At 36.3% G+C, this 136,130-nt stretch overlaps 22 protein-coding genes, 3 long non-coding RNA genes and 1 pseudogene across 31 annotated transcripts; 13 read left to right on the forward strand and 13 right to left on the reverse strand.

Annotated features, from left to right (window-relative positions):
* Positions 1-2,559: 2,559 nt before the first annotated feature.
* On the forward strand, positions 2,560-4,613 carry LOC111800435 (uncharacterized). Its single transcript, XM_023684123.2, has 4 exons — positions 2,560-3,045; positions 3,716-3,826; positions 3,966-4,046; positions 4,271-4,613. The coding sequence occupies exons 1-4, from the start codon at positions 2,809-2,811 to the stop codon at positions 4,343-4,345; spliced, it is 504 nt and encodes a 167-aa protein (XP_023539891.1). The 5' UTR covers positions 2,560-2,808; the 3' UTR covers positions 4,346-4,613.
* Positions 4,614-12,195: 7,582 nt separating this feature from the next.
* Positions 12,196-15,704, forward strand: LOC111799817 (uncharacterized). The gene is made up of 3 exons (XM_023683295.2): positions 12,196-13,056; positions 13,466-13,643; positions 15,080-15,704. The coding sequence occupies exons 1-3, from the start codon at positions 12,406-12,408 to the stop codon at positions 15,502-15,504; spliced, it is 1,254 nt and encodes a 417-aa protein (XP_023539063.2). The 5' UTR covers positions 12,196-12,405; the 3' UTR covers positions 15,505-15,704.
* Positions 15,705-16,858: 1,154 nt separating this feature from the next.
* On the reverse strand, positions 16,859-17,371 carry LOC111800173 (ethylene-responsive transcription factor ERF024 pseudogene; annotated as a pseudogene).
* Positions 17,372-23,762: 6,391 nt separating this feature from the next.
* Positions 23,763-27,053, forward strand: LOC111800595 (trihelix transcription factor PTL-like). Its single transcript, XM_087126342.1, has 3 exons — positions 23,763-24,363; positions 24,937-25,465; positions 26,292-27,053. The coding sequence occupies exons 1-3, from the start codon at positions 24,047-24,049 to the stop codon at positions 26,775-26,777; spliced, it is 1,332 nt and encodes a 443-aa protein (XP_086982468.1). The 5' UTR covers positions 23,763-24,046; the 3' UTR covers positions 26,778-27,053.
* Positions 27,054-28,339: 1,286 nt separating this feature from the next.
* On the reverse strand, positions 28,340-30,994 carry LOC111800274 (fructose-bisphosphate aldolase 6, cytosolic). The gene is made up of 3 exons (XM_023683889.2): positions 30,797-30,994; positions 29,500-29,727; positions 28,340-29,375 (listed from the first exon to the last, which is right to left on the reverse strand). The coding sequence occupies exons 1-3, from the start codon at positions 30,822-30,824 to the stop codon at positions 28,555-28,557; spliced, it is 1,077 nt and encodes a 358-aa protein (XP_023539657.1). The 5' UTR covers positions 30,825-30,994; the 3' UTR covers positions 28,340-28,554.
* Positions 30,995-32,633: 1,639 nt separating this feature from the next.
* On the reverse strand, positions 32,634-33,854 carry LOC111800174 (uncharacterized). The gene has a single exon (XM_087126049.1). It carries the CDS (start codon positions 33,705-33,707, stop codon positions 32,793-32,795), a length of 915 nt encoding a protein of 304 aa, XP_086982175.1. The 5' UTR covers positions 33,708-33,854; the 3' UTR covers positions 32,634-32,792.
* A 3,384-nt stretch (positions 33,855-37,238) lies between these two features.
* On the reverse strand, positions 37,239-39,000 carry LOC111799579 (putative ribosome biogenesis protein RLP24). Its single transcript, XM_023682964.1, has 5 exons — positions 38,831-39,000; positions 38,326-38,439; positions 37,939-38,052; positions 37,709-37,845; positions 37,239-37,617 (listed from the first exon to the last, which is right to left on the reverse strand). Exons 2-5 carry the CDS (start codon positions 38,404-38,406, stop codon positions 37,443-37,445), a joined length of 507 nt encoding a protein of 168 aa, XP_023538732.1. The 5' UTR covers positions 38,407-38,439; positions 38,831-39,000; the 3' UTR covers positions 37,239-37,442.
* Positions 39,001-42,682: 3,682 nt separating this feature from the next.
* LOC147791544 (uncharacterized) lies at positions 42,683-43,332 on the forward strand. The gene is made up of 3 exons (XR_015422286.1): positions 42,683-42,869; positions 42,956-43,026; positions 43,102-43,332. It is a non-coding gene; the product is annotated as an uncharacterized LOC147791544 (long non-coding RNA).
* A 1,228-nt stretch (positions 43,333-44,560) lies between these two features.
* On the reverse strand, positions 44,561-52,492 carry LOC111799917 (polyadenylation and cleavage factor homolog 4). 3 transcript variants are annotated; one of them, XR_002815934.2, is made up of 8 exons: positions 51,683-52,491; positions 49,684-49,785; positions 49,122-49,376; positions 48,620-48,733; positions 48,083-48,535; positions 45,938-47,875; positions 45,138-45,312; positions 44,561-45,035 (listed from the first exon to the last, which is right to left on the reverse strand). XR_002815934.2 is itself a non-coding variant. In XM_023683437.2 (7 exons), the coding sequence occupies exons 1-7, from the start codon at positions 52,061-52,063 to the stop codon at positions 45,298-45,300; spliced, it is 3,252 nt and encodes a 1,083-aa protein (XP_023539205.2). In that variant the 5' UTR covers positions 52,064-52,492; the 3' UTR covers positions 45,037-45,297. The 3 variants fall into 3 exon arrangements, 2 of the variants coding, with proteins under 2 accessions (XP_023539205.2, XP_023539204.2); XM_023683437.2 differs by lacking the exon at positions 44,561-45,035 and having other exon boundaries at positions 45,037-45,312; positions 48,626-48,733; positions 51,683-52,492; XM_023683436.2 differs by lacking the exon at positions 44,561-45,035 and having other exon boundaries at positions 45,037-45,312.
* A 966-nt stretch (positions 52,493-53,458) lies between these two features.
* Positions 53,459-55,926, forward strand: LOC111800633 (ribosome production factor 2 homolog). Its single transcript, XM_023684420.2, has 6 exons — positions 53,459-53,696; positions 53,860-54,063; positions 54,750-54,995; positions 55,067-55,309; positions 55,395-55,460; positions 55,644-55,926. The coding sequence occupies exons 1-6, from the start codon at positions 53,628-53,630 to the stop codon at positions 55,782-55,784; spliced, it is 969 nt and encodes a 322-aa protein (XP_023540188.1). The 5' UTR covers positions 53,459-53,627; the 3' UTR covers positions 55,785-55,926.
* A 483-nt stretch (positions 55,927-56,409) lies between these two features.
* On the reverse strand, positions 56,410-59,372 carry LOC111800632 (heat stress transcription factor A-3). Its single transcript, XM_023684419.2, has 3 exons — positions 59,062-59,372; positions 58,463-58,945; positions 56,410-57,625 (listed from the first exon to the last, which is right to left on the reverse strand). The coding sequence occupies exons 2-3, from the start codon at positions 58,943-58,945 to the stop codon at positions 56,528-56,530; spliced, it is 1,581 nt and encodes a 526-aa protein (XP_023540187.1). The 5' UTR covers positions 59,062-59,372; the 3' UTR covers positions 56,410-56,527.
* A 714-nt stretch (positions 59,373-60,086) lies between these two features.
* On the reverse strand, positions 60,087-68,053 carry LOC111800315 (serine/threonine-protein kinase CTR1). 2 transcript variants are annotated; one of them, XM_023683949.2, is made up of 15 exons: positions 67,287-68,053; positions 65,958-66,259; positions 65,736-65,877; positions 65,431-65,534; positions 64,561-64,769; positions 63,848-64,255; positions 63,667-63,707; positions 63,452-63,520; positions 63,257-63,357; positions 63,040-63,121; positions 62,802-62,900; positions 62,385-62,453; positions 62,156-62,287; positions 61,005-61,099; positions 60,087-60,907 (listed from the first exon to the last, which is right to left on the reverse strand). In XM_023683949.2, exons 1-15 carry the CDS (start codon positions 67,854-67,856, stop codon positions 60,799-60,801), a joined length of 2,532 nt encoding a protein of 843 aa, XP_023539717.1. In that variant the 5' UTR covers positions 67,857-68,053; the 3' UTR covers positions 60,087-60,798. The 2 variants fall into 2 exon arrangements, with proteins under 2 accessions (XP_023539717.1, XP_023539716.1); XM_023683948.2 differs by having other exon boundaries at positions 63,848-64,258; positions 67,287-68,052.
* Positions 68,054-69,127: 1,074 nt separating this feature from the next.
* LOC147791545 (uncharacterized) lies at positions 69,128-72,179 on the forward strand. Its single transcript, XR_015422236.1, has 4 exons — positions 69,128-69,281; positions 69,609-69,674; positions 71,825-71,929; positions 72,039-72,179. It is a non-coding gene; the product is annotated as an uncharacterized LOC147791545 (long non-coding RNA).
* Positions 69,976-80,075, reverse strand: LOC111800637 (DNA glycosylase/AP lyase ROS1). Of its 2 annotated transcripts, none has more exons than XM_087126271.1 (20): positions 79,936-80,075; positions 78,861-79,473; positions 76,662-78,398; positions 76,185-76,577; positions 75,590-75,680; positions 74,121-75,495; positions 73,950-74,029; positions 73,714-73,798; positions 73,549-73,640; positions 72,935-73,003; positions 72,779-72,815; positions 72,625-72,707; positions 71,861-72,337; positions 71,604-71,640; positions 71,448-71,511; positions 71,172-71,308; positions 70,999-71,064; positions 70,797-70,911; positions 70,689-70,727; positions 69,976-70,313 (listed from the first exon to the last, which is right to left on the reverse strand). In XM_087126271.1, exons 2-20 carry the CDS (start codon positions 79,360-79,362, stop codon positions 70,195-70,197), a joined length of 5,598 nt encoding a protein of 1,865 aa, XP_086982397.1. In that variant the 5' UTR covers positions 79,363-79,473; positions 79,936-80,075; the 3' UTR covers positions 69,976-70,194. The 2 variants fall into 2 exon arrangements, with proteins under 2 accessions (XP_086982397.1, XP_023540192.2); XM_023684424.2 differs by having other exon boundaries at positions 79,889-80,030.
* LOC147791546 (uncharacterized) lies at positions 79,298-80,960 on the forward strand. Its single transcript, XR_015422235.1, has 3 exons — positions 79,298-79,438; positions 79,877-80,063; positions 80,398-80,960. It is a non-coding gene; the product is annotated as an uncharacterized LOC147791546 (long non-coding RNA).
* Positions 80,961-82,706: 1,746 nt separating this feature from the next.
* Positions 82,707-89,023, reverse strand: LOC111800900 (delta(14)-sterol reductase). The gene is made up of 13 exons (XM_023684805.2): positions 88,718-89,023; positions 88,516-88,633; positions 88,326-88,396; positions 88,121-88,177; positions 86,734-86,825; positions 86,513-86,560; positions 86,201-86,321; positions 86,064-86,110; positions 85,328-85,409; positions 84,103-84,179; positions 83,883-84,002; positions 83,210-83,284; positions 82,707-83,130 (listed from the first exon to the last, which is right to left on the reverse strand). Exons 1-13 carry the CDS (start codon positions 88,784-88,786, stop codon positions 82,977-82,979), a joined length of 1,131 nt encoding a protein of 376 aa, XP_023540573.1. The 5' UTR covers positions 88,787-89,023; the 3' UTR covers positions 82,707-82,976.
* Positions 89,024-90,679: 1,656 nt separating this feature from the next.
* On the forward strand, positions 90,680-94,423 carry HD2C (histone deacetylase 2C). 2 transcript variants are annotated; one of them, XM_087126525.1, is made up of 10 exons: positions 90,680-90,826; positions 91,778-91,848; positions 91,927-92,138; positions 92,298-92,314; positions 92,410-92,454; positions 92,533-92,711; positions 93,331-93,459; positions 93,575-93,665; positions 93,848-93,986; positions 94,075-94,423. In XM_087126525.1, the coding sequence occupies exons 1-10, from the start codon at positions 90,814-90,816 to the stop codon at positions 94,136-94,138; spliced, it is 960 nt and encodes a 319-aa protein (XP_086982651.1). In that variant the 5' UTR covers positions 90,680-90,813; the 3' UTR covers positions 94,139-94,423. The 2 variants fall into 2 exon arrangements, with proteins under 2 accessions (XP_086982651.1, XP_023540314.1); XM_023684546.2 differs by having other exon boundaries at positions 92,304-92,314.
* A 1,052-nt stretch (positions 94,424-95,475) lies between these two features.
* Positions 95,476-96,358, forward strand: LOC111801070 (Thioredoxin superfamily protein). Its single transcript, XM_023685039.2, has one exon. It carries the CDS (start codon positions 95,536-95,538, stop codon positions 96,220-96,222), a length of 687 nt encoding a protein of 228 aa, XP_023540807.1. The 5' UTR covers positions 95,476-95,535; the 3' UTR covers positions 96,223-96,358.
* Positions 96,359-96,702: 344 nt separating this feature from the next.
* Positions 96,703-99,369, reverse strand: LOC111801069 (glucomannan 4-beta-mannosyltransferase 9). The gene is made up of 9 exons (XM_023685038.2): positions 98,900-99,369; positions 98,715-98,813; positions 98,377-98,629; positions 98,166-98,276; positions 97,943-98,079; positions 97,746-97,859; positions 97,452-97,651; positions 97,166-97,360; positions 96,703-97,071 (listed from the first exon to the last, which is right to left on the reverse strand). Exons 1-9 carry the CDS (start codon positions 99,227-99,229, stop codon positions 96,909-96,911), a joined length of 1,602 nt encoding a protein of 533 aa, XP_023540806.2. The 5' UTR covers positions 99,230-99,369; the 3' UTR covers positions 96,703-96,908.
* Positions 99,370-100,455: 1,086 nt separating this feature from the next.
* On the forward strand, positions 100,456-102,163 carry LOC111800175 (protein PSK SIMULATOR 1-like). Its single transcript, XM_023683767.2, has one exon. The coding sequence runs from the start codon at positions 100,649-100,651 to the stop codon at positions 102,161-102,163; it is 1,515 nt and encodes a 504-aa protein (XP_023539535.2). The 5' UTR covers positions 100,456-100,648.
* Positions 102,164-104,469: 2,306 nt separating this feature from the next.
* LOC111801192 (leucine-rich repeat receptor-like protein kinase PXC1) lies at positions 104,470-107,167 on the forward strand. The gene is made up of 2 exons (XM_023685196.2): positions 104,470-106,249; positions 106,362-107,167. Exons 1-2 carry the CDS (start codon positions 104,878-104,880, stop codon positions 107,033-107,035), a joined length of 2,046 nt encoding a protein of 681 aa, XP_023540964.2. The 5' UTR covers positions 104,470-104,877; the 3' UTR covers positions 107,036-107,167.
* Positions 107,168-108,481: 1,314 nt separating this feature from the next.
* LOC111799983 (uncharacterized) lies at positions 108,482-114,459 on the reverse strand. The gene is made up of 7 exons (XM_023683539.2): positions 113,433-114,459; positions 111,654-111,798; positions 111,504-111,557; positions 111,327-111,418; positions 109,617-109,852; positions 109,337-109,507; positions 108,482-109,025 (listed from the first exon to the last, which is right to left on the reverse strand). The coding sequence occupies exons 1-7, from the start codon at positions 114,266-114,268 to the stop codon at positions 108,928-108,930; spliced, it is 1,632 nt and encodes a 543-aa protein (XP_023539307.2). The 5' UTR covers positions 114,269-114,459; the 3' UTR covers positions 108,482-108,927.
* A 1,346-nt stretch (positions 114,460-115,805) lies between these two features.
* LOC111799984 (uncharacterized) lies at positions 115,806-117,702 on the reverse strand. Its single transcript, XM_023683541.2, has one exon. It carries the CDS (start codon positions 117,399-117,401, stop codon positions 115,980-115,982), a length of 1,422 nt encoding a protein of 473 aa, XP_023539309.2. The 5' UTR covers positions 117,402-117,702; the 3' UTR covers positions 115,806-115,979.
* Positions 117,703-121,282: 3,580 nt separating this feature from the next.
* LOC111800966 (F-box protein PP2-A15) lies at positions 121,283-124,094 on the forward strand. 2 transcript variants are annotated; one of them, XM_023684904.2, is made up of 3 exons: positions 121,283-122,262; positions 122,428-122,546; positions 123,407-124,094. In XM_023684904.2, exons 1-3 carry the CDS (start codon positions 121,948-121,950, stop codon positions 123,852-123,854), a joined length of 882 nt encoding a protein of 293 aa, XP_023540672.1. In that variant the 5' UTR covers positions 121,283-121,947; the 3' UTR covers positions 123,855-124,094. The 2 variants fall into 2 exon arrangements, with proteins under 2 accessions (XP_023540672.1, XP_023540673.1); XM_023684905.2 differs by having other exon boundaries at positions 121,287-122,259.
* Positions 124,095-130,515: 6,421 nt separating this feature from the next.
* LOC111800987 (putative homeobox-leucine zipper protein ATHB-51) lies at positions 130,516-132,693 on the forward strand. The gene is made up of 3 exons (XM_023684934.2): positions 130,516-130,850; positions 131,390-131,733; positions 132,090-132,693. The coding sequence occupies exons 1-3, from the start codon at positions 130,754-130,756 to the stop codon at positions 132,363-132,365; spliced, it is 717 nt and encodes a 238-aa protein (XP_023540702.1). The 5' UTR covers positions 130,516-130,753; the 3' UTR covers positions 132,366-132,693.
* Positions 132,694-133,948: 1,255 nt separating this feature from the next.
* On the reverse strand, positions 133,949-136,117 carry LOC111799600 (large ribosomal subunit protein eL24). The gene is made up of 5 exons (XM_023683002.2): positions 135,994-136,117; positions 135,276-135,351; positions 134,958-135,059; positions 134,356-134,504; positions 133,949-134,274 (listed from the first exon to the last, which is right to left on the reverse strand). The coding sequence occupies exons 1-5, from the start codon at positions 136,002-136,004 to the stop codon at positions 134,118-134,120; spliced, it is 495 nt and encodes a 164-aa protein (XP_023538770.1). The 5' UTR covers positions 136,005-136,117; the 3' UTR covers positions 133,949-134,117.
* Positions 136,118-136,130: the final 13 nt, after the last annotated feature.

Consider the following 136,130-nt stretch of genomic DNA (forward strand, 5'->3'; position numbering starts at 1 on the left):
ACAAAGGTCTCGTTGGAGTAGCTAAGTGGCTGCAATGGTTGAGGGTATTTTAGTAATTTTATAAACCATGAAAAATTAAAAGAGAATACAAATTAAACATTAATATAAAAATTAATTAATAAAATAAATATTGTGAATGAAAAAAAAAAAAAAAAAAAAAAAAAAAAAAAGAGAAAACTTGTAAACACACTTTTTGACTTAATTATGGGAATTAAACACAATAAAAGACATAACTTGGGTGTTAAGATTCCATAAAAAGCCAATTATATAAAGGCAACTAAATAAATAACTTGGATTTCTTTCTTCCTTTGTGTTATTAGTTTTGGCTGTCCATTCAGATGCCTTCACTTTTTCTTTTTTCTTTTAAATTTTAATGTAATTACTTTATGTTCTAAGTTGATAGCTACATTTTTGTTATTTTATTTTTATTTTTTTATTCCGTTTGTATAAGTTCTCGAAAAGAAAAGAATACCCAATTGTTATGATCGCACAACAATGCACACACTCTCGAGATGAACTCAAAGAACAAGAGAGAGAAAAAATGGAAAGAGAATATCAGCTAAAGGATTTGTATTGATGACTCCAAATATATATAGTAATAGAGAATACAGATAATACAGCAAATACATTTTTAAAACTCTGAGTATATATATAATAATATGTGTTAGGTTATTTGTCACCTAACACGGATCATACTTGAATGATGAACGAAAAAAATATTAACCAACAAATAAAAATATTTCAATTTAAATTATGTTACGTCTTTAATGATTCTACAAAATTCAATATGAATTATGGAATTATTTGAATACAAATCAATTTCGTACCATTCTTTTGTTCGAAAGGATAAATGCACCCTTCGTAAACACTCAAAGTAGATTTTATTTCTCAATATGCTTTTGAAAAGCGTTTTTTTTTTCTCATTTAACTTTCATTTTTTCGTTTATGATATATTTTTAAATTTTATTTGATTAAGATTTGAAAGAGGTTCTAATTTGGTTGAGATATATTTAGATTCAGCCCAATTATTCAGTTGTAAATTTTTTTAACCCAAATAACTCTTATTAAATAATGAACTGATTGAGTTTGTTTGAGTTGTTCGGATCATTTATTTAAATTTTTGTTTTTAATAAAATAAAATATTAGTTGGTCGAACATTTATTTATTCAATTTTCATAAGAAAATTAACTGGTTCGATTCGACCCGAATTTGTTATTTATTTGAACCCAATCCAAATCATACAGGTTAAATTAAGTGGGTCGAGATTTTTTTATAAAACGGCTAAAAATTTAAAAAGAATAAAACAAAAAAACGGTATGAAATGTAGTATGATTTCTTAAAAAATGTTCATAAAAGAGAAAATAAGATGACATTATGTGACATCCAAATTCCCAATCATTGTCAAACGACAGGAACAGATTTATAGATCCACTAAAAAAATGTCCATAATTTAATTTCTTATTATATGGGAATTATTTTACTTAATTAATAAATTAAATATTAGGAAAATATAAAATTGGAAGAATATTTATCTATAAAGAGACATGGGTAGGCACATGCGCAGGGCGTTGGAGAGCAGAGTTAGTTGAAGTTTTCCCCTTTACCAACTTGTAAAGTAACCAACCCCATACCATTATTTATACCATTTTAAATCACTCACTAATTTCATTAAAAAAAATATATATAATTTTTTATAATATTAATGTAATTTTCCTCGATGTTTTTGAAATTAATCTGTCTGGAAAAGGTTTTCACACTCTTATAGAAAATGTTTCGTTCTACTCCCTAATCGATGTGGGATCTCACAATCCACCCTCTTCGAGACCCAGCGTCCTCACTTGCACTCGTTCCCTTCTCCAATTGATGTCGAACTCCCCAATCCACCTCCCTTCAAGACCTAGTGTCCTTGCTGGCACACCGCCTCATATCTACTTCCTTTTGGGTTAAGCCTCATCGCTGGCACATCACCCAGTGTTTAGTTCTGATACCAATGGTAATGGTTTAAGCCCATCACTATCAGATATTGTCCACTTTGGGCTTTCTTCGATGTTTTTAAAACGCGTGTGTTAGGGAGAAATTTTCACATCCTTTAAAGAATGTTTCGTTATACTTCTCAATCGACGTGGGCTCCCACATTAATCAATGCCAACGATCAAAAGTTTTATCTAGAAATTAGAGGTTATAATTTTCAGCATAAAAAATAAAAACCCCTAAGCAATCAAGTGCATTTGGAATTTTTAAGAACAATTGTGAATAAAGTTGGGTAGCTCCACATCTACATCAGTGGCAGTGGTTGGCAGTTGGGGTCTTTTCAGCTAACACCTTTGGTTAGTTTTATAATTACTTATATTTATATAACAGACCATAAATTTAGTTGAGCTATGTTTATATTGGTATTTAAAATATTATACTAATATGATATCGGGTAGAGAGTACTAGGATTAGATCGGGTGATGCATAAATAAAAAAAATAAAAATTGAAAAAAGAAAATACAAAAATAGGATTTATTATTATTATTATTAATTGATTGAAAATATAGTGTTGATAAAGGTGAGGGGGGAGAGGGCAAGGCAAGCTGGGTTGGCACTTTCAAAAGGCATTGTAGTTTTATAAGCGCTTGAAATACCCAGAGGAGAAAAAAGAATAGAAATACAGCACAAACCCCATCATTTCAAAAGCAAAAGCGAAAGAAGAGAGAGAAAAGGCAACAAACCCAGAAAGAAAGGAGGAGGAAGAACAGAGGAATTTAAGGAAATTCATTGAGGAAGAGGAAGAAGAAGAGGAGGAAGGGTTTTGTGGTTGAAAAGATGCAGCCAGAACAAGCTCAACAGCAGCAGCAATTAGTGGTGCAGAACAACCCAGGAAGCTTAAGCTTCAGCAGCCATTTGTCGAAGGAAGATGAAGAGATTTCGAGGTCGGCTCTGTCCACTTTCAGAGCTAAAGAAGAGGAGATCGAGCGGAAGAAGATGGAGGTTAGAGAGAAGGTTCAAGTTCAGTTAGGCCGCGTCGAAGAAGAAACCAAACGCCTCGCTTGCATTCGTGAGGTAACGCCATAAACTTCCGAAAATCTTCTCAAGATTTTAGGGTTTTGCTTAGATTTTGGTTTCTGCTCTGTTTTATATGGATTTTGTGGGTTTGGGGAAAAAGTTGGGGATAAAATTGCTGAAGATCTCTTGAAACTGACTAATTTTAGGGCTAATCTCCACTTAAAAGCTCTGAGAACAGGGGTTTTTAACCCCCCTTTTGCATGATTTAGTTCTGTTTTCTATGGAGTTTTGGATTAAATTAATGTTTTGTTAGGGATTAGAAGCAGCTTTATGTCAGATTTGTAAGTTTCTTTGAATTCTTTTCACTTGCATTCTTAACCTACACACTTTATCAAGATAATGTTCTAATTTTTCATTTCTTTCCCATACTTTTAGTCATCTGAAAGCGTTAGAACAAATTTGAGGCTCTGATCTGAATTTTAGCCTTTCCTTTTGGGGATTTTCTTCAAACCCTTTTCTGGGAAGGTCCATAGAACTTAGAGATTCTCATTTACACATTCAAGGAGAAGATTATGCTGTTCACTACAAAATCAACGATGTTTGGTTGAAAGAGTCATTAGCTTAAGTGGATGAACATGTAGTAGAAGATGATATGATAATGTGTTGGTATTGGATTGGGTTTTGTTGTTTGTTTTGGTTCATGAAACGAAATTTTCGTGAACGCCAGGAACTCGAGGCGCTTGCCGATCCGATGAGGAAGGAAGTGGCACAGGTTCGTAAAAGGATCGACGCGGTGAACAAGGAATTAAAGCCTCTGGGACATACCTGTCAAAAGAAGGTAAGATTTGGGGGAAGGAATAGGTGTGTGGACAAGCATACAATATAAGAAGATGATGTTGCGTTCTGTGAATGTCAATTATTGTAGCTTACCATATAAAATAGGACCACTGAGCTGGTTTTTGTATTGTCTGTCATAGGAAAAAGAGTACAAGGAAGCCCTCGATGCCTTCAACGACAAGAACAAGGAAAAAGTTCAGCTCATCACCAAATTAATGGAGGTAAGTTCCCCATGAATCCCTTTCATTTTCGATCTTCTTCACATCATAAATCACCGAGAGGTAGGACAACGGGGACCTAGTTTTGCACGTTGGGGGGGCCATTCAATTAATTTCGAACCATATCGACTGTTGGAGATTACTTGAATGAGCTAGTTAGCTAAAAAAACTGTCTCTTAGTGTGGCGTTATTCGTGTTGGATTGATTTGTGTTTGTTGGGTGCGCAGCTGGTGAGTGAAAGCGAGCGGTTGAGGCTGAAGAAGCTGGAGGAGCTGAGTAAGAACATAGATACGATTCGGTAAATGAATTGATTGATTGATTGATTGATTGAAGCGAGGATGGATGACAAAGCGATAACCCCTGTTTATTAGGCTTTGGTGTGTGATGTATTTAGTATAAAGAAGAAGAAGAACTTGTTTGTGTATTTATTGAAATTTGGGTGTTGTCTGTGTTTGGGTGTTTTGTTTTATAATTTGTCTTTGTTTGTTTAGCTTTCTTCTTCTAGAGAAGTTACTAAAAAAACAACTGATTTTAGGAAGGGAAATGCCTTATAAACAGCTTTGTAACTCATCTCATCTCTCTCTCTCTCTCTCTCTCTCTCTCTCTAGAATTAGTTGAAGTTTAATTACATTTAATTTTGAAAATGTTACTAAACCCATAAAGTTTATTTATTAATTAAGCTATTTTTACATCTTTAATGTATCTTCTTAACCATTTCAATTTACCTTATTTGAATTTACCTTAGGACTATTATGAAAGCTATGAAATTTTTTAATATTAATTTTGCTTTATTCAATAATATTCCGTAATTATTAAATTGAATTTAGGAATTATTGGAACTGTTTTTTAATTTCCGTAAAGATTACTATTTTGTTGCGTGAGTTTAATAGCCCATTATAATTGATCCACCTTTTAAGTGGGCCAAGGCCCAATACTAAAGAATAGCCCATTAGTCTTGATCGACCATTCTTAGTCGACCAAGGCCCAAATAAAAACCCAGAACCCGTTCGTCTTGGTCTGCATTTTTAGTCGACCAAGGCCCAACATTAAAATCCTAAGGCCCATTAGACTTGATCGGCCATTTAAGGCGAACAAGGCCCAGAACAGTCTTGATCGGCCATTTTAGTAGACCAAGGCCCAGTCCATTCTAGATAGGCCTGTTCGTCGACCAAGGCCCAGTCATGTCTTGATCGGCTTTTTTGGTCGACCAAGGCCCAGTCCAGTCTTCATTGGCCATTTTAGTCAACCAAGGCCCAGTCCAGTCATCATAGGCCTATTTAGTCAACCAAGGCCCAGTCCAGTCTTCATAGGCCTTTATAGTCACCCAAGGCCCAGTGCAGTCTTCATAGGCCTTTTTTAGTCGACCAAGGCCCAGTCCAGTCTTCGTAGGACTTTTTAGTAAACCAAGGCCCAGTCCAGAATTCATGGGCCAATTTTAGTACACCACGGCACAGTCCAGTCTTCATAGGCTTTTATAGTCAACCAAGGCCCAGTTCAGTCTTCATAGGCCTTTTTTGTCGACCAAGGCCCAGTCCAGTCTTCGTAGGCCTTTTTAGTCAACCAAGGCCCAGTCCAGTCTTCATGGGCCAACTTTAGTGCACGACGGCCCAGTTCAGTTATCATAGGCCTTTATAGTCAACCAAGGCCCAGTCCAGTCTTCATCGGCATTTCCAGTCGACCAAGGCCCAGTGCAGTCTTCATAGGCCTTTTTTAGTCTACCAAGGCCCAGTCCAGTCTTCGTAGGCCTTTTTAGTCAACCAAGGCCGAGTCCAGTCTTCATGGGCCAAATTTAGTGCACCACGGCCCAGTCCATCTTCATAGGCCTTTTTCTCAATTTTATTGGCTCTCTTCTTCTTTTTATTTTTTTATTTTTTTATTTTTTAAAACTATTAATTTTACAAATTTATTTTAAAATTTTAGATCACAAATTTAATTTATTCATTTTTAAAGTCAAGCCCATATATCACTTTTTTATGGGCCTAATGAAACATCAGGGGTAGTCCAGAAGACTTCTATATGGGCTGGGCCTTCAATGTGTTCTGTATAAATCATATTTGGGTTGAGGCCCATATGAACTCTGAAGACCACAAGAAGCTCATTTTGCGTTCGAGTAAAGCGTCGGTTTATTATTATATTTAATTTTCTAAATATCACACAATTAACCAAAAAAAAAAAAAAAAAAAAAACCAATTGTTTTCAATCAAATCAAATTATTAAAGCAAATAAAAAAGTAGATATGATGCTAAATTATTTACATGTCAATTTATTAATAATAAGTGCACCAAAACAATTATTTATGACATTCATAACCCTTAAAAAAATATTTATTTATTAGTTACTTGGGACACGTCATCAATAAAAACAAAAGATTTTGTTTATGTCAATCAAATATTTTTTTGCTATAAATAATTATTCAAATAATTACACAAAAAAACAAATGCCAAATTATATGACATGATATGGGAAAATCTCTAGAGCTAATATAGTAGCGTAAATGTTTTGTACTACCATTTATTTAATTAAAACAATTGATGTTGCTTGTAGAAATAATATTCGTTCTTTGAAACAATTTAAGGTAAGTGGATAACATAGTTGTGTTACAAGAGATGTACGTAAAATGTTGTGACCATTAGGTGTCGAATCTAAATTTTGAATTATGATATGATTCCTAGACATGAGGTGATATTACTACCAATGGGCTTGCGCTGTTACAAATGATATCAGAGTCGAGCACTAAGCAGTGTGATAATGAGGATGTTTGGCCTATGGAAACCTCTCTTTAATAGACACATTTTAAGACCTTGAGGAGAAACTCAAAAGTGAAAGCATAGAAGAGAACAATATCTGCTAGCGATTGGGTTGGGCCATTACACATGGTGTCAAGGCCAGCCATCGGGCGGTGTTGACATGAACCACGACCAAAGAATTTTCATACCTCAAGGTCCAATTACAAGGACGAGAGTCAAGAAGCTACAACAAACTTTGTACACTTATATTCAAGCTATGATGAGCTCATCAAAGGAAATTATAGAAGACGCTGGAGACCTCCCTTATATGTTGTGCAAAGTTGAGCTTCAAGAAAAAATGCATTAAATGCACTTCGCATTTAATGAACTCAGTTAAATTTATGGTACTAATAAGTACATTTCATTCCTTGCACTATTTAATTATAATTTAAATATTTGTTTGTTTTTCATATAGGAGCTAAAGGTTATATGGTAACTCATATACGTTACCATATTCCACCATTAACTAGCCATTTTAATTTAGAGAGTTTGGTATTTCTCATTTACTACCGAATTTAATTTGGGAGTTATGTGTGTTAAGGTTAAGGTTGCAGGTATTTCTCATTTACTACCGAATTTAATTTGGGAGTTATGTGTCATATAGGTTAAGGTTAAGGTTGCAAAGGCGAACCTTCTTTTCTTTGACTAAAGACATCACATTTTGAAATTAAAAAAAAAATAGAATTTCTATTTTTTTTTAGCTTTGTTGAGAGCTAAGATTTTCTTTGTAAATTCTTGTGTTTAAAACTTGCATGCTAGAGTCATTCAAGTGGTATTGATCAAACCTCTTGTGGAGTGATTCGAATCACGAGTTTAGAAACGAGTTTTCTTTAATCTCGATCATGATCATCAAAGTAATTCGTTTCATACTTTCGCTTGGGTTGATTCCATATCAGGTGTAGCAGCAAGGGAGTTGATAGAAACCTCTCTTTAGTAAACGTGTCTTAAAACCTTGAGGGAAGTTAGGTGGGAAGGGATTTTTTTCTTCTCAACTAAACGGGGTCGATAACCATAACTATATTCCTTAACCCTACTCACCCTATTCACCCTAATACATTTATATCGACTTGAGAGAACGATACTTCATATATAAACAAAAATAAATTAAACATTTACGATTTATACACACAAAAACAGTAATACAAAAGACATATACGTTACTATCAAGAGAATGTAAACAATTGAAATAAAACGACGTTTTAATGGCGTCAATACGCGAATGCCAAAGGAATCTCGTAGATGTTTTTATTAAGGAGAAGGTTTGCTTTTGTAATCATCTTTGACTATTGGCTTTTGCATATGAATGGTTGTGATTTGCATATCCTTCTTAGTGTGACATTTCTAATCCTTCCAAATCCCATTTTGTACTCTCTTCGAGCCCTCCAAAAAGCAACAAAATCAAAAAACAACACAATTATTTTTTATATTATGTCGTAAAAAGTACGTGGAATCCAATCAATTTGTTCCCTCTAATGCTACTCGAAAAAAATAGCTCTAATTTAATAAATAATAACAAATAATATTGTTGTAGTCTCGTATTGGCTAACTAAGAAGAAGATCGTGAATATATAAGTATGAGACACTATGTTCATCAATTAAACATTACGTAAAAAAAAATATATATTTGTATAATAATAATAAAAAAAAAGAAATTAATTTAAATTAGAAAGAATCATTAGTTTTTCTAAAATTAAATATGTTTATTATATTAGTATACATGGATATGTGCATTTTGAAATAAACGACAAAATTAAAACGCATGTGGGGACCAATTGAACATTGGATTCGAAGTGTGAGACAATACTCTTATTTATTATTATTATTATTATTATTTTAATCGATTAAATGAGTGGCGGAATATATAGTTAACGATGTTGGTGCGACGTCGTATGTGGGTGTTTGACTTTGACTAGATGTTGCGGGGCCCACGACTTACTACAGACAGATTTCCGACCGTGTCTCAGAGTCGGTTGCTATTCCGTTGAACTTGCACACGTGCGAGAACGTCCACGGTGGGCCCATTACATGCTTACGTGGACGAATGCACCAAAGCAGCGGTGCACTCGTAACTGACTTTTTCTTTTTTTTCTTTTTTCTTTTTCTTTTTTTTTTGTCGTTTGTGGAAGAAATATATTTTTTAAGGGTCCCATTTAGATTTTGGAAATTACAAATGTTCTTTTATTTTTTTATTTAATAAATTACATTACACAAGAAATATTAGCGGGCCCAGTGATCTTTCATATTTCTACGCTAAATTACACGTTTATGTATCTACTCTTCAAACGTCAAGACGATCCACTAGTGATGCATCTGGGTTGTTACAAATGGTATAAAAACTAGACACCAAACGATATGTCAATAAGGACGCTGGCCCCAAAGGAGATGGATTTGGTGGCGGTCCCACGTCGAATCGAGAAAGGAATGAGTGCCAGCGAGGACATTGGGTCTCAAAGGGGGTGGATTGTGATGTCCCACATTGGTTATGGAGGAGAACAAAACACTCTTTATAAGGGTGTGGAAACCTTCCCCTAACACATGCGTTATAAAGCCTTGAGAGAAAGCTCGAAAGAAAAAGTCCAAAAAGGACAATATAAATAATATAATGCAAAGCCCACTAGACATTTGGTAATGTGTCAGTGAGGACGCGGGCGGGTCCCACCAAGGTGGATAAAAATTATTTTTGTTTCCACAAAAAAGCCGAAATGATTTTGAATAATTTAATAAAAGTGTAAAATGCAAATATACTAATTTAACCTTGAATATCATTACTCCCTTGTCACATCTTCCCAAAAGCACCACTTATGAATTTCATATCTTACCTTATTCTATCCGAAAGTTAATCCAACACTTTTTCATGTCAAATGTTCTCAACATCCTTCACAAAAGATACCACATGATTGCCTTTTTCTTCCATTTAACACTTAAAAAAAAAAAATAATAATAATTATTGTTTAAGAAAAGTACTTTTTTAAATTTTGGAATTAGCAAAAGTGATCGGTAATAATATTAAATTTGGTGTAATTTTGTAAAAAGTATTTAATAAAATGTGATATATAATATAAACTCGATTTTTATTTCAGAACCAACCAGTAAAAATCAAAGAAAAGATAAAATTAAATTAATTGGGTAAAAAAAAAAAGAGGGAATTTTAAATTAAAGCTGAGTGTAGTGGGATTGGATATGGACTCGACAGTCGGGTACTCTGACGACATGACGCTCCTTCCTTCACGTTTCTTTGCATCCCGGACGTGTCATTTTTGTAATTTTCTAATCAATTCAAGGCTAAACTTTTATATCTTCCACCATAACCCTATGTTTTTTTTCCTCACATATACCATTTTTATATTTTTTTAAAATAATTAATATATTTGACATCAATCACTATAACCTAAATCTTACACGAAAACTCGATTAGGCGTTCCTACACAACTCGTGACCCTGACTCTTAAACAAACCAAATCGAAATTTATTTACATTTCCGAATCGAAATTCAGAGCATTAAAAGACGGTTAAGGTAGTAGAGTACTCCGATCTGTGAGCTCAAAGACGAGGAATAAAAAAAATATAGTTTTCATAATGTGTGTTTTTTTCCGTAAAAGAAACCAACAAACTCCGCTCCCCTCCGACATATCGACTTATTTCACTGAATATTTCATTAATAACACACCGGAAGGCCATTTTTAATTAATTTGATAATTTATTATTATTATTATTTTTGTTTCTTCTTCTTCTTCCTCTGACCTTCACAAGTTAACAATGGCAGGTGTAATTCAAGAGAGAGAAAGGAAGGAATTATTAATGGTATTAGGTCAGTTGATCTGAGTGAGCGTACGATCTCAGTTAACTGTTGTCTGAAACTACTTTTCTTTTTTAATTACACAAAATTCCGCAACAAAATGGAGAAATTAATTTTTGTTTGCAGACCTTGCAGAACCATATGCTTTAATTTCTGACATGTCATACGTTAATTTTGATTTAACAAAATCAATTTGTTAGTTAATATTATTATTAGTAAACTAATGTACACTAATCTTGTCGTTTTCTCACCACCCCCCTTTTCTTGTTCCATTTTTTTTTTCTTTTCTTAATTTCTTATATGATTTTAAACTTATAAATTTTTTAATTATGTTTTAGATCTAACATCAATAATATCTAACTAAACTAATAACTGATATTCATTTAATTTGTGTGAGGATCTGCTTCAAACGAGAGGTAGAAAATTCCCATTTAGTAGAATGGAGAAAGGAGCGAGAATAGATTTCTCCCCGTTAGCTAAATGAAAACGGGAACTGACATGAATCAAGAGACATCAATCATACAATATGAAAATGTGAATAAAATATTGTTAAAATTATCCGAAGATATTTCAATTTATGCCACATGGAAGAAGAATGAAGTTTCATGTTATAAATTTTGGGTGGATTACAATTTAGAGTAATTGTATTTCATTAATGTATTTTAAAACTTTTTATTTACTTTATGTTATAATTACATGATGATGGTTAATTATGACGATTAAGCATGAATATTACAACTCTTGGAATGGGTTTAATGTTTCATTTTGAGGCTATATAAAGTCATGTATGTTATATTTGTATGAGACTTGAAAAATATATATAAAAGGAGCTCTGGTGCTTTATTTAGCCAATAACTAAGTTTATTTGCAATTCTATATAGTTTAGGTTACATGTAGAATTATTCAAGCTCGACATGATCAATTTTGCTTGTGAGTGGATTCGAATCTCAGACAAGTGTTTGAGATATTTGATCAACAAGAATCATTCAAGCTAGACATGATCGATCTTGCTTGTGGAGTGATTCGAATCTCAAACAATATTCTTGCCTTAGATATTTGATAAACAAGATAATCCAAATCTTACTCCACTTGTAGTGATTTCCACAAATCAGGAACGAGGATTATATTCTCTGCTCTCATCTCATCAAATCCTTGCCTAATAATGACATAAAAAAAAAAAAAAAAATCAATTATGTGTATAATCTATCAATAAAAAAATTACAAATAATTTGGGCTATCCCTAATGGACTTTCCCTCAAAATTTTAAAACGCGTCTACAACAGCTAGACGTATTTCTACACCTTTGTAACTTCAACCGCCCGGTGTCTACGCCTTTTAAGAGAGGTTTTCACACTCTTGTAACTTCAACTACGGAGCGTCCTTGGTGGAATGCCTCGAGTCCATTGCTAATAAATACTGTCCAACTTTTCTTCCGGTCTTTCTGTTAGATTTTTAGACTCAATCTGGTAACTTTAATTTATTAGTTTTAAATTTAAAGGAAATTCTAATTTATAAAAATGATTTAATAATAATAATAATAATATTACATATTTGCATCGATATTCCATCCCTGATTTTGAATCAGAGTAAGTCCATCTCTCCACATTCCACTCTTTTTCTCTCCCACAGTTGTTTCTCTCTGCTATTTCTGTGTCAACTCATTTCTGTGTCGACTTTTTGGTCTCTGAGAGTTGAAATTTCTTCAACTTAGCTTACTGAACTCAAAATTCTGGATTCCCCCATTTTAGCTTTCACTTCTCTCTGAGCATTCACTCCATTAATGGCTCAAAAACACTTACACGAGCTTCTTAAAGAGGATCAAGAGCCCTTTCTTCTCACCAATTTCATAGCCGACAGACGTGTTCTTAAGCGCCCTTCCCCCAAATCTCACCTTCTTCACCTCAATAAACGAAAACCCATTTCCCATTTTGCTGATTTTCCGGCGAGTTTTTGTAAGGGTGCTTGTTTTTCATCGTTTAATGATTCTCCTGATCTTAGAAACCCTTCGCCGCTCTTTCAATTTCAGTCTCCGGTGAAGAGTCCTTGCCGGAATTCCAATGCTGTGTTCCTCCATGTTCCGGCTACAACAGCGGGGCTTCTCCTGGAAGCTGCTTTGAGGATTCAGAAACAGTCAACGGCCGCGAGATCGAATGGATTTGGGCTTTTGGGTTCTTTTCTTAAGCGGTTTACTCATCGTGGCCGTTCTCGGAAGCGGGAGATTGACGGTGGTTGCCGGAGAAATGACCCCCGCGACGATCACCTATTGCCGCCGATTAACGAGAAGGACTCTGTTTCTCGGCAGAGTAATGTAACGAGCTCGGACTTCTGCGATAGCCCTTTTCGATTTGTGCTTCAATCAAGTCCCTCCGCCGGTCACCGGACGCCGGAATTTTCTTCTCCGCCGTCTTCTCCGGCTCGACACGACCATCAGGTTGAAATACTCATTCTATTACTGTTTTTTTGCAATTTTATGACATGGGTTCATCGGAAAACAGCAACTGTCGGCAATTTTGTGTAAATTTTCTGAAATTACCGCCGGAATTAGTTTCAGGCGTCAAAACACGACAACCCCACCAAAACGACAGTGGGTTATGAGGAACAAACTGCTAAATCTCTCATTTTCTATTCCACACTCTTCTTTTTTCCCGGAAAATTTTTGACCTTTCAAGAAAAGGACAAACCCCTTTTTGTATTTTCCTTTGTATTTTAATTCCCATAGGTACCGACATCCTCCTTATAATTAAACATTTCCCCCTTTGTTGGTTGGCATAATTATAAGAACAGAAAAAGAACCAACTTTTTCACTGTTGTTTGCCTTGTTTTCTTTGACAAATTTACAGGTCAATGACATTGAGAGCTTGAAGAAATTGCCTGTTCAGGATGAGGAGGAAGAGAAAGAACAAAGCAGTCCTGTGTCTGTGTTGGATCCTCCGTTCCAGGACGACGAAGAGGGTCGCTATGAGGACGGTGAGGACAACGACGATTACGAAATGGAGCGCAGCTACGCCATTGTCGAAAGTAAGCATGATTCAATTCAATTGCTAATCATATTAGGGAAATATATACTTGTTTTGTCTGTTGCATTGATTCGAGTTTGTTGTTCGATCGTTATCGGTGACATTTGCGTATAGATACTGTCTGAATTGATAGTTTTTACTGATTAGACATGGTTAATAGAGCTTTGAAACTCATGAAGCTTGTTGCTGTATTAGATATGAACACATGAATCTTTGGTGGGTTCCATTGGGAAGATTTCAATTATCAGATGCGTGGGGGTGAAACCAAAACAAGCTTTTGAATTTAGGTAAAATCTGTAATAGAACAAAGGGAAAAGAGGATAGACGATGACAATACGAGGAAATCTCTCCTCGGCATTTGTTTTCTACAACAGCCCAAGCCTACCACTAGTAGATATTGTCTGCTTTGGCCCGTTATGTATCGCTGTCAGCCTCACAGTTGTAAAACGTGTCTACTAGGGAGAGGTTTCCACACCTTTATATAAATAACACTCCGTTCCCCTCTCTAACCGATGTGGGATCTCACAATTCACTCTCCTTGAGGACCAGCCTCCTCGCTCGTACACTGCCCAGTGTCTGGCTCTAATATCATTTGTAACAGCCCAAGCCCATCACTAGTAGATATTGTTCACTTTGACCCGTTACATATCGCAGTCAACCTCACGATTTTAAAACGCGTCTACTAGGGAGAGATTTCCACACCCTTATAAAGAATACTTCATTCCCCTCTCCAACCGACGTGGGATCTCACAATCCACCCCTTTGAGTACCAGTCTCTTTGTTGGCACACCGCTCGGTATCTGTCACTAATACTTCATTCCCCCCTCCCCAATCAATGTAGGATCTCACAATCCACCCCCTTGGGGACCTGCCTCCTCACTAGCACACTACTCGGTGTTTGTCACCGATACCATTTGTAACAGCCCAAGCCCACCACTAGTAGATATTGTTTGCTTTGGCCCGTTACGTATCCCCGTCAATCTCACGGTTTTAAAGAATACTTTGTTCTCCTCTATAACCGATGTGAGATCTCAAATTTTTCGCCCAAATGACCTATTGTGGCTCTCGTTTTTTCTTGTTCTTCAAAACTTTAAATCTTACCTACATTTTGCAGCAAGAGAAGTGTTATAATTATGGGAGTCCTCTTCAATTTATTAGGCTATTCAATCATTGAACCAGTTCCTTCATGGTTTTGGAATGGCATGGTCGTTTTCTATACCTCTGAACTAGGTCCCCCCCCACCCCCTACCGGTCCACTCATCTTTTGAACTGTTTGAGCATTCAATACGGGATTTTAAACCATTTCAGTAATGAGTAGCTCTAGTAATTATACCCGAATTGACCGAATCGTTCTTACCAAAAACGAATCATTTAGTCGAACTTCGCTACCTTCACCTGTTTCTAATCTGTTCATGTTAACCTTGTGGTGTTTTTCAGAGGCAAAGCATCAGCTACTCAAAAAGCTTCGGAGATTCGAGAGACTAGCAGAGCTAGACCCGGTAGAACTCGAGACGTTTCTACTAAAAGATGAGGAAGGCGAACTTGACGACGACGACATTGATCATCTCAAGGAAGAAGAGTGTGAAAGCCATAACTTAGATCGGTCTAACAACGAAAAGGACATGAAACAACACGGCATAGAGGGCAATGTCGAGAGAGTTTACATGAGATGGGATTTGTGGAAAGAGGTGGAGTCGAGCGCCATCGACGTGATGGCGGAGGAAGATTTGAGAGCGGAGGTTGACGACGGGTGGAAGAGAAATGGGGAGGAAAGAGGAGACATAGCCATAGAAATAGAGGTTGAGATCTTCAGGTTGCTGGTGGAGGAAATGCAAACAGAAGTAGATTGGTTCATTAAGTGATGGAAATGATTAAACTTCATAGATAATATTTAAATTTGCATAAATAATGTTTAGATTATAAATTAGATTAGGAATATAATCTGAGTTTAAGAGAATAGGCTTAAGTTTAACTTTACCTCCCTCTTAAGTACAAAGATATTAGCACTATGATTTGTAAATTTATTATCCTTCCATATATTATCATCATCTACCTTTTCAAATGCCCTTTTGTAACGACCACGAGTAACCACGAGTAACCACGAGAACAGTGCACATGGACCACGAGTAACCATGTATGTGACTAGTGGTACCATAAAGCTCTGACACCATTTGTAACGACCCATGCCCAGGATTCGCATCGAGATTCGAAATCTGAATTCAGTACTTCATGACCCTTGACATTCCCCTAGGTCATGTTGACATTATTTGTAATGACCCATGTCCAGAATTTGAATCAAGATTAGTACTTGATGACCCCTGACATTTTCCTACAATATGGTCACCACTACTTCTCGCTTCTTAAGAATGAAGACGGTTCTTAGAGACCAATATGGGTCATTCTAGCATGCTTTGTTTTTCTCTTTCAAGAAAAGATCAATTATTCAACGTTAAGCAAGTATACGTTAAAAGCTGTATCTAATCGGTTTTTAGGTGCCGAAACATAAAATATGTTTAATATGTTTTTAAAATTTTAATTATATATATTTTTATTATGGTTTTGAGTGTAAATTTGAAGAATTATAAGACAAGGGAAGGTGAGGGGTTGGTGTTACGTTTCTTCGGCAGACATTCCATTATTCACTCTCAGCTTCTTAGCTCGGGAGAGTACGACTGTGACGTGTCAACAAAGTAAATTATTTGCTAATTTAAACCGTTTAAATTATTAATTTGATTTAGCATTCAATTAAATTGAAAGTAACCCAAATGATGAAATCAAGTTGTTATTTAAACTATTGTTTATATATTTAATATTATAATTATTGAAAAGACAGGACATGAAAGAAGTGAGTAGAATGTCTTAATTATAATATCCAATTTAAAATCTTAATGTCCATAAATTATTTGATAAAATGAGAACCACACACATGCTTAGAAAGTCCACTTTTAATCAAACTTCTCATTATCTTCAACTAACTTAACCTTCCAACTTGCTTCGTCACCAAACGAGACGGCTCTCCTTTTCACCGTCATCAGTCAAATTAACTTTCTCTTTTCGAAATGCATTTGCTAGGGAGAGGTTTCCACACCCTTATAAAGAGTGGTTTGTTCTCTTACTCAATTGATGTGGGATCTTACACAGTTGTTCTCCTCCTTTTTAGAATTAGAAGACGAAGAAACGAAACTGTATATACATATATGTATGTATATTTGTTGCTTAGGAAAAATTCCAAAGGTTTTCGGTACCATGATCGGCTCCGTCGTCATCGCCACCATGATTATTGAAACGGGGAGGGCTAAGAAGCATTCCTTCCGCCATATTCATTAGAACATTAGGCATATCAAAAATCAAGTCCTCGTCCATGAAATGATTTCCCACTTCCCCTGGATCATTACTACGGCCACCGTGAAAACCACTTCTTGCCTCGATGGCGGCTGCTGCGGCACCAAGCGCAGCGGCGGCAGAGGCGGCGGCAGCCTGAATATCAGAGGGTGAACGTGAAGCAGGAACAGGGAGAGAGGACGCAGAATTGGGGAAATTGAGGTGGGTGTCGTGGCCCTTGAGAGCAAGGGCAGCAACGTCATAAGCCACAGCCGCCATTTCAGCTGTCGGGAAGGTTCCCAACCAAATCCGATTTGGCTTCCGGGGCTCGCGAATTTCCGACACCCATTTGCCTGTGTTGCGGCGTCGAACGCCTCGGTAAACGGGGTGGCGGCCGGAAGTAGCCATGGAGGAGGTGAATTGAAGGGAAAAGTGAGGAGGAGGAGGAGGAGGAGGAGGAGGAGGAGGGGAGGGGCGGTGGGGTTGAAGAGATGGAGAGAAGGCATTTATGGAGGAAGGAAAAGGGAGGGGGAAATGGCGGAGGAGATGAGTGCAGACCAGTTGGAGATGAACTAAGTTCTGATGAGGGTTGGGGTGGCAGCCATTGGAGGAGACAGCTTGGAGATTTAGGGACGAAATAGAGAGACAAGGATTTCCAATTTTTGGAACAGTCGAGGATTTATATGTTAATATTGCTCAATTATATGGACAATTTCTATTTTTTTTTTTTTTTTTGAAAAGGTTGAGTATTAAAAATAACGGGTAGATATGCATGCACGGACAAAACATGCATGCATATATGAGGGACCTAAATTAATGAAGAATTATAGTAGTGGATGCCACGGTTATACGAACAAAAGTACATCAAAGGACTACATGTGTAACGACCTAGGCCCACCGCTATCAGATATTGTGATGTCCACATTGGGTGGGGAGGTGAACAAACCATCATTTATAAAGGGTGTAGAAAGGAGCCTGAAAGGGAAAGCCTAAAGAGGATAATATCTGCTAGCGGTGGATCTGGGTCGTTACAAATGGTATCTGAGCCAGACACCGGACAATGTGCCAGCCTTCTCACTGTTCCCCCAAGGGGGTAGACATGAGGCGGTGTGCCAGTAAGGACGTTGGGCCCCAAAGAAGGTGGATTTGGGGGTGGTCTCACATCGATTGGAGGAAGGAAAGAGTGCCAGCGAGGACGCTGGCCCCGAAGGGGGGTGGATTGTGATGTCCCACATTGGTTGGGGAGGAGAACAAACCACTGTTTATAAGGGTGTGAAAACCTTCCCCTAGCATACGCGTTTTAAAGCCTTGAGGGAAGCTCGAAAGGGAAAGTCCAAAGAGGACAAAATCTGCTAGCAGTGGATCTGGGTCGTTACAACATGTTGTGAGGCAAAAAATTGAAAAGAGTTAGAGTTTGAGGTGTGATCAACAATCGATGAAATGTTGACTGTGTTGGGTAAGATTCAGAGATCAACATGCTATAGTATTCGTGAGTGTTACAATCATGTTTGTCCAAAACGTGTTGTCTGTTGCCGCGTGTCTAATGTCTTAATCATGTTTGTCCAAGTCGTGTTATCGATGGACGTATGCCAGTTCCAAACTCCTTTTACTTGGATTAATGTTAGAAAGACTTTTATTATTCTTGTAACTAGTCATCAATTTGCTATCAAAGTTGGGGTTGTTGCTTATCCACTTTTGCCTATAACATTCCGAGATTCGCTCACATTTTCTTTCAAATTGTTTTCAACGAAATCTGAATCTCACACGAGTGACTTGTTCGCTGGGTTAGAACAAGTGCCATAAAATTGTTGTCCCATTGTCACAAAAGTACAGTTGTGACACAAAGTGCAACGCCAAGAAGACGGGATTAGAAAAAGGTGATGGGAGCTGAGGGTGAGCGACTAGTCGAGAAACCGAGAAGCGAAGTTGGCTTACCTCAACAATTATTATTATTATTATTATTATTATTATTATTTAGTGTAAGCCTCTAATTAACTTGCATGTGAAGTTAATCGACAGTAGAGACTAATCACCTAATTAAAGTAGTGGTTTTTCTAACTTCACCATCATTCTATTTTTTAGAATATTTTAATTTCTACCATTTATAAAAATTATTTTTAAATGATTTTTTAAATACTGCCTTTTAATTTATTTTATTATAGTATGGGATTGATTTAATTGATTTGTCACCCTCAATATCTCTCGGCCTCTAATCTCGAGTAAAGATTGCATATCTGATTCGAGTCAAGCCGAAAAATTTAGTGTATTATTTATTTTAGATGAGTCTTAATAAAAGGTGAAGAGACAGGCGCGTGTAGAAATTATTGAAAGCTTGTTCGTGGGACGCGTTTGTTTGGAGCAGTTTCAAATTGACACAACGTTCATTCATGAACTTGAAAAAAAAAAAAAAACATTTCCTTTTCAAGTCTTAGTCAGTTTGAGACATGAAAGACAAGCTTTTACCATTTTCCAAGAAAGGAGACCGAAATTTCCTTTTAATGAAATAATCTTATATCGGTTTGAAATAATGTTGTTCGTGCAAAAGTTTCTCAGTAACGACAATATTTTCAGTGGTATATTTAGAAAATATATATAACTTCTAAATACACTGTATTTTCACGTGGGTTTCTCGTGCATTAATCGATTGAAGGAAATAGGTTTTTGAAACGTCTGAAATGAATATCCACGATGATATTTTATGTGACGAGTATTTTTACATCGAGGATGTAACTATTCCATATTACTAAGATAGTTTTCTCAACATTCAAATAAGTGACGTCCATTTTTTTTCTTTTTACAGTTAACTAAACGTTGATGACCCTACTAAAACCCGCCCCACCTTGACCTTGCTAAACCGGGATGGGCATAAAGGTTTTATGTAGGAGACAGGGACGAAGACAGAAAAGGTTCTTTATTCCTGCTCCATCCATAGATATCTCTAATTAAAATGCAAATGATTTAAAAATATACGAAATTCAAAATATAAAAAATATATAAATAAAAGATAAAAAGGTTTTTTTTAATGTTTTTAACACTATCAAAGGCTACTCTATATACTATATTTTCAGGGCCTGCCATTCGGCCCATTCATAGGATTTGGGCCAAAGCCCAACTCAGGATTGGGCTTTTCTTCCATCTTTTATTTTTTTATTTAATTTTTTCTTCTCATAACCATTTATTTCTTCCCCTCCCATCAATTAAAATTAATTATCTAAGAAATTTCAAGACTTTATTGTCGAATTCGTGTCGAGAATTTAGATTTTAAATATCGAACTAAAAAATATATAATTTAAAATAAAATAAAATGACTTTAGTAAAAGAAGAATTAAAACTTTTTATACACTAAATATTTCAAAATTGAACACAAAAAAAGAGTTTAGAAGGAATAAATTAAAAAAATAAAATAAAATTAGGAATGTATTTTAAGGGAAGTTTAGTAGTTGATGGGATTGATGATTTAAACCCAAGATTCTTTTGTCATTAAAATATATATATAATCCCTTTAATTAGTACTTGGGAAATTAAAGTCATCAACTTTGTTGTAGCTCATTATTATTATTATTATTATTATTATTATTATTATTATTATTATTATTATTATTATTATTATTATTATTATTATTATTATTATTATTATTATTATTATTATTATTATTATTCCTTTTTACACGGTAGGGTTGGCAAATCATTATCATTTTCTCGTTATCATCATGCATTAACATCTAAAAGTTCACGGATTTATTCAACCCCGTCATCGATGGATATCTATAAATTGATTTGCTATCATTCTTCAAATCAATGGTTGTTCATATGATAGAGCTAATATGTTCAAATCAAGGGATGAATTATTGAGTGCATGGAAGTCCATGGTAGAAAAAGGCGAAAAAGAAGGGGTCAATTTTGGAATAATAAAAAATAGGTGAGGGTGGGAAATGCAAATAAAGGAAAGTAGAGGGAGTGGAAGGGTAAATAAGGAAAAGGAAAAGGGCAGAAGGGGCAGCACCTGAACAGCGGAGTTTATGGGACACTCGTGCATGGTTTTTGTTGGTATTATTATAAATAGAGAAGTGGTAGCAAATGCATGGATGGAACGTTCTCTGACTTTTCTCTATCTTTTTCTCTATCTTTTTCTCTATCTTTTTCTCTGACTCACCCACACGCTCTCAGATTCTCCTGCTCTCTTACATCCCCATCTCCATCTTCCCTTTTCTTTTCCTTCAATTATTGTTCTTCTTCTTACTTTCGATCCGTCCCAACCCAGCTCTAACCCGACGACCTTACCACCTTCCCAGATAGTCGAGTTCGTGTAGCTTGTGTTTCGACTTTCTTGGCTAGGGTGTTGGAGGCAGCTTCATATGAACCAACACATCTCAATCATACAATATGAACTTGAATAACTATAAGATAAGTCAAGATCTATTAAAATTGAATTCAGGGTGCAACCAATCTCACATCAACAAAAACAAAGGCTTCAAGTTACTTCAAACGCGCATGGTTGATGGTAATTTAGAGTTATGATATTTTTTTTTAATGCATTTTAAGACTTGTTTACATCGTCACTAATTATCGTTCTAAAATATAAAAGTTATAACTCTTGGAATGCCTCATCGAAAGTTAAGAGTTTTCATTTTGAGGCTATATAAAGTCATGCATGTTATCACTTGGAAAATGTATAAAATGAGCATTTTAACCAATGACTAAGTTTCTTTGCACTTCTATGTAGTTTAAAATCATTCAAGCTTGACATGATCAATCTTACTCGTAGAGTGATTCAAATCTCAAACAAGTATTATTGTCTTGAAATGTTTGATCAACAAGGTAATTTGAATTTTATGTTATCTTTGTAAAATAGACTTGGAAAAGGTATAAAATGAGCATTTGTGCTTTACTTTAGCCAATGACTAAGTTTCTTTACAGTTCTATATAGTTTAGAATCATTCAAGCTAGACATGATCAATCTTACTCGTAGAGTGATTCAAATCTCAAACAAGTATCATCACCTTGAGATGTTGATCAAATAGGTAATTCGAATCTTACTTCCTTCAGTGATTCCTTATCATTTGATATCAAAACTTTCTATTGGGTTGATTTCTTATCACGGTTCGTTACATTTGATATCAAAACTTTCTATTGGGTTGATTTCTTATCACGGTTCGTTTTGAGTAACGAAGGACGGGTTAGGGATGAGTTAAAAGTTGGTGTTTAATGTAGGTTGTGAGATTAATAAGGTTAGAGGTTTGTTAAGTAACAAGAGAGAAGTTGAAGAAAGAAAAGGTGCAGACCAATTGAAAGCGTGGACCAAGTTGGTGAGAGCATGAGAACTTCTTCAAACACTTTTGATTAGCCTTTTGTACCTGTGAGTATTGAATGGCTACAAAATAAAGTTACCCCATAACATAAAATAAAATAATTTAATGAACCATTCATGAGAGACAGTGATAGGGAAAGCAACAGCTCCATGTAAAGCATTTAATATCTCTTTAATTAATGTCCCAAACACATAACATATATTCATTCATGTTCTAAACGCTAATATCGACCCATTTCAATTCATCAACTTTAATCTCATATCTCACATCGGTTTGAAAAGGGAACGAAACGTTCTTTGTAAGGATGAGTTTGAGCTTTGATGATATGTAACGGACTAAAGTAAACAATATCTACTAGCGGTGAGTTTGAGCTGTTACACTTAACGTCACGAACAAATAAAAGGTGATGAGCGTGTTCTTGAGAGCGTATTTTACTCGTTTTAGAGCGAAATAGGAGAGATGGGGAAAGATGGGTTTGAAAATCACATGGGGCAAATGTGGTACTGCAACACACCAACACAAACAGGCACCCTGAGACTCTGAAACCCTTTACCCTATTCTCAGATATAGTACTTCTCTTCTTTTCAATTATTGCTCTTCCCTTTGCATTTGCTTCACCCCCTTTTAAACTAATATCAATCCAACCCCATCTTTCTTACTCTTAACGCTTACACGACCCGCGACATGATATCGTATAATTGTATTGTATTGTCCACTTTTTGTCATCGGTATATCAATTGAGGTATGATAGAGTACGGTTTCGTGCAATTTCAACCCTTCGGTTAGAACTGGTTTTCTTTGATGTTTTTAGTTTAATTTCGTGGGTCTTCATTATATTCTTATAGTTTTCAAGAAATACCCAATTAAACTTGTTTGAGAGCGGTTTAAATTCAGTGGATGAGACTATTATTGTCAGATTCTACATCGATTGGAGAGATGAACGAATTTCAACAAAGACACTGAAAACCAAAGGTGGTGGATTGTGAGATCGAGGAGAACCAAACATTGTTTATAAGTAGCAGATGGGTTCTAAAAATATTAGTGAAATTTGGAGCCCAAAGAGAACAATATCTGCTATATCTGTTAGACTTGGAGGGTTACAATAGTATTATCCGATTAATATTAAAATAATAATACTGTTTGGAAATTAAAATAATAAGGAAAATTAGGGGAAAAAGGCGAATTTATGACCACTTTTGATATGGGGTAGGTGGGTTGACTGGAGTTGTGATTGGTGGAAGAGAAAAGGGAAGGGAAACGGCGTCGTTTAGAGAGCGCGTAGATTAAACTCCAGAAAGAGAAATGTCCCGAATGCGACAAGTAAAAAGGTCAGAATACTAAGCACTGTACACGTCAGCAACAGGAGGCCATCCCACCTCGTCTTTACTCGACTTGTCGTTTGGTGGCCTCACTGCCAAACACATCAAGTTTCCACTATTCCTTATTCCTATCAAAACCTGTCTTATTTTGACATCCAAACACTCCATAAGTCTGGTACACACACTAAGGAGTGTAAATGAATATTATCAACATATGAATATGGTTTCAAATGTTGACATCAAAAGTTGAAGAGCTTGAGAGATTAATAGCATAGCATTAGATGAAGAGAACATATGGATATGGGTCCATCTCCCTGACTCCGACTGCGTGTAAAATCTAGCTTTTTCGTGGACGACACGATCCGAGTCTACCGCTACTCTCTCCCTTTTCCCTTTTATCTCTTCTTCTTCTTCTTCTTCTTCTTCCTCTTCCTCGTCCTCGTCCTCTCCTGGAAATGGATGATCAATATTCCCTTTCCGATCTCCGCCACCTCATCACTGCCCCGCCTCGCTCTCATTTCCCTTCTTCCTCAATTCCCCACCACGATCTTGCTTCTACCGCCTTTCGCCACCACCATACCCCCTATGATCTCATTCGCTCTCAACCCACCGCCGTTCTTGGTTCCGCTTCCCCTACTAGCTTCGATGCTCAAACCACCACTGCTCGGTGGCCTCGCCAAGAGACTCTCACTCTCTTGGATGTCAGATCTCGCCTCGATTCTAAGTTTAAAGAAGCTAACCAAAAAGGACCCCTTTGGGATGAAGTTTCTAGGTATCTATCTATTTATGTTTTTTTTTTTCTGGGTTGAGTGAATTAAACCTCGTTATTTTAAAAAAAACATGATTTATGAACAAGTTCCAGAATTCAAGATTGGGTTTTTTTTTATTTTTTTTTTATTAATTTTGAAAATGACCATACACTCTACATGAATTCAGCTGCTTTCTTGCTTAATTTTGTCTTGGAATCTACTTTTTAGAAAGAAGTGAGAGATGAGAGAAAGGAATTATGACAATATCTTTATTTTTAGTCCAAAATTTTGAAAATTTTGTGTTTTTTTTTCTTCAAAAGTAACTTTTCTTCAAAAAAAAAAAAAAAAAAAAAAAAAAAAACCGACCATTTTAATGCTTCAAGAACATTGTTAAGAAAAATACCCCAAAAATAAAATTACCCAATTTTCTAAACTCAAAATTAATGAAAAATTTCGTCTTGTTCGTTGATTAAACGCAAAAAGATGATGAATTTGTAACAATTTTGGTATAAATCTATAATCTTTGAATGTTATTTTGAAATCTAGGGCTTTTTTCGTGGAAATTAATGAAATTATTATTATTATTATTTTTTCAGAATTATGGGTGAGGAACACAATTATCAAAGAAGTGGAAAGAAATGCAGAGAAAAGTTTGAGAATTTATATAAATATTACAAAAAAACAAAGGATGGCAAAGCTGGACGACAAGATGGCAAAAACTACAGATTCTTCAGGCAGCTTGAAGCTCTCTATGGTGAAACCAGCAATGCCACTTCACTTCCAGACTCCCATTTTGTTGGAGATGGCAACCTTATGTTCCAACAAGATGGGACTAATAATCCAACCTCCGGTCACATGAGCTATGATGCTCAGCTGAAGCACTACTGTGACAGTCTCAGCTTCTCGAACACGTCCGAGTTTGAAACCTCGGCGTCGTCTGATGGTAACGATGAGTTTGGTTCGGTCAATGATTCGGTGGAGAAGAGGAAGAGGCGAGCTGGGAAATGCTGGAAGGTGAAGATCAAGCAGTTCATTGACTTGCAAATGAGGAAGCTAATTGATAAGCAAGAGGCTGGGTTGGAGAAGCTCATGAAGACTCTTGAACAAAAGGAGAAGGAAAGAATGGTATGGTTCATCATTGCCTTCAACTTAAATTTTTAATCTCCGATAATCATGAGAGATGATATAACGGTCAAAGCCTACCGCTAGCAGATCTTATCCTATTTGAGTTTTTTCTTTCGAGTCTCCCCTCGTGTTCGGGAGAGGTTTCCACACCCTTATAAAGTGTGATCTCACAATCTACCCGCTTTCGGGGCTCAGCATCCTCGCTGGCACACGCCCAGTCTCCACCCTCTAATACCAACTATAACGAGTCAATCCCACCACTAGTAGATATTGTCTTCTCTGGAGTTTCCCCTTTCGGGCTTCCCCTCAAGGTTTTTAAAACGTGTCTGCTAGGGGGAGATCGTCACACCCTTATAAAAAATGTTTCGTTTTCCTCTTCAACTGACGTGGGATCTCACAATCTACCTCCTTTCGAGTCCCAGTATCCTTATTAGCATACCGTCTAATGTCTGGCTATGATACCATTTGTAACAGCTCAAACTCACCACTAGCATATATTATCCTCTCTGAAATTTCCCTTCAAGGTTTTTAAAGGAAGAAGTTTTCACACCCTTATAAATAATGTTTCGTTCTCCTTTCCAACCGATTTGAGATCTCACATATTACGAAAGTGATATTGAGATGATCGTATCTTAACTAAGTGGTATCAGAGTCATATCTTTGAACAAAGAAGTAAACTCTGAAGGTCTAGTCATTAGAGATGTCTATTTAACCTACATGACCAATTCTCGTGAAGAATTTCGTGGACATCTGTAGCATCGATATCATAAATACTAATAGATTCTCGTATCGATGATTCATCCGGGGTTGTTCGGTCGGTTTTCAGGTATGGGAAGAGGAATGGAGGAAACAAGAAGTGTCAAGAATTGAGAGAGAAAGAAGCTTTTGGGCAAAGGAGAGAGCATGGATAGAAGCTAGAGATGCAGCGTTAATGGAGGCATTACAAAAGCTAACAGGCAAAGAGTTAATCACAGCGGAGCCTCATCAAAATGAAGATGGTAGTGAGATACTCAACAATTACCAAACAAAAACAATGGATCAAACCAACAAGAAACGCAAGGACAATTCAAGATCACCCACCACAACCTACAATCTTTACTTCCAAACTGATTCCTCCGTCTACGGCGGCGGTGGTCGTGGCGCCGAGATGAAAGAACAAAGTCCGAACAGCTCGAACGCCGGGGGCAGTGGCGGTGGCAGCCAAGTGGTGCAAGATAGCTGCTTTTTCTTGATGGGTGAAGGAGATCAATCTCAATCTGGTTTGTGGGAGAATTTTGGACTCAAACTCAACAATGGAAGCCATCAAACTTGAAACACTTCGATCTAGCTTATCTAGCCTCGGTTGTAGCAGGGAACGAATCATTCCTTATAAAGACGTAGAAATCTCTTTATATAGAAACCTCTCATTAGCAGACACATTTAAAATTGTGATCATGACGGCTATGCATAACAGATCAAAGTGGACAATATCGGTTAACACGTGTCTGCATGGTCAAATTTTGCTGCCATTTATGTGTTTTTTAATTTATTCCTAATTTTCTATCTTAAAACTCTAAATATTATTAAATACTGTAATTTTTTTCATTTACTTTATCATATTATCATACGTTTAGAATTGATTTGTATTTATAAAAGTGAATTGTGACGTAAATAGAGTAGATATTTTGATAATATGGATATTTTTTTCGTTCAGTCTGGTTTGTGTTAGAATTATTTTAAAAATAACACGAGACCCTAAAAGTAAAGCTACGATAATGTGGATGGCAAGAGTAAATCTTCTGGTAGTGTGGATACTTCTGTCGTTCAATCTAGTTCATGTCAGAATTATTTAAAAAATAACACGAGACCCTAAAAGCAAGGCTACGGTAACGTGGATGAAAAGAGTAATATTTTGGTCGTATGGATATTTATTTTCATTCAGGGTTGTTCGTGTCAGAATTATTTTAAAAGCTACACGAAACCCTAAAAGCAAAATTAAAAAAACGTGAATAATTAAAGTGAGTAGATATTGAGATAGGATCATAAATGCATGGGTGAAGTTGTTCAAAGCCTTCCCTTAAATAAGAAAATGTCCTTTGGAAGTGGCAGAGATAGACAAAAGAGTGTCTCCTTTACTCTCATATTGCCATTACAGCTCCCAACAGCTTTCTTTAGAAAAACAATCAATTATTCACTTGAATCGTTTTCTACAATAAATTTATTTTTATAGATTAAAACACAAAATCAAAAGGAAAAAAAAACCAATATTTTCACAAAATATTTTTTGGTTAAAATATTAAAATGGATAAACTTTTGATGGGTGTTTGAGATTTCACTAAATCAATACCAAAAACATGTTTACGTCATGCTTTAAGTACAAGAACTATAAGGGAACGAGATATAGAAAAAGAAAGTGAACATATTACAATATAGAATAGATTATTGCATGAGAAAATAAGCTTTCGAAACTGTCCTAAAACACAAATCAAAAGTCGTCGATAAGTAAGCTTTCGGAATTGTCCTAAAACACGAACAAAAACTTGTCGATAAGTAAGCTTTCGAAAGTGTCCTAAAACACGAACAAAAAGACCAAAATCGTCGATAAGCTTTCGAAAGTGTCCTAAAACACAAACAAAAAGTCGTTGATGGTCAAAAGAGCGAAGTCGAATAAGGTAAAGAAGGTTTAAAGAGGCTTTAAAAAGAGGGGCAGTGATTTAGTACGATGTGGAAGCGCTTTGGTCTCCACTTTTAAGTCACAAAGAGCTGTCCTGGAATTGGATATCTGCCATTGTCGTCCTGGTTTGAGAGTTTCTGAGCATTCAATTTTAAACTTCCACTTCACTGCACTATCTTCTTCGTCTCCCAATGAGCCGACAATGTGTAATGGTAAAGGGATTCGAACACAAACAAACCGAAATTTCAATTCAAGGATATAGATAAATCCCTGTTTTTCCTTCTTTTCTTTTACAACTGAAACAGAAAACCAGCACACTCAACAATCACAGCAAAAAGCTAACCTTCAAAGGGCTTATTTGTTGTACCTAAACATTCATAAAACACATCTCAAGATGCTCAACATACTACACCGAAGCAGCACGGAACAACAATTTTTAGTACTTGTAATCCTTCTCATGAAGACTCTCAGCTGCGCCCTCACCGATCACGGCATCGCCCTTGTAAGTTCCGAGTGTTGCCTCGGAGTTTGCTTTGCACCTTGTTAGGAAAGCAGCTCGGGCCTTCTCGACATTGTCGTCCTTTCCTGCCCATGCCTTGAGAGTACTCTGCTGAAGGGCACGGCCAAAGGAGAAAGACAAAGACCATGGCTTCTTACCCTTTAGCTTGTTCATGGCATTCAGGTTGAGAGTTGCCTCCTCTTCACTCTGCCCACCTGACAAGAAAACGATGGCGGGAACTGCAGCAGGAACGGTGCGTTGAAGAGCTCGAACAGTGTACTCGGCGATCACTTCTGGAGCAACCTTGGCAGCCTCGGATCCAGGGGTTACCATGTTGGGCTTCAATAGAGTTCCTTCAAGGAGGACGTGGTGATCGTTGAGGGCCTTGTAGCATGCAGCAAGAACACGCTCGGTCACCTCAGCGCACTTGTCAATGCTGTGAGAACCATCAACCAGAATTTCAGGCTCAACAATTGGAACAAGACCGTTCTCCTGGCAGATAGCAGCGTATCGAGCCAATCCATAAGCATTTTCATTGATAGACAATTGTGAGGGCTCGGTAGGACCGATCTTGAGCACAGCACGCCACTTAGCAAACCTAGCACCGGCTTCGTAATACTTTTGGCAGCGCTGGGCAAGGCCATCAAGACCCTGGGTGGTTGTTTCACCATTAGTACCAGCAAGTTCAACAGTACCCTTGTCAACCTTGATGCCAGGCAACACACCGCCTTCCTTCAAAACATCAACAAATGGCTTTCCTGCAGAAACAACCAGATAAAGAGAGCATTACATCAAACACGATTGATCTAAAAACTACATTGCTCATGCTTGTGATCGACACAGCAAAAATTGGACTTCTTATTTCCTAGATTGTCAGTTTACCTGCAGCAGTCTTCTGGTAGAGAGTCTCCTCAAACAGGATAACTCCACTGAGATACTGAAGGGCACCAGGAGTGAGGAAGAGAAGTTCTCGAAGAGCACGTCTATTTGACTCAACGTTCTCGACATTGATACTCGCTAAACGTTTGCCAATGGTACCAGTTGACTCATCAGCAGCAAGGATACCCTTTCCAGGAGTGCCAATGTAGGCAGCATTGGCAATGAGCTCATCTACATAGAACAAGAAGAGAAGAAATGAACCAAAAATATTAGAACATGATATGAAGTTCAGTCAGAAAGAACGGATCTTCGTTATCAATAAAAGCATCACTCCAGAGTTCAGCAAGTTCATGACATGATCCATATGAACAAACATATGTAACAAATAAGCATTATAGAACTACAAAGACATAACAATGTTTAATATATTCAAAATCCATGACTGATTTACATTCATCAGTTTGCACATGTTCTTAGTTTTAGATTCCTCCTTCACCAGATAGACAGCTTCAATCTATTGAAAGAACATGGTGGAATCTTTGAATAGAAAGAAACCAGAAAGTTGTATAGAAAGAAAAATTGTCACAAATTCAATAGAAAGTAAAACAAATTCAAGTAAAGATCTTGTTATAGAAGTTAAAAAGTAGGATCAGTAATTGAGCTATTCAGAAATCTCAACCAGCGATCTGTTATTGTGATCTTGTCACTTGAAAACTCTATCCCAACCATAGTCAAGATCAACATCTACATACCCAAATAGTGATATCGAAACAGCAAAAATCAAAGTAAAATTCCACAATAGAAACCTGTAATTTAAACTATAATCAAATCAAATCTAATCTAAAAAAAGTAGTAATATTGAAGTTAATGTTGTATGTATGAGTTATAACATGACATAGGGCAGATCAAAGTATAAAAAAAAAAAAAAAATCATTGAAGTCAAGAACTAAACGATGAATCGTGGCTAAAATAGATTAAAACCCCTTATAAATAATGAAACAGAGAAAAACCTGACAGAATCAAGTAAAATAACTCTAGATCTCAACAGAAAAACACAGGGAAACATAGTAATCATCAAAACAGAGCCTCATCACTCCGATTACTGGCAACAGAAGAACATAGAATCGAACGAACACTCCAGATCCGAGAAACTAAATCAAGAGACACAAATCAACCAAACAAAAAGGCATAAAAAACAACCCGATCAAGCAGAAATACGAAAAAAAAAAAACCCCCAAAATGCACTGTGATCGAAACAGAACAGCAGAAGTTCAAAGAATTGGAAAAAGGGGAGAATTACCCTGGTACTTGCTCTTGAAGGAAGACATTTTCCAAACGGAAATGAGGATCGAAGAAGCAGAGTGGAGAAATGGAAACAGAGAGAGAGAGAGAGCAGTGAATTGAAGGAAGAATTCCGGCCGCGCTGCGTTTATATTAAGCGGTTCGGGAGACACAAAAAAGGGATTTTAGAGAGAGAGAGATTATCGCCACTTGTTTTGGCGTTTTCTTTTTCCGCAAGAAAATATGGATTTTTCATTAAACACAAAGATCACTGCGATTTTACCACTTTACCCTTCTTCTCTTGGGATCGTAAAAGAATATTCCAGAACTTCCAATTATTATGTATTAATTAAGTTTAATTATGTTTCTGTTGCTAAATAAGTCTCAACTGTCAGTTGGTGCATAGTTGTTGAGAGCAATATATATTTTCAAAAATTGACTTTTAAATAATTAAAAATTATTTTTAAGAATAGTTGAATAATAAATAATAAAAAATTAATTAAAATAAAATAACTATAAATTCATAGAATTATACCGCACAATAAAATTTTAGAGTAATTCATGGACCAATCTAATTCATAAAATTTTAATTTATTTTGACTTTAATCTATTTGCTGTTCGACGATGTTTATAAAGTCTCAAATTTTGATGTCAAAGTCAACCGACATTATGACATAAGACTAATACCTGTGAATATTCTTAAATATTAAATTTAGTTGACTCTAAGTATTTTCTATATATATATATGAATGATGTATTAAAATATATGGACTTTAATATTTTAAATTAAGCTATTAATTTAATTTGTGGAACATAGTAATAATATAATAATTTAATTCCACATACATGACATATTTGTATTTTTTTTTTCTAAGAAAAAACTATATATTATATCTTCTTTACACCTCATATGAATTAAATTAGTGGCAATTTGAGCATGCTTGATGATGCTGCCATTGTGTCAACTCATTGTAAACATCTTTCTTGGTCAAGGTTGTTTTTATTTATAAGATAAGTCTATGTTTTTATTTATAGCTATAATTTGAATTTCTAGTATTTTGATTATAATGGGTTTAAAAATATGAAATAATTTTAAATTTTGAATAAATTAATAAAAAAATAATTAACATGCAATATAATTAATAATTAATAATTAAGGTAAAGTATAAAGATAAAATTTTATTAAGAGATCTAAAAAATGCATTAAAAAAATGCGAGTCTTGTTTCAAGAGGAGGTGTAGTTTGGGCCGGCCTGAAATCTTTGGGCCAAAACAGTGGGCCAAAAGCCCATTTTGCTATTTCACTACCAACCGTCCAATTTTAAAAATAAAAATTATGTTTTTTTAATTTTTAAAATTTAACTCGGTTTTTTTAGGCGTAACTAATGAAAAAAAAAACTTATTTGCATTAGTTGCTATTATATCTTAATTTATCAAAATATTAATAATTTCCGTATAAAAATTATCACTTTGATCGTTGTTGTTTTTTTTTTTTTTTTTTTTTTTTTTTTTTTTTTTTTTTTTTTTTTTAATATAATGTTTTACATTTTTTAATATAATTAATTAGAAAATAAAAACTATTTAAAAAAAATAAACCCGACAACCTGAACAGACCCATAACCCAAATGGTACGAGTTGGGTTTGATTGGATTAGCGTTTCGAGTTAGGTTGAGTTAATTTTTCTGAAACTAAATAAATTCAGTTCGGTTTCGAGTTTATGAAACAAAATTTTGAGTTTTATAAAATATATTAAAGAGTTTAGGGTATTCGTGAGTCAAACAGATTTTAAATAGTACGTGGAAGGCTTGTTCGTCGCTTCTGGGACCGTTTGAATTTCTAATTTTATTATGAAAATAATTAATAAAAAAACAATTAAACTCATTTATTATTTATATAAGTGACATACAAATTTACAATTTTTGCATATGAATCTATACATGAAAAAAACAAAATGAAATAATTCAAACTAAAAACAAAAAAAAAAAAAAAAAACCCAAAAATCAAATCAAATCAAAATCAATCAGAACGGTTAGAAGCTCGAATCAACAGAGAAAACCCATTCCTCTCTTGCTTCTTCTCCTCCTCCTCCACCCACAGCCGACTGTCCAATCCACTCCTCCTCCTGAACATAAACGCCGCCGTCGCCGTCGCCGTCGCCGCTGCATGTTCCGGCCGGAAAAGCCATTCATAGACATCCCACATCATGTCCACCACTGACCCATCTACAAAAATCGTCTGATTCCCTCGGAAATTCCACCTCAATCTCTTCACTTCAACCACCTGTTTCTTGTCGACGAACACCGCAAGCCTCTGGTTTCTCAAATCCTCGCCGCCAACGCCGCCGCACATGACAAGAATCTCATGGAGGCTACCGGTATCGGAGAATCTAGCCTTGGTCAAAAAAACCAAATCATCGCCGGGAAACTCCTCTGTTCGAGAAACCAAAGAGAATTTCACGAACTGGGCATCGAATTTCCTTTCCAAAATCCCCAATTTCACCAACTTATCCCTCTCGTCGCCGATCAACAACCCGATTTCAGAATCCACCGTAACGACGACGTAAAAGCCACTGGTGGGTTCGGGTCCGGCGTCGAACTGGGCCTCTGAGATGTCCCAGAAGACCGAAATCACAGAATCATTCACCGATTTGAAGGATTTGAGGCCCTTTCCGGTGAGAATTCGATGGGAAATTGAATTGATTTTGATGGTAAAGGATTGACCCATTTCCATGGAAGTCCAGTGGAGGTGAACTAGCAGAGGATTTTGGAGGGTTGAAATATTAGCTGTGTAAGTGGAAGAAACGGAAACAGGGGAAGTGGGAGATGGGAATTTGGAGAAGACGACATGGGGATGAGGGAAGGCGGCGGAGCAGTAAGAATCGGAGACTTTGACGGCGTGTTCACTGTAACAAGCGGCAATGTTTCTCCTCATCAGGAAGAACAACAACAACAACAACAAGAAAGAAAGGGATAATTGAAAATTTGAAGGTGTTTCTTGTGTTTTTAAGTAGGGAAAAAGGAGCGACGAATAATTCTTTGTTTGCCTAAGAATCAAGAAAAATGGGAAATATATATATATATATATATTAAGGATGATGGTGAAAAATTCAACTTAATTAATAAAAATAACCCACTTTATCTTTAATTTATCTTTAAAACATCGTTAAATTTTCAATTTTTTTATTAATGTACCTCCACAAAAAAAAAATAAAAAAAATAAAAAAATAATAGTATGTTTAAAAAATATCTATAAAATTTTGTAAGTAGCATTATTTTCATAAAAAGGAAGTTAATTTTTTTTTACCATTGATATAGAGACAAAGTCGTTTAGTAGAAACTAATTTTTTTAACTTTTCAATTATTTTTAAAAAAGTTTAAAACTGTTTTTGAAGTTAAAAAAAAAAAAGTTTAAAATATTAATTAAACTTTGAAAGTTAAGTGTATTTTTTAAATATTTAGAAAATTAAGAATATTTTTAAATAAAATACTAACGGATTAATGGTAAAATTATTTTTTTTTAATTTTTTTAAAATTTAAGTATATTATTAAAATTTTAAAAAATTTATAGATATATTTTTTTAAATTAAAGAGTATTATAAAGTTTAAATTTTTTCAAAGAGTTTTTAGATAAAAATATTATTTTGAATTTCATTTTATGAATTAATTGTTAATATTCCAATTAGTTTATTGTTGTATTCTCGAATTTTATAAAAGATATTTAGAAAAAATATTCCTATGATATTTTTTTATTGCATTAATAATTATGAAAATAATGTGTGGATAAGGCCAAAGTTTTGTGTTTTATTATTATTATTATTATTATTTTAGTATTGAAAAAGGTTGTTGCTTTTATGTTTATCCAACAAAAGAAAAGTTTGACCCAATCACTTGTTCTTTTTTTCATGACATACCAAATATGAAACTAAATAAAATCTCATGTATATTTATCTAATTTTATATAACTATGTAATTAATAATTAAAATATATTTAATAGAAATAAATATATCCAAACGAAAAAAAAACAAATAAATATGTCTTAATTTTATTTATAATTTTGTATGAGAGGTTAATTTGAGGAAATATAGAAAGCTTCCTACTTTCTATTTTATATAAAAATATAGATTTTGTAATATTCACGTTAAATTATTTCTTAAAAAAATTATAAATTTTAGCTTATTTAAAGTATTTTATTATTATTATTATTATTATTATTATTGCATTCAAACATATTATGTGTCCGATAAGTTTGTAAATCTATGTGGATAGTCTAACCCATTAAATTAAACTCAAATACTTTCAACTTAATTAATAAAATATATTGTAACGTAGTCTTATGACGTATATTGCTTATTGGTATCAAAATACATATAGGAATGTGACATCATCATTACCTATAAACTTTAGAATCCGTTAAATACTTACTTTTTATAATTAAAATTTATTAAAAATTATATATTTGATCCTTGAACGGTATAAAAGTCCTTAAATCTTAAAAAGTTGCTACTAGAATCCGCATAGGAATGGTCTACATGGTTCAGGGTTCATAACTCATAACTACTCCTCTTACTACAGGATGCTTACCTAGCCAACATTTAGATCCGATTCACCTAGCCAACATTTAGATCCGACTCACCTAGCCAACATTTAGGTCCGACTCAGCAATTTTTGGATATCAAACAGACCTTCCCAGCAAGTAAGACTTTTTTTAAAACTAATTGATCTATTAGGCAAGACTTTAGACTCATAAAGTTACGACATTATCCTTCACATTTGACATTACATCACACTTCTTTTCTTTATATAACATATTAAACCGACTTGTTTCTTCGAAATAAAATAATTCAAATGGTTGACATTTTAAAATATAGTTGGCCTAAAATGCAAAAGTCAAACTTCATAAATCTAATATTTAAATTAAGATCAAAATAACTCAAGTCTCCCGGGGCACATAATACTGATATTGGGGAAATGGTGGAGATTTTTCTTTTCAATATTCTTAAAAGTGTTTTTTTATTAATTAAATAATATTTTCAGGCATATTGGTAGCCCCATATGGTATCTTCTGAGGTAACTTAGACCTATTACACCTATTTGCTGGGAGATGGAAGTCTTCTTTCGTTTCTCGACTGTGAAGTAAGACTAAGCTCATTTGCTGGGAGATGGAAGTCTTCTTTCGTTTCTCGACGGTGAAGTAAGACTAAGCTCATGAACTTATTATCAGACCGCTCATCCTAATTTGTAATCCTGCATTCCTACTTACCATTGTGTGTCCAAGGCCAATTTCTAAGCATAGATCTTGACTTCTAAAAAATGATGGAAATGGGAAGATTGTTCGAGAAAATGGAGCATTTTAACACCCAGATATCAGTGAGATCCTAATGGGAAAAGACAATCAATGTCCATGTAAGAGCCAAAACGGAATCCCTAACTTTCAAACATTGGCAAGAATATAGATTCTATTGGAAGAAGTTCAAATTTGTAGGGGAAAAAAAAAAAAAAAACAATTGTGGGCAGTGGATTAGAGTTGTGAAATGTTGTTCTTTACATGGGTGATACTTGTGAGTGTCTGAACCAATATGAAGAACTTAACTACTCACACGGAACAATTGTCTAACCCTAATACATTTAGTACAAAATCAAAATCTGAGAAGGTCATAGTGAAGAGATATGAAATGTTGTAGGCCTATTGCATGATTCTTAAAAGAAAGTCTAAGCCAAGATGAATGTTGAAGAGGAAGGGCTAAAAGATACATACCAGAACCAGTTGGATCCTAACAATTTGAAACCCTTGTGTAGAGCACTCCAATGGTCTAAGAACTGAGGTAGAAGATCCAAAAACAGATTTAAGCAAGAATTAATGAAGCTAAAGAACATGATTGGATAAGTATTCTTGCCAAAAAAGCGAACTCCAAGGAGGTGATTGGAGGAGATGGAAGTATCTATCTATGGTCAAAATTTCATGTCTAACTATGGTGATCAGAACTGCGCATAATAGAGAGAGAAGTTTAGAGGAGACTTGTTTGTAACGGCTCAAGCCCACCGCTTGCAGATATTGTCCTCTCTAGGCTTTCCCTTTTCAGGCTTCCTCTCAAGGTTTTTAAAACGCGTTCTGCTAGGGAAAGGTTTCTAAGGTTTTTAAAACGCGTATGCTAGGGAGAGGTTTCCACACCTTTCTAAAGAATGCTTCGTTCTCCTCTCCAACTGGTGTGGGAACTCACACAGTTGGTGTGGGCTAGTTTCTTTGCAATTAGAGGAACAAGCAAGAGGCTTATGGGCTTTCTCCTCACAGGCAAAAACACTTCTGGAAACTAAAACCAGTGGGTGGGGTGAACTCCTGTTAGTCATCACCACCTATAATCAATCTATAGAATAATCTCCATTATGAAGTAATTATTAACACCCTTTTCAACAAAATGTAAGCAAGAGATATGCAAAAATACAAATAAAAACAGTAGTAAGAGATGATCCAAGAAAATCTTTCATAAGTATCTGTATTTAAAGAAAAACACTCTCAAAAGAACGTCAACATAACAGCCATGCTTGTGTAGGACAGACAAGGATGAACTACCGCGCATTGTCGTGCACAAGAATTGTGGCAGTTAAAGCTATGAGAAAAAATAATTACGACAAAAATATTTGATATAGTGACATAAGAGAGAAACAAACTCATTCTTCCATAGGCTGATTTTTCTCTGCTTGTGATTGTGCCACCTTGACTTGGATTTTTGGAAGAGTGAGGGAAGGATCCTCCTTGAGAAGAGCAGGTGGTTTGACCATACTGATGCTCTGCTCCAATTCCTTCCTTGCCTCTTTGAGCTCCTTTCCTTTCTTTCCTTTCATCCTGTAAATGTCAACAATCCCGAATTACACCTCTAGCAGTATTCAACAAACATATAGGCATAAAACGAGTGGCAATGGAAGAAGTTTAATACCTGCGTGCAATGTGCCTTGCCTCCCTTTCGGCTCTGACTTTGTCGATCTTCTTAATAGCCCTCAATGTCTCTTCTGTGAGATTCCTGTCATATCTCTCCGGCCTATTGCGCTTCCTCTCAAACTCAAAAGTTGAATCCTGGATAATACATGTGAAACAACAGTTAAAGAGACATCAGAAAGTTTGTAGTTGCAAAACAACTTGTTCCTAAATTTAATCGAGAAGGTTTACCTGTGTCATATCCTTTCCATGCAACCTCCTGTATGCCTTGGTCCATTTAACTTTACGGGGATTTCTCTTCATCTTGAAATTCTTGTGGCATTTAGACCGACAAAATCTAAAAATCTGCAGAAAAATTATATCAGGAACATTGAGTTCCACACTATCACTAATTCAAAAGCTCCACAAGAACAAAAATCTATTTCTACAGGCTAATATGCATAGCAAACAATGGACCACGAACAAGCCGAGATAGAATAGGATGGTATTTTCATACCATTCCGTAAGCATTACACGAGATTGGCAACTAAAGAAAATTTTAACTCGAGAAAATACAAGCAGCCCAAAACATGAAAGTTTGCCGCCTTTAAGAAAAGAAAAACAACATTACACGCTTACCTTCGCATCATTGCGAACAAACTGAATACCATGTCCTGGATATACAGTGGAGGAACAGAACCAACACTTCTCTAACCTCATTCTTTTCTTGAACAAATAGCAAGCCTAAATTTCCTGCAACAAAATGCACCGGAAAGAGAAAATCAAATGAACCGTACCTTATATGTTCAGAAGGGCGACTGAAAACATAGAAAAAACTCAGCTAAGAAAGCTAACAATTTCCGAAATTTAACATACATCCACACCATGCGAAACTCGCACTGCGTACTTAGATTTTAACTAAAAACGCAGATTTATATAATGATAATTTGTATGTTTAATAGGACTTGCAACACTTCGAAAAGTCCTAATTTTCCATAAAGCAGTTTTTTCTTTCCATTGCTATTCGGAAATTGTTGAAAACAAATGAATTAATGAAAACAACTCCTCCATCCTATCATTAGACAAGTTCTAATTTGCGTTTTTCAAGTGAGAAGAAAGGCATAGATGGAGATCGGGAGATTACCAGTCAAGAGAGTAGAAAATCAGCGCAGATTAAACCCGCTATGAGGGAGACTATGGCGCACGAGCGAAAGAAAGACGGCGAACGGGAGAGAGGCGTCGGCGACACCGAGTAGCCCAACGGGAGGGATAGACGGTTTGTAAAAGAAGAAGGGTTTAGGGTTTCCTCTTTCTTTTATTTATTTATTATTTTTTTTTTCTATTTACACAGCGCGCTGGGTATTTTCTTTTTATTTTTCTAAAGAAAAATAGCGTGGCATAGTGATTTACGAAAATAACCCCAAAAGCTTAAGTTTTGGAAAGATAGCTCATTTTAAAAACAAAGCATTTTTATACCCTTTGACTTTGACCATAGATCGAAAAGACAATTTTACCCTTTATCTTTTCAGTGTCTCGATAGATAAAATCACTTCAATAGTTGTTGTAATCGATTTATTGCCCACGTCCATAACAACTGTCACCTCAATTACTGTCTCCTTTGTTTTTAAGCCCGAAATTAAAATAAATAATTTTTTTTATTATTTAAAACTTTAAAATTTATTAAGACGAATGATATTAGATAAAATAAACGACAATAATAAACCAAAACAAATTAAATTAAATTTGAGGAGAAGAAAATAAAGAAAATAGGAAAATCGTACATAAGGGCATTTTTGTCTAAATCCAATTATAAAATCGTATAATAAAATAAATAAAAATTGGCTTACGCATTTTTTAAATATATATAGTATAATTAAAAAAAAAAAACAGAACTCTACGGCCCAGTCAAAGTTAGGCCCATTAAGGCCCAAATCGAAAGGCTGTTGTCCACAAAGCTACATTGGGCCTTTCGTTCTATCTTCGGCCCAATCAGCATAACTTGTTATAAATTGCATCTATTTTCATAATTATATAAAGTAGTAATAATAAGAAAGTGACGATTTATTTATTTATTTTAATCTAATTTGGATCATTTAAAAATTTAAATAAATGATGTTAAAACGCTGAAAATTGGAATAATAAAACATAATAATAAAATTAAGTAATAAAAATAAATTATAAAAAAAAAGGGTTAAAATTAGAATTTAGCACAACAAAAAGGACTGAAATAGACAGCAATCCCATCAAAATTATTTGGACAATTGCTAAAAATCAGATCCTCCGAATCTCACTTTTTCCAGAGCCTTCCCCATTTTTCTCCGCCCTATTCTTTATTTCCAATATAATATCTATTTTTAATTAAATAAAATTACTTAATTTATTAATTTACATAATTTTAAAGTTTATATTTTTCAAGAAAATTACTCCCAAAGTTGTTGTCGTATCCACATCGCAATAAACTAAGTTGATATCAAGTGATATGAACCAAAAGACATCAATCATACAATATATTTCAATGAAGATGTTAAAAAAAGATTGTCAAAATTATCAAAAGATGTTTCAATTCATGCCAAAGAATGAAGTTTGATTGTTATAAATTTTGGGTGGGTTACAATGTAGAGTTACTGTTAAGACTTTTTATTTACTAAGTTACATTTACATAATTGCTAATTATAGTCATAAAGTATGAATGTTACCATTCTTGGAATACCTCTAATATTTTCATTTTTTAGGCTATAAAGCCAAATGTTGTATTTGTAAGGAGACTTGGAAAATATAGTAAAAGAAGCATTTGTGCTTTTCTTTAGCCAATGGCTAAGTTTCTTTGCAATTTTATGTAGTTTAGGTTGCATGTAAAATCATTCAAACTCGACATGATCAATCTTGCTTGTGGAGTGATTCGAATCTCAAACAAGTGTTCTTGTTTTGAGATATTTGATCAACAAGAATCATTCAAGTCAGACATGATCGATTTTGCTTGTGGAGTAAATCGAATCTCAGACAATATTCTTGCCCCGAGGTAATCGGAATCTTATTCCTCTCGTATTGATTCCCTATCTTATCATCAAGTTTATGTCATACGCGATTTTTGGTCATTTCGAACGAGAATTGAGTTTGCATTTTTATTTATTTATTTTGCCATTTTGTTGGGTAAACAAACTTAGAGGAACCACATGATCGTAATAATTAGAAATATACGCTCCTAATGTAAGAATTTGGTCGGAGGTTTACATAACTAAGGTGTTGAGATAATGCGTCAAGCTGATTAATAAAAAAGAAATTCACGAGGCTTAAGTTAGTGTTTAAGAGTGAAACAATATCAAATTGACTCGATTAGAACCGAGTCGATAGGTTTCTATGGTTCTTAAGAGTCTTGTGGTTCGTTCTTGTGAGTGTGGACTCAATGGTTCGAAACCTAAGAGATACAATTTAAAGTAATTTTACGATATTTAAAGGGGTTTTTAGGGTTAGAAATGGTGATGGGATTTGATTTGTTTATGAGTGAAAGAAAGAATCAAATTCGGATTTGAGTATTGAAGTGTGTTCGGAAACTGTTTGTCACGTGCATCTCTGAAAGATTAGAGAGACAAACAAATAAATAATGAGGAGAGAGAAAGCTTGTCTGGTTTTGGCCATGGCGGACAACTGTCGTCCATGGCACTCCCCTAAGCTTTGACTTCTCCAACAACTTCCTTATTTTCTTTTTTTTTTTTAATTAATTTTTGCGAGATAAACAAAATATTAATCTCTCGCGCGTTTTAAAAATTGGGACCACACCTAACGAGTTAAAGTAGACAATATGTGCTTGCAATGGATTTAACTGTTACAAATGGTATTAAAGTTGGACATTGAACAGTGTGCCACCGAGAATGCTGATTTAAAGACAGATGAACAGTGAAAAACCAACATTTAATAAACAAATCAATATATAATCCCAATAAAAAAAAATAAAGAAATAAAGAAATAAACCTCTTTTTTGGTTTCCCTTGGTCTTGAGGTTTACATGAAACCCTAAAAAAAAAATCATAAAAGTAACAATCGTTTTTTCCTTACTTTAACAAAGCATATTTTATTTTCTTTTTTGCCTTGTCGTGTCTTTTTTTGTTTTTATATTTTTTTATTATATATTTTTTATACTATTTAACATATAAGTAGATATTTTATTTGAAAAATGAATGATATTTAAAATATAAAAAAAAGAAATTAACAATCTAAGCTCACTGTTAGTAGATATTGTCTGCTTTGATCCGTTACGTAACATCGTTAGTTTCATGGTTTCAAAACGCGTCTACTAAGAAGAGGTTTCTATACTCTTGTAAAAAATGTTTCGTTTCTCTCTCCAACTTATGTGGGATCTCGCAATTCATCCATTTGGAGGCCCAACATCCTCACTAGCACACCATTTAGTGTTTGGTTTTGATACCATTTATAATATTGTGAGATCTCACGTCAGTTAGAGAGAGAAATGAAACATTTTTTATAAGGGTGTGGAAACCTCTCCTTAGTAGACAAGTTTAAAAATCATGAGACTGACGACAATATATCACGGACTAAAACGAACAATATCTACTAGCAGTGAGTAAAAACTGTTACAAATGGTATCAGAGTCAGTCACCAGACGGTGCAAAGCACTAATCGGAGTAGGGCTAGACCCTCCCCATAGTAAACATATTCTAAAATCGTGAGGCTGACAACGATATGTAACGATAGCAATGAGTTTGAGCTGTTACAAATGGTACTAGAGCCAGTTATTGGGTAGTGTGCTAACGAGGACGATGACCCTGAAGGAGGGAGAATTGTGAGATCAAATATCAGTTAGAGAAGGATAATAAAACATTCTTTAAAAGGGTGTGGAAACCTAACTAACATCAACATGTAATAGGTCAAAATAGACAATATCTATGAGCGGTGGAGTGGAGTTAGAACTCTTACAAAGTGAGCATGGCCCACCAAAAGTGTTGGAATTTGTAGCATTATTGGCATATTTTAAGCCCATAACTGCCTTGTTTGGGTGTCTCCATGTGACTTGAAAAAGGCAACATAGACACAATCTCTCCCTCTCTCGCTTTCCTTCTTCTTCTTCAAAACACTGAAGAAAATGAACCAGAGCTCCCATGGCTTCTTCTTCATTTTCCTCCTCCTTTCCCAATCAGCCACTGCACGTTTCCTACCAACCAAACAAGGTAAACCCACTTCAAAAAACCCTTCCTTTTTCACTTCCACCTTCCATTTTCTCACCCTTTCTTGCTCTTTCCCGGAAAATTTGCAGGTTTTGAAGAAACCCACCACAAGCTCAGCCATGGAATGATCCAAGCAGATTCATGGCCAGATTTCCCCCAAGTAAGTACCCATCATCTCTCTTCTTTTAAGCTTTCTTCTTTGGATTTTAATGGCGGATTTCCCTTTCATTTGTAGACAATAAGAGAAGAAGATGAAGAATGGGAGAAGACAAGGATGATGTTAGAAGCACATTTGGATTATGTTTATACACAAAATGAGAAGCCTTGAATTATGTTTATACAATTTTCATTTTTTTTTTCTACTCAAGATATGTTTTATGCACATATATCCAAAAATATTACAACAAATGTTGATGTTTTCATCATCATTTCATAATTATATGAGGAATATAGTATTGTCTACTAATTTCTTTTTCTTTTTTGGTTTTTTTCTCTAGTTAATTATATTAAATTTGTGATTTTATTTTTAAAAATTAGCTTGTTCTAGAGACCCGGTTCTCGAGTTTGAGGGAAACTTTTTACTTGATCCCTAAACCCTAAGCTCTAAAATCATTCGAAAACTAGATATTAAATAGAAACTTTAAGTATATTATACCGAAGAAAACAATAGTAATGATTCGATGATATTCATTACTTCTTTTCTTTATTAAAAAATAATATTTGTTCATCCATTCAATCGGGTTTTTTTTTTTTAAATTGTAAGATAAGCATGACAAAAAAAGGGAAAATTCGAGTCTAAGTCAATCGAGCTACAAAATTGAGAAAAAAGTGTTAAAGTTTTGGAGATAAGAAGGGAAGAAAAGTAATAAGATTGAGACATAAACAAAGAAACAATATTGAAAAAGTAAAATTTACTTAGCATAGATTTGACAATTCATTTTAATAAGGAATCTGTCAATGGACACTAAAAAGTTGATGTAGTTTTTCAAGTGAAAAGCCATCAGCTATTAGCAATAACCAATAATTATTGAAGAGATAAAGGAAGTGTTTTCTAATTTTTTCATTCCTAAAAAAAAAATTACCCAATAAATTTTAGAAAAACGCCTTAAAAAATTTATGAAAATTATTACCCGTTTGATTTAAAATTACTTTTGAACTTCTTTTGAACTTTCAAAATTTTTTCGTTCAAAAATTTTATTTGACTTTAATAAATAAGAAATAGATCACGAGTTTATAAATAAGAAATATCGTTTAAATTAAACAAGAACTCATATTCAAAGTGAACATCGAGTTTATAAATAAGAAATATCGTTTAAATTAAACAAGAACTCATATTCAAAGTGAACATCATACAATTATGGAAGTCGTTTTTCCTGAACGAGCCCTCATGATTCCATTCAAAATTAGGAAAGAGTATATATATATTTTTAAAATTAAAAATATTGTTAAAATTTTGAAAAGTTAAAAAATTAGCCCTAAATTTATTTTACATTATGGTTGTTAAAATGAACATATAATAACACCATGTTCTCTAAAGTTGCACACAATCTTTTCTACTTCATTAGAGGCAAGAGCAGATCAACTTTAAAAACTATTTAGGAGGGGGGTCTGTTAGCCTGAGGTAGCAATCATATTTTGTACCTGCTATAATGGGCACATGAACCTGTGTCCAAAGGCTGGCAAAAGGTTATGAATGCAAGGAATTTTACATGAGTCAAATCACTTGAATCTTTTCAATGCTCTAATGGACATTCAAACACAAATGTTATCATAATTCCACAGTTCATGATTGTTGAATACAATTATTGTGATAAATCTGCCATAAGTATAACGATATCTGCCATGCCAAGCTTGTCCAATCAGCCAAACAAGGTGGGGGGCAAATGATAGAAGCAAAATCCAACATCATCATAGTCATATCCAGACCCGCAAGACAAGTGAACAACCCTTATCAAGAGCTGGAGAATCCTAAACAACTCTCCATTACTGTCTACGCAGAGCTAAGAGAAGGGAAAGTTACAGGGAAAAATAAGTAATGGTGAACCAAAACCACTTTGCTAGTTCGTCGTCGATAGAGATGCGAAGCAGCCAGGACTAGGGGTGCACTGCTTCATATTTATAACAGCAGATATTGATGTTAAGTGAAAATTCGCACAAGACGGTCAAGATCTGAATAAAAATGATCATTGCATTGATGTATTCTCAACTATATATCTTTTGTAGGCAAAAAACAGAAGGAAAACAAAAAGGAATTTGGAAGCTAGAAAATACCAGTATAGAGCTACCACTCCCCTATAATCTTTTTTGGCACTCAACAAAACTATCAAAAGCGAAGCACTCGTACTCATACTCCCTTTTCGTAACCCCGCCGATTGCATGAGCAGGACGTCCCACCAGAGTTGTTCCTCTATGACGTTTTGCAGTGGAAGCATCATACATCCATTTCCTGTAGGTTAGACACAATGTAAAGAATCTTAGATTAATAACACGCAAATTTTCAGTGTGCAAAGAAGTGTCAACCATCAAGAAAATGCATGCAACCTCAAGCACAGCATCAATACAAGGCAGGGATGCAGATTTGAGCATATTTTCAGTGTGCAGTGGCAGTCGTGTCAAAATGTATTGACACGAGTAGGCACTATATCATGTAATTTAAAGGGTCTGCTTTATAGGTCCTAAATGTCAGTAAAAAGAGCTCACAATGGAGAACTAAAAGAACAAAACGATTATGATTCAGGTGTTCCATTGATTGAATGGCAAGTAGGATCTCAAACGGGGAACAAAACACTTGATTCTACCAACCCAGTTCATAAAATAGGCTCTACCTTTTCCCTGACTTTACCAGTCCGCTGCTATAGCATTCAGCAGTATGTTTGGAAGATTAACGAAAATATGATTTTCTAAGGCTCCAAGTCTCTCTATCGTTCCATAAAAGAACATGAAGGAAATAAAAAAAAAAAAAAAAAAAAAAAAAGAGTCTAGGAACAACACATAAAGTCATCAGGGAGACCATTGGACGATTGTAAACCCAAATCAAGTCCTGCAGAAGTATAAAGAATCAAGAACATTACCATCTTAATATCAGTTGCCAGTCCCAAGTCATGTAGTGAACTTTCAGTTATACATTTTGTGTGAACGATGGGTCCTCTAGCAACTTGTTCATTTGTGCTTCCTATCTCACTAACCGCTGATGGGATGGTGATATACATTGCTCCTTTGAACATCCACTTATCCAAGTCATGACTATAAAAATCTTCAAAAAGTTCACCACATAAAACACAGACCAAATGATCTTCATCTGCAGGTACCATTGGCTCATTAACTTCTTCCATCATGTCACACCTGTCCGGAGAAGTGGCAGCATCATGTAAGAGTATATCATTTCCAGAAATCCAATCATCTGAACTTGGATACCATCTTCTTGGTGTCCTATTTGAATTGTTTGCCTCAGTTCTTAATGTGTGCCACTGCAAGTGTGTATCCAACTGTTCTTCAAGTTTCAGTCTCAGACCACAGATCTTACATTGATATGGAATATCGTCGAAGAGTCCACTGATCACAGATGGCTGAAATTTTCGAATAACATGTGAACTAAATTCAAAGCCTATGAGGTTGGTTATCTCAGTTGTGGCAAATGGAGGTGGACTAGTGGAGCTCTTAGCAGCAGCTTTTGAGGATGATTCAAGTATCGTAGATGATTGACTGGAAGAAGTAGCGGGGATGGAAGGAACTGGTACAGAACATGTCACAGCATCACCTAACTTCAAATTTTCAGGCTGTGCAGGCATTTGGGAAGTTGCACTATTTGTTAATTCTCCTTTTGAAGCAGATATAAGGCCCTTTGCAACCAATGAGCTCAAAAGGTTAGAAATTGGGGTAGAAGAGTCGTTTACCACATTTGAAGTTTCCGTGGATGCACTAGTCATAGGAGATGAGGGTGAAGGTGGATCAGATGGCAACGGAGTATCTTCTACCTTAGTTTGAGATAGCTTAACCAGAGCTGACGGGCTTTCAAGAGGACCTAATGAAGATTCTCCCGCAGTCTTTGGCTCTGAGAATGTCGTCTGAGTATGAGCAGGAGAAGACCGGCTTGGTAGTGGAGGTTTGACGTTTGAATGGGGTTGCATATTTCCTGCATCTTGGAAGCTGATATTCTGCTGCATGCTACTGGCTATTGAATGGTTGGAAAAAATTCCACTCTTCATTACGGCAGCCAACAAACTACTAGTGCTTGTCTCTCCCAAAATTTCTGCAGGTAAACGAACTGGAACTGTCCCAGCTGATGAAGGAGGTCCAAAATCAGTGCCTGGAATAGATACTGCATGCTGTCTTGAAAGTTCGGACTGCCTAACATCAGGTTTTAGTGACTCAGATAAAGAGAACGGCTGCCTGGGTTGAGAAGTAGGTATGGAGGAGGCTGCAGCTTGACGGTCCTGAGGCTGTGGTTTTTTAAGGTTATCTGACTGAACGTTGGGATGCCGACCAAGGGAAGCATCCTGTAAATGCCTTTTACGTGGGTCAAGGTTAGAAAATGAAGAAGTTTTATGGTTGGGCATTTGATGAGGAATATGATCCACTGACAATGGTGAAGGGGGACGTTGATGCAAGGGTGGCTGTCCAGATGCGAATGCAACATTTCGTGATGGAAATATTTGCTGGCCTACAGTCCCAATGGACCCTGAACCTCCCTTGTTCAGAAATTCATGTCCTGAAGCTCCAATATTCGACGATGTAATTTGTGGTCGACCTCCCATTTGATCCACAGAAGAGTTACCACCTGACAGGGCAGTAAGAGTGGTACCATATCCTCCCGACTGAGCTGAATTCTTTTTAGGAATCCCGCCTCTCAGCCCATCCAGAGACAATGGCTCCTGCACTTGCCACATTGATGACCTTTGCTGTCCAGAATCCCCCAGTTCTCTCTGCTCAGATGATTGTGAATCACTGGAAGCTTCTCTATCAACACTTCCCCCAGTATCTCGTAAACTTAATAGCTTATTTTCAATACCCTGCACGTAGAAACAAACTCAACAATAAATCACATAAGACATGGTCAATTGTTCACAGTTGGCAAACCTGAAAATGCACAACAACAAAAATGGAAGTATGTAGCAATCACATTTTTCTCTTTCTTAATGTAACTAGTGCAATTATTGGTATTATAAGATATCATAGACCAGGAAAAAGTGGTTCCCTCAATTATATTCAAGCTTTACCGAATTATCTGAATCCTCAGGAGTCCATTGATCTTTCCCAATGCTACTGGCAATGGCAGATGCACTATGACCTGTCAACATAGAGTTCATTTCACCCCACATGAACTCCTCTTCCTCAGAGTTCTTCCAGTTAGTAGACAATCCTCGGTTGCTGCTGCTGCTTGAAAAATTTTGCGTGGGCAGTAGACGTGCACCAGTGTTTGCAGACCTGGGTGCAGGATAATTTTCATATCCAAGCTTGATGTTGAACCCATTTCTTTGGCCAGATAACTTCTCTGCCAAATTGCTACCAGTTGTAGACCAAGGTTTGTCTCGCCCTTCATCAACAGCCCTTCTTCCGATACCTGGAGTCCTCGAAAGATCGGAACCATATTCGTAATCTGCATATGCAGCCGTGATGTTCTTCTCTTGTGCCATATCATTTGGTGCATCTCTAAGTGGACGCTGAATGTCCTGCAAGATTTATACCATGGTGTTGATCATGAGGGAATTAAAAACTAATGACTAATGTGAATTAAAAAAAAAAAAAAAAATTACATGCACTTTAATTGAAGCATCTGCCCATGGACGTCCAGTGCTAATTTTGGCTTGGGCAACATCCTGAGTTACATTTGTAGTTGCAATAGTAGCATCACTAGTCATTCCTTTCACCTGCTCCACGTAAAAAAAAAAAAAAAAAAAAAAAAAAATCAAATAAGGATAATAAAAAAGAGTAACAAGTCAACTTCACAACTTAAGGAAATTCTTGGGTTAAAAAAAGTATAGTTAAGTACCCTAGAAACAAATCTATTTCTACACACAATAGAAAATGAATGGGTTATTAATTTATGTCAATGGAAAGAATAAAGACATCATAGTTTGGATGAAAACAGGAAAACATCACCAAGTATCAGTTGTGTACTTAATCTAGAGTATGGACAACAGATTCTCAGATTAAAAGGTCACACTTATAAAAGCCAATAATGACTTCAATCTATGAGAAGGACAAATGAACAATTGTGAGGATCATAGCTGATAGTGGAAACAGAACTTCACTAACCCTGCCCGACTGTTGAAGCCGTTGTCTCTCTATATACTTGGGATTTACATGGATACTATGGGGTGGACGTTGTGACTGCAATTCTGGCTTTGAGGATATGGTCCCAGAAGAAGAACCACTGTTGGTTATGAAGCCAAGTTCTTTCTCGATAACCTGCAGTGTTTGAGGAGGAAACACTCCTTTCCAGGTGCCAAAAAGATGTCTCATACTTGTATGTACAGGAGAGTCAACTTGCCTATAAGCTTTGCAGAATACCTACAAAAGATAGAAAAAAATATTATAAATTTGGGATAATCGATATACAATGAGTAGTAATGAATACTACTATAGAATTGTTGTACTTGATGGGACGCAGGTTACTTGTTAAATAATGCTGGAAAATGACATAAATGTTGCTATCTTCATATCAGTTCAAGAAAATGAACAATGATACTGAAAAAGCATCGAGGAAGCATTCTGAAGCATTACTTAGTGTAGACACAGACATACAATTTATTTCGTTCCGCAGGGGGGAGGGGGGAGTGTCTCTTGGTAGGGAGAGGGCACAGAACAAAAATCTAACCTCGGGCAGCTTTGCTGCAAAGTATTTTATGTAGTCTCTTCCAATATTCTTCACAATACTGTCCAATAGATAAAGTGATGGTAGCTTCTGCTCACTGGAAACCTGGCACATATATAAGAAATTAATATAGCATCAAGATTGCCAGATGAACAATTGACAATTGTAGGGCCAAACATAAATGCCCCATAAAAAGGAATTGAATTCTCATCAGCAAGCATATTGTACATGCACATGCATCCATACACACACACAGAAACAAGTTACAGACTGCTTCAAACAATGTAGAGAAATGACCTTATGTAACTACCAACAACAGTCATATCCAGTTTTAGAGAGAAAAATAGTACAGTATTACGATGCATATCATACTAAAATAAGAATACATAAAAACACATATAGATGTGCATCGAAGTGTTCATACACATAACCTGAGATAAATATGACAATATATAATATTTGTTTGGATCTTTAAATGAGGGAGAAAGGTTAAATCTTAGGTGCCAAGGCAGCAAATCAGTAACTCAATTCATCTGTCAAACGTGATTGGAGATAAATACTGCACTACTGTTGTATTTGATGGCTAATCAAGCTTCAAGGCAGCAAATACTGCATTCTCTTGAAATATTAAAATAATCTCCTACAACTATACAAACAAGTTAACTGTTCAAAATTTTTCCGGCAGCAAACTAGTAACATGCATTGAATCACAGGCCACAATGCACGCCACACATATCAAGGGAATCAAACCTCCAGCAGTCTTGGAGATCATCGTTATAAAATAACAAAGAAGTGGTAGAACAATAGTTCTAGTGCTCAAACATTACTCCAGAAGCATACACAAGTAAGAGGAAATTAGGAGCAAAGTAACCTATGAGAATCACATCTAAGGTTTAAGAACTGGTGCGTGACTATATCCATTTCTGCTAACTGGAACAACATAATATGTGGTGCACAACACATTAAAACTCACTAATCCTTCCCTAGTAGCATTTCACATTGCAAGCTTCACTAGGACTAGGAGAAGAGAAGAAACTCCACAAAGCCCCTTAAAAAACGGGATTAGCATGATAGGAAGACCTAAGGCATCAAAACTTCAACTACAGTGCAGTCAAACTAGCAACTCCAAGCGGAGAAATTTTGTGCAACATTTTTTCTGGTTGAATAGAGAGCTTCTTTCAACATACACAAATTCACAAAAAAGCACGTGAATTTTATCTACTATCCTAGCTCATCAAACCTGCTAAAATCTTACCAGATCAATGATCTATCATATAGATGAAAGATTTTTAGCTTCCTGTCAAAATGGTATCACCTGTTAACTCAGATCGGTGCTTATATTTCAATTGGTAGTTTTATTGGGTACAGATTTATTTATTGTCCATGAATAACGGATTTAGCATCAATTTAATTAACAGCAAGCCAACAAATATAATCATCAATTTCAGTACACAAGGGAGTCAATCAATTACAGAAGACAAGCTCCACAGCGGTTCAACTCGATTTATAAATTAAATTTGCAATTAGCTCAATATAATCAACCTTATAAGAGTAACTAAGATATCGTCGCAAAGTCTCATTTGATACCAGCAGCCTGAATGACAGCCACACCAAAACCACCATTATCACAACACCTCCTATTAAAAACAAAGCTTTTACTAATAAAAATCAGGTAGTTTCAAGTACTAAGATGATAGCGCATTAAGCAACGTATTATAGGAGGCATTTATATATTCCACAACCAAGACATTGCACTTTCTACAAAAGACAATTGAACTCGCAGTATAAACTCATGGATTTCATTAATACCATTGCACTTACAATTTTACTCCTGCACGTCAACAACAAAACATTTTCTGTATTTCCTCTTTTCCTTCTATACTAATTTCCCATACAGTCATTCACACAAAAAGTAGAAAAAGAAAGAAAAAAGAAAGAAAAAGAAAAAAGATATATCAATTAGAGGAATGCAAAACGCTGCTACAGTTTAAACTGGGTTCACCTCAAGAATGTTGGCGCAAACGGTGGCAGAGATGGCTTTTGCAGCCTGGAGATTTTCACCCGCGATTATGGTCAAATTCGTGATGATTGGTTTCGAATTGAAAGTCAGCTCAGCAAGGGCTGTTCTGTATTGGCTGACAAGCTCCTGATGCTGCAGTGGTTGAGGCTGATACCCCCCTCGACCAGAATAACTGCTTCCCGAATCTCTATCACTTGCTCGAAATCTGGGTTGCACAATATTGGTCCCCGAACCAATTGGTCTCTGCGGAAACGGCCGGCCATTAATGTTCCCACCGCGCTCAGCCTCATCGGCCAGTCGCTGCTTCTTCAAACCCAGTTCCCTCGTTCGATCGAAAGGTCTCCGCGAGCTCTCCATTTCCATCAGCAAAAGCGAAATAAACCAAAACCCTAATCCTAAACCTAATCTAATTCCAATTCTCTGCAATTACATCCTCGATACAAAAACGAAAACAAATGAAAAAAAACAATTCGACAACATCTCAATAACCTTTGTTCCTACCAGCGACACGTTCGGACAAAATCAACATGAAAATTACAAAAAGAAACCCCACTGAACACTGAAATTGTACAAGAGAGCACCAGAATAAACCCTAATCCTACCAAAATTACAGAGAACGAAGAAGATTTACAATGATTACTAATAACAAAAACAGCTAAAATTAGGCGGAAGGAATACTATGAACCGGGAAGAAAGGGGAGCTTTTGGATTGAGATTCAGCCTGGCTTTGTTATAATAGAGAGAGAGAGAGAGAGAGAGAGAGAGAGAGAGAGAGAGAGAGAGAGCGCGCATAAAACGCTTTGCCCCAGTTTCAGCTGTGTCCGATTTTTTCCATTTTCTTTTTTCTTTTTTCTTTTTATTTCCTTCTAATTTTGTTTAAACAAAAATACTTCATATTTAGTAAAATTCCCTTTTATCGAGTTTTTATCTGATGCGGTCACGACTATCAAGAACGATGAACCACTCATGTGGCGGTGTGGCGGGAGATGACGAAAGGCTTGGGGGTGTTTTGGGCATTAATCTAAAATTAAAAAAAAAAACCAACATAATTGAGAATTTCGTATATGCCAAAAGAGTTAAATTAAAATTTTAAAAATTAATAGTCAAATTAATTTTGAAATTGTTGAAATTTTAGTGTTAAAAAATATTTTTAAAAATGTCTTTAAATTTTAAAAAAATTTATTAATACCTTCATTAAAAAAAAATTTAAAAAAATTTAAAAATACTTTTCTAGTTAATATTATATTTTAAAAATATAAATAAAATATTAAAAAATAACATTAAAACTATTAGTTTTTTTTTAAAAATAGGTTTTAAAAGATTTTTACTGGTGTCTATTTTTTTTTTTTTTAGAGTTCATTTCTAAACTTTTAATTTTATTTTTTTAAAAATGTATGGGTATTAACGTCATTCGTACTTTGAAAATATGGTAGTAACCATTATATTAATGGTAAAAATATTTTTTTAAATTACTAATACAAATTTAAAATATTATTTTTAAAACACTTTTCAAAAAAAGAAAGTATTTTTTAAATTCTTTCCAAGTTTGTGGTATTTTAAAATAAATATTACTATTTCACTTCCATCCATAACTATATATATATATATATATATATATATATATATATATATATATATATATATATATATATATATTATTATTATTATTATTATTATTATTATTTTGAAATTTGGAGGTTATTATTTAAAATTATGAAAAAATATATATTTTTATATGATATTTTTAAATAAAGAATTTTGCCGAAACTCCCCATTTGCCCCCAAAACCCTAACGTTCAGGACGACCACCTCAAAAAGTTCACCAAAATCGGCGTCAGCTTACAGTCGCCGGAACGGTCGATATTTCTCTGCTAGTTGAGCAACAAAACCCTAAATCTCATCTCTGTTATCTCATCGGCCGTGGACCATGTTGAAAGTTAGAACTCCCAAGAATGGTAAAGTTAAACGAGAGCTTGAGAAACGTGCTCCCAAACTTGTAAGTTCTTGCATTCCCGGATCTGTATATCTCTCAATGCGTGTGGAAAATGAGAGTGTCTGCTTAATGATTGATTTAAAAGCATGTCAAAGAAGTTTTTATGATCTTTTCAATTGTTGTTTTTTTCTGTATTGTTGGATTAAGTTATTGACTTGAACTGCAGGTTGAGACGGGGAAGAAGACGCTGATACTTCATGGCACTAAAACGAGCGGCGTGTTGAATGAAGTATTGACGGAAATTTATCACCTGAAGAAAGAAAGTGCCGTGAAGTATTCTCGTAGGAATGAAGGAATTAAACCATTTGAAAATGGCGGCGATTCATCTTTGGAATTTTTCTCTCTCAAAACTGATTGCAGTATTATCGTGGTGCGTAACACTGAATGATTTCAGTTTTTAATTACGATTCATTTTTCCCATTCGAAGGTATTTTATTTACTGTTCATCACAAAGAATGATTTCATGTGATACTAGTTCCAGATGCGTAGAGCTTTGTGTAAAACTTGATTTTTTTGGATGAGCACCTCTAGTTTTCCCCTTAATGATCTTTAGATGTCTTCAATGATCGAAGAACTTAGCAGTTCTAAGACAGATGAACCTATGTAAATTAGCATAGTCATGACGTGCATTTTTTTTTTTTTGGGTAAGTTGAGCTACTAAGAATTTTGAGATCTTCAATTCATGACGCTGTTGGATGATGAAAGTCCCACGTCGTCGGCTAATTTAGGGAATGATCATAGGTTTATAATCAAAGAATACTGTCTTCATTGGTACGAGGCATTTTGGGGAAGCCCAAAGCAAAGCCATGAGAGCTAATGCTCAAAGTGGACAATATCATACCATTGTGGAGAGTCGTGTTCATCTAAGAGAGGTATCTATTTTTTTTAATTGGAAAGCCTTTGTCTTCATGGGTTCAAGTTCTGTATCTTTTTTCCTCTGCTATTATAGAATATGAGAGCAGGTACATTGCTTGACTCCTAAATGTCCATGGTAACCAGCTTCTTGCTTCTATGTCTCCAGCTATTTATTGATGTATTTATTGCACCTCTTTGCAGTATGGTTCTCACTCAAAGAAACGACCCGATAATCTTGTAATAGCGAGAACCTATGATCATCACATCTATGATCTAATTGAGGTTGGGATTGAAAATTTCAAGTCAATGCATTCTTTCACATACGATAAGAAACTTTCTCCACGTGTCGGGTCAAAGCCTTTCATTACTTTCATTGGCGAAGGATTTGAGAACGTGGAAGAGCTGAAGCATTTAAAAGAAGTTTTGCTTGATATGTTCCGTGGAGAGGTATAAAACCCTGCAGCTTTGCCTGACTTGAACGTGAATGTTTAGATATTAAATATCTATGTTCTTTGCAGGTTGTGGAGAATATAAATCTTGCTGGGTTGGACCGTGTATATGTATGTACAGCCATCTCACCAAATAAAGTATTTCTCACTCATTGTGCACTGCGAATGAAGAAGTCAGGTTCAGTAGTTCCTAGAATGGAACTAGTTGAAGTCGGTCCTTCAATGGATTTGGTGGTTCGCCGGCACCGGCTGCCTAGTGATGGTCTAAGGAAGGAAGCCATGAAAACAGCCAAGGATCAGGCTAAGAAGAAGGTTTAATGGCTATCTCTGAAATGAATTACCTTCATTTTGTTTACTAAGCTGTTTGTCTAATCTTTATGTGTTTACTTTCTTCTAGGAGAAAAATGTGAGCCAGGATGCAATTCATGGCAAGATTGGAAGGATATATATTCCTGATCAAAAGGTATCTCCCTCTCTATCTGTATGTGTTCTCTCCAACTGTCACAATGCTTGCATATCCAGCTGAGATTGAAAATGTTTCATGTTATCAAACTCCACACGTTCATCACCAAAATAGGAACTTAACTACACCTCGCACAGTTCTGTCAGTCATTTGAATAATTCAATACTCAATTTTGGCTCATAGGTTGGAGATGTGGCTCTACCCGACAAATCAAAGGGAGTGAAGAGAGAACGACGCGAAGCGAAAATGAAAAACAGAGATGACGTGCCAGCCTCTAAAAAACCAAAAGAAGATTCAGAAAAACCAAAAGAAGATTCAGAATAGTTCAACTCGTCTAATACTGTTTGATCCAAATCTCTTCTTACTAGAGTCGCTGTTATGAAATGCATAGTAGCTTGCCAATTATGTGGACAGAGCAGACACTATTTATTTGCGTGTATACAATTTTGCCTATGGTTTCCAATTTGATTTTACATGCAAACCTGCCTTTTATCATCTTAAAGCCTTCAGGTTTTTGCAGAGTTTGGCTGTGAACCTCATTGGTTAGCAGGACACAGAGTTGTTGTAGCAAACAGAATGTGCCTTCAACCTCATTGGTTTCTCCCTCTCCTGTCCCCTCTTACCCCAAGCTCTTCACATCATACTGCAAAATCTTCGATTCTCTGTGGCTGAGAAGTAAATCACAGCAGACTGAGGGCAGGCGTTCTGCAACGCCCGTGTCATCGCGGTCGCATCGGTCTCATGGTTATTGATGATCATTCTTCCAGGAGCTCCAGTTTCTTGTTGGATAGGATGCCTGCACAATGCATCACACTCTGTGTTCAATAGTTAAATGCCTGCAACTTCATGTATTGTTAGCAAGGTGAACTTGAAATAAAAGCAGCTCACAAGGAACACACAACCAACCTATATAAGCTCCGGAAATCAGAGAATGAAATAAGGGAAGATAAAATGGAAGTGCATAATCAATTCATTTTCCTAGCAAATCATTCAATCTAAAGTTCCATTATCTAGAGATAACTAACATTCCTAGCGGCTGCAAATGTAATGGCTAATGAAATCTGTGATTATTTATCCTCAGAGTCGTCTGTGTTTTCGGGGCAAGCTCGACTATCTGGATCATCAAATGGGAATCCAGAAGCTGACCATGTATTCGTGTGTGAATCTCCAGCCTGCAGCGAACCTAAGTCCCAGAATGGCGACAATCCGCTAGAACCTTGCAAAAATGGATCCTCAAAATCGACTGGATTGCTCCACAACTCGGTGTTTGAACTGGACGTGCCAGTATCGACATTCAAACCCGTGGTCCAAATTTCTTCTGGTTTAATGACATTTCCAGTTCCAAGATGTGAGAACTGTTGAATACTTTCTGCCAAAGAGACAAAGTAGTCAGGATTGACATCTTGTGAGGGACTCCCAATAGCCTTTCCCTTGGAATGTTGATCCTCCATTGACATGTTTGAAGGCTCTACACTCAGCTCTGTTGGTTTTACAATTCCATGATGGAATGCTAATTCCTCAGACGTTATTACATCCCTAGATGGATCATTCTCATATTGAAAACTGGACATGCTTTCTGGAATTGATCCCAAATCTCCAGACACACCCTGCAGAAGGTAAGCAGCAGGTCCTTCAAGCAGGCTTGGATTCAGTTCCGGTGTGGCGAGACTTCCCCAATCCGGTTGATATTTCACAATCTGCCCTTCCATGAACGGAGTAAAACCATCGGTTTCGTGTTGATGCTGCTTAACAAATTTCCGTTTCATCCTTGGGGAATCAATATCTCTCTGTTCCTTCTTCTTCTGCAGGCGGAATAAGAACTCAGGATTTTGAAGCAACTTTGCCAAAAAGGAAATCATCTGGTTCTGCTTCTGCTCGGCCGATTGGAGGCGTCGATTCACCGTCTTCACATGCTGGGCAGTTCCCTTCTGCTCCTGCTGCAATTCAACAACCTCCTGCATTAACATGCTCCTCTCTTTCTTTAACCTCCCAATCTCATCTTCCAATCCAGACTTCCCTGGTCCAGTGGATGGCCCTATCAAACTTCCAACCTGCTGAGAATGAGGTGATTTTCGCCTCTGAATGTTCTTCAACAAGTGTCTCTTCCCTCGTTGGAAGGCATCATTTGCAAATTCCCACTTGTCTGCATCAATCTTGCGGAACCCCTGAATTCAATCCCCAAGAGTTACTCAAATCATTGAATGAACACAATCACAAGTACAACGGCATGCCTAAGATATTGCTACAAACAAGCATAAGCATACACTGACACCCACAAGAACGTATCATACAACAAAACTGAGAGTCAGAAGTTTTTCTTGCACAGGGGAAGCTCTACCTCCCTTTGTAATCTCTAATCTGTAAGAGAATGGATTAAATGTAAGCATAGCTACATGAACAATTTGACCTGATCCTACCTGCTGGAGATGGAAGTCCTCAGTCCCCTTCACACAGGGAGGGGAGCATTTCTTCAAGCCTGCAATATCAAGCAGTAAAGAGGCCTAGCAACTCATACATTATCTAAGGAACTAACAATATGATGAATTAAGGTACAAAATCACAGTAATAATACACAGGAGCTAAAAAAATGACATAAATACACCAATCCCATGAAGAAAACCCACCACTGGCTTATACTAGAGTGAACCAGTAGAAACAAAATGAAGTAAAAGGAACTCTGAATTTCGTTAATTGAAAATATTGTACAGAAGCATGAGAGTTCAGTTTAGAACACCGCAAGAAATATTACAGAAGTACAAATAGTCATTGACAAGAGGAAAAACCTCATCCCTATCTGCCAGCAATTGACTTTGGCAAGCCATCACAGAAAAAGAAATAAAGAACAAATAAAGAAGTCAAAGAGTAAACAAACCAAGCGGTGAAAAACAAGCACAAATGTACAAAGAAACAAGAGGCTTACAAAAGGAGAGGAGAAAAGAAAAAAGGGAAAAAAAGATCATACAGACCACAGCAGCCATTAGAGGCTATACTGTAATACCCACATAAGTATTTAGCTGTCTGACAAAACTGGAGAAGTTGTTGTGCTTGAAATTAGATGGAAGAATCACTCTAGAAAACTCCACAGGATCCCAAACCACAAAACTCTGCCCTGCTGAACCCCAAGACACAATCGGATCAAGCGCAGGATCCTCAACAAGATCAAAGGTCTTCCACAGAAATGGCGGAACTAGCTGACCGTGAAGGCCTTCTAGAGGTTGAGGCACATCAGTACCCGAACCCCACATGGACAATGGATCCGACGCTACTTTATCTGGTTTCGGCATAACGTCGAACAGGTTGTGTGCAGAAGAAGATGGCATTGGGTTTTCAGCCCAAGAGCCTCCGCCAGTCGGAGACGAAGAAAACCCAATGCTCATCATCAATTCAGGATCAGAAGAAACACCAGCAGCATCAGAATCTGACTGAGCAGAAGAAGAATTCGCCCCAATTGGAGAAACCGAATCGCTCTCCTCTAAGGGATTCATCTATTAAACCCCAAAATACAGTTTCAAAACGAAAAGGGAAAACCCAACAACGAATTCCTGTAATTGGGCAGGTAAATGGAACACAGAAATGGAGCAGAGTATATATAGAGACTTACGCCGACAATGCATTCGATAAAAATCTGGGGAAAGAAATTCAAAGGCGGTGGAGACAGTGACTGTGAATCGAGTCGTAGCTCTACAGTTGCGTCGTTGCTCGTGCAGGGACCCCATTAAGATTGAGCCAAAAAGTTGTCTTTGGATTCTCTGCAAATTTAAAGGAAGAAAACGCACAGAAGACACCGACCGACCTTCGTTGATCGGATCGTTTTCGCCGAAGCTGCGCTATTTCGGAAGGCCGTTATTGTGGTTGAGGGAAAACGGAAACAGGGGGTGATTTCTTCAACGCGGGATTTTAGATCTTTTGTCCGTACGGTTTTTTCTGGACCGGTTGTTTTGGTTTGAAAGCGACGCTTTGGACCGGGGCCTTGCTTAAGGACGAAGTTAACTCCACTTTGTCAGTTGATGATATTCCCTTTTTTTTTTTATTTTTTATTTTTTTTATTAATCTATTAATCTAATTAATTTTTTTTTAAAAAAAGAAAATTATTGGTGGGCCATTAGGTGATTTTTTGGAATATGCCCATTTTTTCTTTCATATTTTTTAACAAAGAAAATATAATAATTTTAATCGAGAAAAATATAAACTTTTTAATTATTTTTTGTTAAATTTTCACTAAAAATTACTAATTGATTATAATAAAGCACATATAAAAATATTTCAAAACTTATAAATTTTAAATAAAAACAAAAATTTGCATAAAATTACACTCAACTCAGTTTTATTTGAAGAGCTCTGAATTTTTTTTAGCAAATATATGTTTTATAATAATTCATATAATTTTTTGAAAAAAGAGTAAGAAATTTTTAAATATTATCAAAATCATCTATTTTCAAGAAATTAAAGAACAGAACATGCACCCAACCCAAGTTGAAGTTCAGAATATTATAGAGAATTTTATGATATTAATTTAAAAATAAAAATTCATTCAATCAAATTTCAAGATATACACACAAATGATCAACAATAGAAACATTTGACGAATCAATCCAAGTCAGCTTACTAATGGGATGCCCTAACACGTTACAAAATTTCACTCCGAATTTCACTGATATTGGAAGGCCGGGTATTCTTCCCATTCAAAAATCTTTTTAACAAAAAATTAAACCTTTGAATATTTGTCAGAAAATATCACTCATGAGTACTGGTTGATTGAATGTTTTCAACTGCCTGTTAAATAACAGTTATGATACTCTCCTAGGTAACAGGCCAAGCAACACGTTTGACTGAATATATGATTGTATCCAGCCACAACTAATCACCAGTATGTACAAAATTAGTTACCGGTCCCGGTCCTAGTCTCGGTCCCGTCGCGAAATAAGACCAATAGATATACAATCAAATAAGGGTGTGGCTTGCAATAGGCTGACATGGAGTTGAAGCTTCCCTATCACAGTAGGAAAAAGGTTGAAGCTTCCTTGATTGTGGGACATTGAAGTGATCCACATTCTTATGATTTCTCTACATTTTGATGATCCTGAACTGAGAATAAGCTTGTTGAGGTTACGTGGCAGTCGAATTTTCGCAGCAGTTCTCCGTCCCTTCGCAGAAACTCGAGAGATGCACAGTACAAGATCTTAGCTTGAAGAAGGGAACTACTAGTAATGACAAAATGGAAGATTTAGCTAAGAGAATCAGAGATCATTTGGAGTATCATTTTAAATGCACCAGAGATCTCTAAAAGAATTCTGTAATTAGCAGGTGAAAACGTCATGCATTCCCATATTCCATATTGTCACATAACTGAGAGTGTGTCTGCACGGCCTTGTTGAGATGGTGCTTGTTTAGTCATTGGCTTCAAGGTTTCCATTATGCTGGAGAAAGATGGACGTTTCCACGGCTCACTGCAATGTTTTCAGTTACCAATATTAATGGGAAAATAAAAAATAAAAAAAATAATGCAAAAGAGCCAAAGATTAGAACTCAAGGTGAAGAACTCACTCGGCCCAGCAAGCCACTATTAAGGAAGCCAATTTGGGATTTACATTACGTGGGATTTCAAGCCTTTTGCACTTAAATCCAACAGCTGCAACAACCTATGCAACAAGAAACTGTTACAGATCTAGCTACTACAAGTTCAGCTGATAAATACGATATGCAAATTGAAGTATATTTATACCTGAACAAAAATGTATACCACAAACATGTAAATCCCACACATCACATAGGCGAAGAGTGACGGGGGGGGGGGGGGGGGGGGGGGGGGGGGGATCATCACAATTTTTTATGAACTCTGGTAGAAATTGAACTTCACCAAATCCATTCTCCACTATTTTCAGGGTATCATTGTTGTGATATTGGGTTATTTTGGAGAGGTCATGTTATGCGGCAGGAAACTCCTAACTTTTGCTCTGAAAGGACTGACAAATTGGTAGTTAACTGATTTTTATCTGGTAGGAAAGACTGATAAATTCTTGAGAACGGCTATTCCATCCCGAATTTTGGTTTGCATACTAAACATACTATGGTGTTTAAGGAAAATGGCAATGGGCGGTCTCATTGCAACCAGAACGAACTCAAGACCACCTCTTTCCCCACTGCTACTTTGCCACCATGTTTCGGAGCCACGTCTTTGTCTTTTTTAGTTTGGCCTCGATAACGGACAAAAATGTTTCCTCGAACCTCCAATCTCTTATGGTATCTCACCCATTCAAAATGAAGGCTAAAATACTTTGGATCAATATCATCCAGAGCTTCTTTTGGGATATTTGGCTAGGCAGGAACAGCAGACTCTTTAGTGGAAAGGAAAGAAACAACACATATCTTACTGACTAAATCTTCACAGCTGCCTCACGGTACAAGCTTAGCATTATGTTTTCTAGTTATTCTTTAAATGATATTTGTGCTGATTGGAGGGGGTTTTTGTAACGCTCTTCTGTTTGGGGGCTCTCCCTTTATTTTCATTTTTATTTTTGTAAATCATTACGTTAAGGAAGTTCCATTTATCTTTGGAGAGAGAGGATGTTTTGATATTTTAAGCCAGGAACCTCAATCAACAAGACATACAAAAGATCAAAGCTTAAAGAGAACATTTGCTTTTGATATCTTCTTATCTGACAACTTAACTACAAGAAGATTGGAAAAATAAAAACCTGAGCTGGGTTTAGATTACACCATGGCTGTTGCAAAGTTGCCAACTCCCACAGAATCACTCCAAAGCTGTAAACATCTGATTTTTCATTTGAGGGCTCATCACGTAGTACTTCTGGTGCCATCCACTCAGGCTAACAAATTGAATAGTTAAATATTAGAAATTGCATAGACAGCTTGTAATGCATGGTAATACTGTGGCAATATATTGCTACAAAGCGAAGAACTCACTGTTCCAGCCGCGGATTTTGATGAAAGAAATGTGCGTGCCTTTAAGCGGGAGAGACCAAAATCACAAACCTGAACAGAGATCAAACGAAAATTTTGAATCACAAAGACAACAGAGACTGACATCCTTTCAGGTTTCTTATTTATAAATAAAAAAAATAACATGCTCTCAAATAATTCTTCCTGGACTCCAACTCGAGCTCTGTTTTATCAAGCATAACATGTACTTTAGGAGTAGCAAGTTTATCAACTGTGATAACAAGTAGATGAGGGACCAGTAAAGAGTATACAGTTTTGATGGACCAAAAGGGAAATCCGGAGCTCATGCTAGTAAGAATCAACTTAACAAGAGATAGAGGGCCAGGAAAATAGTGTCCCCTAGAAGAAACATTTTTAACGCTGAGTTTGAAATTTATCTACCTTTACTGTATACTTCTTGTCGACTAAAAGATTTGGTGATTTTAAATCACGATGAACAATTGGAGGGTCACGTCTATGGAGATAGTTCATTCCCTTTGCCTGTATAAAAACAAATGACCGAGCCATTTGCCAAAAGATAGATGATGTTGAAATGAAGGTAAACAACACAGCACAAGATAAAAACCCGGGGTAGGGGGTTACTCGAAAACATTTGGTGAGTCATTAGAATAATACATACCACATCATAAGCCATATTTATCCGACGTGTTTCATCTATGTCTTTAACACCTGACTTGTGCAAAAGCCTATACAAGCTACCTCTGCAAATAAAACAAATTCTTCAACTTTCAAACCTTTTCTATCGGTTGTCTTGGAATATACCTAATAAATTCACTAAATATTTGATGTTAACTTTTTCAACTTTGATTAGGAGAATGAAGATGGTAAAAGAATACCTCGATAGATATTCAGTGACAATGGACAGGTTTGGTGGCTTGGTCACGGCACCCATAAACAGTACAATGTTAGGATGTCGCAAGGATTTCATAATAGCAACCTATCATGCAAAAATAAGAAAAAACAAAACTAGAGTCAACAAAATAATCCACGCCTCTAGAACACGTATAATTGAGATATCGACCACTGAATACCTCTCTCAGAAACTCATTAACACGTTCAGGATGGAAGTCTTGTTCTGTGAGGATCTTCACAGCAACTTCCTGACATGCCCATGATAATATCTTAGAAATAATAGTGGCGAACACATCATATTGCCGACCATTTCACATGGTAGACAATTAATCCATGCTTGCATGGTAGACTATTTTTGGGAAATAACAATCATCGACCATTCCACATTACTCACCGATCCATGCCAATCAGCACGATGTACAGTTCCAAAAGAACCTGAAATTAGTAATACACTCAGAATGATCTTAAAATATTAATTGCAATGAGTTCTATAGATAGGATTGACTTCATTTCGTTATGAGCCAACTATCATATTAAAAAATCCAGAACTTTTTCAAAATTTGCAGGATATATACCTGCTCCAATTCTTTCTTTTAAAACAAGATCCTCCCATGGAATGTCCAAATCCTCTGCACCAAGGGGAAGTGTTTTACTCCGAGTGTTTGGTATTAGCTGACCTCCCTGCGCAAACCTTACGTCCATAGTAAAATCCATCATTGGCTGGGACAGATCAAAAGGTGACTGCACATTTCTACGGCTGTACTTTAGTGGGATTGGATCCTCAACCAGGATAGTTGGTTGTAGCGGTTTAAATCGTTGGAAGTCTCCGTCTTGGGAGTTAGGCTGCGAAGTTTTCCCGTGCAGTAAAATGGATTTTTCATCATGAACACCAGTGACAAGCATTTGGTTGCTTCTGTTTGTGAACTTCCTATCAAACTGCTCTGGATACAAGGGAAGTGCACCATCTTCTCCATCCACAGAAACTTCTGTGATGGTAACTTAAAAACTTGTCAACAAAAACAAATAATATACAGGAAAGGCTGGCAATATCAAGTGTGACAAAAGTTTTGTCAGAGTAAGAAAAAGTAAGTGCAAGCCATAACAAGAATTATACAATCCGGTGTATTTCATACAAACTATGACCTTTTCTAAATACTATTTTAGCCTCAAAATCTGCTACTCTGGTTATAACTTACAACAAGGACTTCAAAAGAGAAAAATGCAATATAAAATTGTAAAATATAATTTGCATAGTTCTAAATTAAAGTTTGAAGAGTCAAATAATTACCTGAGGAACATTCATCAAAAACAACATTAAGTAACTGGCAATCTGCAAAGTACTGTTTAGCCAGTGACCTGAAATCAATGGCTGCCTCTACTGGCTTTAGTCGTGGAAATCGCAATGGCGAGGAGATCAAAATGGAGGAGGGACCATTGAGTAAGGAATCAGGCTCATATAAGCAACCAGGATTACCAATTAAGTCAACCAGATACTCCCTGAAAAGAAAATAATCACACCACATATAACTGTATTAATACAATGAGGGACTGTTGCAAGCTATTCCTAAAATTAAGGCTATTTCTTCAATATGAACAATAATCGGTTTCACAACCTTTCCACCATCCATATCTGCAAAGATCTAAATAGATGGCAAAAAATGATTGCAATTTTTTTTTTTTTTAAATCAGCTAGGAAAAACAAGAATGGTCAATTTGAGGGGGGTTGTCACTGTTAAGTGCAATATATACGTTTAAAATTAAAAGAGGAGCTTAAGCTAATAATTGCACACCTTAGAAAACAAAATAAGTGACAACATAGAAACCAAAATTTCAAAGGAGAGTAAAACCAATGAAAAAATGTGTTAACCATTGCCTCCAAGTCATTTTGTTTTCTGCATATCTCGCCCCACTTAGCAATTTTCACCGTGATATTGTCTATAACTCATTTTGATCTGAATTGGATCCCTCTACTCTTTTATTATCCTATAGCAATTATTTTCTCGAATGCAATGAAGAATAAAATAGTTTCTAATTGCATTATTTTATGTCAATTAATGGAAGGCACCAGCTTAATTTAACGATATTGTTAGAGCTGCATATTCATTTAATGCAACTGTAAACATTATAGAACTCAAAAAGTATTGCAAAGAGAGCATACTTGTCAAACCCAAACTGCACAAGACAAGAAGAAGAATCATGGCACGAGCAATATTTACAGCCCTTGGCTACTCGACAGGGTAAATCAATTGTATCAGCTAACACCTGCAAATGCCATACTTTTGGATAAGCGAACCCTGAACTATATCGATTTACTTGATAATGTAAATAGTATCAAATAGCAGCTATGCAAATTGAAAAAAACAAGATTACAAGTTTACCAGAAGCCAAAAGCAGTAAGCAAGCAGAAAGAAATATATGAAATTGGGATGGCTATTTAAAGAGTAAGCAAAATTGGGATCTCACTTTGAAAAGAAGAGCACGATGCCGGCAGAGTCCTACAGAGAGTGCACCAAGAGGAACAACCACAGAGCCTAAGGTCTCCTTCAAGTTATTACTGCACTCCTTCCAGCTGGGCACCAACACATCTTCTCCAGAAACCGAGCCACTATTGATAACAATAAAAAGGAAGTTATTGGTGTTGAATGAAATAGACAAGTTTCCAAATGGAAAGCATGGATGTCTCACCCCAAACTCCTACAGACGAGTTTTGCAAGCAGGTCTACAACCTCTTTTGTGGTTATAGAGCTGCAAGAAATGCTTCGGACCCGATTTTGGAGGTCTTTTAAGTTGGGATCAGTGCGCTGATCAATCAAAACAACTTCAATTGAAGAATCTGTGCTAGGATCAACAGACTTTAGAGATTCAATTGATGGCATGCGATCATTATCAGGCAGGCTGGTGCACAAAGTCCATACATATGGATCCATTCCATGGATTAGATAAAACCCATCAGGAATTTTGTCAAAGTATGATAGACAGCCATTCACCTGATCCATATAATAACACGACAGTACATCATTTTTAAAAATGGTACTCTGTTTTGCTAGCCCAAAGAATATGTTCCTCTACCACATTCTCAATGATATTACAATGAAACAAAGAAAAAAAGGTCAGATCTTCAATATTAGCCACACATGTAAATATACCAGTTAAATTTCCATATTTAGCATTTCTCATTCATATCTCGGCTTTCACAACCTAACCTAATTTTGATAAATTCTTCTTATATCTTCCATTGCTCAGAATAGAATCCAGCCAACTTTAATAAATTAGGAACTGATCGACCTATTGACAAACAATTGGGGTGTCCAATACTTCAATGGATATAGCACATAGCTAACTTCCATTCTCAAATAAATATAGGCATAACGAAGTCCGGTGGTTGAAGCTAACCAATTAGCACATTGACCACTAAAGACTAACCACAAAAACTTGAAGAAGGTAAACAAAACATGGATCTTAAACTCTTATCAGTTTTCCAAACTTATACCATCACTTTCACAATAGTACTTCAGCTTAGACAGCACCATTGCCCCAAGGAAAACGTCCTTGATGTAAATTCCAGAGATCCAATAAAAATTTCACGTTAAAACAATAAACTAAACTTGGGTTTTCTTCATCTGTTACCACATCCCAGATCAATAATCCCCTTTCGGGACTTCATCAGCCATAAGCCTTCTCCTAGGAAGCAACCAATTGCTTAAACCGCTTCAGCAACATCTACAGCAAAAGTCTAACACACTTCTTGAGTATAGATATAAACTCAAGCTCGGACTATCGTCAGAGATCTACATTGTGCCCTATAATTCAACGTTAACAGTTTTGAATCTATTATCGGGGAATCAGGATTTGACCCAAATAAGGGACAGTAAACGAATTAGGTGATATCTAGACTAGCAATGCCAGAATAAACAGAACGTGAATTAGCATTGTAACTGAAGTCAACGCAACAAAACCAAAATAAAAAACCATAAGCACGAACTAGAACATAGATAGATGGAAAAGAATTTCTACCCAAAATCGATGTGACACAGCCTCAGCAGAGCTAATCGACCTCCTTAAAGCTGAATCATCCTGAAATGGATTTAAGAAATTAGGATCATCAGCACAAGTCGCATCTGAGGAAAGCCGGAGCGCCAATGCCAACTGCAGTTGATAACTCTCCTCCGTATGTTGCGCCCAGCTCTTACCAGAGGATCCTCCAGTCCCGGCTACCTGAGCTCTTGAATCGCCTCCAATCCTAAGCACATCATCCGTCTCATTAGCCACTGTAGTCGATGGTGTCAGTGCATAATACTCCCCGGATATCGAGCTCTCTCCAAAGCTGCTTCCACTGGACTGCCTCTGCAAACCAAAGGCTGAGTACATATTGCCGATCCAATTCACCTGCGGCTGCTGGCTCGCCCTGTGATCACCACCAGCTTCCCAATCCAATCCTCTTTCCAACTTCCTCTTATCGTTCTTCCCCTCTCCTGATGATAATTCGATCAACGATGACGAAGCTCTGACAGGACCACCACTGTTTTGGTCATCTGGAATTTGACTGAGAAGCGTATAGTTCAATCTTCTACCGGGCATTTCCATCGAGATTCAGAGAATTCCGATCAACTGGATTCCGTTTGGACCCAAAAATCCACCATCGAAGCGATGAAGAACTCCCTCCCTTCGATTTTTCACCTTTCCGGTGTGCGTCTCTTTCTGGAATTCGATTGTCGGAGAGAGACGCTGAGAACCATACAGGGACTTTTAGGCGTAGTGGCATTTTCGTAATATTCTATTTCTCCAATAAATTCTTAATTAATTTATTTTGGCGAAGATCTAATACTAATTCGCGGTAAATATTATTCGGGAGGACGAAAGTCATTTCCAGTCCACGCGCCTTAAATTCTTTACGACCCTCGCACTCGCACGTGGCTTTTACACGTGCGCTCGACTGTATCTTCTGGTTGCTTCCGTGTTCAAATCGCTTGTTTAATTGTTTTTAAGGAATAAAAATAATCAATAAGTATACCTTACAATATTCACATAATTATTAAAATATTTTAAAATTAGGCATTATATACCGTTAATGTCATTACAAATATTTAAGTAATTTATGTGGTAAAAAAATATTTAAGTAAATATTTTTTTATAATATTTTAATTTTTAATATAAAATATTCTTCAAAAATTAAAATTTTCCATAACGCTCTTAAACATTAAAAATAAAAAATATTTTTATGGTTAATTTAAAAATACATTTCAATTCTTAATTTTTTATTTTTATAACACTCTTATTTAACAAAATAATAATAACAAATATTATTAATATTTTTTAAAGGTTTAAAAATACATTTATCATTAATATATAAATAAAAGGATAGAAACATAAGAATTAAAAAAAATTTAAAAAGTTTAATATTAGTATTTCAAATATTTATTTTTGAAATGTAACACTAATAATATAAATATTTTTTTAAATTTTTAAAATTGAAGTTATTTTTTAAGTTTTTAAAAAAATTTGCGATATTAATAATATTTTTAAAATTTTGAGATATTTTTTAAACAAAATATTAACTATCTCTAAAATTTAAAAGTATTTTTTAGATTATTTTTTAAATTTTACGCGTATTATTATTATTATTATTATTATTATTATTATTATTATTATTATTATTATTATTATTATTATTATTATTATTATTATTATTATTATTATTATTATTATTGGTTTAAAATTTAAGAATATTTTTATATAAAATTTAGATGAGAGGTATTTTATCAATTTCGCCTAATTAAAAAAAAAAGTGCTTAAAAAAATAAAATCAATGTAACTTGGCGGGAAGGATAAAAAAGAAATTGGCGGCAAGAGGTAATAACACCCATTTTATCACGTTCTCTCTCTCTCTCTCTCGTTGTTTTCGTTCCCGCTTTCTCACATCTTTGGCTTTTCACCGCTTTGTCCTCAGTCCAATCTCCATCCGCGAATCGATCTCTCTTCGCTCTCACTCGCTTTACACATTCGGAATCGGTACGCTTCTTCATCTGAAAGAATAGTCTTAACGATGTTTCAAGCGCCTAGTTGAAGTTAGTCAAATTAAAGATCTGTTTATCTTATAATCGTATCCTGCTTCGTCTAATCCAATTTAGTTTCTCACATTATTTGTACTTTTGCTGAAGATTTGATGTCGGTTCTATTAAAGTAATTGTCTCCAGTTTAACGGCTTAATATTTCAGAATCTATGGTTGTTTAGGAAGTTGCGCAAGATTTGTTCATTGCTATATAACTCGGCTACTGTTATTTTGTTTATTGTTCGATGATTGGTAATCGTTTGAGCTCAATCCGCTTGTTCTTCAGATTGATATTCCTCTGTGGTTCGTTTTCCATCTGCGCTTTCGCTTGCAGCATACATTATGAGTCAAGGTATGCTTCTCGATCCTGCTTCGTCAAATACAATTCATCTAATTTCCGTTGCAAGAAATTTGATGTTTGTGCCATCAAAATAAAATTGACAACGCCTTGCTGCTTAAGATTTTAGAACCAGTGGTTGTTTACGAAGTTGTGGAGTAGTTCATTACTAGATAATTCGACTACTTTTAGTTTGTTAATTAGTTGATGATCAGTAACCGTACTAGCTCCATCTGCCTTTTTCTTTTTAGCTGATGAAAGTCTGATGTGCTGTATTCTGCTGTATGCTATTTAACCTGGTATCTCACATCTTGGATAGAGAAATTAGTAAATAATTCATGGCTAGTGTTGGTCGATATGAATGGTTCGGATTTGTGCCTGAAATGACTAATTCTAATCCCGTTAATCACGTATAAGACAAGAATTTACAAATGGATACTAACTTATTCGCCATGGGTTGGATGCGGTGTCACTAAATGTTTCTTTTCTTACTGCTATGTTGTTCGTGCCATCCTGGTTTGGGCTTCACCTCCTCTTATTGGTCCCCTGTCTTACCCTTTCCTCTGTTCAATTTGCTGGCTGGAAAATGAAGCCTGGCAATCAAAGGTCGGGGTGCCCTTGATTTTTGATCAAAACCTCTTACACAGACGAATCCTGCAAATTATTTGAATACATTAGAGTGAAAATAGATGGTTTCTCAAATCTCTTTTTGGCTGGGATTCAGATAAGTTAGACACGATCGTTCAAATTGATTAGATAACCATTCAATTCAAATTTTCTACATGCTCCATTTTTAGAATTTTTTAATGTTTACTCCAAGTTATTAGTTGATGCTGGACCAGTAGAGCCTAAAATTGTGTACGCTGCTACTAGTATTCTTACATTTTTAACCTCGTACTTGATTTTATAAATGTTAAACTTGTTCATATATCATCTGCAAATGTTTACATATATGTGTGTTACATAGCAAACTATATTCTATTTCTTAATAGCAAATATAGATACAGCAGTAAATTGAAGAATAGGTACCTCTCCAGAAACAGTGTTGGATGCCTTGTGTAGATAAACCTGGTGGACAAAAAGAACTGTTATTATTTAAGTAATCATATGATAAGAGGTATATGTTCTATGAGCAACCTTTAAATATTGTTGGTATGGAGGTCCCAAAATACACAGTACGCCTAGGAAGGTTCCATATCCAGTCCCTAGGAATATCTATTGGGTTGAGGCTTGACTCGTGATCCGCAAATACCTACAAAGGAAATAGTCATAGTTAGTTGTGGCACCAAGCCTCAAAGGAAGAACAGGATAACATTGTATATATCTTATTCAACCTTACCTCATTGACTTGAAAATAGGTACCATTCAGTGGAAAGCTTCCTCTCATTGCCGTTCGGCATGGTATCTGTTTTTTTTTTTTTTTTTTTTGGGGGGGGGGGGGGGGGGGGTATCGGTTAGGATTTTTTATACTAATACATTCATAACCCACTTATTTGACAAGTTATGTCTCACCAAAAGAGTCCCTCGAACCATGAGGGAGCTAGCTTCTCTGACACTGTTGCATGAGAAGCACTCCTCCTCATGACACAATTGATGTTCTTGATTACCGCACTTTTTTTCTGGAAGTTGGATGGAATTTGCTGTTTCACCTAAATAATATCAAAATAGAACATGTTACAGAATTCATGAGCGAATACATGTCAAAGTAATACTCCATAATTTATCTCCTTTTGGCTAAGTCTTCTGTCCATGGCTTCGAGATTTTTAATGTTCTGGAGGTACATCTACCTGGTGTCCATATAGCCAAAAGGTACGAGCAAGGATCATCTGGTTCTCTTCTATCTAACTTCAACTGTATTATAAAAGATACCACAGTTATATTGCTCCATATTCCCCATAAAAGAAAAGTAAACTTTTCGTCCTTTTGATTCATAAATCACGAACCTTTTCAAGAAGAGGGTGGTTATCTGGAAGTTCATAGCTGCAGATGAAGAAAAAATTAGTACGCAAAGTAGAAATTCCGTTGAAATGTGATGCAATATAGACCGTTAAATTTGGATATCTGTTGGCCAAACTATTTTCCGAACCATTAAATTATTGCAACTGTCATATACTGCTTTCAATTCACTCCCTAGTGATACAATCGTCTATTGGGAATCTGAAAGATCTTTAGGAGCAAGGATAGCAAATATTTTGCTTACACTTGGTGCTCTGTTCGCAGCCGGCTGACATTCTTAAGTTTGGGCATGGGAATGGATGCAGCTTCTGGGGTTAGTGCAACTAAGGCTTTTGACATGTCACCTTCTTGAATTTCCATGTTCTTTTGAACGTAGTTCTGTAAATTCAAAGAAAACTCCTCAATGTTTAGTTTTATTGTAGGAATTTCATCAGGATCTTCATAGAAGGCATCCTCAATGTCGCTGATTGCAGCTTGTATGGTGCTTTCTTGCTCTGGTGTTGCAGGTTCTTCAATAATGGGTATGCACGTACCAGTTGCAGTCATTTTACCAGATTGATGGCTTAATTCTGATAGCTTGATTTCATCAGGTGATAATGTTGGGGGAGGGAGGGACAGCATTGGTTGGTCGATTGTTCTGGCTTGGTTATCGTTAAGTTCTCTGCTTTCAGTAGTACTGACTATTCTTTTATCTTCTGGTGCTGGAAGACCGAGCCTTGCACTGGATATGTAAGAAGTATGTCTATTAGTTACCCACATATCCATAATTAAAGATTGTTGTACCTATAAGAAATTGCTTGCAAGAATTAAGTTTTAAAGTAGGGTATCTGCCCTTAACATGCAATCCAGTGACATTCTGGAAGAATTAAACTCAATATGGTTGTCGTTAGTTGGAGCCCAAATCGTGTTGCTTATGCGCACAGGCTCTCTAAAAGGAGAGGAAATGAAGAAAGAGAGAGAGAGAGAGGGAAATAAAGACTGTATGGACTAGGATAAAGATGCCCAAACCTCGCAAATGCGCTTGCAAAGTGCCTACATTCTCCTCTCATTGGACAAGCATTACAATTTGGTTTGCTTTTTGTACAAAAGACCTGTATCAAACAATCCTGTTAAGCTCTTATATAAGTTGTTTATGTTAGAATTAATTTCCAAGAAAAATTACCTTTCCAAACGTAATCATTTGGTAGTGCAGCTCATACCTGTATCCAGATTTTATAGCGAAGTAGCGGGCGTTTAGTTTGAATTATCGTCATTTCCACAACTAAATGATAAATAACTTGCATCCGTTTCTAGGTTTGTAAGTAGAAAACAAGCTTACAGTGTTCTTTGATCAAGCTTGCAAAGCCGAGGCCATAGATACTTCTGGATTGACTCCAGCACAGGGTACCTGGGAGTGGCAGCAAGAAAAGCTTGAAATGGTGTGCGTTCCGTTTAGGTCTGCCTATTCTTTTATAGGTAATATTAGAAGTTTTGTAGTTTTGTTATTATTTATTTGGAAAGTAGTAATAATTAAAACATCCTTAAAAGTTTAGTTCATTTCTATTCTTTTAAGAACTGGTATTATCAACTGAACTATATTTAAAAATAACATTTATTTTCATATTATATTTTTTTTACTTGGAAAGATAGTGTTGTAGATCTTAGTTTATATGTCATCATAATAATCAAATGTTTAATTCTGTTTTTCATGTGCAAATTATTCATAAACAGTGATAACAGTGATATAGTTTAAAATAACTTGTAGCACTAATCAAAAGGAATACATGAAATAGAAAGATTGTCTTTAGTTAAAATTGTAAACTAGAAAGATTGTCTTTAGTTAAAATTGTAAACTTTAAATAATGGATCATGGATTTCACAATAGTTTTCTCGACATCTTTTTTTATATGGTAAAGATGTATGGATTTTTCTAACAATGCTCGTCATACTCACAATTCCAGAAGATGCAACTGTAAGGATTCTGGTAATGGTTGAAGGGGTACCCATCCCAGTCGTACAGCTATACGTCCAACATTTGTGTCAACCTGTTCAAGGTACGAATGATAATCATACATATGTTTTGTCTGGTTTCATATCAATACTTCATTTTGAACTTACTGGGAAGGCAAGATGATGAAGAGTAAGAAGTCGCACACACTCCACGCTTTTTAGTCCCAATCCTCTTATGCTTAGTAAATATTCTCTGCATGTTTTCCATTTATGTATAAATTCCAATGTATGCTTCATGCAATTTTGGTGGATGCAACATATTCTCAAGTGCAGAAGTTAACATTCTGACTATTCTTCAGTTTCAATTTCAAGAATTTGACATTTAAGTTCTCAATTAATCTTACTTTGCTTGGTCTGGTGCAACATTCCTTAACCATTCGAGATCAATGCTCCCATGATCTTTCACCAGTCGGTTTAGAAAATCCTGTACAAATTACTCATCCAATGCTCAACTAGTGTTAGGGAGTGATTAAAATTTTAGATCATGTAATCAGAAATCAATGTTATATTGATACCTTGATTCGTTCAGCAAGCATGTTGTTCATGCCCCGTTCTCTGATGGTGTGTGCAATTTCATTCACATCAGCACATCTTATAGCTTCCCAATCCAATGAGTCCATTGTATTTTCAGTTCTTTGTGGTGTCCTTCTGTTGGCTTCTGCCTGTTTTCGTAAGTCATCCCAATTAATGCTCCCTTCTTTCTCCTTTGCACCTTGTTTTCTCGGAGATTTTGAAGTATCAGGTTTCATCTTTTTGAATTCGTTACTAAGCGAATGGTCATACTCCTTTGGATTCGACTGTGTTGCTATTTCTGTAGCATTTGGTGAAATATTTGGTGGAATTTTACGCACATTATCTGTACATTCTGCTGGCGACTCTACATTTTGAGGGTCTTCGATCACACTGCCTCGAGACTGTAAGGTCAAGCTTGGCTCCTTTGCATTAATGCTTAATTCACTACTAGACAATGGTGCTTCGTGGATATTTGCCATGAGCTCTACTTCAACGTTAGCATGATTGTCAGATTCTACAGTCTGTGTACTTTCTTCAGTAGGAAAAAGTTCATCCTTGTTCTGGCAATCATTAGAAGTTTTAACTCCATTGCGCGTCTGGCAGCAGTCAGCCTCCAAGGATTCCGAGGTGTGGTTTTGCTGCATTTGATAGCCACTTAAATGACTGACAGAATCTTTTATGAATATTTCCTGTTCATCTGATTGGAACGTGCTATCTATTCCATTGTCACACTTCTTTCCTGCTAATTTATTGATTGTGGTGTTCTCTGACTGGTCAACGGAAGTATCAGCTGTAACATGAGCATCTAGAGTATTTAGTCCTGCCATCTGAATAAGCTCCTCTGAGGAAGAGTCCAAGTGTGCCACTTTGGCACAGCTTGGTAGATCTTCTGAGTTTCCCTCCGAGGAAGGTTCAATGCCCTCACTGGTATGAGAAATCGAAGAATCCACACAGTCTTGAAATGAAAACGAATCAAATATTTCTCTCTCTCCAGAGAGACATACTTGCATTGGGCTGGTTCCAGTCAACGATACTTCTCCCACTGAATTGCTACATGTCTCAAGAATGTTATGAGATGAACTAAAACTTTTCTTTTCTGACTCCTTGTTTGAGCTCCCATCCTCAATATTACTTCCGCTAGATTCAATGTTGTCAACATTTATTTGTCCTTCACTTTTTTCCATTTCATTTTTCATCAAGGACCCCTCTTCACTTATTTGTTGCTGCATTATCTGTTTGTTAAATTTCATGCCATCCTCTAAATTTAACATGTATTCTTCCGGTTCATCCAACTCTATAATTGGCTCTCGATAGCATGATGGTTGGTGACACTTTGGCTTAGGAGGAAAGCGTGCCGCAAGAGACATAAAGGCAGAGCTGCCAACCTTAGATGGAGTTAGTAAAAGAAACAAAAGAGGTAGAGATGACTTTGAATTACACTTAGCTTACACCATTTAACAATCTAGCTTACCTAGAAAGGTGATCGGAGACATTCTGGGTCAAGAATACTCCAACCACGGAGTCCACGACTGATCCCTTCCATTGAGAGAAACGCCTATCTCCTGAAGAAATGCAATTATGTTACTTTTTGGCCTGATCAGCAAAGTAGTTATAGTAAGGATGCGTACTAGGCCTAGACTAATCTTTCATGCAAGTTAATTTTCATTTGGTGTTTTTTGGAACACATTGCTGATACAAGCACATGTATATGTGCAGAAGTATGAAGACTTCAAAGCCTAGGAACTTGATTTTCTGTTTAATCCTCTCTGAAAAAGCATATACAAGAAGGAATGTCTGAAGCACGAGACTGCTAAGCCTAGGAACTTGATTTCCTGTTAAACTCTTACAATTGCCCTAGAAACCTTCCTTGTACTCTCTTTCTCGCCTGTATTGATTTTCCTGAATTAATGCATGCTCCATCACTCATAAACCCAATTGTCTAACGAACTTATCAAATGTAAAGCTAATTCATTGTTAGGATTTGTCATTCATTTGATGTCTACATGGAGTTCTAGATGTAACTCTTTAATAGTGGTTGGTTAAGAGTTGAATAGTTTATATTGTACCTTGAACAAGATGCATCCGTGCAATAAATGAATCTGCTCTCCCTCGAAACACCTTCCTCTCTTCTTCCCACCATTTAATCTTTTCCTCATCTGTTCCATCAATGCCTTCGCTGTTTATATTTCCCATCAGAAGCTTCCATACTCTGCCAGTCTCTTCATCGAGCTCAACTTTAGGCCGTGGCCGTCGTTTCTTTATAGGATTAAATGGTACAATAGTTCCTTCTCTTCCATAAACGACAATGGCATTGAGTGCCTGATTTTGCATGTTATAGGGTACAAGTGCTCGTTCTCTATATCCCAAATTGTTGCTTTCCTTGTTGATGTCTAAATGCTTAAATTGTTCGATTATGGCATCAATAAAGCACATTTGATTGCCATGTTCTGAAGCAGTGCCTGTATAGATAAAGGAAAGTGAAGAAAAAAAATCGTTAAATGGGTGAATTTCTTGAGCATTAGAGGGAGTTTTAATCTTGGTACCTGATGTTTTGGGAAAGAATTGATAAGGATTGAAGGATACAGATCTGCAGTCCTGAAGATCTTTGTTTATATTGAGAAGTGCTGAGTTTGAAGGAAAATTCTTCTTGGTTCTTTTCTTCTTTGCCACTGTTGCATGCATTGTCTCAAATAGCCCATTTATGCATGTTCGAGACATATTGATATTTTTTGCAGAACTGTCCAAAGAAGTTTGATTAGTAGGATATATTTGCTGCTTCTCACAGTCATCAATTCTTGCTGGTGGAGACAATTTAGAAAGTCGTTTGGTTGTTCTGGGTCTCTTTTTTGTTCTCTCAGTCTGACCTAAAGCCATGATACCTCCATATGTTAGCAACTTACCCTGAAGGTCGTTTCCTTCATGCCAAGCTGCGGTTTTACTTCTACAAGTATTAAACTGAGGTCCAGCTATGTTGGATCTTGATACCATGTGATCTCTCTGAGGATTATTGAAAGAGCATGCATTTTCTGGCCTCATGAAATGTGTGGCTACAGTTGTTCTAGTAAATGCACTAGAGGAGACTGGGTTCTGGCCCTTCTCAGATCTTTTCTTCTTGTGAATGTGGGGAAAGTGTAAACAGGACATCGACTGATATGCAGATAATGCATTATAATGGGCCCCTGTTAAATTTATGCTCGTAGCATCTGCTTGTTTGTTGGTCTGAGAACGTTTTGTCAGGCAACAAGTTGCTTGCTCTCCTGCAGTCGAATTGGAGTTCTTGCAGAAGATAAGACCATTTGAACTTCCTGGTACCGATGGATTGCCATCATTGAGCATGGTTTCTACCATGTTTCCTTCTTCGGAATTGGAAATTACTTTACCATGTTGTTCTGTGTTCCCCATTTTGTTGTTTGAATGCAGTCTTCTCTCAGGAGAATTATTCTCAGCTGAAATTTCAGCTGGTGGGGCTTGTTTTTCTGGCAGAGACTTGTAGCTTTTCAACATATGATTCGTGGGCCAATTTGGATCGGTGGAAGAGCCTACTTCTTCAAGCCTCACTTCCTCTAGTCCTGTAGTTGATTGAAAGTTGTGAGTGAGTGAATCTTGTTCCAGTGGCCCTGAATTGAAGAATCCGTCTCTTGTCTGTGCCTGAGAATTAAAATTTATGGCCCTTCTGCATGACTTCCTTCTATGCACGATCATTTCTTGGTCGGAGATTTCACCTGTTACTTGCATTGTGGGAGTTGCTGAAGGCGTACTGAGTCCACTTTTCTTGACACGCTTTCTCGTACTTGGATTGGAACTGTCTGACTTCAAGTTTGGCTTTGTTCTTTTAGTTTTTCCTTCGATTATGACCTTAGGTCTATGTTTTCTCCTTCTCTGCCTCGGTGGTGGGGTTTTATTCAGGTTACCAGCATTCTTGCCTTCCTTTCCATCTGGGGTAGAGGTAGCAGTAATTGTTGAGTGCATTGCAGGATCAAGTTCTTTATTTTCTCTCGGGTTTTCCCCGCCAATTGTTATTGAAGTACTACAGTTTTCTCTCAGGTTATCACCATCAACTGTTATCAAAGTATGACAGTGGTGGTTCTGTTCTCTATCATTCCTGCTGTTCTCAGTTGGTATCTGCTGTACTTCTGTCTCTCTTCCTGTATATTTACTCTTGCCCATATCTGGTGTTGGAGGTGTGAATTGGGAAGTAAGTCTGATTGCAGCTGCATCTGATTCCATCCCAGATCGAAAATTGAGGTCATAAGCATGCCGGAAATGGTCAGATATTTCATCTGTAAAGTTGAAGGTACAAACTTTCAGAACACTAGATGTCAACAACAATGAACTTATAGAGATTTCTCATATTATTCATTATAGGAACAAATCTGAATTACATTCTTCTCCACAAAGTAAGTAGAAAGAATATGATAAACTAATTGAAGCATGTAGATTGCAGAACTTCACAGGAAACAGAAATGTCAAATAAAGAAAATGAATATCCAGGAACTAACAAATAGCTGAAAGTAAACTCACCATGAATTCTCCATTTTTAATCAGTTTTCTCCTACAAATTCCCTTATCTGTTGGATTGGTTCAGTTTCCCCAAAGATTTACACTTTTAATACAACAGCCCTGCTTTTAACTCATCAATTTATTCTTTAATGCTTCTTATGCTAAATTTTGTGTAAGCATCACAGTTGTACCATATTTAAGAATCCTCCGTGTAAATTACTATTTATATAAGCTGGACTTACACCCTGTGGCTTCAGGTATGCAGGAGTTACTGAGACGACCCTTCATAGAGCTAGACTCCAATTCAATTCGATAGCTGGAGCCAGAATCGAACATATGCGCATTTCCACCCAATGTAGCATCCGCACCCACAGTAGAAGCCGCATCTGCCAGTGCCATTAGCTGCAAAAAGGGAATGCCCTCTACTAATGCGTCAATAGAAGGTTTCGCCACTGTTCCATTATCATTACAGCCCACTTGGAATCGCCCAGCCTGAGCTGCTTCCCAACCGTAAGAACCATTAGCTTCACCATAACATGCAACTCCACTGCTGGTCTCAGCTTCGTTCGAATTTGAGAGTCTCTCTGATCCCACCCAGTATGACCGTGGCTGATTTCGGTCTATCCTTGCATAGATCAGCGGCTGCGGCGGAGGTTTTGGTAAAATGGGCTTCATGGGTGTTGCCGGAATCCAGGAACCGCCTTGATCATAGGCCGGATTTCCCTCATGTTGGCCGGAATCCATTCGATTGGTTTTCACTCAAGCAGAAGAGCCAATTTAGCCCTCAAGCTTGCTCCAGAAAAGCCAGCTTCCGGCAAAGGTACGCCTTATTTTCTTAACGTAATTCTTCGTTCACTGTGAGAAAACGCGACAAGTTTAGAAATTTCATGGTGTCTCTTAGCACCGAGAAACCCAAAAAGCCAGTTTTATGTTCCAGCTCAAACAGATCGTAGCTGAAATACAGTACAAAATTAGACTTAACGATTAACAGCCCATCTGAATTAAAGATCTCCCTTCTACAAAACTTCTGCTCTTTCATGGCAGCAAACACCCAGCTTTCAAAAATGGGGGAAAGAAAATGAAAGTAGAGAGAGAAAAAGAAGAGTGAGAGAGAGAGAGGTCCAGTCTACAGCTTCAATGATCATTGGAATTGAAGGGCAAGACGAAAGAAAAAAAAGAAATCCCAACAAGCCACAATAATTTTCCCTTTCCCTTCCATTACTAAATTAATTAAACTGAAAAATCACCATACTTTCAGGCGAATAGTTACCGGAGGACTGAGTCAGTGTCGGCCAGATCTGAGTTGTTACTACTCACCGGAAAGCCAAGAAATCCTTATCTTCCTTCAACCCTTCACTCCCTTTATCTCTGTGAGGGGAGAATTGAAAGGAAAAACCAAACAAAAAGATGGTGGGTTTTATAAATTTGCAGAGCTCTTTGATCAGGTGATTACTTATTTTCTTCTTGCCCATTCTCACCTTCTTATGTCTCAGTACCTTATCAGGAGCTGTACATAGTTTCTTTTGCTTGCACGAAGATCATCATCATGCATGTTTAATATGTTACGTCCTTACAATTCTGATATAAAATTTTTAAAATTAAATATTATAATAATTTTCAAGTCATTATTTTATCTCTGGATCACTTTATTATATAATATATATTCTTTTTTATTGCAACAGGAAGCCTAGACATAGACACAGATTTGGATAGAATATTTCTTTTTTGGGCTTAATAATTCTTTTATTTATTTATTTATTTATTTATTTATTGGTGTAGGATGATAATGGGGGATGTGGAGTAAGATAGAAGCAACCACGGAAGGGCCAAATTGAAAATAGGGTATAACTAACTACCACGGCGCGTTAAGTGTCGGGTTTGGGAACAAACACGTGAGCTAACGAAAACCGAGAGGATGACGGTGGGGGATTTAACGCCCACCTGATGCATACGGCAAGCAAACAAACTAACTGCATTAGCAAACGGTGCGATTCCGTCAGTCAATGCCTCCGTTAGTCTTGACCCCAAGGGAATCTTCAAAGCTTTCCATCTTTTGGCCTTTTATTATTCATATTGGTTTTGAAGATTTGATAACTTGACCCTACAGATCACCGGAAACTATGTGCTGCTTTGGTTCAAGGTTGACACGTAATTTAAGAACAAAAGACACAGCGCTGGCCGCCTTTATTGTTTGAACCTGCCATTGGCCAGACCCCTCTTGTCTCATCCCAGAAAATTCAAATTTTTGTACACAATCCCAAAATTTTAAATTAAATTAACAAATATAAATTCTTTTTGGTTCATTGGGAACTGGAAAACTGGCTAGTTATAGCATGGTGGTGGATAAATTACTAATTGTTTTAAATATCCATAAATTTAATCTTCATCTCTATAATTATTGAATTATGAAGGTATTTCACAATAAAGTAATGACAGATATTTTTATGTTGGCAAATAAAATAGTTGCTATTTCATTTGTTTAATTTTCTATACTAACCAAATTAATTAAATACATAATTATATAATGAGTATAAGATTTTGTACTGCTATAATTTAGACATTAAATAGTTATATATATATATATATAAGCAAATAAATATGATTTGATTTATATGATATTGTTGGAAATGTGTCCCATGTAGTTTGGATAAGATAGGACACTGAAAATTAAAAAGTCTATGTGTCCCCCAAAACCAAGTAGTTGGCCTTCAAAACCCTTTAAACTAATATATTTTTTCCAGCATAAATTGATCTGTGGGACCCATAAATACCTTCCTAAAACGATTTAACAGTATTTTGTGGTAGCTAAAGTCAACTCAAATTAATTTATTAGCGACCATTCAATTATAAAATAATTATTTAAAAGTAAGATTAAAATTATAGTTTTTACGGAAAAAAATTAATAGTTAAAAGAGTTCGTATTTACGCTCCCATTTTTTAAGATAATTAGATTTTAAAATGAAATTAGTATACTCACAAATATCTTGCTACAATAACACTAAAATATGTTCGTACGTAAAATATATTTATCATACTGAAATACGGATTATAAAATTAAATAATAACTTTTATAATCATTAAAATTTTAAAATATAGTTGGTTTTTCTAGGACTTGATAAATATAACTGCATCCCGTTTGTATTTTGTATTTTGTATTTCAATTAATTTAATTTTACAAAATATAATAATAATAATAATAATTATTATTATTATTATTATTATTATTATTATTATAATGATTAAGTGACAGATGATGGAAGGAAACATTTCAACGAAGGAATCAATGCATCCTTTCACTTTTCCGAAGGCAGAGAATCTGTCATTCAGCAAAATTTCTACTCATAATTTATTTGAAGGAATAAATTCCTTTAAAACTAATTCATAATAATTATTATTAAAACTATTTCATAATAATTATTATTTAAAATATACGTTTGTAAAGCATTTGAATTTAATTTTTAAATTTAAAGGCTTAATACACTCATAAACTAAAAAATAATGAACTTATTAAACATTTGTAAAGATTATAATGTTTTTTTTTTTTTAATAACATTAAAAACTTAGTAGACATTTACACACGTACCACTTAGGGGCAGGCATGGTGGGATAGGAGCATTTTGTCGAAAATCTTTTTTGTTTGCCCAATTATTGGGAACAGTTTCTACTTTTATGAAACTACAATTATGTTCCGCTTGCAGCCAATCCAACCACAACCTAATTAGTACAGGTTGACTCTATTGAGACTGATAGCGCTTTTTCCTAGTGTCAACAAGCAGCTTCTTATCATTCTTTGATGAGATACAACCATATGGGAGGACAGACCTTGAGAAATTGCACATTGAGTACTCTGCATTCCCACTCGGTAAAGCACTCTCTTATTTTCTTAGTGGAAATATGCTCGGAGGCATTCCTGTTGAATACCCGATACCCAACTTCACTCTGCAGTTCCTTTGCCTAAGAAAAACTTTTCTACCATTATAGCCTCGGAGACTCAAAGTCAAGTTCATGTCACCAGCTGCTCAATTCTATTAATTTTATCAAAACTAAGACCAATAAAGGAAACAAAAAAATGGAGAGAAAGAGAGAGATGATAATAAAGGAGAGATTATTTATTCCCATTGTCACAAGAATTTCTAAATCTAGAAAATGAAGTGCAGGTTAACCAAGTTAAAGACACAATAAGCAGACAAGAATAACTTAACACAGACCTTGTAAAATGCAGACAATCCATGAACATGGGAAGCAGATGAAAGTTGTGTCCTCAGGAAGAAGAGAAGAGAAGCACCAGACAAGAAGACGACGAAAATCTCGGCGACGAGAGTGTTCATATTTCACACAAGTAACAACATCTGTCTATGCTAATAAACATAAGGCAGTATTCTCCAAGGGACGAGTTTGGTATACTCCGCCCAAATGTCTTTATATTTCTCAGCGCATCGAGCTTCATCCCGTCTTTCTCTCCATATTAGCAGAAGGAGGAGATATGTGGGATAAAAGTATGGAATTGGGGAGCTGCAAAAATGACGGGATTATCAGATTTCTTCTTCTTTCTTTTCTTTTGGCTACAAAGAAAGAGGAACCAATAAATTACCTTATCCCACATGGTAAGCTGAAAGAAAGTGCAAGCAACAAGTCTCCAAGGTAATTACAATGCCTAGCAATTCCCCTGTTTCAACAGCAAGTATTAGATTTTTAGGCCGTGAAGAACGAGCGACGTGAACAGAGGGTCAAAGTGACGAGACACCGGGATTGCGTCGCCTTACGACACCAATAACAGTTATTTCAGATGAGTACGAGGAAATAAAAGTGGATTGAAATTGATCCACCTTTTAGTGATAGGGTGGCCTGCCATGTCCTGAGAAATGGTGTCCAAACAATACCCATGATTTGCAAAATGTAAGATCTCAACAGGCCTCAGGCTGACAAGCACAATTAACCGGAACTGGAGTCTCGGATTTAGTTTCTAAGAAACACGTGTTCATGGATTGATCGTTTTACGTTTCTTGTTTGTCAGTTTTAAGAGTCTCTAAATTTGTGTATAAAATTTGAAGAATTTATTCTGAAGTATTATTTCCGAGAAAAACTTTAACGTATTGAGAGAACAAGAAACGTTACCATTATCAAACACACTTCGGAAAAACAAGAAATGAGAACATTGCAGTATAGCCCTAAAAAGCTATCAGAAAAATTCGGTTCCCCTCAAAACACTTAATGAGACGTTATGCCTATGACAACAAATAAACAAAAATAGATGAAAACCTTACCAATAACCAGAAGCAAGCAACTTTCCTCCTACAACTTTGGGAGGCCTACCCCATATAAGCGCTTTGTTGTTCTTTTTAAACATGTGTTTTTGCTTGTTAGATCCTCTAAACACAAGATATCTGCCCAAATTAGTACACAAAAATCTCACATCTTAGTGAACCTTCAAGACAAGGAAAAAGAAAATGTCAATGATAAGTTATGTCACGTCGTGATAGCTACCCGATTAAAAAGACCGAGCAGTTAGCTATGGTAGCAGCTGTTGTTAGCTCAGCCTTGTTTGTTAAAAGCCACCAACCCTATAACAAAAGCGAACACAGATAATCTGAATATGAAAACAAACTTACGATCCATTACTACTTACAATATACAGATAGTTTAACATAGAGCCTACATTAAGCTCTAAAAGATAAATTGACGGATGAAGATAATGGTCCAGAATTTGTGATGGTAAATGCGCAAGACAATCTGAACTCATATGGGTGAGTTTCAGTTTGAAATTGGAGAATTAAGAATCCATTTGGACACAAAATACAAACAATATCAGAGCAAGTGCGATAATGATCCTGGTTCCATGCAAAAGTTTTAGTCAACAAGATGACTAATAGTGCAAGTATAATACAGCGGAACTTGACGATGATCTTGAATTCCTTTCTTTTATCCACAAGGAGATGGCTTTTAATAAGCAGATGAAAGTCTGGGGAATAGCCTCCTAGATTGAAAAAGATAGAAGGAGGTCTGTGGGAAGCTCGGGTATTCTTTTTTGTTAGTTCAACATGTGGAGTTGAGGATTCAAACTTCTAAGCTCTTTAATATTCTTTTTGGTTATGCTTTCATGGGGGTTTTTGTATTTCGAGGAGGTTTCTTTGTGTGGAAGAAGAACAATTTGTGAATGATTTTCTAGTGGGGATGCTTTCTTATATTTTACCAAGGGTTGTTATAATTTTTCTGTTTACTTCATCTATGGAGTGATCTTTCTATATTCCTAAAGGAGGTTTTGCGCTTGTGTAACAGCCCAAGCCCACCGCTAGCAGATATTGTCCTCTTTCGGCTTTCCCTTCTGGGTTTCCCTCGAAATTTTAAAATGTATCTATTTGGGAGAGGTTTCCACACCCTTATAAGGAATGCTTCGTTCCCTTCTCCAACCGATGTGGGATGTCACAGCCCACCCCCCTTGGAGACCCACTGTCCTCACTGGCACACCGCTTGGTGTCTGGCTCTTATACCATTTGTAATGGCCCAAGTCCACCACTAATAGATATTGTCCTTTTTGGGCTTTTCCTTGGCTCCCCCAAGGTTTTAAATGTGTCTGTTCGGAAGAGGTTTCCACACCCTTAAAAGGAATATTTTGTTCCTCTCTCCAGCTTCTCACTAGTTTAATGAAGATCAAGGGAAAGCGAATGCTTGAGTGACAGTAGAGAAACTGGTAAACTACTTCATTATTTACCTGAATGCTAAATGTAAAAGGAATCCAAACAAGATCTCCAAACACCAGCATGAAGCCTAATCTTTCAGCAATTATGTCCCATCTACACAAGATAAATCATGCCTTAATATTCAGTCTGATTGCACAAGATCGCAAGTGAAATGAAGCGAGTGCTCCAAGCATAAAAATGTATAATGACCACAGTTCATATGAAAATGGCAATTAAGAATTCATAATGGCAGGCACAAAATCTAATGGAGACTATTTTATGTTATACAAACAGAGCTATTATTCACCAGAAACCTGTCTTTTGAAATAACACGTTTTTCGTACAAGGTAATTCGGTTGCTGATTAGAGAGTTGATGAAGGGCAGAACCAGATTCATGACTGTCTCCAAGTAACCAGTTAGGCTAAAAAATGTTTTAGAAGCCGGCTAATATGGATAAAATACAGAGACTCCAACTACCTCAGACAGACAATAGTCATAATAAGAATAACATAACCGAGATTCAATGAGCACCGGTATCCAAGAGTAGCAACATATAAGCTTCTGCTAGAACATTTTAACGGATGCCATTCACAATTTTATTTCCCTAGTGTCCAAGGAATTGGTCACGGTTTATATTCATTACTTTTCATTGGCAGACTTGTTGATGTTGAAGATCCTTGGCTCTTATTCAATCAAGAGACCGAGCTCAGAAGCATTTCAAAACATGTTTCAAACAACAGGAAAGAATGATCTGAAAATACACTTACGTGGAGGTCATGTACTCCTCGTGAACGAAGTAGTCCAGGACATATAACTGAATCAACATATTAGACCAAACATCCAACCATTAGATGCCACCAAAATAAAAGGAAAAAAAATGATGGAATACAAACTATCAGTTTACCGCACAAAATGTCTGGTAGAGAATCATTGATTGGCTTAGGGTGGCGTCCAAAACACTTCTGGCAAGAACTGATAGGTTAATAAGTAGCCACCCCATCATTCCAGCTCTCACAAAGAAAAATCTACAGGAGGACTTAAAGCATTCTTGTCAATATGAAATCGGTGCAAAGGACCATCTGTTAGTGAACATAATAAGCATATTGAAAATCAATAAATGTAAACGGCTGAGAGCATCGTTGCATAAGAAGTGGCGTTTAAACTAATAACATTATTCCTGAATGGCACGTGATAAAGTTCTAAATAAGTAACATACTTGAGATCAATGCCCAAAAAGTGAGGATTCAACTGTATACCAAACCACCTGTTAAGCAGCAAAAAAAGCTGATACTTAGATAAGTGGTCAAATCAGACTTCAAGAATTTAGCAAACAAAAAAATTATGCCTCTTTTTTCAAACTTTCAAAAACTAAAAGCCAAAAGGAGAAGCAGTGACATTATACATATACAGAGAAAGGAACCGAAATTGAATATGTACCAATCGTGAATAAAGTTCCCTGTGATACAGGGCTTTAGAGAAGAACTTTGACTACTTGAACTGTAGCCAGCAACACAAAGTAAAAATGTTGCCTGAAAGTGAGACATTAAAGAGAAGGTTAAAAAAAGAGAGCTAGAAATAGAGAAGTAATTGATAATAGATGACCAGAAGATTCAGAGACCAAACTTAACAAATAGTTAAAAGGACATGTTATAAGAATAACCACATAGTGCAAGAATCATGGTACTGGTATTGTGTTTTAATTATTGAAATCGAATAATCATCAATTCTTGCATGATGATTTGAATTTGGGGGCCTAGAAACAAGCTTATTGATGGTCATTGTAGGAAATCTTCCCAAGTGGTTCCTAGGAAGTTACAAATCAACAGAATCCCCAATTGAATTCCTCTTATAACATAAAGCCCTTTCAGAATTACAATGGGATATCTTAAGAAACAAACAAGCGTATTCTACACTAACCAACTATTTATCGCTGAGGGACAAGAAGTTTTGCGTTTAGGTGCAGAAATAGTTATCCATACGGAAGCTTGTCAACATGATAGAACCACTTCATCGACCCCCAATGCTTAATGTCAAAACTACAAAGAGAATGAGGGGGCAGAAAATGATATAAAAGTGTGTGTGAGGATTGTTGTAGTGGGGTCCATGTGACGATTATGATGTAAGCTTGAGTAAATATGAGGAAGCATACAAATAAAAGCTTTGGCTTAGAGGTATATGTGGTTTTGGTTAGTTATGCATTTGGCTTAGAAGAGATAGGGGTTCTCGAAATCCCCCTTTGCGACACCCGAGTAAAGGAACAATACATGAATAAACTGAGACCACATTCGAATGAGAGCAATCCTCAAGATAGGATGTCTAAGAAAGATTTAAAGAATTTAAAAGTACTAACTATACCAACAAGGTGCACTTTCTTTTATGGTAGCTCAATCATAAGAACTTATGTTTTGCTTGGAGCAATTCTATGTTGGGTATCCTCCTGGGAATTTTTCTAAGATGCATACGAGTCAAGACAAAACATGCTGGAGAAACTCGGGTTGATCTGTGGAGATAGTCTTCACGCTAAGAAGCGAGGAGTAAGTAACGTGACCATGATGCAAGAGAATGTTGGGGCCATCAAGTGCCGAATTCGGATTCCAAATTCTGGCCATGTGTCGTTACACCCTTGCCTTGTACCTCTTTGTTATCAACAAGAATTAGTCTCTATCACCACCACTCAAATCTCAAAAGGAAAAAGGTAGGCGTGAAAAGTCAACAGGGATGTTGTGATGTGCAAAAGTTCGATGCAGAAAAATGTCAGCAAGTAACGTTGATAATATCAGCTGCATAGCAAATAGTTCAGATATTCAATTTGAAATTCACATACCAGGACACTAAACCAGAAGGTTGCGGATAACAGCTCCACCCCTCTATCTGAAATTGCCTACATATGAGTTGTATTATAAGCATCTAATAAGGACAGTTACCAACATCAAGGAAGAAATACTAATACAAAATTTCAATAAAAAAATTTTCTGTAGAGCCAAATAAGTAGAGTGATCCAACACATACGAAAATCAATGAACACTCACAGTGGGCGAAATGTAATTCATCTTAACACCAATCCCAAGAAGTGCAAGAAGCACCAGAAGAGAGAGTAGACCTATAGCAGCACAAAAGAACCCCAAGAGGAATCCAAATTTTAGTACTAATTTGCCAAGAAATGATGATCTCAGTGATATCAAACTTAACAAACTGCATTTACATATGAGATAACGATACCATTGCAGCGATAATGAAGCCTAGTCCGGTCCGACAAGATCACTCCTGGGATAATCCTTCCAGGTAGAACAGAGCCAGCAATCGCCAAGTAAAAGAAGAAAATGGAAAGTATAGCAACCTGATTATCCAACAACATACAGCAGGAAGAATCTCAAACACATTGAAGTCTAAATCAAACTTATACAAAAGAATTAGCACTTACAGCTTCCCAAGAAGGGATTGCAAGTTGAAGAAGAAACTCCAGATCCATATTCCTCAAGAAATCGATCATTGACAACTTGTTCGGATTTTGTCGCTCGATCGACTTGTTTCCTCTGGTAACAATGATAATTTGCTGCAAAATTGGAACTAATTTCTTCTCGGGATTGTCTAATTTCAACTATGGCTGCCTTTAGCTCGAGCCCCGAGTCTGTTCATTGCAGCTACTAAATCCACAGGCGCTGGTTCAACTGCTCTGCTAGCTTGTAAATCTCCACAGCAGGCGGGAATGGCTGGGCTGCCTTTTCCCAAATTCCTAATTATACTGATTAATTTTCCAAAATCAAATTATAGATTGTTTCTATTTTTTTAACCATTTTATTTTTTAAAAACAAATGAGTTGACTTTTTGAATTTTCTAGACAGGACTAAACTAAAATAAAATAAAATAAAATTCGTGCTTATCGTGGCTTTTATTTTCTTATTTTATTAAATTATATTTTATTTTTTAATAATTTTTATTTAAAAATAAAAATAAAAATTGAATTTTAAGATAAATTTTGTCAACAACAATCAAAGAGATTTATTGTTTAGGTGACAAAGACGATGAATAAAGAATTAAAAAAGAAAAAAGAAAAATAAAAATAAAAGAGTTTTAATATATATATATATATATATATATATATTATCTACAATAATTAACAAACATATTTTTTAATAAAGAAAATATCATGTTAGTTAATAACAAAAAATATAAATGAAAATCTCATAAATAAAATTATTAAATTTGAGAATCGAGTGATTGTAACATTTTTTTATTATGTTTATAAAATAATAAAAATGTATTTGTAATATAAGGTTGTAAATGATATTTAATACTAAATTATAGTTTACCGTATATATTATATTTAATATTTTATTATAAAGCAAATATCTAAATATTTGTTATGTATCTTTTTATTTATTGTTGTTTCCATTTATTATAAATAGAGAACTTTCACACACCATTTAAGTGTGGTAGATTAAGCATACATTCTCATAGTATTAGAGCACTTTCGATGGCTTTTGAAATCCTCTACTGTTCTTCTCCACCATTGCTGCTGGCTTTGACGCTGTTGGGGCAGTCGCCACTGCTGCTAGATGCGAAGTCGATTGATTACTCTTCAACTCCACCCTTTTGGCCTCCAAATCTCCCTTCGGCATACTTGTACATACAACCTCACCTTTTCCAACACAATTGATTTTCACCTTAGCCAACATGGTCTCTCTCATTTTCTTCCCAATCAACCTTCGTCCTTCACAAAAACCCTAATTTCAGGATCCTCATCAGTGTTCTTTCAAAAATATACAGAATCTCGATAAGCCCATCAATCTACTGTAGAGATTTACCTTGGAATCGTAGCGCTGCACTAGCCTCTTCACCAACCAAGTCGCCGCAGACCATCTCACCAAAATTGGCTCCTTCGCCCACTGCGGCGACTCTTCCAACTTCAACATTGTCTTTGTCCCTTGTTCTAGGTTTCCCCTTCTACATAATCCCTCTTCATGGGTTAAACATATTCTCACCAAAGCCAAGGCAGCGGCGAGCGGTGATCCCTCTGTAGTTTTTGATGGCCAAGAAAGTCTCTATGCTTCCTTCAAACCAGGTTGTTGCTCTATGCCTCCTCTGAACCAAGTTGTTGACATCTTCATGAAAAATGTTTCTTGACCTCACTTAAATTTTTCAGATACAAGCTTCACGTTCGTTCAAATCCGACGCTCGGATATTTGCTTCTTACCATACACGTACACAGAACTTTCACATACCATTTAGATAGGATGGATTAAGCAAACATTATCGGTATTTAGACCAATTTTCAGAAACAACAAAGAGAATAAGTAGTTATAAAAAGAAAATAGACATTTACTAATTTATATTTTATTCATTTAAAGGTATTGGAAGATTGCAGTGTTACGCGAAACACTTGATTATAAGTTCCACGGAACTTTACGGTCACTTTACTAGGGCTCAGTCCTTCGCCTTCGTTGAGATAAAAAGGGAAAACAAAAATAAAAACAAAAACCCTACCTGCAACTTCCCATTGATCTCTGTTCTTCTCCAATGGAGTTTTGGGGTAATTTCCTCTCTTCCCTTTTCTCCTTTGCTTCTTCATTGATTTTTTCTTCTCTCTGCGCTTCTTCTTAATTGGCTAAGATCAACGGGTTTCATTTCATTTTTTTGTAGTGATTTAGGTATTACGACTGTAGAAAAATAGTTGAAGAGTACATTTAGCTTAAGGAGTTGTTTTTGTTTGTATTCTTCCTTGGAAGCTTCTCGGTTTAGGCTACCTGTTTATGCACTGGAATTTTGCTATTTCTTAATTTTCAATGCTATCTTGGGAATAATTTGATTTGAACCGCTATTTTGTTTTATTAAGTTCGTCACTGTTGGAATTTGTGTGTATATGACGTGAATTTGAGTGTTAAGAGACTGAAGGAAAAAGGCGCTTGAACGATCTTGGACTCGCTTCTCTTTTACGGAGATGTGATTATTTATGGATATGGTTTGTTTGAAATTTGATGTGCATTGTTAATTTACATCGGTTCTGTTTAACGAGATAGGATTGCTTCATCTCAGTCTTTACGTTTTTGCTCTTTCTGGTCGTTTTATTTTCTTGTTTATGTGCGGCCTTTTTAGTCAGCTCCCTTCTTTTGGCTAATTAATGAGTTCCTACTTATTCATAGTGCGTAGAAGTTTTTTGAACTTATAGTTTAGGAAAAAATTAATTGGAGCTGCTATGGCTGGATGATTCCAAATTTTCGACGACATTTATTTGTAATTTATTGTCGCTAATAACTATCTGGCTGGTGACGAAAGATCAAGATAACAGTTTCTGCTGGAAATGGAGAGTGGTTTTATGTGTCATGTGCCTATTATTTCTTGGTGGATATGCTGGAGTTACTACAGATTCTCAGTTCTCTTACACGTCGATGTACCTAACTAAAAGCACATTGGTATATGCATATTCAGTTCTGTGCTGGCTCTATGTGTTTCCACGACTCAGTGCTATCGATATGTCGTGCAGGTGCTGAGGTTAAAGCTGGAGAACCTCTCTTGGTGAGTCCTGGAGAGGAGAATATATTGCATTTGTCGCAGGTATTGTCTTTGAGCTAGTTTGTTTATATGTTGATGAGAAATCAGTTGGGCATTTGTTGAGTTATATAATTTCCGCAGGCATGCCTTGGAGAGTCCAAGAGCAAAGGAAGTGAACAGGTTTTTCTGTATGTCAAGGTCGGCAATCAAAAGCTTGTTCTGGGGACATTATCCTCAGAGAAATTCCCACAAGTTTCTTTTGATCTGGTGTTTGACAAAGACTTTGAGCTATCTCATAATTGGAAAAATGGAAGCGTTCACTTTACGGGATATTTATCCCTCCTTCCAGAAGAATATCCTTTCTCTGAGTTCCTAAATAATTTTAGTTTTTTTTTTAAATTCAGCATTTAATTTAATTTTTTTAATTTTCATTAAAAAGAAAGTTTTGTAGTTTAACTGTTTACTTCGCACTTTCTTGTGTTTTTCCCTTGACTAGTTTGAGTTTTTCTCATTGCTACGGAGGAATCTTGTAAGTTATTTCTCAAAAAAGGCATTGGTAGTTTATTTTATTTCATTAAAACCAATGAATAAGCACTGGTTTGGTGTTTTCTTTTCCATTTTCAGATACTGATTCTGAAGAGGATCTTCCACAAGCTGTCATTGACAATGGTAATGTTACTCTCTGATACTGGTTTGTGTATTTGTCATTTATATTTAATTACTTATGCTATAATACTTTGGTTGCAGGAAAACCAGAGCCACAGCCACAACCACAGCCTAAGAAAGATGAAAAGCCTGGTACTTCTGGAACGAAGAAAAAAGTGCAGATTGTAGAACCAAACAAAGGTGGCTCTATTGACACTAAGAAGAATGCAGACAGTTCTGATGAAGATGATGATGAGGATGAAGACAGCTCGGATGACGAGGTGCACTTATATGTCATTTTACTTCTTAGTGTGAATTTATTTATAAAAAAAAAAAGATTCATGATAAACAGCGTACAAAATTAATTAATTTAGCTCTCATTTTCATTCCATGTGAAACTCGAGAATGTACCATGAAGATAGGTTTTCAAATCATTGATCAAAAGAATTTTGGCTATTCTGAAACAGTTTTAATAATTCCTTATTCTTTCAATTGAAAAAATGCGGCTAATCCGCCCCGCTTCAATTTATCCAGTATTTGATTACCTTATCATGTGCAGTAGTTTGAATCTTTTGATCTTTGTCCTGTACAATGGTCATACCCGATGGAGCATTGTCTCTTCCTGAGCTACTTGGATATTTGCTATTGTCTGAGGCATATAACGAAGTTGGTATCTTAGGATTTACTCTGCAAGAAATGAAAAGAGACTAATACTCAAAAGATACAAATTCCATAAATGAATGAAAGAAGAAAACGAAACAGAATCACAAAGGAAAAGTAAAAGCATCACAAAAGGTTTGAAAAGAGAACATCGCGAAGAAGACTTCTGGATTTTCAAATGGATACTAATATGGCCATTTAATTTCAACTTTCTTTATCATCTGTCCTGGTTTCCTTCAGAATGCAAATGGAGGTGAAGAAGATGACAGTGATGATGAAAATGAATTTTCTGGGGACGACAGTGATGATGACGATGAAAATGAAGACTTGGATGACAGTATGGAAGAGGATGAGCAGACACCAAAAAAGGTTCAAGCCTGCTATCTTTATCTAGTTCTTAGAGAATCTCGATTGCTTCGAGCTAGGCATTCTTTTCTTTTATTTGCTATTTTTTTCAACCAAATAATTGTTGGAACCATTGAAGGCCGAAGCAAGCAAGAAGAGGCCTTTAGAGGCTGCTAATAAAGCGCCTGCTCCTGATAAGAAGACAAAACTCGTCACTCCCCAGAAAACTGGTTTGTTTCTTCTGACTTTTATGAACATGTTTTACATTCTGATTTCTTAGCCATTATATTGCTATATAGATATGTGGAGTTGACCACTCGATCTTACCACATTCCTTTTCCATGTTATTGCATTGCAATTTCACGATTGTTCGTTTTTTTAATACTTAATTTAATGTTATTTTTTACGACAGATGGCAAGAAAGGCGTTCCTCATGTAGCTACTCCTCATCCTTCAAAACAGGCTGGGAAAATGCCTGCTGCTAGTGACCAAAATAAACAGCAGACTCCCAAATCAGCTAGTGGTGCATTCCCCTGCAAATCTTGCAAGAGGTATCTCTTGCTACACGTGTTTTTCTAATTTCTTGGAGAATTGAATGGTTAAACTTTAGTCTAATTGTGGCAATAAACTTTACTGCAGGGCATTTGGCTCAGAAACTGCGTTACAATCCCACACAAAGGCTAAGCACAGTGCTGAGAAGTGACCAGGTTAATGTTTCAGGAAGAACGTGTTGGATTTGCTCAACCTGGCCAGTACGTTAGATCCGAACCACGATACTGGCTGGTTTTGAATTTTCTACCCCTCAACCCTTTCGAGGTTCATCTTCTAAATGTTCTGATGTGATTTCAAATGTTATTATTATCATAAGCTTTAATGTATGGACACTGGTTTTCCTGGTGATGGTTCGTTTTAGATATCGCATATGCTAGTCTTGACTTATGCTGTAGGTCTTTTTAGATTCAGTAATATATTGTTTAATGTTACTTTAGCTCAAGTTCGCCTAGCTTATTCTTCTGTCTTTTTTTTGGCAACATTGGAAGAGAAGAATTAAGTAGGAAAGATGAAATTGCCTGTCAACTTCATCCTTGCCTTCAGATTGCTCTATTGCTTTACCTGTGGTGCTTGGAGACCCTTTGCTTGGATTAGTTGGTTTCTTGGACTAGCCCATGTGCAACTTTGCTCGTCGAATGCTGCCATGGCATGATCTATCTAGGCAATTTTCCTTGCCTTTGTTTGGGTCTTTTAGGAGGAGAGTAGAAATAAGCACTAGAAAGGCCAACGTTAGCGACGAGATCTGTGCAAGTAAAACTTCTTTTTCTAATCTTGTGGCGTGTTGGGATCGAAGGACATCGAAATGGTGGATGGAGGCCGTGGGTGTGACTTTTATGTTTGTGTCTAATAGATTCTTGAACTTAAAAGATTATCTAATATTTTTAGAGCTTTCAATTTTATGTAGTAGTTCTTTATTACTCGAATGTAATACAATGTAATAAACCTATTAGTGTGAGATCTCATTTGGTTGGAGATGAGAACAAAACATTCTTGATTAGGGTGTGAAAATTTCTCCCTAGCAAAGGAAAGTCAAAAGGGGACACGTATAAGGATGAGGAGCCTCATCAATTACTCATGGTTGTATATTTTTTTAATAAATTAATAATAAAATCAATTTTTCATAAAAGTGTACCTTTTTATGATATTGATTGATTTTAATTAACTAAAAAATACATTAAAAAATTAGGAAGAAAGGATGTTTTTTTTTTAATTATTATTATTTGTGGAGATTTTCCAACCCTGACCTCCATTCATTAAAGTGGGTAATATTGTGAATAAAATATTAGAATAATTGATAATAAAGTGACTCACTTTATAAACTATAAAGTTTATATATATATATATATTTTTTAAATTAAAGTAAGAAATGCGTTAAAAAGAAAATTAAAAAGATTAAATAATTGGTGGGCGAATTTATAAATAGGCCGGCCCATATAATATAATCATCCCTTGTATTTTCCGCCTGATTACTGAATTCTGAAGCTTCCCTCCTTACCAAAACCAAAACCACTCGAAACTCATCCCTCTGCTCCCCATCTCTCGACAACAATGGCGGCCTCTTTCTCCATTTCCAGGCTCTCTCTCTCCCTTTCCTCCGCCTCTTCCATTTCTCTCTTCCCCTCCAGAGCCACCGCTCTCTCTTCCCGTCTCTCCTTCTCTTCCCTTCCCCTCAATTCCTCCCGCCGTATCTCCCCAAAACCCCTCCGATTCTCCTCTTCTCCGACCTCCAAATCCACCATCTCCGCCGCCCTTTCCGTCGGCGATAAGCTTCCGGAGTCCACTCTTTCTTACTTCGACGCGGCCGGCGAGCTCCAGACCGTCACTGTCTCTGACCTCACCAAGGGCAAGAAGGCTGTCTTCTTTGCTGTCCCCGGTGCTTTCACCCCGACTTGCTCTCAGAAGCACCTTCCCGGTTTCGTTGAGAAATCAGCCGAGCTTAAGGCCAAAGGTGTCGACACGATCGCCTGTATTTCGGTTAATGACGCCTTTGTGATGAAGGCCTGGAAGGAAAATCTCAATGTTAACGATGAGGTTCTGTTGTTATCCGATGGGAATGGAGATTTCACTAGGGCGATTGGTTGCGAGCTTGATTTGAGCGATAAGCCGGTGGGATTGGGCGTGAGGTCGAGGCGTTACGCGCTTTTGGCTGAGGATGGAGTCGTGAAGGTCTTGAATTTGGAGGAAGGAGGTGCGTTTACCTTCAGTAGTGCTGAGGATATCCTCAAAGTTCTTTGAATAAAATGAGATGAGATCAGATTCCTTTCTTTTTCTATTGAACCCTATCATTTTCCACTGCTTGTTGGTTCACTTCATAGTGTAGCTATTTCGATTTTGGCGAATAAATGGGATGAATTGCATCTGTTTGAATCAATCTCTGAGTTCGTCTTCATGGTTCTTGATTTTGCATTTCTTGTTTCTCTCTTTCTTTTTTATTTTTTTGTGACTTGGTTTTATGCTTCATGTTCTATGATAATTTAGCACGCCTACAACATGTTCGACGAAATGCCTGAAAGAACCGACCTCACTACCTCAAGCATGAATTTCTTGCATTTTACTAAATATATCATTCTTTCTTGTCATAGAACAAGAAATTAAAGATTTCATCTCCAAAATTAAGAATATCTCGCCCAAATGACTTCTGAATGCTATTGAAGCTGTTTATATATTAATCCTTTGATTGCGTCTTATTGGGTTTAGTTAGCAATTAGAAACTCGTAAGGTGAATTAGCAGCTAAACGGTTCATTCTTGTCCACAAGATTCACAAGTGAAGTAAAAAAAAAAAGGACTCAAAGTCCAATCCTACATCTTTTGTGATCTCCATTCATTTCTTTTTGTTCTATATCCACAAGCTAGCTGTTGCCTTTGTGGGCAACAAAACTTAGCTAAAACAATTCCTAGGTTCTACATCATGGTTGGGGTACTAAGAGCTGGGAACAATGGTGCCAACATACCCAAACCCCACAATGAAAAACGAAAGTGATTGAGCAAAAAGGAAAATGAAGAAGTTGGTTTTCCCAAAGAGAAAACTATAGCATCCACAAAAGAAGAGGTAGGCTCCAATCCCTAGCTCCGTGAAATGAATTCTGTTGATATAGAAAAAACAAAGCCCATGTTAGATGATAGTATAGTGATTTCCTTTAAGAAAACTATTGTTGTTAGGGAAGAACTGAAAAGTACCTATCTCCAATTCTAACCCTCGGTTTCTTGTTTGCTTTTGAGGATGATTTTCCCTTCAGAATATCTCCTAACTTCTCAGTGACAACCCATTCATTTGCTCGACTACCTTCTAATAAGCCAATGAGGGTCGCCTTGGCTCGGTGTAGAGACATAACATTCTCAAACATGATCCAGAAAACCGTCAAGTGGAATGACCTGAAACAAACAACCCAATAAGAGCTTAGAATTTAGGACATCATTACAAAACACTTCCAACACAACACGAATTTGACTCGAAGAAACCTACTTTGGAGTCCCGATCGCATTAATAATGGTAGTTGCTGTAGGAATATACACTGCTCCCCATTTTGGAATTTCGACTTCAGGTACCCAAACAGTTGCTGGCAAAACAACGCAGAAGAAAAGAAAGGTGTTGATGTGAGCTATGATCTTCCTGACGAAGAAGAAGCTGTAAATCACATACACCTTCTTCCACAATGTCACTTTCTGCAGTAAGAAATTCCCAGATCTTAGTCACCCTGTTTCAATATTAAGTTGATTCACAAAGCCAACCCTGAGTAGCATCAACGTTTGAGGATACCTTGTTTCTTGCTATCTCCATGACCACTTTCCTGAATAGGTTTGCAGGGCCGCAAGACCATCTGTGTTGCTGGAATCGAAAGGCCTTGAAAGTGCTTGGCAATTCATTTTTAACCTATTGGTATGAAGCAGATATCAATTTTTGAATTTGAGTATCTTTTAGAAGCAAAAGGCTGTTAGAAGTTAGGACTTAGTTACTTGAAGGTCACCGAGGTACAAGAACTTCCAGCCCTTGAGACTAGCTCTAACGGCCAAATCCATGTCCTCCACCGTGGTTCGATCTTTCCATCCTCCAGCCTCATCGATCGCAGCAATTCTCCAAACTCCTGCTGTGCCTGGTGCATATCAAGCGTTGAGCAACAATTTTAGAATGAGATAAGATTGAATTATTCAAATAGGAGAAAGGGGAGTTTGTGCAAACCATTAAAGCCGAAGAAGGCATAGGTGGAGGAGCCAACTTCTTGCTCGACTGTGAAATGGTAGTCTAACGACATCTCTTGCAGTCTTGTCATCATACATTCGTCGGAGTTTACTGCAAAAACATAGCGGGATAAGTCCAGGAGAGCATGATTCTCAAGTCAATGCATTCTGTATTGTTGAACTAAAAAGGGTATAGGTTAACGTAGTGTTACCGAAAATCCATCGAGCTTGAATCAGAGCAAGTTCGGGATTATGAACAAGATAAGGAATAGATCGCTGAAGAAAATCAGGTTCAGGTTGAAAATCAGCATCAAAGATGACGACGTATTCACATTCTTTTACATAGCTGCGTTTCAGGCCTTCTTTCAAGGCACCAGCTTTGTATCCAGTCCGGTTGTCTCTTACTTCGTACTTTATGTTTATCCCTTTGTTTTCCCATTTCTTGCACTCAAGCTTCACCATTTCCTGTTCATCAGTTCAACCATTTTCTTATCGTTTCTTCTAAGAGAAGTTCTAGTTTTGAGATGGGATTTTGTTGTTGTATATCTACCTGGATTGTTGGGACTGTTGAATCGTCCAATACTTGTATTATGAGCCGATCAGATGGCCATGATAGCCCGCTAGTAGCTCTGATCGACCATTGATAAACCTAAAATGAATCGAAGATGTTTTTATGTCAATTTGAACCTAACTTAGTGAAAACAAGCACGAAAAAGGGTAAAAAAACAGAGCAACCTCTTTTTCATTAAACATGGGGATCTGAACAAGAACCATAGGATAAACGGAGTTCCCAAGCTCGGAATCATCTTTCATGGCTTCCCATTTATACCGTTTCTCCGGTGTCCAACGGAGCAGTTTCACAGCAACGATCACAACTCCCATATAAATTCTCTCGATGAACTGCATCACCGACAACGTGGAACAGATTGCCATCACAACCTGAAGCAGAGGGGCAATCAACGGAGCTCTAATGGCGTTCCAAAGGAGAAGAAGGTGGGCTGGAATGCCATCTCCGGGCGCCCAAAATGCTCCAGGAAGAAATGCCGACGTCGAGAGCTGCTCCATCTCCGGCTGTAAGGATCAAAAATTGAAATACCGAAAAGAAGGGAGAAATTATTAGGGGAATAAAAGGGTTATTTTATATTCTGCTTCTGCTACGGATTGCAGAAGCAGAGAAGCAACAGAGGAAAGGTTTGAATGTGAAGGGGAAGTGGAGGAAGATGGGAATTTAAAGCAACAAGTTTAAGGTAAGAAGGGGAGATTTGTGGGTGATGGGAAGTGCTACAATTTCTCCTTTAACAATAAATGGTTTTTTTTGGCTATAAAACCAGCGTGGCTGTGAGGGTTTATAGCCCTTCAAAAGAGGAGGACAAACGGTATAATGTACATAATATATGTTACTTAAACTATGAACAATGTTTTGATGAAAAAATATGATTAAAAGATTAGAAATTCAAATCTCATCGTCCCACTCTATTGTTAGACTAGGTGCGGAAACCTCTCCTAATAGACACGTTTGAAATACGTAACTGGCCAAAGTGAACAATATCTGCTAGCTGTGGCTTGGGCTGTTATGGGTGATATCAAAGCTAGACATCGGGTGGGGTGTGCTAATGAGGATGTTGGCCTCCAAAGGGAGTGGATTGTTGCATTCTACATCACATTTCTTATAAGCGTGTGGAAACTTCTCCCTAACAGGATGTGTTTTTAAACCGTGAGGCTAATGACGATACGTAAAGAGCCGAAATGGATAATACTTACTAGTGGTGGGTTTGGGTTGTGTTACAAATAATATCAGAGCTAGACATTGAGTAGTGTGTCAGCGAAGACCTGGCACTCGAGGGGTGGATTATTGTATCCTACATTGACTAGAAAGGGAATGAAACATTTCTTATAAGGGTGTGGAAATTTCTCCCTAACAGGATACGTTTTAAAACCATGAGGTTGATAACGATACGTAACGAGTCGAAATGAACAATACCTACTAGTGGTGGGGTTGAGCTGTTACAAATAATATCAGAGCTAAACACTCAATGGTGTGTCTGGGAAGACGCTGGCCCCCAAGGAGGTGGATTATTATATCCTAGCTGGAAAGGGGAAAAAAGCATTCGTTATAAAAGTGTGGAAACTTTTCACTAATGGGGTGCGTAGCTGATTGAAACTATCCAATATCTGCTGCCACTAGGCTTGAATTGTTACAAGTTATTATTTTTGTTGGAACATCTTAATTTTTTTATTAATATTTTAAAATGGTATTTACCTAGGTGGGAAAGGTAACTAGGCGCACACCATGGCCTTTGGAGACAAGAATATGCTCCAAAATCGAACATTAATCTTAGCAAACAACGTTAAAACAAAACATTGAATCAAAAACGATGGAATTTCCAAAGCTTCTAAGCTCAATCTCGTTTCTTTCTTATATTTAATCTTCAATCTTACCCACTTGAAATTTCTACATAATTTCGAAACCCATCGCCGGAAAACATGGCGAAAGAGCGGCGAAGTTCAAGTTTCCGATGGGTTTTCCGGAATCTTGTGAAGCCGGAGCCAGACACGGCGGCCATCGGTTTCTTATCCTTCGAAATCACAGCTCTAATGTCAAAGCTTGTTCTGCTATGGAATCGATTACAAGACAGCGAATTCACAACAGTAAAACAAAACCTCTCAAGTTCAACAGGAATCAAGAAGCTAATTTCAGACGACGAACAGTTTCTAATGGAACTTTTCATGAAAGAAATCGTTGAAGATCTTCAATACATCGCCAAATCAATCGTGAGATTTGGGCCCAAATGTTCGGATCCTGTTCTTCACGAATTTGAAAAATTCGTCACTGACCCATTGAACAACGAATTCAATTGGTTTGGTTGGCAATACAAATGGAAGAAAATGGACAGACGAGTTAAGAAAATGCAGAGATTCATTGTACTCGCTGCGGAGCTGACGAGAGAAATGGAGATTGTGGCGGAGATTGAACGGCATTTGCGGCGGAAGACGGCGATTTTCGCCTTCGCTGGCGGCAAAAGATATTCGTTCAAGTATCGGAAGAAAATTTCGTGGCACCGCCGCCATGTTCAGATCTTGAAATTGACGACGCCTTGGAACAGATCATATGATTACATTGTTAGACTTTTCATGAGATCCATGATTACAATTATAGAACGAATTAAAATTGTGTTCGGAGTTAAGGAACTCCGGCGGCTGGATTACGGCGGAGAGAAATCGGCCGACCGCCTAGTCCCGGTGGGGAGTTGCAGGAGGTCGGAATTAGAAGAACAGGGGAAAAAACAGAGCAATAATCATTGTCCGCCATTGATGAAGATTTCTTCAGAGATTAAAAAAGCTCCTCAATTTTCCCATTTCCCATCGTTTCGAGACTGTAAAGACGGCGGAATTGGATCACCGCCGCCACTTACAGCGGTGCGGAAAACGTTGTCGTTGACGGTGAAAAACAGAGCACCATCTTCGCCGAGACGAACCAATGGCGGCCATTATTCAATCTCATCATTCTTCATCAAAGAGAATTTATCAAACCCACCTCCGAATTCCCTCGGCGCCGCCGCCTTAGCAATTCATTACAGCAAAATAGTGATTTTAATCGAGAGATTAGCGTCGGCGCCTCACCTGATCACCGTCGAGGATCGGCACGAACTCTTCAACATGTTACCAGCGAGTATCAGAAAGGCTGTGAGATCGGCAGCAAAATTTCGGCATCCGCCGTTGTACAACCCGGATCTGGCGGCGGAGTGGAAATCGGCGATGGGAAGAATATTCCAGTGGTTAGCTCCAATGGCTCGTGACATGGAGACATGGCATTCGGAGCAGAGCATTGAGAAGCAGCCCGACGACGCAGGCTCCGCCGCAGATGGCGGTGGTTCAAGGTCCCATGTTCTGTTGCTTCAGACTTTTCATTATGCAGACAGGGAGAAGACAGAGGACGCCATTGTTGAGCTGCTTGTGGCTTTGAGCAATATTTGCAATTCAGGTCAAATTTTTATTTAGCATATGTAATTTATTTAAGGTAATTGGGCCTAACATCAAGTAAGCCCAAGAAAAAATAGGCCTATTGAGTAGGCCCAAAACAAAGTTCAAATTCGAGTTTGTACTTCGATGTAACGGTTCAAGCTCACCGCTAGCAGATATTGTCCATTTTAGCCTATAATGTATCACTGTCAGTTTCACAGTTTTAAAATTTGTCTATTTGGGAGAAATGTGTCTGTTAGGGAGAGGGGTTAGGGAGAGGTTTTCACATCCTTATAAGGAATGTTAAGTTCTCCTCTTCTCCTCTTCAACCTACGTGGGATTTCACAATCCACCCCGCTTGGAGGCCTAACGTTCTCACTGTAACAATCCAAGCCCACTGCTAATAAATATCGTCTGCTTTGGTCTGTTACGTGCCACCAATCTCATGATTTTGTAAATGCATCTATTAGATAGATGTTTTCCCACCTTTATAAGGACGTTCCCCTCTCCAACCGACATGGGTTTAAAAAGGGGTGCTAGTCTTGCCCAACCATGCTTAACTGTGAAGTTCTAATGGGATCTATATTAATGCTAGTATGATCGCAACCCAAGTATATGATTAACATAGTTTTTTCATCTAAATTGATTGGAATAAAATCTTAATTAATTATATATTTTTTAATATACTTATATTTAGGTTTCCCCTAAAAAGAATTTTGAAAAATGTGTATATTCATCCTTATTCGCTTTAAAAAATATATATATATATTCATTATTTTTATTAAAAATAATAAAAATAAACCAAGATTTCTATGAAAATAAAACATCTAATAAACATTAATAAATTAAATTATAGATTTAATTTGACCCATTAAACATAAAATTTAAAAATTTAAAAATTTATTAAATACAAAATTAAAATATATAAATTTGGAGACGTCAATCCCGCCAACAATCACTCTTTAAATTTAGTTTTTTTTTTTAAAAAAAATAATAATTGTTTTTTTAGGTTAAATTAGAAAAGAGGAAGATTAAAAAAAAAAGTAAAAAAAAAGTAAAATAAGTAAAAAGTGAAAAAAAAGAAAAGCTGAAGCAATTGGTTTGCTTTAGTCGACAACATTTGGGCCCCACATGCCCATCTCCATCTCTCAAATTTAAAAACAAAAATGTAATTTTTTTTTATAATAAATTATTTATAACTTCATAATTTAAAAATATTATATTATATAACAATTTAAATTTCAAGTCTAATAAAACTTAAATTTTTAGTTTTTATATGATAAATTAAAAAAAGAATTGAGGCTAAATTTGTAATTTAGACATAAAATTCAAAATTTTAGAATTAAAAAGTTAATTTAATAAAAAAAATAATAATGTTAAATTGTAAAATGGGTTGGAAAGTTTATCCAATCATATATGGGCTAGTAATTAAACTAATAAAGTGCATTTAGTTTAATATAAAATTTCAAATTAATTTAGATTATCATTTTTTTTTTTGTTAATTAGTAATAAAAAGCACTTTAAAAATTAGATTAATTTAAATTCCTTTAGAGGCTTAAAAAAAAAAAAAGAAAAAGAGTGAAAAATCATTAGAGATTGAAAATTGACCATAATTATCCTAATCCTTGAAAATTGATATAAAATCCTTGAAAATTGACCATAACGTTTTTAACAATATAAATTAAATTATTACAAATTTAAACATATAAAAATTTAAATACTCAAATGAACAAAAATATTTAGGTTCACATTAAGTTTATTTTTAGAATATATATATATATATATATATATATAAAATTAATTAATTAATTAAAATATTTAGGTTCACATTCAAATTGTTTATGGGTTTATGTGAAGAATTTAAATATACTAAAAAAAGGTAAAAAAATAATAAATAAAAAGAGTGAATTGAAGATAGAAATATCATTGTAAAGTAAAAAAAAATTTATTTAAAGAAATGTGATATATTGGGCCCTACAAAAGGCAATAAAGCTGATAAAACATTACTTTAGCTAAGAGTGGTTTGTCAGAAAAACAAATTGTCTTTTTTTTTTTTGAAAATATTTTTTATGATGTAAAAAATATTAGGACGATGTACCATCTTCTCGATTATATCATGACACTTTTCTATCTTGACCGTTACACTGTCTGTGCGACAATAAATGATTGTCAGTCTTATCGTGTTTTAGCGTCTATGTATTTGAAAGAAAAACTCTATCGTACTTCTCAGCGTCTATGTATCAGTCCATGCTGCATTTTGGCAATTCGAAGTTTGGATAAACGAGGTCTGAGGTCGAATAAATTAATGAATGAAAGTTTAAAAAATTGAAAAGAAAAAGAAAAAAAGGAAACAAATTCCCATTCTTCACTCATTTCATTATGTGAGGAGTGGAAGACAGCAATGATTCAAACAACTCTTCTTCTTCTTCCTCCTTCTTGGGAAGAAAATAAAATTTTAAAATCATTCCCTCTCTCAGTTTCAATCAGCCCCTTAATTTTTTTTATTTTTTTTATGATCATAATCTCTTTTTCTTAATTAACCAATTCTCAAACACATTCTTTAATCATTCCCCATTTCCCTTTCTCTGTTTGTGAATTGATTGGCGGATCACACAGATTCTGTTTCTCTGTCTCTGTAACCTTCTTCTTCTTCCTCAGACAGAGACAAATCAATACGATATTCCTTTGATTTTTTTCCATTTGGGTTCCTTCAATTCTTTTCTACAAACCCATTTCAGGCCCCAAATCCTTCGATGGTGATGATGATGGTGAAGGAGAAGATGGAGGTGAAGATTTTCAGTTCCGCCATAGCTTTTCTTCTCTGCATTACCCTTTTGATTTCACCTTCTCTCTGTTTAGATGATACTTCTGCTCTGATTCGCTTCCGTCTTCAAGCTGATTCCCATGGCGGCCTCCTCGGAAACTGGACTGGTTCTGATGCTTGTGGTTCTTCATGGCGGGGAGTTCAGTGCTCTGTTAATGGCCGTGTTATCGCTCTTTCTCTTCCTTCTATGAACTTGCGTGGCCCCATTGAGTCTTTAGCGCCGCTCGATCAGCTCCGGGTACTCGACCTCCATGACAACCGTTTGAACGGAACCATTTCGCCGATTGTGAACTGTACGAATCTCAAGCTGTTGTATCTCTCTGGTAATGACTTCTCCGGCGAGATTCCGCCGGGATTCTCGTCTCTTAGACGACTTCTCCGACTGGATTTGTCTGATAACAACATTCGCGGCGGAATTCCTGAGGATCTTTCGAAATTGTCTCGACTTCTTACTCTCCGTTTGCAGAATAATGTCCTCTCCGGTACGGTTCCCGATCTCTCTGTTTCGCTTGTGAATCTTACTGAAGTTAATTTAACCAACAATGAACTGTACGGACGGTTACCTGACGGGATGGTGAAGAAATTCGGCGAGAAGAGTTTCGCTGGTAACGAAGGGGTCTGTGGATCGAGTCCTTTACCGATCTGTTCGGTTACTAGTTCACCGCCGGCGTCGGATTCCGGCAGAACGGTACCATCAAATCCAATCTCAATACCGAAAAACCCTAATATCAGTCCGAACATTAAGGAATCGCGAAAAGGACTCAGCCCTGGCGCGATTGTTGCGATTGTGATCGCAAATTGCGTTGCGTTGCTCGTGATTATCTCCTTCGTCGTCGCGTATTACTGCGCTCGTGACCGGAGCTCGAGTTCCATGGCGGGAAGCGACAGTGGGAAGAGAAGAAAGAGCGGAAGTAGCTACGGAAGCGAGAAAAGAGTCTACGCCAATGGCGGTGGCGACAGTGACAGTACTAACGCTACAGATAGAAGCAAACTGGTGTTCTTCGATTGGAAGAAGCAATTCGAGCTTGAAGATTTGCTGAGAGCCTCGGCGGAGATGCTCGGAAAAGGAAGCTTGGGGACGGTATACAGGGCGGTACTCGACGACGGTTGTACAGTGGCGGTGAAGAGATTGAAGGATGCAAATCCATGTCCGAGGAAGGATTTTGAACAGTACATGGATGTGATTGGGAAGCTGAAACATCAAAATATCGTTAGATTGAGAGCTTTTTACTATGCTAAAGAAGAAAAGCTTCTGGTTTACGATTATCTTCCTAATGGAAGCTTGCATTCTCTTCTCCATGGTTGGTTCTGTTGAAGCTTTTGAGCATGCTTACAAACTGTTCGATGAAATTCCCCAATGAAAATTTTTGCTGATTTTTCTGGTTTTGTTGTTGTTTTTGCTGATTGAATCAGGTAATCGAGGTCCAGGAAGGATTCCATTGGATTGGACGACGAGAATCAGTTTGCTTTTGGGTGCTGCTCGTGGTCTAGCAAGAATCCATGGAGAATACAATGCTTCAAAGATCCCCCATGGCAATGTCAAGTCTTCTAACGTTCTTCTTGACAAAAATGGAGTTGCTTGCATTTCTGATTTTGGGTTGTCTCTCCTCCTCAATCCTGTCCACGCCATTGCTAGGTTGGGAGGCTACAAGGCCCCGGAACAAGACGAGACAAAACGACTCTCTCAAAAGGCAGATGTCTATAGCTTTGGTGTCTTGATGCTAGAAGTCTTGACCGGGCGTGCACCATCGCTTTACCCATCGCCTTTGCACTCACGAAACGACGAGCAAGAGCAATCAGTTGATCTCCCGAATTGGGTTCGATCCGTGGTGAAAGAAGAGTGGACAGCCGAGGTGTTTGATCCCGAGCTATTACGGTACAAGAACATTGAGGAGGAGCTTGTGTCAATGCTTCATGTTGGGTTGGCTTGCGTTCTTCCTCAGCCTGAGAAGAGACCGACGATGGTAGAAGTGGCAAAGATGATCGAAGATATCAGGGTCGAGCAATCCCCGCTCGGAGAAGATTACGACGAATCACGTAATTCGCTTTCGCCTTCCCTTGGAACCACAGAAGATGGTATGGTGTAGCTAGAATTTTCAGGTGGATTGTTGATTAAGATGATATGCTTAGTTTAAATTAATGTTGTGTATGCATTTTCTGATGCAAATTTATGGTATTTATTAGAATGTTATCCTCTTGTGTTTATTGTAAAACTTTGACTAACGTATGTTTGATCCAAGCTGCAGTGGGAAAGATTTGTTGATCTTCCCCTAACCTGTTATTAACCTAATTAATTTGGTTTTCTTCCCATAAGCTGTTACTAATTTGAATAGTTTACAGAATAAAATACAAATTATCTGAAGATTACATTGGTTGGGCCCACAGTTCTATGCCATTATATTGATTATAAGTAGACATGAAATTGAGTTTAATTAAGTTTGGGAGTGCAATCAAAATCATATTATATTGGATATTTTTGTAATTCTTTTGTAATCCATTTTAAGTCAGGACCGGTTAGTGTGCCAGCGAGGATACTAACTTTCAAAGAGGTGGGTTGCAAGATGCCACAGATCCCACGTTGGTTGGAGAGAAAACGAAACATTTCTTAAAGGGTGTGAACTAGCTTTCAAAGAGGTGGAAGACTGGTCAGTGTGCCAGCGAGAATACTAGCTTTCAAAGAGGTGGATTGTGAGATGTCACAGATCCCACGTTGGTTGGAGAGAAAACGAAACATTTCTTAAAGGGTGTGAAAACCTCTTTTTAGTAGACGTGTTTCAAAATCGTGAGGTTGACTCCGATACGTAATGAGTCAAAACAGACAATATCTACTAGTGATGAGCTTGAGTTATTATTACATGAGATAGGGAGTGAGACATTCGGGCCGGTGAAAAACATCTTTGATTATTATTCAAAAATAAATAATGCCTTAAAAATTGGGCTTTCTTTTAAATTATTTTGGTTCATTTGTTAATATTTATTTGACTTTAAATATGCAATAACTCTAAGCTTAGAAAATACTCCAATTTACTATTTTTGTCTCTTTAACCATTTAATTCACTCACCCACTCACACAAAATATGTTAATAAAACAATAACTTAAGAACATAGCAACAATTTATTAATAAGTTTAACATAATTTTTAGTATCATTTCAATTCGTGTAAATAAGCTTTATACAATATCATATACTGAGATTAAACCTTAGGATGATGTCGAAAATCAACTCGCTAGCTTGTTACACCATTTTTTTTTGGTGTCGACACGATGAACATGATACTACACAAGCAAATATTCCACAACTATGGAAGCATAAGACAAAGATGCGTTAATGCAAATGTATTATATCATCAAGAAATTACATAACGACCCTGGTCTTACTAATGGGGAGTACCGAACTTTCATCGAGAAAAAATAAAAGAATACGAGATAGAATTCACTAACGCTCGACCCGGCGTGCTATAACTCAGCACAAACTCCCACAAGCCACAAAACCAACCAATCTCAAGTAAAAGAAACATTCTTGTAACAGCACGCTTCTGCAACACACTTGGTATTTTATACATTATGAAAAACAGCAAAAGGCTGTGTTTGAATCATACATTGAAAACGTTCAACTTACAAACACTTCACATACATTACATGACAAGTATACATACCAATACACTTCAAATCTGCCATCCCCATCCATTTTCTTAGCCTACCCTTCCACTGAACCAATAATAGTATACATACAAATATAGATACAAATGCAGAAGAAATTTTGGCACCACACCAAGAATCAGATCTTCAGATTAGTAATCAGAATCTACTCTACTTTCACACTGAGTTACTAAGCAAGTAACATAGCAAACACTCCAAATCCTAGCCAGGAAAGATCCCAGAAGCTGAGAGGGCAGCTAACATTTCTTAAACGAGCCAACCGAACACTCTACGGACTCAACACGACATACCTAATACTAAATATTTAAGTATCACGAACACTAGCTAATTCTTCCGTTTTGATCAATCAGTGTACCCACTTGGTCTCCGCACAATGCTTTTGAGATATTTCCAGGCTCAAGAAGATTAAAGACGACGACTGTAAAAATAAAATTGGGTTGGATTTTATCAGATTCTTAAACAGCAATGCAATAAACAGGAAAAAACTGAACTCCCAAGCATTGAAGGAGGATTCGACCATTATCGTGTTATAATCTAGTTTCTAGTACTTGCTCTACCTCATGGATAAAAAAATGTCGAAACTTGTATTTAGTGTTATGAGATCAAACCAGAAGTTTCTGCCTGTCGCTGTATGGAATTGGTATCGTAAAATAAACTAGAATTGAATGCATTAGTTGAAAAGACTATCCCTGAATACTAAATTAATAATATATAAACAAGAAAACATACCGGGAATGTTGTTCTCTTCGCAGAAAGTTAATGCAGTCATGTCCATGCTTGTGGCACCACTTGAGGCCAACTCTCTGAAAGAGATGTGCTTGAATGTAAAATTGTTGTCTTGCGAACTGCAGTCATACACCCCATCAACATTGGTACCTTTAAGAACTGCCTCGGCATGAACTAAGAGAGAAAGGCAAGTAAAACTACGTAAGCATTCAAATCCTAAAGATTAGCATATGATGCTGCAACAACAAAGCTAAAAGAGAGGATGGTAGGCAGAGGGTAATACTCTCAGAAGCTCGAAGAGCTGCAGCTGTATCAGTGGAAAATAGGGGATTGCCAGTGCCAGTGCCAATGCCACCAAATATAACTACTCTGCCTTTCTCAAGATGCCTTATAGCACGTTGCCTACTGTATGGTTCAGCAACCTCATGAAGCATAAATGCAGATTGGACACGAGTCTGGACTCCCATCTTCTCTATTGCTGACTGGAGAAGTATTGAATTCATCACAGTAGCCATCATACTGTATAAATGGTGGTATTCAACACGTCAACATCAGTCATGCACATAGTAACACGATGTGATGTTTATCGAGTAGGTTTTACCAACAAATTAAGGTCAGGATATACATAAACCTATCCTAAATTAAATGGCATAGCATTTCTTAAGCTACCACTAGCAGCACTTATCCAGCCAACAAAGAACATATGATATGTTCCAACATCTTCGTACAACTTCAACACTCTTCTTTTGATCTATCCCAATAAACCTCAGATGCACTAATGGTCTCAACTACACATCAATAGACCTAGTGTGACAACTTTCAAGCTTTAGAAACTTTAGAATTCAAGGATATAGTGGTACAAGTTGCAACAGAGAATCGGAGATCCTATTCAAGAGGATTAGGAACTTATTCAAAAGGATGTGAAATTTTTGTGACACTTATTCAAAAGGATTAGGAACTGGAATGTTTTTATCTCTAAAGATCTTATCTTAGAAAATGTTCTGCATGTTCCTAACCTTAAATGCAATCTTCTTTCAATAAGCAAACTAGCAATTACGAAAAAAATGCATTACAACCTTCTACTCACATGGGTGTATTTTTCAAGATTTGGATTTGGGGAAGACGATTGGCAATGCTAAAGAATATTTGGGTTCACTATATCCTGAATATCCCCAAGCCTCAAGTAAAGAAGTTAGCCGTTACTAAATCCTTTTTTTTTTTTCTTCTTCTTCTTCTTCTTCGAAAGATAATTATGACAGTAGGATAAATTTTTTTTTCAATAAAAGTTCTAAAGATAATTTTTATCCTATAGTAGGATTTAGCCTCAAGTAAAGGAACTTTTATCCTACGATTGGCAATGCACCAACATTTAGGCCATCCCAATTTATGTATTTGAGAAGAATTTTTCCAGATACTTCTAGTAAAAGTTCTCTGGTTTTTCAATGTGAACCTTGCGAAATGGCAAAACTGACTTGATCTTCATATCCGATACGTCCTAGAGCCCAAGCTGGATCGAATGAACATATACAATCCAGTTTGAGGGGAATGTTGAAAACAGAAAAATTTCTCAAATATCTTGCCATCTTTGTAATTGTGCATCTCCTTTATTGTCGTTTCCTACTTTGTTTTTTGTTGTTTTTTTTTTTTTTTTTCTTTTGTCACCGCTCGGGTTTTTATTTTATTCAACCTATTTTCTCTCCCTTTGAAGATAGGGTAATACTGGTGAATAGTAATGAAATAAGAGATATCTTACTCCGTTAAAAATTACACTTCCCATATGACTAGCATTTGTGGAAAAGCCTCTTGCTTCATATTCTAGATAACAAACCTCTAAATTTTCTAAAATGTCACATAAAACACTGATTTTAGTACCTATATGTTATCTTGTTTAGGAGAGGTACAATATGAACAAATCAATGTAAAATATCAAAACAGCCTATTAAGTAATGGGAAAGAAGATTTAGTATCGCCAAGGTGGTGAGTGAAAACGTACCCAATTTGGTATGCTGTACATCTATCTAAACCTGTTGCAGTCACCCAAGAATCGCCACAAAAGAAGTTACGACCTCCAACAACGATTGCCACCTGTAATATTATAATAAACAATATAGCTCGACGTGAATAAATGGAAAGATGCAATAAAAATGTGGTTAAACGCAATAATCAGTACCTCCACACCCAGACGACAAGCTATTACAACTTCTCTAGCAATTGCCATTGTAACCTAATCATCAGAGAAACAAACTTGATGCTTGAAACTATCCATCCTAATGATATAATGTTATAACTCCTAAGAAACTAACAAGAAAATTCTATTAACCTTCGGGTCGATGTTGTTAGGACCAGTCCCTGTAAGAGCTGTACCACATATTTTAAAGACAACTCTTCGCCACCTTGGACTGGAAACTGATTTGGGTTTTAGATTATTCATGTGCCCAGTAGTATTGGGTGCGGGAATAACGTACCTGCGATTGCGAAAACAACAACTAATTAGTTGTTAATCTCATGAACATAACTAACACAAAATGTCCTTCGTTTGGAGGAAGCTAGAAACATGAAATTATAAGAATCAAACTCAAGAGAAAAATGAAAAACCAACTTATTGTTAGCAGTTCATTAGGCATATCCTGATATTTGTTTCTTATATGTTCATTTAAACCAAGTGACTCCAGACTACTCAGCTTAGAACACAATAAAATACACCGTTGGGTAATAATATGTCATGCAAATGAAACTGAAATCTGCTTCCAAAAGCAAGACTAACCAGTTTCATTTTCACATTATAAACCTACATTACAATAGCCAGGCCGAACAACAAATTATGAGTTCATCAACACACCTGCAAACTGCAAACACATGACCAATAAAACCCAAGAGATTAAACAACGGATGGACGTTCTAGAGATACCGAGACAAAGCCATCACTAGACAAATTAAAGTGTCTTTGCTGCTATTCATGTTTTCGGACAAGTTAAAAATTCTAAACATTTGCTGCAATTCTTGAACGATCTTGATCCAGTATGATCTGAGCACTGTTTTCAAAGAAATGCACTTAAAATTTCAAACTGCTCCTTTCACTCCCAGAGCCATGACCAGTAAATACAGGATCCCGAGGATGAAAGAATAGCAGATATACTCGTAATTACAACCACGAGGAGATGAACGAGCATTCTTTATAAGGGTGTGGAAACCTCTCCCTAGCAGACCTATTTTAAAAACCTTGAGGGGACGCTCTAAAGGAAAAGTCCAAAAAGGAAAAGAGAAAGAAGCCGAGGTAAAGCTGCTAATGAATGGATGGACTCGACTGTAAAGGTTCAGGAGCTGCAAGGAATTGACTCTCCCTGATTTCAAACACTGTAAAGGGGCGAAGCTGTGAGACCGACAGGCGAAAGGGCGAAGCTGTGAGACCGGCAGGGAGAGGATAATGAGTCTTGAGTCTTGACTTGAAGGTGAAGGCAGAAGCCACGAGACCGAGTTCAATCAGGTTCAGTCTCATTAATCTCTCTCTTTGTCTTTTACCTTGTGAAAGAAGGGACAGGAGAAAGAGCTGTGCTAGCGGTGGGCTTGGACGGTTAGAACAATCCGCAACAGCAAAAATATGTAAAGAACTCCCAGAGCACTGTTTTCAAAGAAATGCACTTAAAATTTCAAACTGCTCCTTTCACTCCCAGAGCCATGACCAGTAAATACAGGATCCCAAGGATGAAAGAATAGCAGATATACTCGTAATTACAACCACATCAGTTGAGGAGATGAACGAGCATTGTTTATAAGGGTGTGGAAACCTCTTCCTAGCAGACCTATTTTAAAAAGCTTGAGAGAAAGCTCGAAAGAAAAAGTCCAAAAAGGACAATATCAGCTAGCGGTGGGCTTGGGCGGTTAGAACCATCCCCAACAGCAAAATATGTACAGTTCTTGTGTCTCTTGCAGAGTTGATATGCAAATAGAAGATTAAACTAAACATCAAGAACTAATGGTCAGCAGAATCCAAAAGAAAAAAAACATAAGAGCACATATCATTTCAAAACATGTTTTGTTCTCCAAATCGTAGTTGTAGAATGCTATACAACGGGAAGAAAGAGGCGGGAAGGAGTAGAACCTCTTTGATATCCTCGGAGTAGTCGCCGATGAGCCGACACTTCGATCTTCGTCGGACACAACCTTCATCGTCAAAGAATTTCCAACAATTTGCTCCATCTGCTTAAACCAAGGCCAGTGGCTGATCGAAATGCCACCGTCACTCATCCTTTGCCTCTCCAACTTGTACCTCTTCTTTAAGTTGTCTACTTTGTTCTTACACTGCTCTACGCTCTTGCTCTGCTTCTCGCACCGTTCACTCACAGTTGCAGCCACTTCCTCCCAATCCCTCCCTCTCAAATTCCCCCTATTCAGCTGCGTAAATTTCTCCGTATACGCATCCAGAAGGCACGAGATAGCCGCATCGCTCCACTCCTCTCGATCCTTCCTGTATTCTCCCCCACTGGACGAAGGCTTCGCTCTTTTGTAACTATAAGAACCTCCTTCCTCCCCAAGCTCATCCGACTGATCCTTCCTCTTCTCAACTCGCACATCAACATCAACACCAACACCAACACCAATCCGATTCTGATCTCCGTTATCAAATGAACTGGAGCAGAAAGTAGCATCGCCATAATCCTCCCCATCGTCGTCCTCCTCCTCCTCCTTATCTATCCGCCCGCCGATCTTCTTCGGACTGCCGGACGGCGCGAGAATCGGCTGAGCCGCTTGAGAGGAAGGTGGCGGAGGCGGCGGTGGGTGGACAGAAGACGATCGAGGCGTGAAGCGGTGAGGAACGTAGGATTGATGGATATGCTGAGGATTTGGAACATGATGGTGGTTGGTGGTGGATTGGTGGTGGTTGTGGTGGTGGTGATCGTCGCTGAGGAGAGAGAAGTCATCGTCACAGGAAGCCATTAGAGGACGTTAGGGTTAGAGTTCAAGCTCCACCGGGAACAAACGACGGCGTTAGAGGAGGAGAGCGAAACGTTTGAGGGCGTTTTCAAATTCAGACGAAAATGATTTGACGGAACTAACCCTGCCGTCAAGTTTTGACGAGTATGTCGTCACGGCTTCTCACGGTTCCGTTAACTACAGATAAATTTCAATCACGTTCCCACATGGTGGGGCCCTTGTAATTGAGGGTCCATGACGACCGTTAGCCTTTTTCTATTTCCAGAAATACCCTTCTTTACTCTTGGAAATTGTCGATACTCTCCCTTTATCAATTTTCTCGAGTCGTTTATGGACAATTACGTCAATATGGCATAAATTTATTAATAAATAAAATACCTTTAAAATTGATATTTCTTTTTTAATATATAAAAAAAAAGTATAATTTAAAAAATTTTAAAGCATATAAAATAATTGCGGGTTTTAATGATTTTTTTTAATCAGCATGAATAAATTTCATAAAAAAAGAAAAAAAAAAGAAAATAGAGAAAGTAAACATGAAAGCTAAAAAGGAGAAATGACAAAATAAAAATAAAAATATATGGTATGTATAATGAATTAAATTTAATACCTTTTGTGTGAAATTTAATTAAGACTATTTCAATATATTAACCTCAACATAATTACACAATTATCTGACTAATAATTGGAATATAAAAATAATTTTAAATTTATTAAAAAATTAAAATATTGAAAAAGTTATTTTAATTGGGCTGGACAGCTGGACTTGAGCCCAATAGATTCAAATTTTTGTTTCTCTTTGGGCTTAGGCGGGCAAGATGGGCCGATAACCACTAATAATACCGAAAATAGCGGAGGAATTTTGTTGATTTAAATAAATAAATAAAATAATAAAATATTTTATTTCATATTCTAAGATCACTATGTGGCTAATGTAGTTTTACTGACCAGTAATTAATTCTCGTTGACCGCTAGAATTCATCCATTTAATAGCAATAAGTTTTGTTTAAAGAGGCTCATATATAGAAATAAGTTTTGTTTAAAGAGGCTCATATACAGAAGTCTCGAAATAATACGGGAAATCGAGAGTCAAAAGCTAAGATTTCACCTCGGCTATCAATAGGTTTAGCTCGGACATTTATAACACGACCTAAATAAGCCTCATTTAGGATCGGAGTAATTCTTCTGGTTGCTTCAAAACTCAGTTCATTTGGGTGTGGCTTAGAGGTACCTATACCTGATACTTATAGATGCGAACTCAGCTGTCTGCTTGGTTTTTGAATGCATATAAGCTTGCACTCACTCGAACCGAAGTCTCTGTTGGATGATGGAAGTCCCACATCCGCTAATTTAGGGAATGATCATGGGGTTATAAGCGAGGAATACTAACTCCATTGGTGTGGGGCTTTTTGGGAAACCCAAAGCAAAGTCATGAGAGCTTTATACTCAAAGTGGACGATATCATACCATTGTAGAGAGTTGTGTTCGTCTAACAGTCTCCATTGTGATACGCGGCAGTGAGACCACCAAAAGCGAGAAATGGATAGTTAAATAATTCATATTTTTAAATAATATTGAAAGGAGAATAAATTATTAAAAAATAAATCATGAGAACAAAACTAAGGGTGATTGATTATACAGTTTGTTCTAAAATTAGTAAATTTACATCCCCTGATTTTGAAGCCCTAACCCTAATCCCCTTTCTTCATCGTCTTCAACCTGTAATCGACGATGGATCGCCTCGCTTGTTGGAGGAATGCTGCTGCTGATAATGGTGCATATCCATCCAATCCAACTCCTTCTGCTTCACCATCAGCACCATCCTCTCCGTCTCCAGCCTTCTCTTCTCGTTCTCCAGCTTCGCCCTCTCCATATCCCTCTCCTTCTTGCTCCTGAACTTCAGCCATTTCAGCCGCTGCTTCTCCAGCTCGAACGCCTGCGATTGGTAGTTCACCTGTTGCTCTTCAAGCTGAATCAACCGGCTCTTCATCCACTGCTTCTTCTCCCACGGACTCCTCCCCCCGTCTTGCAGCACTCCGATCACCTCTGCATTCAATTGCTGCATCGCCGCCACTGCAATCCCCCCTTTCCTCGCCCGCTTCCTCGATTCCGTCTCATCCTCCTCTTCGTGACCTCTCGAAGTTCCTTCAATTTCCTCCTCCTCCTCGTCATCCTCATCTTCCTCCGATTCGTCTTCTTCGTCGTCCTCATCTTCGTCATCTCCGTCCGCTCCTACTGTCGCCGCGGCAGCGGCGGTCTCCGTCGCGTGGAAGCATCGTTGTTGTTGTTGTTGTTGGTGGTGTTGTTGAAGGTGGGAGGGTGGTTCTGCTGCAGTGTCCGGAGAAGGATGGGCGCCTCCTCCGCCGTTGTTGCCAGTGCTGTGACGGCAAGTGTTGTGGTAAGCGCACATTTCTCTGAAGAATAGATGTTTAGAATTGAGTAATTTTCGAACTTCTTCCTTCGTTTTTGGTGTTAATTCCATCGAATCCAATAGCGTTTGATTCTCGACGACTCTGCAAGCGGTTCCCTTCCCCAAAATGTCGTTAACTCGTTTATATCTTTTGTTTAAATCGTTGAATTTGTCTTCGCATTGCTGTGGCGAAACGTAAAATCCCTTCTCCATCATCGCTCTGGAAACCGATTTCCATTTCCCCTTCTTCTGCAGCAGTCCCACTGGTTTTTTCTTGCTGGCGTGGTCCGCTTGCTCTGTCCCACCTTCATCGCCGATGTAAAACACCGCCGTGATTAACAGCCGGACCATCATGTCCGTCCATTTCATCCTCTGCCATGGGGAGATCTTCTTCTTTCCATCGCTGTTGCCGTCCTCCACCGCGAACCCCTGCTCCTCATCATCGCTGAGATTCGACTGCTGCGGCTTGGGCTTCGCAGGGTAAGGGTATCTCACGGCGGTAGGCGGCGGTTGTTGTTGGAGCTGCGGCTTTTGTGGGACGTAAGACACCATTGAAGGGTGATGTAATTGGTGAGAATTCGGGGCATTCGTAGGGTGTGGATGAAGAGGTAAATCCAATCCCAACATTGCCGAATTCATCCCGGAAAACATCCCTCCTCCGCCTCCGCCTCCGCCTCCGCCACCGCCACCGCCTCCAACGTCGCCTCCTAAACTATCGCTTTCCATTAAAACCACACCCAAATTCCTCCGATTCGCCGTTACAAATTCCAGAAATAGAACCAAACCCAGAAACAGAAATCCCTCAAAACCAGAAGAATCTTATTCTAGAGAGAGAGAGAAGAACGGTGGGTTCATGGGATCGTGCGAGTGAGAGAAAGTGAAAGAGAAGGTATATAGATAGAAGAAGGGGCAGCCGGTTTTGGGAGAGCGGATAGCGGTATTGGGTTGACAGAAAACCGCCCATGGTTTTGAGAGGCAGCGGCGTTGGTGGAAATTTGGAAACAAGAAGAAACCCACAGGATTGAGAAGAGAGAAAGTTGAATAGGGTTTGTGAGTGGCTGTTTGGTTTGGTAAAACGCCTTTGCCATTACACACATCGTTTTTTTCCACTCTCTTTCTTATTTCTTCTTTGGTCAACTCTTGTGTGACTTTATCATTGTTTTGAATTTAAATATCTTTTTGTCTAAATTAATTAAAATATTTTTATTTTTGCATTTGAAATTTTTAATTTTTTTTATACATTAATTCATGTATTAAATTTTAATTTGCTCCCACACAAATGCCTTATTAATGAAAAGATGCTCCGGGCACGAGAGCCGATCCGTTACATCTAACAAATATCGTGTAGTTTTCGTACAATACAAGTTCGCATTATATGTCTTTTCTCTTGATACCTTTTTTTTGTTACCTTTTCTGGATAGCTTTCGTTATTGTGACGTTTCCTTCCACTTTTGCGATCTTTTAAAAAATCATATCTACGTTTCACAAGAGATATTATCTGCTTTAGCCCGTTATGTATTATCATCAATCTCGCAATTCTAAAATACGTCTACTAGGGACCCAATGTCTTCGATGTCATGTTTATTTTCAATCAATGTAGAATCTCCTAATATGGAAATCACTGCAAGGAAAGTAAGATTTGGATTACCTTATTGATAGAATATCTCAAGGCAAGAACATTGTTTGAGATTTGAATCACTCCACAATCAAGATCGATCATATCTAGCTTGAATGATTCTTGTTGATCAAATATTTCAATGCAAGAACACTTGTTTGAGATTCGAATCACTCCACAAGCAACATTGATCATGTCGAGCTTGAATGATTCTACCTACAATCTAAACTATAGAATTGCAAATAAACTTAGCGATTGGCTAAAGAGAGCACAAATGCTCCTTTTATATATATTTTCCAGTCTACTTACAAATACAACATACATGGTTTTATATAGTCTCAAAATCAAACCTTTTAAAGTCATTCCAAGAGTAGTAACATTCATACTTAATAGCCATAATTAACCATTATGTAATTGTAATAAAGTAACTAAAAAATCTTAAAATACATTAATGAAATAAATAACTCTAAATTACTCTAAATTGTAATCCACTCAAAATTTATAACATGAAACTTTATTATCGTATGAATTGGGTTGTACCTATTCTAATTCAAAATGAGAAAAGAACCGGGCAGCAGTAGGAGCCCTAAAGAGGAAAGGGGAGCACTCGACCCTTTTTAAATGCAAAGATTTTTTGCTTTTTTTTTTGTCAAAATCCGAGAAAGAAGTTTCGAATAGGAACCACAAGGCGTGAGTGCAGTAGACGTTTGAAAGACTATATAGAACTCAAATCTTTCATCCCAGTTTCGAAATAGGCTTCTTCAATGTGGCATGAATTGAAATATCTTTTGATAATATCAACAATATTTTGTTCACATCTTCATTGAAATATATCATAGGATTGATATCTCTTGGTTCATACCATCTCCTCTCCAATTGTATGTTTATTTTCAGCCACACCCTTATAAGAAATGTTTCATTCTTCCCTCTAATCAATGCGCGATCTCACAATCCACCCTCCTTAGGAGCTGAACGTCCTCATTGACACACCGCCCAGTGCAGCAGATGTTATCTACTTTGGGTTTTTCCTTTCGAGCTCTCCTTCAAAATTTTAAAATGTGTCTATTAAAGAGAGGTTTCCACGTCTTTGTAAGGAATGTTTTGTTCCTCTCTTCAACCGATGTAAGGTCTCACTGTAACAATTGTGAAAATGTAGCCTATCAGTCTTTTGACTCCACATCGACCATAACGTACAAAATCGAGCACAAGAAGCCATCAACATCAAACGTGCAGCCAAAGACTTTCCTCCATAGAGAAATATTTACTACGGTAAAATAAATGGTCCCAAATATCACTTCCTACCACCGTTTATAAGTTTTTACCATAGCCGAACATTCTCGACCAACTTCCAACTTTCTTTTGTGCCTCTCCACGTCATCGATGCATTTAGGTAAGGTTCAAAATAAAACACAATGATGAAGAAAAATAACCAAAAATAAAAAATAAAAAATTATAATATAACTTTAATTCTTGTTTTATAATTTATATTTCCCATAACCTTTTTGTTTGTGAGATTATAAAAAATAAAATAAAAAATAAAATAAAATTGGGCCGCTTGAAGTAATCCACATTCATTTTGGGCCGACATTGTTAGGCCCAAAACCCAAAACCAAATATAAATATTTGTTTTATTGCTATTTATATTTTCATTCACAATTTATCTATAACCATTTTAAAATTTTAAATTATTAATATTTCCACAATTTTTATAATTCAAGATTCACTCCTTCAAAAATAAATGGAGATTAATATTATTTTCTAGACAATTTAATCATAATTTTAAAATTAAAGACAAATTTATTTTCAAAATAAACTAATAATTATGCCCAATAATTTTCCATCACAAATATCTGATCAGGTCGATATATTTCTCATAATTTTTTTGAAAAAATATATTTTTTAAGGAAATAATATTACACGTGAATTTTTTATGAGACGCCAAAGATATTAATTTGGATCGTCACATCAATCAATTAACCCGACATTTTATACTATTTTAATTAATTTTGATAAAGACTTGTTTGATTTGTTTAAATATATTCACGTGGTTAATAATACTGGAAATTCAAATATATTACTATTTTTCAATAATAAAATTTAGGAGAATATTTTTAAAAAGAATAGGGTATTTTATGGCGTTATTAGGTGTATCATCCCTATACTATACAAAATTTAAGCGGTTAGGTTAGAAGGCCTAACATAGAGACTAAATTTACCGTGAAAGACTATTTATATGAAGAAAGATAGCCCATGAGCCTCTTTCGGATGCAGTTAATATCTTATCAACTGAACTATGCTTAAATTGTGAATTGAAAGTTAGTTCCACTCTCAAACCGATGTGAGATCTCACAATCCAGCCCCTTGACCACAACGTCCTCGTTGGCACACTGTTCAGTGTCTTGCTCTAATACCATTTGTAACGCTCCCAAGACCACCGCTAGTATATATTGTCTTTTTTAGGCTTTCATTTTCAAGCTTCTCCTCTCCTACCAACGTACGATCTCACAATCCACCCCCTTGGCCATCACTGGCACACCGCTCGGTGTCTGGCTCTGATACCATTTGTAATGCCCCCAAGCCCACTACTAGTATATATTGTGTTTTCCTTTTCAGGCTTCCTCTTTCCAACCGATGTAGGATCTCACAATTCACCCCTTTGGTCCCAATGTCCTTGCTAGCACACCGCTCAGTGTTTAGCTTTGATACCATTTGTAACGACCCAAATCTACGATAGATATTCCCTCAAGATTTTTAAACGTGTCTACTAGAAAAAAGTTTCCACACTCTTATAAAAAATGTTTAATTTTCCTCGAAAATTCGACATGTAATCTCATGTATACGTTCAACCACGTGGTTAGATATCCGAACATACATTTAAAAAAACCCTTTTGAATCATATATCACATCCACCATATGCTATTGATATCACAAAATCATAACATACTCAAAATGTGTAAACCAAAAAAAGTAGAATAAGAAAAGGTGTCTCCTGTGGCGTTGCGTCATAGAACTTGATAACCCATTAACGAGGCGAGAGATCTCAAAGCCCGTCCTCCACGATCCGTAGTTAGTGTCGCAGTGGGGCTTCCAAGTTCTCCAATGGCTGAAACCAAAAGGGAAAAACAAATAAACAAAACCCATCCCAACGCTGTAAATTTCAACCGCCTACCACTCCTCTCCTTCCACGTCCATTTCCCTGCCCTGTTCTGAATTTCTCACGGCCCATTTCCGTGCCCACTTGTCGCACCGAACCCATCTGCGTGAGCCCTTGGAAGAGCTCCAAATTCTTCGATTCGGTGGTTTCTTTATCCTAATTTGACTTGTTTCGTTTGGTTTCGTTTGGTTTCGTTTCGTTTCTCTGTGTTGCTTTTTGTAGCTCGCCATACCCTTTTGCCTCCATTTGCTTTTCCCTCACTTTCCTGTCCGGAAAAGGCAAAAGTTCGCTTTCGAATTTGTATTTGTTTTGTGGGTTTTCATCGAAATCCGTGTCCGGATTTCAAGGACCTGAAACCGCCGGACGAGGGTCGTGGTTTTGATTTTGTTTTTTGTTATTATTTTTAATCCAATCTTGAATGTTTTTTGTGCCGGTGATGATGATGATGCGATGACCTGTAGAATTTGCTGAATTTTGAGGTTTTGATTTCGGAATCGGCGTCGATGGGAGCTTCGCTCTCGAACTTGAGTGAAGTGACCAATGGCTCCACCATCGGTCCTGGCCTCGGCGACATACCGGAGAGTTGTGTCGCCTGTGTTTTTCTTTACCTTACTCCGCCGGAGATTTGTAACCTCGCTCGGCTAAACAGGGCGTTTCGCGGCGCCGCTTCATCGGATGCCGTTTGGGAATCGAAATTGCCCTCGAATTATCAAGATCTTCTCGATTTGTTGCCTCCCGAACGGTACCAAAATCTGTCCAAAAAGGATATCTATGCTCTGCTATCTCGTCCAGTTCCATTCGATGGTGGAAATAAGGTGGTTCGTCGACTTCCCTATCGCCGCATTTCATTTCGTTTTTGCTATTTCTTTTCTGGGTTGGAATTTATTTGTTAGGGTTTTGATGTTTGATTCTTTTGTGAATTTGGGAGTTCTAATTTGTGGAGGAAGCTATGTTTGTTCATGGAATTTTGAACCATTTTTCAGGAGGTGTGGCTGGATAGAATCACTGGAAGGATTTGCATGTCGATATCAGCTAAGGCCATGGCTATTACTGGAATTGATGACAGAAGATACTGGAATTGGATTCCCACTGAAGAGTCTCGGTTAGATTTGAATTGTTCTTAGCTTCAAACTTTCCAAATTTTTTCTTGTTCTATCCAAGTTTTGAATACTAGTTTCTAAGAACTTATCTTCGTTTTTGGAATTTGGCTCACCTAAACGCCTCGAGGGGTGGCACTCTTCTTCGGAACGAGGAGTTTCTTGCCCGAAAGATTTTCAATATTTTCGTAAGAGAGTTTAGATTCATCGTAGAGAATTGACGAGAAAACCAAATAGTTATCAAACGAGTTTAGCTTTTTTAGTTGGTGTATGTAGCCTTTTTGTTCTTCAATTGAGTTTAAATTAGGCAATCCATTCAAGTAATGAAAATTTTAATCGTTCTTGCAAAAGAGATTGGTAGCATTTTGATGGAAGATTCAACTATGAACAGATAAGGTGAGTGACTTATATTGAATGCATGGACTCCTTTGGTTTCTTCTGATTATTTTGTTTATTTGTCGAGGCAGTCGTTAGGATAGAACGAATATTCGTTGAAACATCTTTTCGTGCGTAAACTGGCCGTTGATGGACAATAAGGGGATAGTTTATAGTCTGTTCTTTGGCTATGATGAACATGGAAAATTCTGCTTTGGTTTTGTTTTAAGATGTCTTTTGAATAGGTTTCTGAATTATTTGTTTGCTCTTAGGCGCTGCTATGGTTCTTGTTCTGGTAATTTATGAATGTTTATATGATGTTCTTGAGATAGTTCATGATGCAAATAGGCTTGATAAGCTTTTTAATCAGAGCAACGAGATTTCCATCGAGCAGGGTTGCTAGAATTCATGTTTGATCGGTTGTTATTTAGCTAAGTGTTACGATCTTACGAAACAGCAGCACGACTCTTATGTTGCTCGATCTTTTCAGGTTCAATGTTGTGGCATATCTGCAGCAAATTTGGTGGTTTGAAGTAGATGGGATGGTAAAATTCCCATTTCCTGCTGATATCTATACATTGACCTTCAGACTTCACCTTGGAAGGTTTTATAAGCGGCTTGGTCGACGTACATGCAGCTTCGAGCATACTCACGGTTGGGGCGTAAAGCCAGTACGGTTTGAAATGTCTACTTCTGATGGACAGCAAGCAACGCATGAATTCTGTTTAGACGAGCACGGGTTTATTGATGTAAGTGGACACCGTAAGCGTGGGTGTTGGATAGAATACAAGGTAGGCGAATTTTTGGTCGACAAGTCGGGATCAGCCACGGAAATAAGATTTTCCATGAAACAGATTGACTGCACGCATTCGAAAGGCGGGCTTTGTGTAGATTCTGTATTTATCGTTCCGAGTATCTTGAAAGATCGTAAAAAATGAGGAATCCCAGAAAGAGTAGTCAACAGAAGAAGATTATAACTTGGAAATTTACAGGTTACACCATTTTTAGGCTTCTGATATTTGGGAGGACGTTGTCTTGGTTTTCCCTGATAGGTATGCGTTCTTTCCTTTTTGCTTATGTACATTCTGTTATCATACAAACTCATCAGTTTTGTTACGTTCTGTACAATTAACTCGAGACCGACATGAATTAGGAGGATTCGACTGATTTCTTTGCTTCTTCGAACTGGTTTGTCTCTGTGTTCGGTTCAGTTTATCGAGTTTTATCAATTTTCCTGATAGAAACTTAAAGACTTTACTGCTTATATCTCTTCTCTGATGTGAACACTCTTGAGATATCTGATGCTTAGTTATGTTCATTACATGATTTGGAAGCTCTTTTTCGATAAAGCTTCACTGAAATTTGTTTCGGTTTGAAGCTGGACTCCGAACTGTTATTATGAAATCCCACATCGGTTGGAGAGGAGAACGAAACATTCTTTATAAGGGTGTGGAAGACTCTCCCTAGTGGACACGTTTTAAAAACATTGAGGGGAAGCCCGTATCTATTAGCAGTGAGCTTGGGCTGTTACAGAACACGTCTAGAAACTCGAAACTCTTGTTGAATTCTTTAGATTAAGAAGAAAGTACTGAGCATAAACAAAGCTCTTACCTTCTTGGATTAGAGGACAAACCGAAACCACCATGACCCGATTGCTTTTAAAGCAGAAGAACGAATCAGTTTCTTGTCTCTTTAGCAACTTCAAAAGTAGTTTTAATGATGTGCTAGTTTGGTTATGGTGGGGTTGGTTTTGAACCAAGTAAGCATTTAACGCTTTGGATCGATTAATAAGGTCGATTGGTTTAAAGTCAGTGTTCATGTTTGTTCAAATCAAGCTAATAGTTCTTATTTTCAAACTTGGACTGAAATAAAGCACTTATGATCAGTTCTTATCACTGTTTATGGCTATAGATGTATGAACAAAAAGAGTGCTACCTTGTGTTTGGAATGTATCATTTAATAATTTCTTTACTCACTTTCCATTTAGATATGCCTTTAGGCTTCTCTAGATTCAAGCCTTTGCAATTGGAGGCCTTTTTTAGTCTTTTGCTTGTCCTCATTCGTTACCTGTTGTTCTCTCCAGCTCTTCGAGTCGAATCTTATTCATTTGTAGTTGATGTTCGGATTAATTATGTTCTTCAAGGCAACTACTTCGCTCAGCATCTTCTGCTTATTGTCGACTTGTTCGATTGACCCTAAAGGATTCCAGCCACCCAACACAATATATTTCTTCTCGATGGAGAATTCATTATTGTGGAATCTCTCATTAGTAGACACGTTTTAAAATTGTGAGATTGATGACGATACTAACGGGCCAAAGTTGATAATATTGACTAGCGGTGAGCTTGGGCTACAAATGGTATTAGAGTCCGGCACTGAACAGTGCAAGATACTAGTCAGAGTGGGCTAAACTCTCTCCATAATAGACGCGTTTTAAAATCGTGAGGCTAACGACGATACGTAACGAGCTAAGGCGGACAATATTTGCTAGCGGTGGGCTTGAGTTGTTACAAATGGTATTAGAGTTAGACACCTGGCGGTCTGCCCATGAAGACGCTGACCCCCAAAAAGGGTGGATTGTGAGATCCCACATCAGCTGGAGGGGGAAACACAACATTCAGTGCGGAAACCTTTCCTCGGCAAACGTGTTTTAAAACTGTGAGGTTGATGGCGTGGCGGTCTGCCCATGAGGAACGCTGGCTCCCAAAAAGGGTGGATTGTGAGATCCCACATCAGTTGGAGAGGGAAACACAACATTCAGTGTGGAAACCTTTCCACGGCAGGCATGTTTTAAAACTGTGAGGCTGATGACGATACGTAACAGAGAAAAACAGACAATATCTGCTAGCGGTGGGTCTGATATGTTATATGTTACCCCTACTCTAGAAGATCAGCAATCCATTGATAAGATCCCGATTCAATTTTCTCATACATTACAAAAATCCAGCTCTCACTACGAGTAATCTAATCATTCTCCCATTCTCGTCTTTCTTTTCCCCATGATTTAAATGAAACAACTTAACCTAAAACGTAACATATCACACACGATGCCGCGTGTATGAATGCTTTAAATGGATAGACGGAAAAATATAGTTGAAAAATAAAGAGAAAATGTACAAATTACTCAAACATCAATACAAGCAAAACAAGCTCAACATAGATCGATCCAATTCGAAACACCAAATCAACTCGTTCCAAAATTAAAAGCTCGAAACATGTCGAACCTAACCGCCCACATTGATAAATAGCTTTACAAATGATGAAATACTTGAAAAATAAGAAAACAAAGTTGAAGAAATCCTAAGCAAAGTTGTTTGTCTGAAGTACTGCGCAGACAATTGCAGTCACTGCATTGTCCTTTTTGCTGCGTTTTCAGACCCACAACAACTTAGAATAATGTTTGTCACATTTTTCCATTTACTATTTAATACTTTTATTAAAGTTTTTGGTCTCATGTTTTTTTTAAAAGAAGAATATTTCAAATACCCCGAACAATCTCATAAAATATTAGTAAATTAATATTAATTAGCTGAGCTATATTCAAATTGAAAAAATAAAATAAAAATAAATAAAATACAGCCCTTTTAACCGTCAATTTATGAAATATTTAAGGAATTTAAATTAGAATTTACTATTCCAATCATAATCGTACAGTAATTAAAAAATAGAAAATTCAGAATTTTGATTGGAATGTAAAATAAAAAATGAAGAAAATAAATATGAAAATAGAAAGAAAATATTAAATTTGAGAGGGGGTTGCGTGTAAATATGAAGAATAGGGGGGGTTGGGATATAAATTAATTTCACCAACCCCATGGCTGGGACCAGGCAGGCTGAAATGTAATATTATTATTATATGTATTGATTTTGCAATGTGAATCTTTAGGTTATAAAGTTTGTAGGCATTAGGCACGGCTATGTCTGCACATTTTTGCCTTCTTCTCATTCAAATCCTTACCCATTCCTAATTGGTGGTTGGTTTATAATATATGCTTTTAAAATGTTCACACTCCTCACTCGTTACTCGTCATTCTTACCGTAACAACTCAAACTTACTCCTAGTAGATATTCTCTGTTTTAGCCCGTTACGTATCGTCTTTCAAAATGCATCTACTAGGGAGATGTTTCTACACTCTTATAAGGAATGTTTCGTTATTCTCTCCAACCAACGTAGGATCTCACAATCCTAGGGACCAGCGTATTATTTGTTGGCATACCGTCTGGTGTCTGGCTCTGATACAATTTGTAACATCTAAAACCCACTACTAGTAGATATTGTCCGCTTTGGCCCGTTACGTATTGTCGTCAGCTTCACGATTTTAAAACATGTCTGTTAGGGAGAGATTTCTACAGCGTTGTAACAACCAATGTGGAATCTCATTCTTTTTTGGTTTCTAAACCTTAAAAAACTTTTCTTATAAGTCCTTCAATTTTATAGTATTCTTGCTTCTAGTGACGTCGGAATTTTCAAAGGGTCTTGAACACAAAATTGAAACATTAATCTATTAGATACAAAATTTAAAGATTTATTAAATATTTTTTAAAAAGATTTATTCTATCTTTTAGACACAAACTTAAATGTGTTTACTCATGTTTAGAATATTTTTTAATCTTTAAAATTCAAACTATATTTTAAAACTAAAAAAAAAAAAAAAAAATAGGTCTTATTGGAGAAAATTATTTAAAAAGGAAAAAACCGTATTTAATAATATAATTAAAAAAATATTAAAATATCACGAAAAAGGTTAAATCTTTTTTTTTTTTTTTTTTTAAATTAACAAACAAAATCGAAAAACACACTGGAAGGGACAATAACAAACAAACATATATTTTCCCAAAATAAAAAATAAAAATATAAAAAAACATATAATTGGGTAGTTGCGTTGTGTCGTCTCTATCGTGCCGTTAGCTGTTCATATTTTATTTTCCACCGTAAAATTAATTAATTAAAAACCTTTTATTGTTATTATTTATTTACTTATTTATTTTTCCGACACCAAATTGAAATACCCTATACTTATCCCTCATAAATACATACAATACTTGTTCAGTTGTAACTGTCTTTTAATATATATATATATATATATAAAATATTAATTCATATAAATTATTTGTCTAAAAAATGATTTAACATATTAATTTTTTAGTAATGCTGGAATATGAAAAAACCGAAATCTCGGTATTTCAATTTTAAAAATTAAAATATTTTTGTATTTTAAATTAATTGTTAATTCATTTTAGTTCAAAACTCATTTATAGATATTGTTATTACTATCTTAAATTTATATTGGAATTAATATATATATTAAAAATAATTTTTAATATTAGTTAATTTTTTTATTCATGTAAACAATAATAAAAAGAAAGCTTGTTTTTTAAATGTTTTTTTTATTTTAATTTATAAACATTTTACAAAAAAATATTAGTTATAAATTTGTGTCATTATTAAATGCTTATAGTATTTAGGGATGACTCGTGTTCTTTTTTTAAATACGACGATTATGTCCGACATATATTGAAAGACAAATCGAAATTGTTTTGAATCATGTTTTAAAAAACTATTGTTTTAATTTTGAAACATTTAAAAATAAAAAAAAAAATAAAACAGAATCATGTAGATGAAAATAATATTTATAAGCTTAACAAAACGTTGTTAACTCGTTACCCTTTCACTCTATTGTGAGATCACACATCTGCTGGAGAGAAGAACGAAACATTTCTGATACGCGTTTTAAAAAATCGTAAGACTAACGACATACATAACAGGTCAAAACAGACAATATATGCTAGCGGTGTGCTTAGACTGTTACATGTATAATCTGTTTTTCTAAGTTCAGATATTCGATCTCTACATTAAAGACACACGTCTTAACCAATTATTTTTGTTAAAACGGACCATTTTTATCTATTTCGAGCGTTACACGTTTAGATCTACGTCTATGTTTTTTTTTACTGAACCGAAACCCTAAGAGGAATTGATGAAAGTGGGTTGATTGTTGAAACAAGTACATAAATGGGGAACTCCATTATTACGTTATTGCCCACTTCAAGACTTCAAACTCTGTTTCTCTCTTAGTAAATAGCAGACTCAGCTTTGAATGAAAATTCAAAACTTTCACCTCAACACTATTTCTAACTCCAACAACAAATGTACATTTATGTAAATTCATCTCTTTATTTAATTTTAACTCTATTGAACTATATTCACGTTGATTTTAATCTAATTTATCAATTTAAATATATTTAAAATATCCCGGTGATTTGATTTAAATGCAATGGCTTCTCTCACGACAAGTAGTTATGAGTATGTCTCCATTAAATTCAAATTAATTTTTTGTCGTGCTCGAACTCAAAAAGTAAGTAAATAAATATAAAAATATATTAAAATACATTATTTGAAACCTAATAATAATAAAAATAAATAAATTAGTGGTTAATTAATTTATGGAATAATTATGGATTAATTAAGAAAATTATTATAAAACTAAACAAATTACCAAATCCATTTGACTCTAGTTTTAAAAGGGAAGATTTAGTATTAGGCTAAGAAACAAAGTCAAACAGATTTGCTAATTTTGGGTCCACTTACACAAATTTTATAATTCAAATTAACTAATTAATATATATTTTAAAATAATTAATTAGTGGGTCACAAAAAAATAATAAAAATATATTTTCAAATGAATAAATAAATATTTAAGAGGGGAGAGATTATCAATTAATTATGATTATGAATTTACCCTTAATCATCTAGCCTTTTTATTTTGGTGGGGCCTTAAGTATTAATTATAAAAATTAAAAAAAGCTTAAATTATTTTAATTTGGTTATTAAAATTAAAAGAAAATTAATAAAACTCGATATAAAGCTTTTTATTTATTAATTCTTAAAAAATGTTTTAAAAATATAAAATCACTAAATAATTATTATTTTTTAAAAGTGAATTTAGAATATTTGAAAATAAAAAATTAATCACACACTAATTATTACATTACTCATAAAGTTGACATTAATAATTATGGTCCACCTACAAAAAAAAAAAAAAATAAATAATAATAATAATAATAATAATAATAATAATAATAATGAAGTTAATTAAAACTCATGTCAAAATATATAATACAGATTACTTAGTTTAATTAATTGTATTATGTCACTAAGATATAGCTTTTCAACTTTATCCAAATACTCTTAATTAAGTACATATAATACATTATCGCTCTAAAAAAATTATTTAACGAGATTAGAATAATATAGTTCACCGTCACACACACCCAAATTAATTTTTTAAGAACCCGTTAAAATAGGTAAAAAAAAAAAAAAGCATTAAAATGATTGAAATATCATTTTTTTTTTCTTTGGAAGAAATTGAAATAATATAGTTTATCATTATACGACGTAAAAATTAAAACTTTAATTCGTGACGATAAAACAATGATTTTAAAGATAATAGTTACGTCGTTCTACACGGTATTTGATTGTTTTTTCTTTGCGTTCTCTCTCTTTGGTGGATAAGATATAGCATTTATGTATGTATATATATATATATATATATATATATATATATATATATATATATAGAAAAATAGAGAGGAGGGAAGAAAAAAGAAAAGTGATAAACAGTAGAGAGCAAAGGCATATGAACACTTTTCAACACTGATGACTCTCACCCTCCTCATTTGTAGCCCTAATTTTCAATTGCCCTAAAGTTCAATTTCTCTCTCCTCTCTCTGTTTCTCTCTCTCTATTTGTAGCTTCAATTCTCACTCAAAACCCTCACTTCCATCTTCCACATTTGAAGCTAATCTGATCGGAAAATTTCACCGGAGACCGGAAAACATGGAGTGGGCCACCGGAAGTTTCAGACCCTTTGTTTCTCGAGCGCCGGAATCTTCATTTGGGTTTCTCTATAACTATAATCTTGAACAGTATCAGGGTAATATTCAGTGTTCTTGAGGGGTTTTTTTTTTTTTTTTTTAATGAATTTGTTCTTTTGTTTGTTTGATTTGTTCTAGTGGTTACAATCTTAAAATTAATGACACCCAGATCAGAAAAATCTCATCTTTCCACTTTTTTAGGTGTTTTTTTTTTACAAAAAAAATTGTTCTTTTTTGTGTGTTTTTTTTAATGAATTTGTTTTTTTGTTTATTTGATTTGTTCTAGTGGTTATAAACTTAAAAATAATGACACCCAGATCAGAAAAATCTTATCTTTCCACTTTTTTAGGTGTTTTTTTTTAAATTGTTCTTTTCTGTGTTTTTTTTGTGTTTTTTTTTTTTCCCGACAAGTAACTGTCACTAAACGAACGGATAATCGAAGATCTGAAATGGAGGTGGTTTTTTTAATGAATGTTTCATGTTTTTCGAACATGATTCTCTTGCAGATCCATGGAGGATATAATTAATTATATGAAATAGTTGAAAGATTTGTAGAGTTTTATTGATCTTGTCTCTGGGGTTTTGCTTTCATGAGCAGGCATAGATGTGAAGCATTCGGCGATGGCGGGGGCGTCGGAGACGGTGTTGCAAGGGCTGGTTCCAGGGATGGACATGAACAGCTATGGAAATTTGGAGAAGAAGAAGCGGCTGAGCAGCGAGCAGCTCGACTCACTCGAACAAAGCTTCCAGGAGGAGATCAAGCTCGATCCCGACCGGAAGCAGAAGCTGGCCAAGGAGCTCGGTCTGCAGCCGCGCCAGATCGCTGTTTGGTTCCAGAACCGCCGTGCGCGGTGGAAGGCGAAGCAACTCGAGCACCTCTACGACACTCTCAAACAAGAGTTCGATGCCATTTCTAGAGAGAAACATAAGCTTCAAGAGGAGGTATGCTTTTTTTCCCCTTGATCTATGAAGTTCAATTTTTTTTTTTCAAATCTTTTTAAGATCTCAACTTAATTAGTGAACTAAATTATGGGCTTTTTATAACAAAATTACTTGTAATATATCTCATAAATCATTAATAAGTGCTTTTAAATCATAAAAAGTACTTCAGCTTTAGAGAATTGAATTAGGGTTTGTCTATACTTGGTTCGATCTCGAATATGTCTCATAAATCGTTCGTTTTTACACAATTTCGTTGCATTTGAAATAGAAAGTTCAGGGCTTTTTTAGTCAATGTGATTGGCAGTTTTGAACCGCTGGATGTAGAAAAGATGAATATCGTCTTTTAACCCTTGTAGGTAATGAAACTAAAAAGCATGCTGAGAGAGCTTCAAACTGCAAGGAACCAAGTGTCGACGGTGTACACTGAATTGTCGGGGGAGGAGACGGTGGAGAGCACCTCGGTCGGAGCTGGCTGCTCGAGCAAGCCGAGTGCGGCAGCGGTGGCAGCAGCAGCAGCGAATCAATACCCGACGCCACCGGAGCAGTGCAACTATGTGTTCAACACTGAGGAGTACAACCCCATGTCTCCAACATTCTGGGGGACACTCCCATCGTCTTATCATCCCCAGTAAACTTCGTTTGCTTTGGCTTTTTTGTTTTTTTTTTTTTTAATTTCATGAAGAAGTAAGATTGTGAAGTGAGAGGTTAAATTAGGGTTTTTTTTTAGAGAATAGTGTTGAAATTTGACAGTTTCTAATATCTGGGTCTTGGGATTTGTTTGGACAGTTCAGATCATACCACCTCAAATCTGTGTTTTTTATTTTATATAATAAGGGAAAAAAATGGAGAATTTTATGAAAAAAAATTATTGAGAAAGAGTTGAGGTTATATGATCTGAACTTTCTGTGCTGATCTAATGAGATCCCAGTTTAATAAATTTAATTTATGTGTTTGTGTTCATTGATTGATCTGTTTAATTATTAAGGTTTGGATGAGCTTTTAATGATTTTAAGGATATATGTTCATATTTGATTCTAATTAGAGTTTATGTTGGATCATAATGTTGTTCTTAGTTTTTTGATTGAAATCTTGAAAATTTTAGCTCTATTTTTAAGTTTAATACATTTTTTTTTTAAGTATGAAAATGTTTCAATGTGGGAGAAGAGGATGAAGTTGAAAACGTGCTCATAAGGTACTATTAAATTATGCTACATTTTGACTTTATGTCGAATGTTTACATACCCAAGCATGGTGCAAACATATGTAGTAAAATTTGTTTGATGGAAAAGAGGCTAGTCAGTTGAGGATTGTTGGGAGAAATGGTAACGATGACTCGATATAGTTAGTTATACAACATTATAAGAAAATTAATGTGGATTCAACTTCGGCGGTCTTAAACATAGTCGGTGACTGAAAGAGCTTCATTGACTAGAGCCGACGGCCGAAAGAATTGACCAAGTGGCGGTTGAAGAAATGCCTTGGTTGGAAATTATTCCCACCACGGACATTGATTCTTACCCCTGTAACTTGAAGCAGCCAATTTGACGAGTAGCAACACCGAATATGAGTACCCATGCACAGTCGATGGCGGTAACACCCATCCTCAATCATCATTTTTTATAGATAGGAACATGTTGGATCCTCTAGTTTATTGACCTAAATTAAAAATTCTTATTAAACCTTAGTCATAATTTTAAGGATAGGAACTCAATCATTGCAAATTGAAGTATTTTAACTAAATCATAGTAAAAATTAATTATTTTATATTAAAGTTCAAAAACTAAATGGTTACAAAAATCAAAGTAACGATTACATTATTACAAATGAGAGTAATTGGTAAAAAGAAATAATTTTTAGAAAAAAAAATAATTATATATATATATATAAAGACAAGACCAGCTTGCTTTGTATCCATCAATAAATGTACATCGACACGTGTGTTATCTATCCATCACCATTGAATGATAAATTTTATGTAAACATTAGTGTGTTTTAAATGTATTTAAAACTTGAAAATAAACACTGAAATAAATATAATATTTTATAAAATATATGACAAGGGAAAACATGAATTATATAAAATTTTTAACAAAAACAATTAATTATAGCTCGTTTCATCATAGCTATGAACATATTCAACGATCTAAGTTTATATTTAGTTAACCAACATTTCTTAAGAGTATCAAAATGAAGATAATCTTATCAATCTTCTGACTTCAAATATAAAATTTAAACTGGAAATTAACCACTCGAATAAGTGCACATTAAGTTTAGCAATTAATACGGATTACTTCTCATAACACAAAAAAGAACGCAAAATTATCAGATTGTCCTATCTACCAAATCTGGCAATTTAAATGACAAAACAAAACCTAATGGAAGGATCAACGCTTTCCACCGCCACCACCCAGCTTTGGACCCTTGGGTGCAGCTCCCTTAGGAACGTTACCCTTACCTGGCGCCTTCTGTGACTTGGCCATCACTTCTGCCTTCTTGGCCTTCTTTTCGTCCTTGGTTTTCTTAATCCTTTCCTTAATTTCACTGCAATTCAATCAAAAATCTTCATAAGCTGAAATACAAAATTTCTATTCTAGTTCAATCTTTATTCTTAAGAGGACGAACCGGAGAGCAGCTTCTCTAGCAGCATCACGCACTTCTGGCTTTTCGGCTCTCTTCTTTTGGATGACTTCCAATGTTGCACCAACAATGGACCTGGAGTAGGGCTTCTTGGTGGCACGTCTCCTCTTCTTTACAGCCTCTTGAGCAATGTCCTGCAAATGTCAAAATAAAATGGATAAAGATCAATAGCCCACAGCAAGCCAGCAACACAACACTCAAAGAGAAGCCTTCCTCTATGTGGTTAAAGTGAGATCTCTTAGGTATGGATTTAGTTGTTACACTTAATTATAAGGCTTTAAATGTTGAGTAATGTGACTTGTATTTGCAAAACTAATCCTAGAGCTCAGTATATGAGTTAAGGTGAAACTTAAATCCACATTAGACCCCATCAGTAGACTAGAAACCTGACTAGTTTGTAATCCCCCATTGTGAGATTGTTTCGAGATTAACTATTTTCAGTGGAATCAAGTTTGCATGAAGAGAATCATTATCCACGTGAGAGTTGGTATTTGGTATTTCCAGATAATTTTCATTCACCGGTCCTCGTGAAAAAAAAAAAAAAAAACAAAGAAAAAGAAAGTGTCCACAGAATATCTTAATATTACCTTCTTGTGCTGCTTCCTATACATGGCTGTCCAGGTAAGCTTTGATGGCTTCAGCCGGTTGTGGAAGTACCTCTTGCATTTTGAGTTGGCGAAGAGAAACACCTAACGGATTGACAGCAAAAATGTCAAACAAGCAAGGAGAAAACAGAGAATAATTCAAATAAATCAAACAAATCAGTTTATCTCAAAAAAATCAAGCACCATTGCAGAGGTTGGGGTTAATTAGAGAAGAAAGGGTTTATAACGTTTACTAAAAGTTGAAACTAAAAAAAAATCAGTTTATCTCAAAAAAATCTAAAATACAGTAACCAAAGTCACCTGAGAATCGGCCCGGATGAATCTGATGCCTCTCCCTGGGTATATTTTGGCTCCACTGAATCGACAAAGCTCAGTCCTGAAAAATCAGTATCAAACTATTAGGGGCAGAATTCATGACTCAAAAGCTACTAGCTCATATACTTCTTTTCCCATATACAGAGCCCATGAACAAGATTAAGCACGTAAATCTCGAAGTTCTCGAACTTAGTTTATGAGACAATTATTCCACACCCGTTTGTTCAAACATTAAACTACAATAACAAGTCCAAGAAACGAAAAAAACTCATCTTCTAAACCTTCCCCTTCAAATTACATATCCTGTTCCTAAATGTCCATCAGAAATACTTCCTTCCAACCAGGTTATTAAAACATAACAGATGCCAGTCCCAATTAACCACGCCAGTACCTCAGTGCACAGACATATTGCAAATAGCAACCGTAATTACGCCTCATAAGTAAAGTAACTATATTAACACACAAAAAGAAAAACACGGAACTTTGTTAAAGATTTAAAGTTTCTCAAATGGAAGACTTCTAAAAATAAGCCTATTTCTCACTTCAAACACGCGCAAAACCTTAGATCTCTCGAGCATGAACAATGCACGTACAAATGCGAAAACAGAACCACAAAAACACGCCGACATATAGAACGAAAACAGAGGATATGGCATCAGATCTAAGAACACATGAAAATAGAGATGGAAGTATTTTGACGAACTTGAGAACCATGGCCGCTGCGATACTAAGCTTCCCGCCGCGCTGTTGATGAAAAACCCTAGGAGACAAAATCTCACCGAATGACTCGGTAGCTTATATTGCAATTGTTGGACAATCTTTTGGGCCCAACTATTGACT

This window comes from Cucurbita pepo, chromosome 8 (genome assembly GCF_057944985.1).
Source record: "Cucurbita pepo subsp. pepo isolate OVF chromosome 8, ASM5794498v1, whole genome shotgun sequence".
Lineage (NCBI taxonomy): Eukaryota > Viridiplantae > Streptophyta > Magnoliopsida > Cucurbitales > Cucurbitaceae > Cucurbita > Cucurbita pepo.

Coding starts and splice junctions, on each gene's coding strand:
- LOC111799984 (XM_023683541.2), bottom strand. CDS start 117,401: ATGGAAAGCGATAGTTTAGGAGGCGACGTTGGAGGCGGTGGCGGTGGC.
- LOC111801192 (XM_023685196.2), top strand. CDS start 104,878: ATGGTGATGATGATGGTGAAGGAGAAGATGGAGGTGAAGATTTTCAGT. Junction 106,250..106,361: donor CTTGCATTCTCTTCTCCATG/GTTGGTTCTGTT, acceptor TGATTGAATCAG/GTAATCGAGGTCCAGGAAGG.
- LOC111799579 (XM_023682964.1), bottom strand. CDS start 38,406: ATGAGGTTAGAGAAGTGTTGGTTCTGTTCCTCCACTGTATATCCAGGA. Junction 37,846..37,938: donor ATGGAAAGGATATGACACAG/GTAAACCTTCTC, acceptor TGTATTATCCAG/GATTCAACTTTTGAGTTTGA. Junction 37,618..37,708: donor GCAAGGCACATTGCACGCAG/GTATTAAACTTC, acceptor TGACATTTACAG/GATGAAAGGAAAGAAAGGAA.
- LOC111799600 (XM_023683002.2), bottom strand. Junction 134,505..134,957: donor ATAGGAAGCAGCACAAGAAG/GTAATATTAAGA, acceptor TGACATTTGCAG/GACATTGCTCAAGAGGCTGT. Junction 134,275..134,355: donor GCTAGAGAAGCTGCTCTCCG/GTTCGTCCTCTT, acceptor ATTGAATTGCAG/TGAAATTAAGGAAAGGATTA.
- LOC111800987 (XM_023684934.2), top strand. CDS start 130,754: ATGGAGTGGGCCACCGGAAGTTTCAGACCCTTTGTTTCTCGAGCGCCG. Junction 130,851..131,389: donor TAATCTTGAACAGTATCAGG/GTAATATTCAGT, acceptor TTTCATGAGCAG/GCATAGATGTGAAGCATTCG. Junction 131,734..132,089: donor AACATAAGCTTCAAGAGGAG/GTATGCTTTTTT, acceptor TAACCCTTGTAG/GTAATGAAACTAAAAAGCAT.
- LOC111801069 (XM_023685038.2), bottom strand. CDS start 99,229: ATGGAGCAGCTCTCGACGTCGGCATTTCTTCCTGGAGCATTTTGGGCG. Junction 98,630..98,714: donor CAACAGTCCCAACAATCCAG/GTAGATATACAA, acceptor ACTGATGAACAG/GAAATGGTGAAGCTTGAGTG. Junction 97,361..97,451: donor AATGCGATCGGGACTCCAAA/GTAGGTTTCTTC, acceptor TGTTTGTTTCAG/GTCATTCCACTTGACGGTTT.
- LOC111800632 (XM_023684419.2), bottom strand. CDS start 58,945: ATGAATCCCTTAGAGGAGAGCGATTCGGTTTCTCCAATTGGGGCGAAT. Junction 57,626..58,462: donor TCAGACAGCTAAATACTTAT/GTGGGTATTACA, acceptor GATTGAATTCAG/GGGTTCCGCAAGATTGATGC.
- LOC111800900 (XM_023684805.2), bottom strand. CDS start 88,786: ATGATCGATTTCTTGAGGAATATGGATCTGGAGTTTCTTCTTCAACTT. Junction 86,826..88,120: donor CCTTCTGGTTTAGTGTCCTG/GTATGTGAATTT, acceptor TCTCACTTTCAG/GCAACATTTTTACTTTGTGT. Junction 86,322..86,512: donor TTTTTGGGCATTGATCTCAA/GTATGTTACTTA, acceptor GTCCTCCTGTAG/ATTTTTCTTTGTGAGAGCTG.
- LOC111801070 (XM_023685039.2), top strand. CDS start 95,536: ATGGCGGCCTCTTTCTCCATTTCCAGGCTCTCTCTCTCCCTTTCCTCC.
- LOC111800315 (XM_023683948.2), bottom strand. CDS start 67,856: ATGGAAATGCCCGGTAGAAGATTGAACTATACGCTTCTCAGTCAAATT. Junction 66,260..67,286: donor CTGTGTCACATCGATTTTGG/GTAGAAATTCTT, acceptor TATATGGATCAG/GTGAATGGCTGTCTATCATA. Junction 62,901..63,039: donor TAAATATGGCTTATGATGTG/GTATGTATTATT, acceptor GTTTTTATACAG/GCAAAGGGAATGAACTATCT.
- LOC111800966 (XM_023684904.2), top strand. CDS start 121,948: ATGGGAGCTTCGCTCTCGAACTTGAGTGAAGTGACCAATGGCTCCACC. Junction 122,263..122,427: donor TCGATGGTGGAAATAAGGTG/GTTCGTCGACTT, acceptor ACCATTTTTCAG/GAGGTGTGGCTGGATAGAAT. Junction 122,547..123,406: donor ATTCCCACTGAAGAGTCTCG/GTTAGATTTGAA, acceptor CGATCTTTTCAG/GTTCAATGTTGTGGCATATC.
- LOC111800595 (XM_087126342.1), top strand. CDS start 24,047: ATGGATGATCAATATTCCCTTTCCGATCTCCGCCACCTCATCACTGCC. Junction 24,364..24,936: donor CTTTGGGATGAAGTTTCTAG/GTATCTATCTAT, acceptor TTATTTTTTCAG/AATTATGGGTGAGGAACACA. Junction 25,466..26,291: donor AAAAGGAGAAGGAAAGAATG/GTATGGTTCATC, acceptor GTCGGTTTTCAG/GTATGGGAAGAGGAATGGAG.
- LOC111800633 (XM_023684420.2), top strand. CDS start 53,628: ATGTTGAAAGTTAGAACTCCCAAGAATGGTAAAGTTAAACGAGAGCTT. Junction 54,996..55,066: donor TTGATATGTTCCGTGGAGAG/GTATAAAACCCT, acceptor TGTTCTTTGCAG/GTTGTGGAGAATATAAATCT. Junction 55,461..55,643: donor TATATATTCCTGATCAAAAG/GTATCTCCCTCT, acceptor TTTGGCTCATAG/GTTGGAGATGTGGCTCTACC.
- HD2C (XM_087126525.1), top strand. Junction 91,849..91,926: donor ATATATTGCATTTGTCGCAG/GTATTGTCTTTG, acceptor TAATTTCCGCAG/GCATGCCTTGGAGAGTCCAA. Junction 93,987..94,074: donor CCCTGCAAATCTTGCAAGAG/GTATCTCTTGCT, acceptor ACTTTACTGCAG/GGCATTTGGCTCAGAAACTG.
- LOC111799983 (XM_023683539.2), bottom strand. CDS start 114,268: ATGGCTTCCTGTGACGATGACTTCTCTCTCCTCAGCGACGATCACCAC. Junction 109,853..111,326: donor TGTACAGCATACCAAATTGG/GTACGTTTTCAC, acceptor CCATTTATACAG/TATGATGGCTACTGTGATGA. Junction 109,508..109,616: donor AGCTCTTCGAGCTTCTGAGA/GTATTACCCTCT, acceptor TTTCTCTCTTAG/TTCATGCCGAGGCAGTTCTT.
- LOC111800637 (XM_087126271.1), bottom strand. CDS start 79,362: ATGGATTCCGGCCAACATGAGGGAAATCCGGCCTATGATCAAGGCGGT. Junction 73,004..73,548: donor CAGTTGCATCTTCTGGAATT/GTGAGTATGACG, acceptor TGCCACTCCCAG/GTACCCTGTGCTGGAGTCAA. Junction 70,912..70,998: donor CCTATTTTCAAGTCAATGAG/GTAAGGTTGAAT, acceptor TTTCCTTTGTAG/GTATTTGCGGATCACGAGTC.
- LOC111800175 (XM_023683767.2), top strand. CDS start 100,649: ATGGCGAAAGAGCGGCGAAGTTCAAGTTTCCGATGGGTTTTCCGGAAT.
- LOC111800174 (XM_087126049.1), bottom strand. CDS start 33,707: ATGAGGAGAAACATTGCCGCTTGTTACAGTGAACACGCCGTCAAAGTC.
- LOC111799817 (XM_023683295.2), top strand. CDS start 12,406: ATGGCTCAAAAACACTTACACGAGCTTCTTAAAGAGGATCAAGAGCCC. Junction 13,057..13,465: donor CGGCTCGACACGACCATCAG/GTTGAAATACTC, acceptor ACAAATTTACAG/GTCAATGACATTGAGAGCTT. Junction 13,644..15,079: donor CAGCTACGCCATTGTCGAAA/GTAAGCATGATT, acceptor GGTGTTTTTCAG/AGGCAAAGCATCAGCTACTC.
- LOC111799917 (XM_023683436.2), bottom strand. CDS start 52,063: ATGGAAATGGAGAGCTCGCGGAGACCTTTCGATCGAACGAGGGAACTG. Junction 49,786..51,682: donor TTTGCGCCAACATTCTTGAG/GTGAACCCAGTT, acceptor TATATGTGCCAG/GTTTCCAGTGAGCAGAAGCT. Junction 48,734..49,121: donor GGCTTCAACAGTCGGGCAGG/GTTAGTGAAGTT, acceptor TACGTGGAGCAG/GTGAAAGGAATGACTAGTGA.
- LOC111800274 (XM_023683889.2), bottom strand. CDS start 30,824: ATGTCTTCCTTCAAGAGCAAGTACCAGG. Junction 29,728..30,796: donor CTTCAAGAGCAAGTACCAGG/GTAATTCTCCCC, acceptor TGTTCTATGTAG/ATGAGCTCATTGCCAATGCT. Junction 29,376..29,499: donor CTACCAGAAGACTGCTGCAG/GTAAACTGACAA, acceptor TTGTTTCTGCAG/GAAAGCCATTTGTTGATGTT.
- LOC111800435 (XM_023684123.2), top strand. CDS start 2,809: ATGCAGCCAGAACAAGCTCAACAGCAGCAGCAATTAGTGGTGCAGAAC. Junction 3,827..3,965: donor GACATACCTGTCAAAAGAAG/GTAAGATTTGGG, acceptor TGTCTGTCATAG/GAAAAAGAGTACAAGGAAGC. Junction 4,047..4,270: donor TCATCACCAAATTAATGGAG/GTAAGTTCCCCA, acceptor TTGGGTGCGCAG/CTGGTGAGTGAAAGCGAGCG.